The sequence below is a fragment of the Sorex fumeus genome, unplaced genomic scaffold (assembly GCF_029834395.1).
Source record: "Sorex fumeus unplaced genomic scaffold, SorFum_2.1 ptg000063l, whole genome shotgun sequence".
Classification (NCBI taxonomy): domain Eukaryota; kingdom Metazoa; phylum Chordata; class Mammalia; order Eulipotyphla; family Soricidae; genus Sorex; species Sorex fumeus.
The window spans coordinates 53,679,044-53,821,545 of NW_026606120.1; the positions used below are offsets into that span (position 1 = coordinate 53,679,044).

Sequence of the window (142,502 nt, forward strand, 5' to 3'; positions counted from 1 at the left end):
GCCAAGAGGTTGCGCGGGCTGATGTTTTGCAAACGGTTTGAGATGATCCGGCAAAATTCTCTCTATAAATACGATCCTCTAATGGAAGCCCAGCAGCGGGGGGCAGGTCGTTCCACTGCCATTTTAACAAAGCTGTTTAAAGAGGCAGACAGTGGGCATCATGTTTTATGTATCCACGGTGAAAATTTCTCTTGAAAATTCGTCTCCGTCATCTGAGTACCGGAGTCCCGATAAAGCACGGAGTTTGTGATGTATGTTTTACGAGCATGCCTACACATTCACCCGCATGCACAACCTCTTCTGCTTTATCCCACCCCCCACCTCCACCCCATTCCTGGTCAAATCCTTCAGAGATGTATTTAATCCTCCTGTCCCCAAAATGTTCCAAGGCAAATATGCAATATCGTTTTTCACGCCAGCGTTAATAATTCAAGCTTCACACCAAGTTTTCAAACTGGATTGGCTTCCCAGGCTGGCGTGGAAACGTCTGGGTCAAAAAAAAATACTTTAAAGAAAAATTCCTTTAATTAGTTTCTTTTGAGCGCTGCACAAAGGCCTGACTTGATAGCGAGGCAATTTATTGCCATCTTGACATTGCCTCCGTGTTTATCAGTTAAATGATTCTAGTGCGTTTTGGAAATAGGACATCTCAGCTGCAGGCTGGTGTGTTTGCTATTCCTCTCCTTGCCTACTTCCTAGGAGGCTCTGGGCATTGTTCTCTCTGGGTTTAAAGGCAGGGAGCCAACTGGCCTGGAGATCAAAGTAGTTTGGCCAAGGTCACAGAACAAAGAGAAGTCGGAGTCAGACTCCAGTCTCCTTGAATGATCAGGGCAAACGGCTGCCTGGCCCCAGTCTGCAGGTTCTCATCTCTTGAAACGGGAATCACAAGGACAGGTCCTGGGGGATCCAGGGGAGCTCAGGAACAGCAAGCGTCCAGCACGTAGTAAATGCCCAGTAAACTCACTAATGATCATGAGATGATCATTAATGAAGTTTACCGTTCACTTCCAAGATGCTTCCTCTGTCCATACCTCAAGTCCTCACACCCAAACCCTGTTCAATGCCAGAAGAGGGTAGAAAAGTGTCCATTCTCGGAAAGACATAGATGAGGTCCTCAGCCCTGTCCTTCAGCCCAGTTTTTCTCCTCCAGGGCACACACGGCCTCCCTGTGGGTCCTCAAGATACTCCAAGCGGATCACAAGTGAAAAGTCATGTAAATGGAGGAGCCATGGTAGGAGATGAGGGGGCCTAGGATGGTAGAGGAGAGAAACTGTCAGAAGGAGGCTGCAGTCAGGAAAAGTTTGAGAAATGCTGCTCTAACCCAACACTTCTCAGAGGTTCTTCTGAATGTCTTGCTCGATGCAAGTTCAGGCTGTGGGAGGTCTGGGTGGGCTGGGAGGCTCAGAGTGTTTACAGGCTCCCAGGTGATGCTACACTGCCACATTCAGTCAAAGTAGCCCCTGGGTGACCATTCATTCCATCATGTGAGCAGAGTAGAGAAGAGGCAGGGTATTCTTCCTTCTTCTGTCCCCTCTTTCTTCCTCCCTTCCTTACCTTTCTCTTCTCTTCCTCCCCCATCTATTGTTCCAAGTTTGAGCCTCCGCCTCTTTCCTTCCTTCCATCCCTTTCTCCATCCCTCCCTTCTCCTCCCTCTCCCTCTTTCCCTCCCTCCCCTCCCTCCCTCCTTCATCCCTCCTTCTTTTCCTTCCTTCCTTCCATCCTTCTCCTTCCTTCTTTTTCCTTCCTTCCCTCCATCTCTTTTATCATTCTCTGTCTCTGTCTCTGTCTCTGTCTCTCTGTCTCTGTCTCTCTCTGTCTCTCTGTCTCTCTGTCTCTCTCTCTCTCTCCACCCCCTTCCTCCCTGAGTGTTGCTTTGCCATCAAGCTTCATTGCCAAGCTTCACTATTCAAAACATGGAGAGCTGAGAACCACCAGAGCCAATACAATTCAGTCCCTCCACTTAGACATCCCTCCCTCCTTGCCACAAATAGAAATTGCAGCCAGGACTGTACATGGAGCAAAGGAGCCAGGGAATGACAATCTCATCCTACAGCACTAGCACTTTGCAGTGACAGATGTGGCTGACTGTTTCCCCATGGACCCAGCCTTCTGCTCCCCTCTTTCAGGAGTTTGGTACCCACAGGAGCTAAAAGCCACTCAGGGACCCCAGTGGGTGTTTCCATAGCTGTGATTTTCACCTGACCAAGAGGGCAGAAGTTGGGGGCTGCAACCTGCCCACAGAGAGGTGAACATGTGCCCAGTGTAGCCTGGGTCCCACCTTCACTCGTCCCCCAGGTCTCTGCTTCCCCTTTTGCATCCGTCCAGGGAGCTGGGATTCAGTCTGCCAATGACAGCTTGCACGGCATTGAATCATAGGGGGTTGTTTCTTTTGTTTATTCCTCAGCGCGCAATAATTCAACTCAACCAGCCCTGTTCGAGCCTTCACGTTTTCTCTGTGCTGGACTCAGCCCAGGAGGACCCCAAGAAACAAAGGAAAGTAAACTTGGGCCCTGCTCTCACGAGAAAGTTCCCAATCTAATCATGAGGGAACCAGATCCTCCTTTCTGTTGCCCGGAAGGGGTTCTTGCCATGCTGGGAATCAGGACGGGGACAGTGACCGATGGAGAGGAGGATGCCCAGCTGCTTTCTTGGGAAGGAAGCCAGCAGAGGGTCCTCATGTCTGCTCTCTGGCTCTGGGTGCAGGCTGGATGCCCCTGGAAAGCTGGGCATGGGACCTCACCTGCAGAGGCTCTGTACCCAGGGGTACTGTGACAGCTTTGAGATGGAGAATCAGGGCTGGGAGAGAGCTCAAAGAGCTGGAGCTTTTGTCTGTTGTAGGTCCCCGGGTTTGATCCTCAACACCACATAGATCCTCACTGGGAGTGACCCCTGAGCTAGTAGTAACCCCCAAGCACTGTTGAATATGCTTCTACTTCCCCCACTAAATATCTGAAGACCCCCTGCTACACAGGTTGGTGAAGGATCCAGCAAAGGGGGGTAGGGAAGAGACAGGCAGGGAAGGAGCAAGGGTCAGAAGAGAGCAGAAGAGGGACAGACCCTACACCCCAGAGAAGGAGCTCCCCTGAGGAGGTGGGAGTTGTGTCAGTTTATTGTGATGATAATAAAGCCTGACTTATTCTGGCAGGTTCCCAAACCTCTGCCTTTCTCCTCCGCCCCAGTGCCGCCCCCAGTTAATGATGAACACGCTCGTGATTATGAGAAGGATTTGTGGGAGCATAGGGCCATCGGCACTGCTGGGGAGGGGAAAAAACGCATTTAGGAACACTTGCAGGTTTCAAACCGCATGCAGTACCCACTGTACTGGGACAAAGGTCCAGCAGTCGCACCCACTGCCCCAGGTGCATCACTGCAGGGTGGGGAGCTGTGATGTCGCCGTCCCTCCCTCTCCCGGGCCTTAGTCATCCCACCTGTACAACGGGCCGTCAAGATGTGCTCGAGATGCGCTCGGTGGGCTGCAGAATCTGCTTCTCTCTGTGGTACAGGGGCTCCACGAAGGCAGCTGGGAAAAGGAGAGTTTGAGGCAGAGAGAGACCTCACCCTAGTCCTCGCCACAATCAGAACAGCTCGGCTTTTATCTATATATAGATTGGCCCCCGCATAAACTTTCCCTTTGAAGACAGGGTTCCGAGGTTAAAAATAAACTGAGAATTACTGGATTGGATGTGCTCTGAGGTTTTTCTCAGCTTTGACATTCTACTTCCCGTCCTTGAATCTATTTCTCGAGTGTCGACTGCAAAAGCCAGGCACAATGCTAGCCAGTCGGGCTGGACTAAGGGTAGTCCAGCCCCGACTCCCCACCTCACCCTTAGTTCTTTGGATCTCAGGCAAAAGTGGGAAAGCCAAAACCTTGCCTGGAACTCTGCACCCTCCCGAAAAGCAGAGACTGGTAAGTGTCACAGACAGGAGCCTGTTTCTGGGGGCCTGTACCCCATCCCCAGACATGTGGGGGTTAGAATATTTAAGAGCTGCTCTCCAGAAGGGCAGGAGAGGGGATGAGCAGAGACCAGTGTGGGAACACCAGGACTCCAGGCTCTCACCCCTCTGGGCCCAGTAGGCTTGAAAAATGTCACGTAGCCACAAGTGCCCAGGCCCTTGATCCAGGTGCTTCCTTCAGATGTAATTGGAACATTCTTCTCCTGCTTGCGTAGAAGAGGAGACTGAGGTCAAGAACAACAATGTGACTTTGCTCCAGTTCAACCTCCTTTTTGCTAAGAGGACAGTTGCGTCCCCAGAGACAGGGCCTCCTTCAGCCCCTGTCCCATAGCAGCTACTTCACACTGGTGTTCGGTGTGGAGCACACAGGCATGAATTTTGGTTCTGGGCCTCTCACTGACCAGGCTGACCCCTGAGGGAAATCCACCTCCCTCTCTGAATCTGGCATCTTCTTTGCTGAAACAGAAACTGCTATATGCTTCAGAGTCATTCCTACTATTAGACTCAGGGCATGACGGCTGAATTTAATCTGGGGGCTATTCCATTACACGGGTTCATCACCTAAGCCTCACATTATCATACTAAACTTTCATAAAAAAAATAGTGAGCTATATCCCACATCTGTCTCCCACTTCCCACCAACCCTGAGGAAGTACTTTAAATTCTTTAAAAACATTTTGTAAGGGGTTAGGAAAGTAGATAATCTGGGGGTCAGGTGATGCCTTGTATGCAGTTGACCCTGGCTTGATCCCCAGCACCACATGGCTCCATGAGCATCATGGTGTAAGCTCCTGAGCACCACCCTGTCCAGGATCATCTCCAGCAGCACAGGTCTACGTAGGAAGATTTCCTCAGGCCCTTGCATTGAACCACCTGCCTATGTGCAGAGAATTGTGGAGAGGGTCCCTAAGCCTCTTGAGTACCACTTGGGAGTCCACCCCCCAAAAAAACACCCCAAAGCTTTATTGATATGTAATTCACAGAGCCTACAATTCACTCATTTAATGAGCATAGTTCAATAGTTCTTAGTATATCCACCGAGTTCTGCATTCATTACCCATTCATCACATCATTAACTTCTGAACATTTTAATTACCCCTCAAGTCTCTAGCCCTCACCCAGCAACTCTGTTACCCCAACCCTTGTTCTAGGTAACCACAAATTTACTTTTTATTTATGTTAACTGTGCCTGTTTGGAACCCTTCCTAGGAATGGAGCCCTACAAGTCATGATTTTTGGGGGATTGGCTTCTTTCATTTCATTAAGTGTTTGCAGGATTCACCCCTCTTGCTGCAGGGACCAGCAGTGCATCCCTTCTATGATCCAGCAACACTCCAATGCCTGGATGCACCACCTCTGACTAGTCCTTTGTCTGTCAATGGACACGCGGCCACTCTCATCTTTAACTACTGTGAATAATGCTTTCTGTACACTTATATACAAGTCTTTGTGTGTGCATATGCTTTTGTTTCTCTTGGGTAGACAGACACGGAGGAGTAGAATTGCTGGGTCGTATCATATATAACTCTGTGTTTAACCAATTGAGAAGCCACCGGACCATTTTCCAAACTCGCTGCAATATTTCATTTTACACCCCCACCCACCGTGTCTGAGGCCTAGAGTTGTTTTCTGAAAAGTTTTCTGCCGTGAGGTTTATGCCAGGGTGGTATCTGACAGGTGGCAGGGGAAAGAATAACTCCCCTTTCCTTTTTCTTTATTACTATATCAGGATGCTGAATGCCTCTTGCTTTTCCTGCTGCAGAACCTAAATCCTCCTACTGATCTTGTTCTCAGTTCAAGGCAGAGTTCCAGTTCCCAATTTATGCAGCATTTGTGTAGTGACTGTTTCTCCACACAAGCTTACCCCATGCACAGAGAGTCTTTCTAGGTGCCTTCAGAATGACTCCTTCCCCTGGGATTACAGCACAGATCTTGTGTGTCCTACTCAGCATCCTGAATATGTAGATCAGACCCATTGCCCAGGCCCAGCTGGGTCTAAAATTCCAACCCTGATTTTTTTTTTTAGTTCATCTACTTTATTTATTTTATTAGTGAATCACCATGGGGTACAGTTACAAACTTACAAACTTTCGTGTTTGCATTACAGTCACATAATGATCATTTATGCATCCCTTCACCAGTGACCATTCTCCCCCATCAATGTTATCAATGTTCCCAGCATCCCTCCTACCACTCCCACCCCATCCCGCACCATTCCACCCTACCTCAGTGGCAGGGAATTGCCTTTTATTCTCTCTCTTTGTGGGTGTTATGATTTGCAATAGAGGCATTGAGTAGCCATTATGTTTGGTCTATAGTCCACTTTTGGCACTCATCTTTTAATCCGAAAGGGTTCTCCCAACATTCTCTACTTGGTGTTCCCTTCTCTATCTGAGCTGCCCTTTCCCCCACCATATGAGTCAGGTTTCCAAGCCATGGAGCAGACCTCCTAGTCCTTATCTCTACAACTTTTGGGAGTTAATCTCCCATTCTGTTACTTTATATTCCGCAGATGAGTACAATCTTTCTATGCCTGTCCTTCCCTTTCTGACTTATTTAGCTTAGCATGATACTCTCCATGTTGATCCACTTATATGCAAATTCCATGACTTCATCAATTCTGCTGGAGCGATAGCACAGCAGTAGGGCGTTTGCCTTACAAGCAGCCAACATGGCCACCCAAGTTCAATTCTTCCGCCCCTCTCGGGGAGCCCGGCAAGCTATCGAGAGTATTTCGCCCGCACGGCAGAGCCTGGCAAGCTACCCGTGATGTATTCGATGTGCCAAACACAGTAACAACAAGTCTCACGATGGAGACATTACTGGGCCCGCTCGAGCAAATCGATGAACAATGGGAGGACCGTGACTGTGACCGTGACATCAATTCTAACAGCTGCATAGTATTCCATTGTGTAGATGCACCAGAGTTTCTTTAACCTGTCATCTGTTCTTGGGCAATCACAACCCTGATTCTGAGATTTCCCTTTATATCAGAGATGGTGGCGGGATGTTCTACTCTGAAAGAAGGTACAAGATAATAGAAATACAAGCAGCAGAACACCGAGGTAGGAAATCCACTTCACACCAGTTGTTCCCAAATCTGGGCTTCTACACCTCTGCCTAGATGCCCATCACAGATCACCCCAAGTCTCAGCAGTGTTTGCACTGAGATAATAACCAGGTTACTTTTGGTTGAAAGTTGCAAAGACTCCACCCAAACAAGTTGTAGCTAAAAGAGGACTGGATTGGCTCATTCCGTGGTGAGGTGTGAGTATGGATGGGGCTTCTGGAAGGAGGTGACTGGACTAACATCCTCTCTGTCCTGTTAGGTGGGCCTCCAGCTGTGTCCTTTCCTCCTGGAGATGGGGTACTCTTGGAAGTTGTCTATGAGTCTCAGAGAAGTGAGGGTAGGTACCCAGTTTCAGCTGATTCTAGGCTTCGTTAAACCCAGTAATCTCAGAGGGCAGGGAAGTGTATCCTCACCCAACACCCCTCCCCACTCATTCCCATACACACAAACACACCCACCCACCCCCACACACTCACCCATACACACATGCACCCATGCACATACACACACACACACACACACACACACACACACACACACACTTCCATTACATTTTATGTAAAATCTTGGTGCAAACACTGCTTGACCCCGCTGGGCTGGGTTCCTGCCCACCTCCCAGCCACTCTTGGTAGCCAGGGATATATGCTATCTTAAGTCACAAGTCTTGGCCTAACCCTGAGACCGGCCATCTCACACTGCATGGCAGAAGAGGGGAGGTTCTGCAAAAGGAAGGTGGGGAGCAGCCTCCTCCTATAGGGGTCTTTGAACAGATGTCTACACCAGGGCCTCTTTGCAACTGTTCTACCTTCTCAATAAATACTACTTGTTTCCCAGTGCCGGTCTCACCATCTCCACCTTCACCCCCAGTCCTCTCTTATAATCACACCTTCCACAACCGACTGCTGAGGGCCTGCCAAGCTTGCCCTGCCGTGGCTTTTCTCCAGTATTCACAAAGCTGCACAAGTGACTGTTAGCAACGACCTGTTTTATACACAAAGAACTCAAGGCTCAGAGAGGTCAAGTCAGTTACCCAAAGTCACACAGCTAGAAAGAATCTCAGTGCACATGGGAATGGAGTGGTCCAAGCTCTAAATCAAAATCTGCTCTTTGCCTTACCCTCCCCGCCACGCCATACACACACACACACACACACACACACACACACACACACACACACACAACCACCACCACCACACACCACTGGCCTCCCCAGTGAAGCCTGCAGACAGCTGGCGCCGGCACTGTCTGCTGCACAGGTGTGTTCTCTCTGCCTTCTGACAATGACTGAAGGCTTCCAAAGGAGGCGCCTCCATCTCTCTTTGTTCCCCATCACCCTTGGGCAGGCTGGCTCCCACCAGAGGCGGCTGGGACATTCATTACCAAGCTAACAAGCCTGCGCATCTGTCATTCAGTCACAGCACCTGAGCAAGCTCTGAAGACAGACGCAGAGGGGCTGTCTCCTGCCAAATGGGGGAGGCGAGAGGCTCCCCAACAACGCGGCTGGAGGGGGGGCAGTCTGGGTGCAGCAGCCTCCCTCTGGCAGAGGGGCCTTTTCTCGGATGCCCCTGGCATCTTCTTGGACTGCAAACTGGCAAAATGAGGGCTAGACCTTCACAGGCTGTTTCCAAGTGTCAGCCAGCAAGAGAGCCTGTGGGATCTGGGGCCAGCTGGTCTGGGTTGGAATCCTGACTTGCCTGAACTGGGCTGTAGCTCAATAGTAGGGCACTTGCTTCGCATGTGTGAGGCCCTGGGTTCCATCCCCAGCAAAAGTCAAAACGAATTGAAAGCCAAATAAAAACAAAATAAACACCAACAAAATTCAAAACAAATTAAAAAACAAAATTCAAACAAAATAAAAACAAACGGCATTTAAAACAAAAATTAAAAACTTAAAACTATAAAAAATTAAAAACAAAATTTTAAAACAGAATAAAAATCCCAGCTTTTTTCATTTGCAAAGTCTATGACCTTAGGGAAATTACTCGGTGCCTTGGTTTCTTCATCTATAATATTCCCATCAAGGTCTTACCACGAGGGAATAGTAGAAAAAAAATATTGTGGAATTTTGGCAATGCTTCATAAATGCCAGCCAGTCCTATTCCTTGAGCTGGGGGGACAAGGATGTAAAAAGGGGATGGCAAGCTCAAGACTACAACTGGGATGGACTCCCTGCCTCCTGGAGGGGGAGGCAGTTGGAATATGGCTCTAACATGTCCCAGACCTTGCACAGTTCACCCCAAAGGATGCCACTTCACTTATTTCAGAGAGGGCCAGCTCCACTGGCCCTACTGTGTGGGTGACAATAGTTTGTGCCAGCTCCACACAGGGTGACCATTCACCAGGATAATCCCCTGGGATCCCAACAGTGTGGAAACCCGATAGAGGAATGCAGGACCTCTGGGGGAGTCCTAAGGCAAGGGACAGACAGACCAGTGGGTGCTGTCACCATTATCCCTTCATCTTATTCGCGTCAGTATTGTCATTGTGGGTCATTTGTCCTGAAAGAATTGCACATGGACATTGATAAATCCCCCACAACAACTGATGGGCCTCAGCAGATAACCGTGACTGCCCTGCTCTGACCAGTGATCAATGATTCTCTACAATAAGCCTTCTTGTCTAGGGGTGGGTCTGCACCCCAAAGAACATTTGGCAATGTCTAAGAGACACTTTTTGGCTGGGTGGCGGTGATGGGGAAAGGGTTGTCACAATTAATGAGAGAGGGCCAGAAATGCTATTTAACCTCCTACCACACACAGGAGAGCCCTATGACAAAGAGTTATCAGCACCAAATGCCAGCAGGGCCATGAGAGAGACTCCAATACTGAAAGCATAACTAAAATTCAGAATCATCTAGGGTGTGCTTCTCAGGAGTGCGGGATAAGAAACTGTCTACATGTTAAAATTTGAAAAATATGATTGAAAAACTAACCCAGATGTGCAGATAATATTTCGTCAGCAAACTGAACTGAGCAAGCTCTGGTTATACTAATGATCTGGCCCACACGTGGGCTTTTGGGGATGGGAGAAGAGAACATACTGGCAGGCGATAGTGGAAGGCAGAGGGATTTCTGGTATGAAGTTTTGCTCAACAGTCAACTTCCAGCAGGCACCAGGCCAGAAACTTTACAGTAGTTATCTTACTTACTTTTATCTCCAAAACCTAAGTGGAAGATAATATGGGGAAATCTAGAGAGACAGTGTCAAATCATGCCTCCCATACAAAGCTCTCCAGAATCTTCCTACGACTGAATTCAGTGGATCATTTTTAAAATGCAGTTCCTACGTCTGCTTGCTTGTAAAACCTTATTTACAGCTAACATCTGATCTTAACTTCCAGTTTCCCTTTCAATAAAGGCACACCATTTTTCTATGTGCAAAGAATGCAATTTCCCCTTTGTTTCTTCTAAAAAGATCAATAAACATCTTGTTTAGCCTTCAACAAAAGTTGCATGAATTCTCCGTAATCCACATTTATTTCCTTTTATTAAGAGGCCACAGCTAAGGTTAACGACAAAATTTAGTTACCTTGAGTCTTTATGGTCCAAAAACTAAATGGCCGTGGCACAGAGATAGAATAGCAATAATATTTACCATGTATTAAACTCCTGCTGTTTGCAATGTGCTTTATATCAGTACCACCCAAGTGTTCTTTTTCTCCTTATTTCTTTATTTCCAATAAAAAACTTAAGACATGGTTTTGGCTTTAGCCATCAGCAATGAGGTCAGGGTTGAATGTGAGATCCACCTGGCTTCACACCCAAGTTCTCTGCCTCTTCTACCCAGCTTCTTAGTCTGCAATCATCCTGGAATACCAGCTTGATCCATGGGCAATGCTAGAGGCTCTCATTGTGCCCTCTGGTTCTCATTCCCTCCCTGGGACCCATTTTTTTTTATTTAATTTTTCTTTTTTTATTAGTGAAACACCATGAGGTACAGTAGTAGATTTACAATTTTTTGTGCTTGGGTTTGATTATACAATGATCAGATACCCATCCCTCCACCAGTGCCCATTTTCCACCACCATGGATAATATCCCCCCCACCCCCATCCCCCCATCCCCCCTGCCTCTGTGGCAGGGCAATCCCCTGTGTTCTCTCTCTCCTTTTGGGTGTTGTGGTCTGCAAAAGAGGCATTGAGTGGCAAACATGTTCAGTCCATAGTCTACTTTCGACATGCATCTCCCCTCCTGGGAGGATCCTCCAAACACCCTTTATTTGGTGCTCCCTTCTCTATCTGAGCTGCCCTTTCCTCTAGAATGCCCGACTGGCCACTAAGCTATGGAGTAATCCTCCTGGTGCTGATCTCAGCTATTCTTGAGTATTAATCTCATATTTTGTTACTTTATATCCCCCAGATGAATGCAATCTTTCTATGTCTATCCCTCTCTTTCTGACTCATTTTGCTTAACATGATACTTTCCATGTTGTACCACTTGTATGTAAATTTCATGACTTCATCTTTTCTAACAGCTACATAGTACTCCATTGTGTAGATGTACCAAAGTTTCTTTAACCAGTCATCTGTTCTTGGGAATTCAGGTTTCTTCCAGTTTCTGGCTATTGTAAAGAGTGCTGCAATGAACAAACAAGTGTAGATGTCACTTCAACTATACATTTTTGCCTCTCTGGGATATATTCCCAGGAGTGGTATTGCTGGGTCAAATGGGAGCTCAATTTCTAATTTTTTGAGAATCGTCCATACTGTTTTCCAGAAGGGCTGAACCAGTGGACATTCCCACCAACAGTGAAGGAGTGTCCCTTTCTCGCCACATCCGCGCCAGCATCGGTTGCTTTTGTTCTTTTGAATGTGGGCCAGTCTCTGAGGTGTGAGATGGTATCTCATTGTGGTTTTGATCTGCATCTCCCTGATGATTAATGATGTAGAGCATTTTCTCATGTGCTTTTCTCCCATTCGGATTTCTTCTCTGAGAAAGTTTCTGTTCATTTCATTGCCCCATTTTTGGATGGGGTTGGATGTTTTCTTCTTGTGGAGTTTAACCAGTGTTTTGTATATCCTGGATATCAACCCCTTGTCAGATGTGTATTCGGCGAATATCCTTTCCCATTCTGTAGACTGTCTTTATATTTTGGTCACTGTTTCTTTGGGGGTGCAGAAGCTTCTTAGTTTAAGATAGTCCCATTTATCTATCTCTGTTTTCACTTGCTCGGCCAGCGGCGTGGCATCTTTGAAGATACCATTAGCTTCAATGTCATGCCTGGGACCCATTTCTGCCATCTCCTTTTTCTCTACATCAGGAGGATCCCCCACATATTCCTGGGTTTGGAGGATGTGCCACAGGAAGGTGGCCATTGACCTGAACCAGAGGTCTGCTAACTGCTGCCAAGGATGTGAGAGCAAATAGTTCAGGGTCCTGAGATAGCCCGTTTCCATCCCACTTCCTGGACTCTGATCTTTTCCCACTCCAGCAGCCCCGTGGGACATGAGTACAAATAAACATGCTAATAAAACTTTATTGACCAATATGGATGGCAAGCCTCTTAATAAAACTTTATGGGCCAAAATGGATGGCTGCTGTCAACCAAACCCTGATCTTGTGACCTTTAGGGTTTTCCACATCCTGCTGGCCTATGGCTTCTGAGTGGGACCAAGTTCCAGATGAGAAGTTGGAAAGTGGGGCATCTATGTCATATCCAGCCCACCAACAGATTTTGTTCAGACCAGACTATTCGTTTCTGGGAGATGTTTAATATTCCAAACGGCAGAAACCAGTACAGCGAGCATACAGAAACCCACTCCCGATCTCCAGCACTGACAGCTACTTTGCTAAGCCCATATCACCAATCGCCTCCACCTCTATTCCCCCACACACGTCTTTTCCTTCCTAGGGAATTTTAAAGGAAACCCAGACCTCACACTATCTCCCCAATAATCCTTCAGTGCATCTCTCTTACAGGTAAAGACTTTTCTGAAGCAGAACCACAAAACCATTATCATCCTTACAAAATGAAGAATAGCTCCTTATTAGCGCCTATTACTTCGTGAGTATTTAAATTTCCCTAATTGTCTCAAAAGTGTCTTTTCACAGGTGGTTTGTTTGAATTGGGATCCAAATAAGTTCTACGCACTGTATTCACAGAGCTTTTAAATTTTTGAGTTGGTTGTCAACATGTGAAAATCTGGATTTCACATCAACATCAGGTTTTCAACTTGCTTGGGGGGAAAAATCCTGAAAGATGTGTGACACAGCATTGGGGCCAATAGCAGCCCGTGCACCTCAGGAGAACACCTCAAGTCCCTGGCTGCACCCCCACCCAGCTCCCTCTGCAGTCAGAACCCCACAGGATTGCAATTTGGGATGCTGCCATTGGCAGTCTGGCTCTCAGATCAAGCAGAAGGCCCTGGGCCTTTCTCTGGCCCATATTCACCTCAAACCATCCCTCTCATTTCTTCAAGTAAACCTTCAGAGTCTACTCAATTCTATTTGGGTATGCACTTATGCAATGGCGGGTTTACTAAGAAGGATTTGGCCATGCTCTGGAGCCCTCTGTAAATTCATCTCTGAAAATTCATCTCCCTCTGTAAGGTGGCCCATTGGCTCGGAGTGTGGGCAATGGTCTGAGATCACAGCATTCCTCCTTAACCCCATAGAGAGAAGGAGGCTGCCTGGAAGTCATTGTGTGACTTTTGGAGACTCGGTAGCCCCTTTGATGCCATGAGGGGGATTCTAGGAGGCAAAGCTGGGAGAGAGAACAGTATGAGCTGAATCTTCTTGAGATAAGGACCTTGCATTTTGACTCTAGGGGTACCTTCCAGGGCTGCTCTGACTATCACCAGGATGGCCAAAGGAAGGAGTAGGGGGGAGAGTTTTCCCCACGGGCTGGGTAATGGAGGGTACCATTGGTATGCCTTATTTCCACCCCCCCTCCGTCTCCTCACTGCTTCTTTTTTTATTTTTAAATTTTTTATTATTTTTTATTTCAATTTTCATTAGTGAGACACCATGAGGTACAGTTGTAGACTTACAAATTTTTGTGCTTGGGTTTCAATTATACAATGATCGAGTACCCATCCCTCCACCAGTGCCCATTTTCCACCACCACTGATCCCAGTCTCCCTCCCACCTCCCCCCATTCTCCCCATCCCACCCTGCCTCTGTGGCAGGGCATTCCCTTTTGTTCTCTCTCTTCTTTTGGGTGCTCTCACTGCTTCTTGATACCCATAGCCCTTGCCTGTGCATTGTGGAGAGGCTCAGAGAACCTGAAAGATACTGGTCCTGAGTCCGTGCGTGTGTGGGAGGCAGAGGTCCACATAGGACAGAGGGTGAGAATGATTGTTGTAGCTTCGGGGTCTGAACAAGGAGATTCAGCCACAGTCCCTCCTGGACTCTTGGAGCAAGTGGAGGTCTCCGGCTAGAGGGAGAGGGGCTGGCGGCCTGAGCTTGGAACAGACAGAGCTCAAACATGTAACCAAATCATCATCATAAAACACAGCAAGGGGCCAGGGACATCACACCGGAGTTCAGTGGCGTGTGACCTGGATAACTCCAGGCACTGCAGGGCTCCAGCAGCACTACATCCTCAGACCCTTATATCCAACTGCCTAGGCCAGTTGACTAAGATAGAGAGAGTCCCTTGGGGCCCCCAGAGCACTGCTTGTAAGCACTGTAGCACTGTAGCACTGTCCTCCTGTTGTTCATCAATTTGCTCAAGTGGGCACCAGTAATGTCTCCATTGTGAGACTTGTTGTTACTGTTTTTGGTATATCAAACACTCCACAGGGAGCTTGCCAGGCTCTGCCGTGTGGGCGTGATACTCTCTGTAGCTTGCCCGGCTCTCTGAGAGGGACAGAGGAATCGAAGCCAGGTCAGCCATATGCAAGGCAAAAGCCCTACCTACTGTGCTATCACTCCAGTCCTCTCACTGCTTGTAAAGTATTTTAAAATAAACTAATTGGAAACTGGAGAGTTAATAGAGTGGGTAGGGCACTTGCCTTGTGCACAATCAATTCGAGTTCGATTCCCAGCATCCCATATGGTCCCCCGAAGTCACCAGGAGTGATTCCTGAGTGCAGAGCCAGCAGTAACTGGGTATGGACCCCAAACAAATGAACAAACAGAAAACCTAATTAATAAAATGTGATCAATGTTAAAATAGAAGCTTGCGTCAGGGGGCTTGGGACTAGCAAGGAAGTTGTTCTGCCGGTTAAATATTCCCCTTTCTTAATCCTCCACTCAAAAATAGGATTTGAAGAAGTCAGCAAGGCCCATCACCAAAAAGCAAAATAAAAATTAAGTAAACGAGAGCCTTAAACTCCTGTAGGAGAAAGCAGGTGAAAGCTAAACAGGTGGCTACTCCAGCTACCAGCTGAGAGTCCCCATGTTCCTGTTAGAGTGGAACCAAAGGCTTCCCTTGAATCTTCCCAGGCATCAGTGTGAGAGTACAGGTCCCGGAAGTCACACAATCCCCAATGTTACTGCAAATAAAACTGGGAAATAACTCAAGTGCATAGGCATCCTGGGAGAGAACTTCCTTCAGGGCAAGTTCTCAACAAGAACTTATCATTCCAGGTAAGGAGTAGAAATACCACTTGCTTGAGAGTATCTGCAAGTGTTCTGGGAACTTCAGGGTATCCTGCAATGAAAGGTTTACGGCACAATAGCCCAACACGCAGTGAGAGCTCAAACTTGCTGACAACTTGCTCTACCCTGCCTGCTGCTGGGCCATGAGCTGGTGCAATTCCTGCTTACCCCTCAGGACCACCACCCACAAGCGATGGACCACCTTATAGGATCTCTGTACACGGTGAAATCCCTCTTGAGGGGGTCCAGGACATTTGCAGAGCACCTAGATATGATTGTCTCTAATATATAAAGGCTATGAACCCTGAAATGAAGGAGGACCCAACAAATAATCTTAGGTGTTTGGGGGAATTGAAGCTCTGCCTGTAAGCATCAATCATTTGACTTTTTTGTCTATGTTTATTGGTTTTCATCAATGTCGCGTCCCTGGACATGACAAAGTCACGGAGTCGAATTGAGAGTAGGATTTTCAGGCTATGACAAGATTTGAAAGAGTCACCATTTTTGTATAAGCAAGTGGATTTGAGCTAGCTCTTACTGTTTTATTTTCTTTCTTTAAAACTATTAACTTTCAAATGACATGATAATTTTTTTTCAGTAAGAATATAGCTGCTCGTGGTTGAAACATTATCCAAGACATCTGACCTTAAGGCTACAAGAAAAACAAGACAATGGAAAGGAGATTGTGGGAGGCATAGGAAAAACCTGATGCTGAGCTCTGAATTTTTTAAATTCTGACTGCCTTATTTCAGTGACGTTCAAAATCTCTAGTTGATCTCTAGCTCAATTTAACAAGCCAAAGCCTAAATCTGAGACTGTGTCTCACAATAAATGATGACATTTTTAATCAGAACATGATTCTTAGCACAGAACTGCAATCATTTTATAAAAGTGCTGTGGCATCCTATGTAGACGTATCTTTATGATAGGAATAAATTTGATGTTAATATGCCCTTCCCCTTAGAAGGACCCCAAGTAATGGGATGAATGAGCAAAGATCTCCATCACAAATGCACAGCTGATCCAAAAGTAAGTTTCCCAGAGCAATCAGGGAAGCTCCCCAGAGGAGGTAACTTTGGACTAAGTCCTTAAAGATCAATAGTAGGTTGCCCACACTAGGCAGAGGAAGTTCTGGAACCAAGGAAAAGTCTGGAGGCTGATAACTTTGCACCTGATAACTTTCCAATTGCCTTTTCTTTTATTTATTTATTTTTTATTTTTTATTTTTTAATCATGTTTTTATTAGTGAAACACCATGAGTTACAGTTATAGACTTATAAATTTTTGTGCTTGGGTTTCAGTTATACAATGGTCAAGTACCCATCCCTCCACCAGTGCCCATCCTCCCCCACCATGGGTCCTAGCATCCCTCCCACCCCCCATCCCCCCCCACCCCAATTGCCTTTTCAATGCTGGCTCTCAACCTGCATTGGGCTCTACTGCATTTGGCCCAGGTGATGCTCAGATCAAGGCATCCTCTCCCCTGGCCAGTTGAAATTTCCTAAAGGTCCCACATGCTGGCAAAAGGTGGTAGGGAAAGAAATCTATCTTTCTCTCTGTCTGTCTGTTTCTCTCTCTCTCTCTCTCTCTCTCTCTCTCTCTCTCTGGCCTCTACTTTTTACTGGGCGGATTACCTCCCCAGCAGTGCTGGGGGACCAGGAGACACCCCCCAATACTCAGTGTCCCAATACTCAATAGTCCTGCTGTGAATCTGCTGGTATTCAGTCGTGGTAAGAGTGAGGCCTCTTAGCACTGCTCAGGGGACCCTATGTGGTTCCAGACATTGAACATGGGTTGGCTGCATGAACAGCAAGTGCCTTACTCCCTGGAGTAGCTCTCTGCCCCACACCTGATGGTGCTCAGGGCTTACTCCTGGCTCTGTGCTCAGGGATCATTCCTGGTGATGTTTAAGGGACTATATGGGGTGCCAGGACCAAAGTGTGTGAAAAGTAAGTGCCTTACCCCCTGTACTATCTCTCAGACACCCCATTTTAAAGGGCACCATCCTTAGGGGCCCACACCTTCATGATATAACCATCTCACCTAGAACCCACCTCCTAATTGGATCACAATGGGGGAAAAGCATTACCGTGAATCTTAGGAGGATACAAAATCTTGGACCATAAATCCCCATGCAACTGCTGAACAAAGCTCTTAATCAGGCCACCCTCCAACCCAGACGCACAGGCTGACTGGCCAGCACAGCAGGTCCAGGGGCTGCAGCTGTCAGCTGAGCGGCCTCGCTGTGCAGGTAGGTCATCATTCATGCCAGTTGCTCCCCAGGCAGGGCTGCACGGCTTGTTCGACACGCAGAGCCAGCCTGGGGTCAGTGGTAGAGTCAGAGCTCGTGGCTTCCAAGAAGCTGCTCAGAAACCCAGAGCTTCTCGGACCTTGGTCTTGCAGCATCTTTCCAGACAGTGCCCTGGACAGCGAGTGAGGAGACCCCCAAAGACCAGGCTATGAGTGCTCCCACTTCCATGCAATTGACCTCCAAGAGCCTGAGGCCAGCACTGCAGGGATGGCCCAAGCTCTCTTGGTGGCTAGAGGCACTCCAGAGCCAGAGCTCAAGGAGACTAGGCCATCATGAAACAAAAGGAAGCTTCTTAAAGTGATAGAAACTGATTGTCATGTCTAGTGTTTCCTAAAATGGGTGACACCACACCTGGGGAGGGATACTGCATGATGGAGGCAGTGGTCATCTTCAAGGAAATTGGGGGCACTCTCTGTTTGCTCATTTAAAGATGGAAGATTTCCAGAGGAGTACTGAATAATATATATTTATTTTTTACCCCCTAAAATGAGGGTGCTAGGCTAAATAAGTTTGGGAACTTTTGATGATGAGATTATTAATATTGAAGAATTGAATCTTGTGGAAAAGTCGAGAAAGTGATAAAAGTTGAGAAATTGAATAAGTACCAACAAGAGTAAACCACGGGACTCATACTTTCTTATACCTACCAAGTTCCTTATAAGCATTAACGCATATGCCGGAGACAGAGTACAGAGGTAAGGCTTGCATGCCTTGCATGCAGCCAACCCTGGTGCAATCCCAGACACCACATATGGCTTTCTGAACCTGCCACAAGTGATTCCTGAACAAACAGAGACAGGAGTAAACCCTGAGCACTGCTGGGTGTGGCCCTGACTCCAGCAGTCCCCCTCCCAAAGCTCCCTACGTCCTTAGATAAACACAGTGTGACCTCTCCATCCAGACTGCAGCCTTAAGGGGGAAGGAAGTTCCCACATGTGCTACCACCTAAAGGAATAACAAAGCCTTTTTGCTAAGTGAAATACACTGCCAGCCACAGACAGACCAAATCCGCCAGCTCCCTGAGTCCACTTCCGGGTGGAGCCTAGAGTAGGCAGGGTCCTGGGGAAGACGATGGCGTGGTGGTTTTCAGGGGCTGGGTGGAGGAGAGAATGGGGGGTGGATAGGGCGTGTTTAATGAGAATGGTAGTAAGATGACGATGGTCAACATGTGGAGAATGGGCACATTTTTTCCACATGCAACTGTGCTTAATGCCACCACAACCTTCGCTTAAAATCATTGGAATGGTTTGTTTTATGTGATACGTGTTTTTTTACACAGTACGGAAAAGGGATATTGAACTGAAAGCACAAGCTAAACTTCAGGGGGCTCAGATGGGTGTGGGTGGGAATCCCCGTGATGTGACAATCTCTGCAATCTCTGACAGAATGAGTTGGCCTCTCTGGGCTCCTGCCATCTGCTCAGTGACACAGGGATGGGCAAGAACCAACGTTCTTGGGTGAACGTGTTTTTCACACGCTAATAGCCATTTCTCAGACTCATCTGTCCCCCATCTCACTGTCTGTTGTCAGGAGTGGAGGTTGGGGGAGAACATTATTATCTCTCTCATTTAAATATTTGAATATTTATTTAAATATTTAAATATTTAACTATTAGATATTTAAATATTTATGGGTTTGGGGTCACACCTGGAGGTGCTCAGGGTTTACTTCTGGCTCTACACTTCAGGGATCACTTCTGGTGAGGCCCAGGGGACCATATGGGGTGTTGGAGATTGAAACTGGGTCAGCTGTAAGTAAGGCAAGTGCCCTACCTGCTCTACTATCACTCTGGCCCGTATAAGTCTTATTTTTGCTGGAAAGGGAGTGAGACCCAGAGACAAGTGTGATGTCGGGATCACACAGATGGAGTGGAAAAAGGACAGTGTTCCCAATATAAATCTCAAGCAAGCATAAAGGGGGTCTCTGTGTTCCATACCCTGGGGTCCCCCAGCTGCTCCTTGAAGTACATCAGAGTCAGAACCTTAAGCTGGAAGACAGGAAGGTGCAAGCCCAGATGCCCTGTTTAGGGTCCACGCGTTAGGTTCTGATGCAAAATATATTGGATTTTTGTTGTTGTTCGTTTGTTTGTTTCTGTTTGGAGGTCATAGCTAGCAGTGCTCGGGGCTTACTCCTGGTTCTGTGCTCAGGGGTCACTCCTGATGATGCTCAGGGACATCAGCAGGGTCAGGGATAGAACCAGGGTTGGCCGTGTGCAGAGCAATGCCTTAATCCCTGGACTATCTCCACAGTCCCGCCCCCCCACCCCACCCCGCCAATGCTTTGTTTTTTGAGGTCATTACTCAGCATCTCTCCATTTATAGGCCTCTGAATGTGCAATTGAAATAGACCAAAAAAAAAAAAGTGTCTCTAGAATCTTACGTGCTCAGAAATCCAAACAAGGCACATTGGCGGAGGGAAAAGTGGTTCCACACACAGGCGTCTAAATGATGGGAATCAAGTTGAAATCTCAGTTCTCAGAGTCAAGTTCAAATGCAGAGAGAAGCAGATCAGGTAACAGGCCAAGCTTCCAGCAGGAGGGAGCTCAGCGGGAAAAAAAATCAACCACACGACATTCTCTGTCTGAGAACCAGAGGGTTCCGGGGCGCCATGCACGCCTCCCTGTCAAGGGTCCCAGGTGGGGCCCAAAAGATGGTATGTGACCGTGAAGGATCCACTTTGCAGGGACAATCATGCAAATGGTAGCCTTGAAGCTGCGCGGTATGGCACCTCTCTGTGTCTCCAAGTGAGAAGGACTCAGAAGAGAGATCAGGTGGGCTTCAAGGAGGAGGGTGAAAAAGACCATAGGAAGGGGGAAGCTCTCTGCCCACACAGAGGCCAGATTTCAGGCAGGTGTTTCACTAGTTGCAAAGGATCCCACAATGAGTGCTTCTACCACACGAGGCCTCCCCTTGTTTTGACTCACTGAACCCTCAGCATCGCCCATTTTTGTCAGGAGATGGCTCAAAGAGGTTTAGCACTCTGCCCACAGTCACACAGCAAGGGACTAGCAGGCTCTGAATTGGAACCCAGCTCACCCCTCTCAATCCAACTGCAATCTGATTAAATGATGCATCTGGTAAAACTGCATCTGGACAATGATGTCTCCAGGTAGAAAAGACACTGGCGTTGCCACCACCACTGCAGTCACCTCCAATTCCTGTCCTTCCTCCCCACACTGTCCTCAGCTTAGAGGAACCAGGGTCTCTCTTCTTGCTGTTGATTCCCAAGGCCCCAGGGTGGAGCTTCTCCTCATTTTGGCTCACTGAACCCTTAGCATCATCTGCTTTTGCAAGAAGGCTCAGAGAGGTTTAGTTAGCATCCTGCCCACTCTCTGTCCTAGCAGCCTCGCAGGGTGGGGGACCCTCTGTCCTGCGCATCCCAGAGATTGCTGCTACTGGGGGTCCGGGCAGGGGAGGCTGAACTCAAAGCCCCAAGCTAGGGCACAGGAGGGTGTGGTGGGCCCAGAGGGAGCCCCTGAGCCTCACAGCGTGCGTGGGGGGTTTGGTGTCTCTGGCCAACTCCCCGGAGTCAGCTTGGTTTTCTTACCTCCACGCAATAAGAAGATGTTCCAGGCTTTTTCTTTCTTCTCTGGCCGCCTTAGAGTCTCCAAGTTGCCTGTGTTTTCCTGAGAAAGGGGGACTCTAGCCCTCTGGGGCAGGGGGACCGGCTTTGTTTTGCAGGCCTTCGGTCTGGGTGGGTGGGGGTGGGGGGATGCGCCCTGGGTTCTTCTGAGCCCCCCAGTCCTGGTCCACACTGAGGAATGGTACACCATGGGGAGCAGGCGAGGTGGGGGAGCAGAGCCTTCTCCCCACATCCTCCCTTTCTGAATTTTTAAAGGTGCCTCTACTTGGAATTCATGAAAGATTCATCAACCTTGGGATTGGCTCAAGCGTTGGCCTGAAAATCCACAGGGGTACAGTGCGGGAAAGAGCCAGGGGGCGCTGGTGGATACTGGGAGCTTGGGAGAGGCTAGGCCCCCTGTCCTCCTCTGCCCTCCTCAATGGAGCGTGAAACCGACAAGTTCCCCCACCCCTGACCCTACCCCCTCCCTGCCCCCTGCAAGCACACACCTCAGGAAGTTTGAATTTACCAGAGGGAGCAATGCAGGAAGGCTGGCTGAGGGTGGGGGACTGGCCTACTGCTCTCCTCTCTCAGGTCTGAAGGGCCAGTGGGGCACATAGGGGACCCCCCTCTCTCTGGGAAGGGGCCGTGGGGAGATGAATAGAGCCCAGCAGCAGGCCCAGAGCAGTGTTTGAGAGTGTCTGGGCTGTCCAGGGATGCAGGTGGACAGATCCAGGGTCAAGGGGGCACCACTGGCCAAGTCTTCTCCTCCTAGCAGCTCCCGCCCATACCACCTTGCATCTTTGTCTTCTGGGCAATTTTCTGTCCAGCTCTGTATGGTCAGCCACTGTCCCCCTCAATCTGATGCCAGAGGAAGCTGGGGTTGGCCCTGACAGCTGGACCTCAAGTGGGAATGCAGGTCTAAGACAGGACTAGGAGGAGGCTTCTGGGCCAGGAGTCCCCCCTCTTCACTGCTTTCGACGGGGAGGCTAACCATGCTCTCTGCCCAGGGGGACTCGCAGTGAATGGCCACCCCCTAAAGCATGTAGGTCTGGCCTGGCTGAGTCTCCCACAGTGGAGGCTCTTCATGGGAGGTCCAGGATAAGGGAACATTCTGGCTTGACTGTGCCTTTAGGTCCCCTGGCTGGAATCTTTCTACAGAACAACAGGAAGTCTGTCCGGCCCCAGGGGGTCCTTGGCTTCATCTGGTCCCACTGTCCTGTGGGCAGAAGAGAGAACTGAAGTCGGGAGAGGCTCAGAGTCCCAGGGGTCCGGGCCTCACGCATACTCAGTCTGTGCTCTGGGCACAGTCCTGCGCCTGCTGTGGTCTCTGTCAGATGGATCCCCGTCACCACAGCCACCGACTCCATTTGGATTTGTGACAAGAACAGAAATGGGGAGGGACCCCTTTTCACAACCCCTCACTGGATCGGAGAGGCTTGGCCGGTTCTCGGCACCAGAACCCCCCACTGAGGACCTAGCGAGACAATAAACTGTGATAATCATGTTTTTAATAATCGCCTGGAGTTTGTTTAACATACAATCACGGCCGGCAATAAATCCAAATTAAAAGCCCAACCGGGAGGCCTAAGTTAAGCTGCCTGGTTGGGAAGGGACTGGCTGAGGGAGAGGAGTGGGAGGAAGAGCGTGGGTGGGCCTCGGAAGGCACTGTGTCCCTTGCAGGCTGAGACACCCTCAGAGTGTGAGCTGGGGAGTTGAACCCAAGGCTCCAGAGGGCCCTGGCTGGCCCCAGCTCCAACCCCAGCCCTGAATGTCTGCTTTACTTTCTTAACCCCAAAGCATTTTCCCCTTGCTCCAGGCACAGAAAATGCCTAAGGTCCCAAACCTCAGCTATGGTAAAAGGACAGCTTCCAGCATGGCTCCCAGGGCAGGGCTGAGCAGGCTGAGTTCCGTGTGCCCAGCCCCTGGCTTCTAGGGGCAGTCAGCAAGGATTTGTCAAATAAACAAATCAATGCATGGGCAGGAATGAATGCTTTCCACATCCGTTTATTTATTCATTCATTGGATTCTTTTCCGCCCTCAAACATCTACTGAGCCCCTGCAGGCAGTGGGGTGACCTAGATGAACATGACCTGCTACCTAGAGAAGAGGAGAGAGAAAAAAGACTGCGGGCGGCAAGATTCCTGGCCAGAGAGAGCCCCAAAGGCCACGGCTGGGTCAGGCAGGATTGACAAAGACTTCCGGGAAGAAGTTTCAGAACGCTGAGTCATGAAGAGCAACGGGGGTGGTATGGGGGTTATTAAAGGAGTGATGAGGCCTGAGAATATGGCTTGAGCAAAGGAGCAATGTGTGCCAAGTCGGAGAGGCCTCCAGCCTGTGGCAGGCAGAGAGACTGGGGACTGGCGGAGGGAGGCTGCTGGAAGGTGGGCAGGGAGGGAGGCGTCTGGGTGGGCCTGAAGCACTCAGTGAGCATGCTAAAGAGCCTGGTCTCATCCTGAGGGCAAAGGGAAGCTATGCACGGATTTTAAGCCGGACAACATGACCGGAATTGCACTTTAGAGAGATCACTCTGGCTGCGGTGTGGAGAATGGATTAGAGGTAGGAGCCTGGGGCCAAGCATGCAGAGAGGAGGAAGTGATCCCAGCCTGGGAAGACAAGGGCCTGGACCAGGCGGGCCAGGGTGATGGAGATAGATGTCTTGAGGGGGCCGGGGGAGGGGGGATTCTTGGAGCCTTGGCAACAGGTGGGGGCCAGGTGCACTGGAGACTTCCAGAATGGTGGGCAGACGCCAGCACCACTTACCTGCTTTCTCCCAGAGCTTAGAGGAGTTACCCCCCAGACCCATCTGCCCTGTAAACCGAACTGTGAATTCTCTGGGGTCCAAGCTGGAGCCGGCCTGCCAGAAGCACCTCCATTAGGTCCCTCATTCGACCATCCTGGGCATGCGGGTGGGTGGCTTGTCGAAGAGAGGGCGGGGGTCGTGGTGACCATGCTGGGAACAGAACACAGCAGTTCCTGACTCAGAGCAGTTGTTTTAGAGAGACCCCAGGTTTCCTGGGAGACCTGAGTGCTCATGGCTCAGTGAGACCCATGCCCCGAAGGGGGGTTGGAAAATGCTGGTGCTATTGCAGCCTTGGCATGCAATGCCCAGGCCTCTCTAAGCCCCTGCCTCCTCATCAGTTAGAAGTGAACCAAAGTGGGTGCAGGACTGGATGAGAGAAGGACAGAGCTGAAAGGCCCTTGGAGCTGGGAGCGCTGCAGAGCCAGCGAGCTCTGTGTCTCTTTGGGACTTGTGTCAACTTTGGCCTGCAGTATTTGGGCTCCATTCCAAATTTGCCCACCCCCAAACTCCACCAAGAATTCAGAGTCAACCCAGATGGGATTCTCCATGGGGATCCAACTCTTCTCCATCTGCTCTGGGCACCAGGAGCTATGACACTTTGGCAGGTGGGATCTTCCTGCTGGGGCAGGGGACTCACTCCCTCCAGTACCCTGAGATCCCACTAGTGCTGTCTTTGCTGTTCATGTCTACCCAACCATCATTCACTGTGCTCCAGGCACCATGCTACAGGCCAGGGGTGTGTAACTTCCTACAAGTCAGAGAAGCAAGGGCCTCATCTGCAAACAGACGGTGCTGTCCATCACATATGGTCCTACCACATCCTGGGGCACTATCCACCACCCCGACTCCTACCACTGCAGCCCCACACACTCCCGCGTTTGTTCCACAAGCTCCCAGAGGGCCCCAGACAAAACCTTCACACCCTCTGTCCCCACTACCCAAAACAGTCCTTGCAGATACCCATGGGGTCCCCTGTTCCCGAAAGGGGTTTCCAGGACTCTGAGCCCACTCCATCTGATGCCTTCCAGAGCTATTTTCTGTACATTTTGCCTGGTGAGGATTTCACTTTTATTTATTTACTCACTATCTGCTCCTCCCACAGGCCTATAAGCTGCTCTTCCCACAGGCCTATAAGCTGGATGAGGTTACAGTAGACTTGGTTTCACTCAGTGCCTTGAACAGTGCTCAGCAACATATTGACCCATCGCCCACTTGAGTGAAATCACCCTTGACGGCCATGAGAGAAGAAGCTGGTTCATTCCCCTGACTCTGAGGTGCTCATCCCAAACTGCTCACCCCGTTCTGAACTGTAGATGCACACACTGAAGGTAGGTTCCCCCACCCCCGTTATTAAAGCGATGGTGCCTCACCATGGAGGACTTACACTCCTCAGGATGCTTGCTGGAGACTTTCCCAGAAGAGTCCATTCAGCACAGCTAAGGGAAAGAGAAGCGTTTTCTCCCAAGGTGGGACAGAAAGGGCCCAGACAGGGAACAGAACCTGTCCCAAAACTCCCACAGGATCCCTTCACCTGCACCCCAGATCCCACCCTGAGGAACAGCACCCTCACTCTTACAGTGTTGTGGATGTTCTCAACCCCCAGCATCCCCAAGATGTGCCTCTCATCTTGCCTCAAGTATCTGGGCCTTGCTCCAGGCAGCAAAGGAGCATGGCCCAGGACAGGAGGAGGCATAAAATCCTATTGTTGGGGCTCCCCTCACCCTACCTTAGCCTCCTGCCTCCCACAGATGGTGCCCTGCTCTGGGAAAGCAGGACTCACTTGTCCCAGAGGGAGCCAAGAATGGCTGATGACTTCCTAATAGTGCCACGTCTGGGCTTGTGCCAGCACTGTGCACCCCTCCCCTTCCCTGGTGAGACCATGTTGATGATCCCATTTCACAGATGAGGAAGCCTACGTGCCTTCTCTCCTGATCCTGCTGATGATGCCCATGATATGTCACAGACATGTCATAACTGCACTCACCCAGAGGCGTTTATTGAGCAGCTACCTTGTGCAAGGTCATCTGCCAGGTGCCAGTCTCCCTAAGAACTCTGTCCAAGTGCTATTCCTGCTGCTCCCTCCTCCTGGAGCCCTCTCCAGCCCTGCATGGCCCAGGGTCAAGCCCCATGGATGCATCAAGACACCCCATCTTCTGTGAGCATCTGGGGTAAGAGTCTACTTCTCTGCTCTCTCCAGCTCCACAGGGCCCTCTGTGTGGAGAGGGCGGGAAAGGACCCTCTAAGCTTCCCCTTCTGCTGGGGCAGAGGCTGGGCCTAGCACATGGCCACTCTCACACTGTCTGTCAGTCTTCAAAGCACATCAGTTCAGCGTGCCAATGATGGGGTGAAGGACCCAGTGCTCAGCAAGAAAGTGCTGCCCTTCCAGAAGACAGCAGAATCCAAGTGGGGGTGGGGGTGCAAGGGACAGACAGAGGCATCATACATGTTAGGGAAGGCCAACCTAGTCCCACGTCTCTCCTAGGGAAGCCAGCAAGAAGATTAGGGTTCTCGGCTACTGGGCTTCCAATTTCTTCCCATGCTCCCACCACCACCACTTCCTGGGAAGAAGGAAAGACAGAGTGGAGGCTTCCACTGAGGAGTGCTGTGCTAGGACAGGCCGCTGAACAGGGCACAGAGGACTTTCATAAAAGGAAGTGGGTGGGATAGTAGGCAGCCTAGTATGAGGATGCACGGGGCAGGGTTTCTCACTTAACAAATGGAGGCAACATTCCACAGCCCTTCAGTAGCAGAACGGAAGTAATCTCTGGGCCTGCAGTTAATTTGTTCTTTTAATGGGCCCATCTTGTTATCAGCTATTAAAGCGGGCTCTCCCTATTAGCTGCTGGAGACCAGGGAGGCAGCTGGTCTTCCAGTCCCACTGCCAGCCTGGGGAGTCGAGTGGGCGGGCCTGTATGCTCGGACGCTGGGGCAGAGGGAGGCTTGCCAACACAGCTCAGGGGCACTTGGACCCTGTGGACACACACAGGAACGCTTGCACAGGATATTTTGAAGAGAATCTCAAGCTCCAGACATTCAAATGTCAGGCAGTGTCAAGACAGCCAGAGGCCTACCGTGTCCCACTAAGGTCCACTCACGTGGATGGACACAGCTGGATGGACACAGCTCAACAACATCTAGATGCACGAAAAGTGAAGGTGGGAAGGATCTGGGAGAACAGTGAGCTTAGAGTCATTCCAGATACATCAACGAGAAAGCTCTGAGACAAAAGCACCTTTCCTGAGGCTACACAGCACTGTGGTGCTAGAGCCAGTATGGGAATCTAGGCCTCCCCATGCCCAGTTTTTTTAAATTTTTATTTTTTAATGAATCACCATGAGTTGCAGTTACAGACTTACAAACTTCTGTGCTTATGCTTCAGTCATACAACAATCGAGTATCCATCCCTCCACCAGTGCCCATTCTCCACCACCAATGTTCCCAGTATTCCTCCCAAGTTCCCCCCTTATTCCCCCCAACCCCTACCCCTGCTTCTGTGACAGGTGCATTCCCTTTACCTCTCTCTCTCTCCTTTAGGGTGTTGTGGTCTGCAGTGCAAGTAATTGAACGGCCATCATGTTCGGTGTATAGTCTACTTTCGGCATGCATCTCCCATCCCAAGCAGGCCCTTCAAACACCCTTTACCTGGTATTCCCTCCTCTATTTGAGCTGTATTTTCCCCCAATATGTGAGGCTGGTTTCCAAGCCATGGAGCAAACCTCCTGGCCCTTATATCTACTATTCTTGGGTGTTAGTCTCCCATTCTGCTACTTTATATTCCACAGATGAGTCCCCACGCCCAGTTTCTGTCATTGGGAGCTGCACAGGCTGGTCCCACAGAGCTGGGATTTCCAACAGGTCCCGAGGATCCTCCAGCTTGTTCGTTTTCCACTCCACCCATCTGTCTCCTGAACAGAAACCTAATTATGCCATTCCCAGCTCAGCCCACGCTAGTGATGAGCTGCGCTCCTCGACGCGGGCATAGCCCTCTACCGTCTACTGAGCTTCTTTCTTTCTCTGTCTCACAGGGAGGCAGAGCAAGTGATGTTTCAATCCCCATTTTCCGGCAAAGGAAACCGAGGCTTAGAAATGGTGAGAGATTTGCCCAGTCACACAGCTCAGAAAGGGAAAGCCAAGATTCAATGTCCAGACTCCCAAATCCTGACTCCAGTCCGCCCCTGGGCAGCTGAGTGACTGCCGACTGTGAATTACCCGGGTTCCTTATCTGGAGAGTGTGTTCAGAAACCCCAGCGAGCCAGCACACAGGCGCCGGGCACCCCAACACATGTGCCTGCACAAATGAACAAGGCTGGATCGTGTCCACAGCCAGACGACTGCCCCCCAACTCATGCATGCCTCCCCCAGCCATGGCTGGCCCAAATCTGCAGGCATTCCAGCCACTTAATAAGCAAAAACATCAAGTCACTCAATCAATAAGCTCAGCTGCTGACAACAAGTGAGGGCTGAGCACTCCTAAGAGCTAATAATGCTTTGAGCTATAAACATGGCCATTAGCTGGGCTCCCACCCTGCCAGGCGGGCTCGGTCGCTGTGGGCAGGGGCACCGTGCCTGCAGCCTGAGGCCATGACATTTCTCGGTTGGCTGAACACAGTCTGCCTTCTCCGGACCTGGTTGCTACTAGCCCCTCCCTCTCATTGCTTCCCCAGATCCCCCTACTCGGGACATGAGGAGGGCCTTCCAGGCTGAAGTGCAGTTCCAGAGCCTTTGCAAATATGAGATCCCTGCCCAGTCTGCCTCATGCGGCTTCACCATCACTCAGAGATGCTCTGGAGCTGTATCAGGGGATAGTGGGGCACACCCAACTCTCCTGCAAGAGATGCGGGCTTGCCTCCCACCCTGCCCAGCTGTGGGACCTCACACCAGTCAGTTACCTGCTGGGTCTCCCTGACTGGCTGTCCCAGGGGAATGGCCATCCCTCCCAAGGTGATTGTGAGCAGAAGGGCCCAGAATCTGAAAAGTGTCTGAAAATCCAGCAGGTGGAAGCTGCCTGGGTAGATGGGAGGAGCCAGCTGGGGAAAGGATGGATAGGCTGTGACATACCTGAAGGTCCTACAGCTCTGACAGAAAGCAGAGAGTCTGCCCATTCCCAGCTGCGCCCTGCAGATGAGCTCTGGCATTATAGATACGGCTCAGCAGGGGCAAGTAGGGAAAGCTAGTCTGGATGGCAGCCCTGGATTAAGGGGGACTGTGGGGGATTCACCACGGATCCCAAATCTTGGCCCCAGATTACTCCAGCTTCCCTTTTTTAAATGAATCTCAGTCCCAGCGGGGAGCCACAACATCTGAGGGTTGCCCTTAATTAGTTGTTCCAGCACAGAGAATCAAGGGGCATGTACTCCCCCAACCTCCCAGAGGAAAATAATATGCCTTCTTTCGAAGCAGGGTTATTTGAAAGTGGTGTCAAAACAAAAGCCCTCCCCACCCCAGCCCGTAAATTTCTCAGCATTTCTGATTTCCCAGTGGCTTCTCCTATCTGTCTGCCTCTCTGTCTTTGTCTCTCTTATCTCTCGACGAGATTTACCCTGTTCATGTGCACACATATGCATTGAAAATCTTCCTGCATGGTACTGGATCCTTTCACCCAGTTCAGAATTCCTGATATTTCTGGATAAGAATTTCCACCAGGGTCTCGAGATAGTCAGGTGTGGTGGCCAGGAAGGCTGGGGGTTCAGGACCATGGACAGAGCTCCACCCCGGCTCTGTAGAAGGGAGATGGCCTACAATCTGGGCCCTGGATTCTGCTGAGGGGTGTGGGCGGAGGCTGGACAGCATGGGAAGAAGTTTCTAGAACTGACAAGAGGTTAAAAGAGGAGCCTAAATATGCATAAATGCAGGCAGGATTAGGACAGAGAAAGGCTAAAGGGTAGATAGGATTGGAAGCAGAGGGAGAGCATGTAAAGAGCATGTTCAGAATGGAACAGGGATACTCAGGAGACTGGGTATGAAGGCAGGGGGAGGGGTGTGCATGCCCAATAGGAGAGTGGGGTGCTTTTAGCCTTCCATGCTCCCTTATCCCCTCTCCTGGGAGGCAGTACTGGTCCCGGACTGAGTTCCAGGGAAGGGTAGAGCACAGGGGCTAGGAGCACTCCGGGGAAGGCAAGGAAAGGAATCAGGCCACTCCACCAGGCTGGCGGGTAAATATTTAGAGGGCTGTTTCCACATGTCTCAAAACTCAGCCCGTCTGCTAGGCAGTGTTTGCAGAGGCTGGGCGGGGAGCGCTGGACCGAGGCCAACCAGGAAGCCTGTTTAAACCTCTAACTCACAGTTCCCCCAGCCCACACGACACACGCCTTCTGCCTCTCAGAGGCACGCACGGGGCCTTCAGCCCACGGGCACACAGACGCACACGCTCCAGCCTCCAGCATATGGAGATCTGGTCTCACACGCACATATGTGCACATGCATATGGGCTCCCACAGAGACATAAACATGCTCATACGCACCAACCCCTGCTGGAGAGGTCTAAGCATACAGGCACACACATACCAGCCACTTGTACTTGGAGATATGATCCCACACATGCACACATGCCCTCACACACAGACCTGATTCTGCAAATGCACACCAGTATCCTGTATATAGAGGTGTAATGACACACACATAAACATACACTCACACATGTCAGTCTCCAGAGCAAGGATATGTATTCTCTCTCTCTCTTTCTCTCTCTCAGACACACAGTATCACATAGGTAACCAGACACAGATCACCTATTATTACTAAGAAAGCAACAGTGCCCAGACAACTCACGGCACAGAGAGACATACACTTACACATGAAGACCTAATCTCTCTATCTCCCTCTCACACACACAAAATGTATCGCATATATAAGCAGACCACATAGTTCATATATCATTGCAAAGAAAGTGATAGTGGCCAGATAGCTTAACCAATAACAGACACACACTCACATACACACACAGGTGCATGCACTCAGTTCACACATGTGCAGGTGACATAATTAAGCAGCAAAGGTTAATCATTACAGATGTCACAGGGGAACCAACACATAGCAAATATGTGTTATATCTCACAGGGACCAAAATAGATTTTGTTTTTGTGGCAGGGAGGTGGTATGTGGCTCCTAGTCAATGCTCAAGGGACCCAGGGGTAATGCCCAGCAATAATCAGCCAACCAGGCTACGCAGCCCAGTTCCCAGATCAGGCAATGTGAGGGGCCAACTAGCAGTGCACACACGGGAAGGGAGGTCATGAGTTGTTGAGGAGAACTGAAATGCATCAGGACCTCATGCAAGCCAGGCATGAGCCTCTGGCCCCTGAGCTCCCTCTCCAGCCCCCAATGATACTTTATTTTTATTTATTTTATTTTTTATGAATCACAGTGAGGTACAGTTACAGACTTAGGAACTTTCGTGCTTACATTTCAGTCATACAATGATCAAGTACCCATCCCTCCATCAGTGCCATTCTCCACCACCAATGTTCCTAGTATCCCTCCTGCCACCCCCACCCCAAGTGATACTTTGAAATAGCATGTCACTCACATTTGCATGGACACAAAGAGCTGGGCTTGCTCGCAAAGATCAGAGGTCACTGCCCTCAGAATGTCACAGGCTGTCCTGCACATGCCCCACCCCCCACCCCCCACCCCCCCAGCAGCATCTGGGAGAATAACCCCATGAGCAAAGCAATTCTAGGGCAGGGCCTGAGGACATTTCTCAGTCCAATAGACAGAGTTAGAACCCATAACTTCTGATCCTGGGCCGGGGGCATGTGATAGGTTAAATGAGACCATGAACTTAGCATATGGTAGTAATCAGTACCTGCCATCATCAGAAGATACCTTTACTGACTGTCCCCATCTCTTAACTCAGGAAGTTGAGGTCCATATAGTGGGAGTGACTCATGCAAAGCCACAAGATCATGGTGACAATGATGCTAATGATGAAGTCATAGCAGATACTCACTTTGTACTTACGAGAACCATTCTGAGTCTTGACCTTGTGTGTGATCTCATTTGGTCCTCACACTACCATAGGAGAGAGGCCCAATTAGCTCTTGGCAGTGGAGGAAACTGAGGCACAAAATTGTTGAGTCACTTGTCCTGAGTCACCTAATAAGGAGGAAAGCAGACTCCAGAGTTGGCCCCAAAGCCAACAGCTACATAGATGCAAACTCCTGCTTTGAGCCCTTGAGTGATATCAGGGCTCTCTCTGTGAATCCAGCTCTCCCCATTAGCAGGGGTCTTTCTCACTGGTCAGTGAGACACATTCCCTGGGTTCTATTCCTTCCCTGGAATCTTGGTTTCACCCTTATCCCAATGAATAGGCCACATAATACCCCATCTGGTCCCCTAAGCACAGCCAGGAGTGATTCCTGGGTGCGAAGCCAGGAGTAACCCCTAAGTATCACTGGGTGTGGTCCCAAAACAAAAACAAACAAACAAAAAACAATGAGTGGGAGAGTCAAGACTGAAGCCAAGAGGCTTGGTCCCATTCCCAGGCCTGTGACTCAGAAACAGCATCATTCAAGTGCCTCCACCTCCCACCTGTCTCCCGACCATGTTGTGGGGGTATTCGATTCCCTTAGAGAGATGTTACTGAGCATGCACGATCTTTGCAAATGATGAATCAACCACAAACATGGATGACTATGCTAGGAACCTGGGGAGTAGCACCGTCCCTTTGGATCTCAGAGGTTGCATTCAAAGCAGAAGCAGGATCCTAGTTTAGCTATGGTGGAACTCCGCCTTCTCCAGGGTCTTCGGAGGAAATTCTCAGGGCACCAGTAGGGTATGGAAGCAGGCAGACCTGCTGCCTTGATCCAGCAATGAGGGACAAGTTGGTCTCAGCCAGGAGGGGCTTCCTAAAACTGCAGTAACAAAGAGCCTCCATCTCAGAGGCTGGAATCCATACTCTTCCCTCACTCACACTGAATCTGTCTGTTGGGGGGCTCTTCTCTAGGGGCAGTTGTGCAGAGATGCTAATAGTTCACCTGTGGCCAATCACTTAGCCTGAAGGACAAGAGGCTGAGAGATGCTTCATTTGGGCAAGAAATGGCTTGTCCTGGAATTGACAGGTGTCACTTTTGCATACAAGTTGGAGTCAGAATTATCACAAAGCACTACCCAAGGGACTCAGCAGTGCCATTGTAACACGCAGGAAAGGACCAGTGGGGTGTAGATAGACATTACTCAGGGGGCCATGCTGGTGGGGACCCCTGGAGAAACGCAGCAGTCACCCATCTGACAAGACCCGGTGCACAGCCCACAGCTACCCCTTCTGAGTGCAAACACCCCCAGACCTGGAAACCTTCCTCTCCTGTCAAGTCTTCAGCCAGCACAGACCATGGAGCCTCGGAGGTCACCCCTGCTCCTTGCTCTACCCCTCATCACAGTCCAATCCCATACCTCTAGTGGCCTCCTTATCTATCACACGTAGTGAACTACCAAGGGGACGGGGTGTCAAGAAGATGGTACCTCTGTGGTGCCTGCCATCTCGCCTGGCTCAGAGAACACCCCCACAATGGTGGCACTATTCCTATGAGCTTAGGACTGAAGCTGCTCCCCCTTCGCCCCAGCCTCTGCAGCTGGTCCAACCTTCCTCAGTTGGTCCTCATTCACCCACTCCCCTTCTGCCTCTTGTGGACAGTCGGTTTCTACAGACCCAATCTATCCCAGCTGGCCTCATGATGGGGCTAGTACCTGCCTTGCTGGTGGTGTATGCAGTGGTGGGGAGGTGGAAAGGGAAGACCCCAGGGGAACCTGTGCAGCTCATCTGTCTGCTCGTTAAGGAAGTACACAGTCACCTCCCAAACCTAAAGATGCAAGAGAGGAGGAGCAGGTGTGGGGAAAATTGTGTTTCTGCGATTCCCTCCCCACAAAAGCTGGAGGCTGTGGGTCCCCGGGTAGCCCCAGATCAGGAAGATGGAGGACAATTCCTGTCCTTGCTGGCTTCCTCATCTTTCTCTGTTCTTCCTCCCCAAGCAGGCACCTGTGCCGACTCCAGCCACACCCTGTAAGAGAGACTCCCAGAACCTTCACTGGTCCAGAATTGCCCCAACCCTACAGGTATCTCAGTCCCCTCAACATCTGGTCACAGATTATCGGCAGTCAGCCTGCCTAGCCTCTGGGTGGGTGTCTAGCCCACTCCAGCCAGGTCTTGCGCCATGTGCTTGATGCCGACGCGGGGACTATTGAAGCTGTTCATTAGTTCAACACATGAGGGCTGCCTGCAGGTCAGGCTGGGTGCCAGGAGCGGGGATCTGGGATGAAAGACACTGGCTCAAGCCTAGCAGATTTCAGTCTACAAGGGAAGGCAGGGAGCAGGCAGCATGGGGCAATTGGCAGCAAGGCAGGAAGGAGGGGTGTGGTCAGAATATGGGAGGGGTCTCCAGGCCAGGGGAAGCACAGGGCAGTCACACAGCCGGCTGGGACCTTCAGACAACAGCTCTCTGTGGTTGACCAAAAGCTATTCCAAGGGCAAAGTGAGGCACAGAGATGGGGTGAGGTCCCTCCCTCCCTCCCTCCCTTCCTTCCTCCCTCTGTGGGATGTTACAGGTGACACAGGTCACCTCATCTGGGGGTTAGAAATCCCCCCAGCAGCAAAGCCCAGGTGCAGCCAAGCCCCCACTTTCTTTGTAGCTTCCACCCCCTCCCTGCTCTGACCTCCTCTTACCTCTGTTCCCCAGGACCCCCAAGGCTCCAGCTCTGTGTTGTCTCCTGGACTCTTCCTTCTTTTCAGTTTTGTGGGTGTCTCAGGACTGGGAGTCAAAACCAGAGCCTTCCCTGCAGGGGGTAAGTGTCCTCCTGTTTGGCCACCTCCTGGCTCTGGACTTGTTCTGGACTCCTACAGCCTGGGTTGCCTGCCCAGCTCTAGCTGGCTGAATCCTGTGGGAATGCAGGACTTGTGGCTGCCCCTTGGGTGGGTTTTTGCTGAGACTAGACGGAGACAGGCAGGGCAGGTAAAGCAACCAGTGCAGGTCTAGGGCTATGGATGTTCCTCGGGTCCTTAGTGTGGAGCTGGACCATGTTCTGAGGACAACGGGAAGTCATAGATGGTTTTATAGAGTGACATGATAATACTGAAGGTCTGGCTAAAATAGATGATGGAAGATGCAAGGGATGGCTCCACTCCACGCTCAGAGCCCTCAAAGGGCAGGCAGCCCTGGGCCAGCTGCCCATAAAGCAAGGCCTGAGGGCAACCAGGGGAGCCATCCCCAAAGACCATCATGCCCCAACTCAGATGAGCACAGCCCACTATCACCCACTCTCAGCTGAGGGGACAGCGTCTTGCTCAAGGTCACAGGGTTTCTGTGTGCCAGGGCCCACACTGAGCGGGTCTAACCTCCATGCGGTTGTGTAGGGAACTAGCAAAGGAGAAAGGGGAAAACTACCTCACTTTCTGCAAGGGAGTGGCATCCCCCCTCTATCCTACTTCCATCACCTTCAATGAACCTCGTTGCCAACACTGGTCATTATTCCGCCCTTTCTGTGCCAAGGCTGGAAGCAGTGGCCTCAGCACCCTCGCTTGTAGTGTCCACTAGCAGGACAGAGAGGGAGCCTGATGGCTTCCCCGAGGTCCCAGCAGTAGCCGCTGGAACCTGCTATTCATGAAGATATGGAGACCAGGCACAATCTGCACAGCCTGGGCCCTTCTCCACCCCCACTCCCCTGCTCTGCACCAGGCCCTCTGCAGACAGGTCTCATGCCTGCACTGAGCAGAGACCTGTACCCTGAGCGCAGCACCTTCCTCCTGCCCTTTTCTCCAGGGCTCTGGCCTCTTACATCATCTGGCCAGTTCTCGGCTCTGTTCCTGCTTCTCTCTGGGTCTGTTTCTCTTTATAGCTCCCCAGATCTTAATGAGTTCTAGAGAGGTCTCCCCAGGCCTCCCTGAGTGTCTGTGTTGGTCTCTGTGTGTCTCTGTTTATGCCTTGCTGTCTTTTACTCTGTGATCTTTTTTTGTGGCACTATCACAGTCTGGCTAGATAGAAGAGCCTTTACACTTCCTCTGGCTCAAACCTGTACTTGTGCAAATGAGGAAATGAGGCTCAACAAAGGAGAGGGAGGTGCCCCTTAGCAGATACATGGGCTTGAACTAAAGCCTCACTGCTTTAATCAAAGCTGGAATCTTCCTTTCGCCTTCATGCTAATGACAAGGAGAAGGGGCCGTGGCAGGAAGGAAGGGGTGATAGGGCCCCTCCTCCCTGCCAGCCCGGAGATTAGATGGGGTAGGAAGCGCTTTGGCTAGTGAACAAAAACTTGGTTCTGGTAGTAGCTTGTCCACAAGAGTGCTATTTGACCCTGGGCTTGCCACTTACCATCTATAAATGTCAGTTTGGAGCAGTGGAGGTCATCATAGCCACCCTTTCTGCTTTACAAGACTCGGGTTCATTTGTTGGTAGAGGAAGGGCATGAAAGGGTGTTGGAGTCAATGGTAAAGCATCAGGCAGGACAAGGACTAGGACAAGGAATGATGATTAGTGATAATGAGGACTCTGGAGGTGAGTGTGAGGTGGAAATATTGGTCATGGTGTCAGGAGTGATAGTAGTGAGAGAAATAGCAGTGGTGGTGATGGGGATCATGGTGGTGTTGGTAGTGAAAGTCATGAGAACAATGACAATAGGGAAGAGGATAATGGACGTAGCTGTGATGCTTGGATGATGATGGTGACAACAGTGATGGTAGAGATAAGATGTGATGGTGGGGATGATGGTGATTGATGTTGTAATGGTAATGATGAGATCTGTGATCGTGATGATATGATGGTGGTATGATGGTGATGGGATGATAGTCAGATTACGGTGATGGTGTGAGTAATGGTGAAGTGATGGGTGATGGTGATGGTGTGATGGTGGGGGTGATGATGGTATGATGGTATTATGATGTGAGTGATGGTGAAATGGTGAGTGATGGTAATGGTGTGATGGTGGGGTGATAATGTGGTTGTGGAGTGATAGTGATGGTGTGATGATTGGGTGAAGGTGTGATGGTGTAATGGTGGGGTGGAGGTGTGATGGTGTGGGTTATGATGTGGTGGTTGGGTAATGGTATAATGGTGTGAATGATGGTGATGGTGTGATGGTGGGGGTGATAGTGTGACGGTGGTATGCTGCTGTGATGGTGTGATGGTGGAGGTAATGATGTGATGGTGGGGGTGTTGGTGTGATGGTGGTGTGACTGTGTGACGGTGTCATGGTAAAGTGACAGTGTGATGGTATGATGGTTGTAAGAGCTTTGATACTGATGGTGAGGATGCTCCAATGATAATGGTGGTCATAGGGGGCTGATGATGGTAGTGTTGGTGGTAATGAGTGATGATGGTGGTAATGATGAGGTGACAGTGCTGACACTGGTGATGAAGGCTGTGGTGAGGTGGGGGTAGTAATGGTGAAAATCAGGGGGATTGTGTTTACAGTTACACTGCGTAGAGCTCTGGGAGAGCCTGCAGAGGCTGAGTATAAAATATGGAGTGTGAACTACAACACCCAAAAGGAGAGAGAGAACAAAAGGGAATGCCCTGCCACAGAGGCAGGGTGGGATGGGGGGTCTGGGGGCTGGGAGGGATACTGGAATCCGTCGTGGTGGGAAATGGGCACTGGTGGAGGGATGGGTATTTGATCATTGTATAAATTGAAACCCAAGCACAAAAATGTGTAAGTCTACAACTGTACCTCATGGTATTTCACTAATAAAAATTAAAAATTAAAAAATAAAACAAAAAAAAATATGGAGTGTGCATTGGAGATGGCTCCCCTCCACACCATACCCAAGAGTTCCTCTCTGCCCCTTGCCAGCTCAGACCTCCAGTGCCGCCTTCCCCTTCCAACATCCCAAGCACAGATCAGGGCCTGGGTCACCTGTCCCCTTGGTTCCTCCCCTATGCCACCACATTCTTCCAAGCTCTCTCGCAACCTCAGCTCCCCGTTACAGTTACCCCCCAGCCTATATGTCCCCTCACTCCCTCTTACACCCAGGCACAGAGAATGAGCACATTCCCCGGAGCTGTTCATATGCAAGAGCACCTCATGGATCCTTCGCCTTAACCTCCTTCTACCTGGCACTGCCCACAGCAGGCTTTCTAAGACTGTGGCAGTGCCGTGTCTGCAGCCCACCCACAGCTCTTCCTCCAGGCCAGGACCACCGTGGGATTCCATAGGCCTGCTGACGGTGGAACCAAGCCCTGTTCCCTAACTCAGTTCTCCCCCGCTGAGTTTGACCTCTGGGTCTTTAAATCTTACAGGCAGTTTCCTGCCTGGTATAGACAGGGCCAGTCACCTTACACCTCCGCTGCCACATTGCCAGTCACCAGAAGGCTCAGATGAGGAGTGAAGGGGGGGGGGGGGGGGACTGACAGATGGGTCAGGTCCCATTGTACCCAGGTACCCTGCCCCCTTGCACTGCCCTCCTCTGCTCAACACAGCCAGGAACTGGAATGATGCAGTGGCCAGGAGGGAGGGCCAACGGCCACAGAGTTGTAGGCTAGAACTGAAAACTGAGGTTTGAGGCTCTTCTGTCCTGAGCCAAAAGATGCCTGCCACCAAGTGACCCTCTCCCTGGGTGCCTTAGTCTCCCCTTGTCGACACAGCAGGCCCTTGGGAGTCCTCCCTGCAGAAGAGGACATGTCGGCAGCCTCCCACCATCCTGAGCTCCCCACGATCACTCCCAGGCCCTACAGCTTCCTCAACTTCTGCTGCAGCTTTGACAAGCAGGACTCGGGAATCAATCACTCCCGCCAGAGCCGGCCAGGCCCCTGACATTCCAATCAAACACTCCACTCTGACCTTGGTTGCATCATCCTGGTTTGCAATAACATCCTCTATCTTCCCCAGCTAGAGAGAGCCTCCTGGCTGGGCAGAGGGGACCACAGACCCCCTTCCCTGGATCTGGCCACATCACTGCAGGAACACACTTCAATCACGAGAAAGGCATGGTACTCAGAAAAGAGCACCATCAGCATTCCCAGACGAACAGCCATCTCTGCGGGAGAGAAATGAGCATTGGTCCCACCAACGGGAACCCCTGGGTGCCTGGCCGCAGCTCTCCTCATTAGTTGGTGCCGGTGGTCAGTTGGGAACCTGGAACCCCAGGGAAGTAGCTGAGGGAAGAAAAGGGAAAAGCCTCATAGAGGGAGCTCATTGGTGGGAGCAGAATGAGAGTTCCTGCATGGGGGACCAGTTCCTGAGGCAGCCCCCAATCTAAAAGAGAAAGAGAGAGACCCCACTCCTGACCCCACATCTTGACTGGACCCAAGGCTTTGCAGATAGTGTGGACCTTTTTCTTTCTTTTGTTTTTTGAATCACCATGAGATACACAGTTACAAAGCTTTCATGATCCAGTTTTATTCATACAGTGTTCCAACACCCATCCCTCCTCCAGTGTACATTTCCCACCACCAATTCCCCAGTATCTCCTGCCAGCCTGTCTCTGTGATAGGCACTTTTCTTCTTCTCTGTCTCCACTTTTGGCCATTATGGTTTGCAATGCAGATACTGAGAGGTCATTGTGTTTGGGGATCCCTTTCTGATGGAAGAGTTTATTTCTTGTGGAAATTCTTATCTGGGAGACACTTTTCTTGCCTAGAAAACCCCTTCCCCAATATATGGACTGGGGGGAGGGCATATTTTCCATGGTGCTGGGGATCGTGCAATGCTAAGGATCAAACTTGGGGACCCACACGTGCAAGGCCGGTGCTCCTGCCCGCCAGGCTATCTTCCCACCTCCCACCTCCATTGAGTTGGAGTGAGGACCCTTCCCTGATGACAGAGACAAAGTCTTCACCTTGAAAAATGCCCTCAAGCAGAAACCTGATTTTGGCCGGGTATTGCGTCTCTTCCCTACACCCCAGTCCATGAACCCCGGGTAGGTGAACCCCCTCCATCCAGGGCTCCCAAAAGGCTCATTGATGACTCTGAGCATTAGGCAGGCCTGACTGCTTTTCAGCCCCACTCCACGCTCTCCTTCCTGTGTGTCCTGGAACCAGCCCTTCGAGCAGCCTTTCCTGCCCACATGACAGGACAGTCAGAGGAGACAGACAGGCTGGTGCCAGGTGTATAGCAGAGCGTCCAGCACACAGGGTCCCTCTTAGTGGGGTGGGGGCAGTTGTCTCTGGGTCCAGAACACTCAGGGAGAAGGCGAGGGTGGTCCAGGCACCACAGGGTAATGACCAAGTGAACAGGTACCTAGGGGTCTGGTGTCCACCTGCTAACCCCCTCCTCGGGCCACTGAAGCTGGCACACCAAAACTGCCCAGGGAATAGAGTGACCAGGGCCTGCTGGGGAAAGGCAGGGACAGGGCCCTCCCACCCCAGGCTACTGAAGATTGAAAAATTAGAATCTATTACCCCACCCTCAGCGACGGCGGCTCGTGGCCGCCCCCACCGCCACAGAGCTGCTTCTGAGCTGGCACTGCTTCCTTTGGGGTTATTTTTAGCTTGTTTTCCCAGTAATGATTCTTTTGGGTGGATTTCAGGGTTGTAGCTGTGCACTCTCTGGGAGACAGGCACGGTATCCATAAAAAAAAAAGAGGGTTGTTATTCATAGTAATTCAACTGGATTTGTAAAGTTATTATTAAGCATCTGTCACCACAAAAGTCACTTTGATTCGGCTTTCCTTGGAGCTCTTCTCCTGCCTGAGCTGGCTTCCTCGTCTTCCCTGGGAGACCCGAAAGTGTAGTGGGGTGGGGGTCCAGCATAGACAGAAAGGGCCAGAGACAGCTCTGTTGAGAAAAGAGAAGGATGGGAACAGCACCTTGCAGCTCACACCCCAGAGGGAGAACAGGGATAGCCATCACACAGGACGTTCACCCAGAGCCAGTCCAGGCTCCAAAGGGCTTCGCAGCCGTGCCAAGCGATCATAGCACCTGTTTCTCCCAGAACTTGGCACAGAGACATTAAGGAAGTTGCCCAGGGTCACACAGTTGGAGGATCACAGAGCCGGAATGCATCAGGCAGTCTAGCTCCAGGCTGAAGCTCTGCAACAGGTTCTAGATCAGGGGTGTACAACCTGGGGTGTCTGTGTCTGTAGGCCAACACCGGTGCCAGGACAGCAGGTGGAAAGACACCAGTAGAAGGTGAGTGGAGAAGGGGGGACACAAAGGCCCTTACCGAGACTGAGCTCAGGAGAGGGAGCACTGCAGGAGAAGCTCCCCAAGGTCCCCACAGACCCTCCTGATGGCTTCTGAACCGGCTTGGGAGATCTAGGGAGAATCAGAGTCAGTCATGCACTGAGCAGGCGAAAGATCACAGGTCTGAGGGACGGACAGGCACAGATTGGATGGGGCCCCAATCCTTGCAGCTTTTTCCAGACCTCCTCTTCTTCATCCCCCAGGTGCAGAGAACATTGCTACGCCACTCAGGAGCACTGGAGGGCACAGGTAGTGTCTGCGACATGGCAGGACTCTGCCATCCAAGCACCAGCCTCTCCCGCCAAGTGCTCACTCATTCATTCACTCACCCAGCAAACATTTATTGAATACTCACTGTGTGCGTGGAACCATGTTTGACCTTGTGGAAGATTGAAGGAGTACGATATGATCTTTGTCCTTAAGGATTCCATAAATGATTAGGGGAAACTAGGAGAGGTGATGAATTCTAACTTCGGGGCGGACAGTGATTGATTCCGTGGAGAGTGATGAATAAGGCTCCACCAGAAGTGGGGAAAGAGGAGCAAGAGCTCCAAGCTGGGAGAAGAGAGTGGCAAGGCACCAGGCTGAGAAGGATGCAGCTTGTGAAAGACCGTGGCTAAGTGGGGCAGAATCCAGGTATCCAGTACAAAGCTGGGGAGCTGGGATTAGTTCCAGAGGCAGTGGGGAACCACAGTTGGTTTTACAGCAAGAGTGACACATAAGGAAGCTGAGAATGAGTTTGGGAGGAGAGATGAGAGATTGAACCGAAGATTCCCATCTGGAAGAAGTAGAGTTTGGATCCCAGCACTGGAATGCGCTCCCTGCGTGAAATTGGGCAAATGTCTCACTTCCCCAGGTTCCCAGACCCACCAACCAACCTCTAATTCCCAGACTTCCCCTCTACCCCACATCGGCTTCCTCCCCAACTCTGCCGAAGCCCGGGTCCCATCTCTCGGGCACTGCCAACCCTCAGTTCCAGGAAGAGCCACCACACAGCCCTATGAGGTCACAGTCCATGGTTCTGGGAAGAAGTGGGGCCCTTGGCTCTTTCTCTGTCTCATGCACCCACCTTGGCAGAGAAAGGAAGGTAGGAATCTGGAGAGTTTACCGCCACTTAGCTTCTGGGCTGAGGCTAAGAAGAAGCTCGCTCACTTCCACTTCTCGGGCTCTGTGTTTCTTTGCTTCGCATTGACCAGAGCTTTGTCCTGGAATGAAGCAGAACTGTGGGGGTGGGGAGGGAAGCACGAGAGAGCAGACCCAGCCTGCATGGCCTGAGTCCAAATCAGCTCTTGGCTGAGTGCCCAGGGGGGTCCTGGCTGGCCAGCCTTGCACGGCAGAGGGAGAAAGGGAAAAGAGTCAGGGAGTCAGGGTTCAGTCCAGGGTGGGGCTGGAGGCAGGGTGGTGTCTGGGGAGGAATTAGAAGTGAAATGCTCTAGGGAAACCAGGATAGAAATACTCTGTAATCAGATAATGCAGCGAGTGATACATTCTGTAGAGTCAGTGTGTGTGTGTGTGTGTTGTGTGTGTGTGTGTGTGCGCGCGCGCACGCGCCCCACATGCACAGATAAGATGCTTTAGAAGCTTCTCAGCATCTTTGCCATGAAGGTGTGAAATTGTGTGTAACTGACTGTAAGAGCCTTGGGAGTGCATGTTTTCACAGACAGACACCTTGTGTGTAGAAGTTGGGTGGGGGGATGCTTGCCCCCCACCCTCCCAGCCCCACCCAAGTTCTCAGAGGTGGTCCAAATACTGGAGGTATGGATCACATGGGATGCTCCCTGGAACCTTATAGAATCTTCTTATTTTCCTGCAACCGCCTGCTTCCCTTTCTTTGCCCTACTTTCATGGTCCACACCAACCTGTCTTTCCTTTGGTATGGCTGAGAACTCACCTCCTCTTCCTTTTCTTGCTGCACTTCTGACCAAACTTGAGCTAGCTGCCCCCATTCCAGTCCCCAAAACCCCTGCACTTCCCTTTCAGCAGTATGCACAACCACCCTGCATGGTACTGCTATGTTTCTGTCCACTCATGTTTAGCGGGGGAATCTCTGACAGTGTTCAGGAGATATTCCCAGCACAGGGCTCTTGGGTTACTCATAGCAGTGCTCCTGGCACCATGCAGTGCCCATGATGGAACTCAGGCTTCCTGAGTGCAACGTGTGTGCCCATTAAGTTCTCTCACTGGCTCTCACCCACTCTGTGAACATGAACTTCTAGAGGGCAAGAATCATATTACTCAGCTAGCAGAGCTCCAGACACATGGGAGGTGAATAACATTCGCTTATCAATAACCTCACTCACCACATATCAGGGTACAATCCAGACCCTGAGCTCGACTTCCTGGGTGCTCCCTCTGCAGGAGGAGACAGATGAAATCAAACTGCCCTGTCTATACTTTACAGGCAGGAAGCAGCACAGAAATCGTATGTGGTATGGACAGTGCACAGGAAGGCTCCAGATAGGAAGAAATGAGAAGAATTCGTGAATGAAGATTTCAATGCACTTATAAGAACTCGAATCCCAGAGCCAAACTGAACCAGCAGCCACATGGAATGAATGCTGAGTCCCCAAAACCATCCCTGGAGGAATGTTAAAGCATCTATAACAGAGAATGGTTCCCAAATCCACAAAGCAGCGGAGTCTGCCGTCGGGCTATTGGCATATATCAAATGGTTATTCTTTAAGTTACAAAATACTTTTAAAACTGCTGGTGGTGTGATCTCTATGTTTAATAGACAAAGAAACCAAAGAAAGCTAGATGATTTAAAACAAAGTTTTTGAATGAGTGATGGGAGGCTGGAGAGCTAGTGCAGTGAGTAGTTTTTTTTCTCTACTCACAACGACCCTGGTTCCATCCTGGCATCATAGATAGTTCCTGAGCACCACCAGTAGTGATTGATCCCTGAGCACAGAGCCAGAAGTAAGTCCTGAGCATCATTGGGTGTGGTCCCAAAAGTTCTGGTTTGCCCAGAATGATTAGCTGAAGGCTAAACCTTAATATGATCATCTATAGTAGTCCCTTTTCACTCTAAAACAAAATTTTCACGATCACAGTCATGGTCACAGTCCTCCCATTGTTCATCGATTTGCTCGGGCGGGCCCAGTAACGTCTCCATCATGAGACTTGTTGTTACTGTGTTTGGCATATTGAATATGTCATGGGTAGCTTGCCAGGCTTTGCCGTGCGGGCGAGATACTCTCCGTAGCTTGCTGGGCTCTCTGAGAGGGGCGGAGGAATCGAACTCGGGTCAGTCATGTTGGCCGCTTGTAAGGCAAACGCCCTACTGCTGTGCTATCACTCCAGCCCAACAAAATTTTAGATAACATATTATATGGTTGCCATTAAAAGCTACATAAATTGGTCCCCGATCCATAAGTTGAAACTTTAACCCCAGATAATTCAGAAAGCAACTGGATTTGGAACTAAGGTCTTCATAGGCATGATTCCATTAAAATGATGCCAGTAAGGTGGGCCCTCAAAGATAAGCCTCAGAGGAGGCCAACTCTGCTGGCTCCAGGCACTTTCTGCCTCCCCAACTGAGAGAAAATACATGTCTGATGGTTAAGCTGCACAGGTGATGGAAGTTTGTTAAGGTCATTCTAGAAAATTGAGACAGCTACATTATGGAACAGGCACCCATGTCTCTGCCCAGCAAACCCTGCTGCCAGAGAGCAGGGCTGGGTCCCTGCAGGCTGGTGGAGGTGGAGACTGAGATCTTACCTGTGACGAGCTTTGGCTGATGGATGAGCAATGGCCAGGGAACGGGGGTGCAGGGTTGAGAAGGGGAGCTGTTGGAGCTCCAAGGAGAGACAAGGTGGTCAAGGCTGGGGGTCTCAACAGTCAAGTGTGTGCAGGAGGGCGTGTTCAACAGCGGCTATTGGGGAAGTGCTCCCCTACGATAAGGTGCTTCTCTGCTCTCGGGCCCACCTATTCCATCATTGTCCTTCCTGCTTGAGTGACTAGTGCCCCCTCATCCTCCAAACCTGGGCAAGAGTCACTCCAGCCACAGATAATGATGATGACGTCCTTCTTCCTCTTCCTCTTCTTAGTTTTCTTCCTCCTCCTCCTTCCTCCTCCTCTTTCCTCAACCTCCTCCTTATTTTGCTTTTGGGTTATACTCAAAACTCACTGCTGACTCTGCTCAGGGATCATTCCTGGTGGCACTCAGAACCATACGCCAGGCTGGTGACTGAAACTGGGTCAGCCTCATGCAAGGCTGGCACCTTACCTGCTGTACGATCTCTCTTCAGCAATCTTATTTTAATTGTATTTATTTTGCAGTGGAGGAACAGAACCCAGGGCCTCACACAGCAATCACAGATTTATGGTTCTACTACTTTATAGCTATGTGACCCTAGACAGAAGTTTAACTTCTCTGAGCATCAGTTTTCTCATCTGGAAAATGGCACTGATACTAGCCACTTAATAGGATGGTAGAGAGTGCCCAGGTCATGTGAGGAAAATGCCCAGCACAGCACCTGGTACCTCAAAACCTATTAATCCTAACAGGCACTCCATAACGTGGGTGGAATAAAGCGCGGCAATTTTCCACTGAGGCCCTGTCTGTCTTAGTCACCCTATACGTTCTAAGTACCTAGCACGATGCTTCCTACATAATTGGAGCTCAATAAAAAAAAAGTCAAAGTATTTAATAAAATGACACAATTAAGACAGGCTCCGTTGTTGCCACTAGGAAAGGAGAGAGCTAGCTTAGGAAATATCTGAGGCCTTCCCAAGCAGGGCCAGATGAAGAATCCAGGCTGGTCCCAGAGTCCCTAAAATGCCAGGCTCCCCTCAGTGGCTCTGGCCTGACTTGGTCTCTATTGATGAGCATCCAAAACACAGCAACAGAACAGATGCCAACCTGCCCCATTGTGTGGTGCAGGTATTGGAGAAAGCAGGAGAAAAGGGGACTTCTCTGGGCGGGTCCCGGATGGGCCTGTTTCAGGGGGACCTGTAACTGGAGGAGGTGCCATATCCTCATTCTTAGGCAGCCTAGTAGACTGGAGAGGATCCAGGTGCCACCTACTCTCCCCGGCCTGGGCTCCCCTGAGCTGCCTCCTCTGAGTCCCTAACTCAGTTGGTATGGTCTGTAGGGAACTGTTAAACAGGCCTGAAGGCTGAGGTATGGGAAAGACCAGTCAGGAGAGAGGGGTACTGATCCCCTTTCCAGATAATGGGCATTGGACCAGCAGCTCTCTCCTGAGCCCCAGAACTGGCACTGTCAAGCATAACGGGCTCAAGGGGTGCAAGGGGCACCCTTGGCACTTGTTCCCTAGTGGGCTGTCCACAGTTCTGGGTTTCTCTGAGACAGGGAGAAACAGACCATTCGGAGGCCCTGAGGATAATCAGGCATGCTGACCTGGTAGCAGGCACCTGGATTCCCAGTAGAAAGTTTCAGGAACTGTGGAGCTGATACTGTGCACTAGAAAGAGCATGGGTGGCCCCCACTGTACCTTCCTCCCCTGGGCTTGGGTCTTCTCGCTCAGCTGAGCAACATGTGTGATGCCACATGACATATCACAGCTGTGATGAACCTACCCTTAGGGTCTGTCTTTCCTGCTGGAATGGAAGCTCTAGAGGACAAGCCAGCACCCCCATAGGCATCCTTGGTAGTGGTGTCTGTGGAGTTCACCTACTGGAGGGAAGGATGCAGGAGGGGAAACTGAGGAAGCCAAGGAAGGTTCATTTTCTACCCCCTCGGTGCTGGTGATATGAAAGAACACAGGGAGACCCTAACTCTGGCTCAGTCTCCCCAAACCAGGACAGTGGGCTGTGGCTGACCGGTAGATTCCACACCCACTCTACACAGTCCAGAGCACTGGGCAGTAGGTGGAACTGCCCTCTCTGTGTAGCCAGGGGTGGCTAAGTGGGTTAGTTTTCCACCTCCTGCTTCCTTCCTCTTCTTCCTATCTCAGGAGGGGGCTTCTTTCCCCCACTCCCCACATACAACGCCTGATTGGCTGGCTGGCCTCTCAGTAGGATGGTTAATAAGCCCTTGGGTGACATTAATTGCCATCAGGCATTAGGGGCCTAATTAGAATCATCTTTCTTAAAGACTCTAGCACCTTCCATCCCCAGGGTTCTGAGGAGCCAGGCTAGCCAGTCCTCTGCTAGCAGGTCCCTCAGTTTCACACAGATGGGGGGGGGGGGGCCGCGGGAAGGGGAAGAGTCCTTCTTCTCCTTCACAGGCCCCAGGAAAGCTGAGCTAGCCACAGCCTGCAGCCAGGGAGGAAGGCATCCAGGAACTGTTCAAACCCACTTTCCAAAAAGAAAATGTCACTTCCCTGCGCGAAAAGGAAATTCACACAGTCTAGAGGTCTCGATGGAGTCAGGCAGAAGGGGAACTGAGGCGGAGTCCCCAACTGGCCTTGCTCTGACCTACCTCTGGGTTTCTGGTGACCCTTAAGATCCAGGTTGATTCCTCCTCCACCCATAAGAACTGTCTGTGGATTGGGGAGCTTGCCCTCTAGAATGGAGGAACATTTCCAGACCTGGCCCGCCGGCCGTGATACCCCTCAGTTCTATAAAATAACTGTCATTGATCCCGTGATTGATGGGGCTGACAGTTGACTTGTCAGGTTTGATCTGGGTTGTGCTCTAAAGGGACAGGCAGGGTCGGAAAAGCTCTTCTGTCACTTTTCAGGGGCCTAGGTGATTGCCCAGAGGGACAGTTCCCACCTTTCCATCTAATGTAAAGGCTTGCAAAACAACCTGTGGGAAGTACCCCCACCCCCACCCAACTCGCTGCCTCATCTTCCCCCTCACCAGGTTTTTACACACACACACACACACACACACACACGCACACACACACACACACACACACACGCAAAACACTTCCCCAGCTGTGCCCCTGACCCAGACCCAAATAGAGCAGAGGGGCTGGACGCACAAGCTCCGTGGCTTCTCAGCCCGTCCCCAAGAGCCCCGGGCAGGCTCGGTGGGTAGAGGTAGGGTGCCCCCTACCCGCGCCTCTGACGAGCGGCTGTAAAACAGCTCTGGCCCCCCGGCAGGGAGCGTGCATCCTTTGAGAAGGAACCTCGGTGGCTGCGGTGGCGTCTAGCTGGGAAGAAACGCCGCCGCCGCATTCGCCGGCCCCCACTCCCCCCTCAACCCCCAGTTGTGCCCCAGCGCTGGCCTGCACCGAGCAGGGAGCAGCAAGCCCGAGCCAGGGCCGAGCGAGCGGACTGGCGAGGTCGGCCCTTGCCCGAGTCTCATTAAGCAGCGGCGCGCGCCCCCAGGCTGGAAATGCGGAATGGACACGTGGACAGGCGAGGAGGAGCGGGAAGGGGTGCGGGGGGTGGGGTGGGGGGGGTTGTTCTCCGTGGCGCGCGAGTCGTGGGCTGCGCGCTCCGGGCCACGTGACCACAGGGACTCGGGGAGGGAGGGGACCGGAGCGAGTGCGCCAGGCTCGGCGCCCGCTACTGCCGGGGTGGGCGCTGCATCCCGGACGGGGGAGGAGGGCGGGCGAGCGTTAGTGTGTGTGTGCGTGTGTGTGTGCGTGTGCGTGTGCGTGTGTGTGTGTGTGTCTCTCTCTCGAGTCATTTACGGCGGAGCAGCCGGCGAGAGCGCCGAGGAGGCGGTGGCGGCGGCGGCGGCGGCGGCGGCTGCTTCGTGCAACTGTGCGCCCCCCCTACCCAACCTCCTCTTCCTTTTCTGCTCCTTAATTCCTCGTTCCCCCACCCCCATCACCACCCCGCAACGTCCATGGAGAGCCGGCCCCTCAGCCGGCATCTCCTCTCCGCTCGGATCCGTGGACACCAGCTGCCTCCTCGCTGGCCGTGGGCTGCGCGGGCGCCGGGTGCTCCGGCCCCTGGCGTGGCGCCCGGGTCTCGCCGCCCGCAACCCTCGCTGCCGCGGCGCTCCGCTCGCCCCAACTGACTCCGGGGTGGGGTGGGGGGGAGCAAAGCGCCAATGCCCGGCTGCACGGAGACCGCGGGCCAGCGGGCGTCCAGGGGCAGGGCTGGGGCGGCGGGGAGCAGGGGACGTCGGAGACTCTGAATCCCGGGAAAAGTTCAAGGTTTGTACAGATCCATCGTCCCGGGGGGAAGAAAGCGAAGAGCGAGGCGGAGCTGCGCGCCCCTCTCTGCCCAGACCGCGAGACCGGGGAGAAGACGCGGGTGGCCCGGAGCTGCCTGGGGCCGGCCGAATCCCTTTGCATCCTGCTACGTTATGGCCCGGAGGCCGGAGCCGCCGACCGAGGCCAAGGAAGGCTCGGGTCCGGCGCGTTAGCCGGCTTTGCGCACGCCGTTTGGACCCATCGCTCCTCCGAGCCCCGTCCGCGTGGGTCAGCCCACCCGGTCCCTCGCCGCGGACCCGCCGCCCAGGCGGGCGGTGCGGAGCCGGCCTGGGAGAAGCCGACCCTGGTCTAGACTGGGGCGTGCGCGCTGGAGCCGGAGAGGGAGCTGTCCGAGGGCACTAGCCGCTGGCCGCCCTCCTCGGGCTTTGCGTCCCGGCGTCGCCCCGGGTGGCGGCGGCCCGCGACGCCGGGTTCCGCACCGCACGGAAACTTTTCCTTCTCCAGATGGATTAAAGTTGCCCGGATCTGCTGCTCTTTCTTTGCCGACGTTCACTGGCACCTAATCTGGGGTTCTGATGCTGGAAGTGCTGCAGGGCGCTCGCGAGAAGCAAGCCGCGCGCTGCGTGCGCGGTCCCCGGCCAAAGCGAAGGGATCGGAACCGGCCGTGGACACCCGAACGCTTCGGGCGAGTTCGGATTCGGGCTGCGCCGAGCAGATCCCGCATTTGCTGTCCAGGCAGCCTCCGAGAGAGCCCGCTGGCCCCCCGGGCCTGGGACCCCGCACGTGCGGCTCCCCCCTCGCCACGCAGATCCTGCAGGGGGCACCAGCCCAGGGAGGTGGAAGCTCCTCCCGCCCGCAGCTGCGCCCCCAGCCGCTTGGAGGGTGTAGCCGGAGGCGCCCGGGACGCCCCCACCCCTCAAAGTGTCCCCGAATTGCACTCCTGGCCCCCCGCCCCCCGAGAGCATCCACAGAGACCGCCGGGCGCCAGGACCACCTGGAGTTGGATGTGACCCAGCCCGGCCGGGGCCAAGTCGTCGGCGACTAGTTGCCCCTCCCGGGAGCTCGCGCCTCGGCCATGGCCCCGGGGATGCCGGGCCGCGGCGGCGCCGCCCTGCTCTGCCTCTCGGCGCTGCTCGCCCACGGTAAGTGTCGCGGCGCGGACCCCGGAGCGAAGCTTGCGGCGGGCGCGGCTGGAGGGGGCGCGGAGGAGCCGAAGAAAGGCGCCCCCCACCCCACCCCGGACACCCACCCCCGCCCGGCTGGCCGCCGCCTCCGTTCGCAGCTGGGCATTCCGGGCTGCGGCTCCAGTCCCCTCCAGTCTCCACGCCCTTCCACGGGAGCCGGAGCTGCGAGCCGCGCCCGGGGGAAAGGGCGTGGGGTGGGCGGGTGGGGTCCCTCCAGGTCTCTCGCCGCCGAGGCTCCAAACCCGAGACTCCGGGGGCGTGTCCGCCCACGGAAATCTAGGGAGATCGGCGGGATCCGCTCCATCGGTCGGGTTTGGGGGGCACGGGGGTTTCTGTGGGGCTCCTCGGGGATCGCAGGGTCCCCCCCCCCCCAATCCCCGGCCCCGGAGCGCAGGCCGGTGCGCGGCCGCGCCGCTGCCCGCCGCTCCGCTTCCTGCGGCGGTCCAGGGGAAGGGAAGTGGAGTGGCGGGGGCGAGGGGGGCGGCGGCGGCTCGCCGGCCGCTGTCCTGTGAGCTGCATCTAAATGGCCGGCTTAGCCGCGCAGGGAGGGAGGGCGGGGGTCCGTCCGGGCCTGGAGCTGGCCGGGGCGGCGGGCGGCGCGCGGAGGGAGCGGGCTGGGCGCTCTCTCGCTTGCTTTCTGCAATCTGTTGCGTCTGCTCCCCAGGCTCGCCCGGGGCTCCGCGGTAAGGGGGGTGGGGGTGGGAGAGGGTGGGGCCGGCGTCAGCGCGCTCCGACAGTGGGACAGCAGCGGGGACATGGGTGGGGACACGGGGGGGGGGGGGAAATCTCGGAACGGTCCTCCCCACCACCACCACCCGGAGTGGGAACTCGGAACCGACGACGGGAGGAGGCTGCGGAGGGCCTTTTGCAAGCTGGAGGCGCTCCAGGAGGCCAGAGGGGCGCTGACCGACCGCGGGGGTGCAGAGAGGATGAGGGAACCTGGAGAAGCCAGCAGAGCTGGGACACAATTCCCCTAGTGCGCCTTTGTGGGGAGAGAGGGGAGGTGGCGGGAGCATTCATTACCCTCCCGGGAGAGTGAGTCTTAGACTACCAGGAGGGAGCCGTGTGCTGCCCACGTTGACCAGAACCTTCTGTGTGTCCAAGATGTGTCGTGCTCAGCTTTTGCCCACGTTTGCCCAGTCCCTAGGAACATACCCAAGCCCGCCTGTAGCCCACCCCGGGTCTCTTAGCCAGCGACCTTTCTGCAACTGGGGAAGGCAGCTGTGGAGGTGGAGTGCAGGGGTGACATGGGCCCTTCTGGGGAGTCTGTTCCTGAGCCCAGGGCTGGGACTGCTGTGGGTTCCTCTGGCCCTGGAGACTAGGGTGTGCTCAGTTCTGCATTCTGTTCATCCAGCCGCCACCCTCAGTTCTTTATCGGAAGAATGGGCAGGGCATGGGGGAGGGCACCACATGTGCAGCTGGGACCTGGATATGCAAGAAGGGACATGGGCAGGTGTTGGGGAGCCCCAGGACTGCCCTGGGGTTGGCTCTGGAGAGCAGGGGTTTGGGCCAGGAGCTGGAGGGAGAAGCAGGCATGGTCTTCCTCTGTGTGGTCCCTTCCCAAGCCCACAACTCACCTCTGGACAGCACAGGCCTTGCTGCCAGGTCCCATGGCCCCTCCCTGCCCCCCCCCCCCCGTGCCAGCCCAATGCCAGAACCCTGTCTGCCTCTTAAGGCTCTGCCTGGGGGGGTGGAGGGGTGGATTGAGGGCTTTGACTTGCCCCTGCCCTGGGCAGAGAGGGGTCGTGGCAGAGCTGGGCATATCTTCTTTACCCATGATCCACAAGCACCTAGCACAGTGCTCACTCGCCCTGTTGGCAGAGCACAGAGCAGGTGGAGTGGGGGTCTAAGCTGGAAGCTTCCCCTCCAGATAAACTTTTGGGTTCTCTTTGAGTCTGAAGCCACTTCACCATCCCATGCCATGCCTCAGTCTGTCCTTCCTCAGATGCTCTGAGCTGGTGGGGAAGGGGGCGATGGGTAAGGCCAGAGTCAGAGGAAGATGTCCACCAAAACCCCCATCTCCCCCGGGGCCTTCCCACACACCCATCCCTCCCTCTAGCAGGATGGGTCACATGGAGTGAGTGTCCCTTCAAGCCAACTCTTGGTTGGTGATTTGTGGGCTCTTTAAAGGTGCTTGGGGCGGGGGTGGGGCGCTGCAGGTTTGTGCCTGGCAGGTGCCTACCTCGCTCTGCCCACACAGCCAGTCTGAGAGCCAAGGAGCCTGGGCTTCTCTCCGACTGGCGCTGGGCAGGATGACCTTGGACGGGCTCCCTCGGGTTCCCCATCTTCGACAAGCCCCGTGACCTCTGGCGCATCCCTCCCCATCTCCATGCCTGCCAGGACTCTGGGGCAGAGCCAGGGGTGAGCAGTGCCCAGACACCGCTCAGGGCCCAACGTGGCTGCGGTCAGTCTCCACCCTTCTCCTGCAAGGCCTCTTCCCCCACCTCCTCCCCTTGACCAGCCTCCAAGGCCCTTCTCTTGCTGCTGATCTTCGGGGAGCCTTCCTGCTCCCCTGGGTTTCAGAAGGCAGGGGGGGCAGTTAAATCTTCTGGGGGAGCTGTTTTCATCTCCCCGCAGCTCGGAAACCTTCGCCGACACACTGCATTTCAGATGCATGCGTCTGTTGCTGCCTAGCCCATGGCTCCGGCCGTCCTTTCTCCTCTCTCAGTCCAGATCTCCATTCACATCCCTGGATCTGCCTACCCTCCATCCTCCGAGAGCTAGGGGAGGTGTTGCTCTTCTCACCTCCGCTGTTCTGCTTTGGCAGCTCCTCCATCTGGAGTACCTTGGCTCGAGATATCCTTCCCTAGCCTTTCAAGCCTGGCACCAACACCCCCCACCTCCAGGGAGTTTACCTAGATTACACCCTGGCTTCTCACCAGCCACCCCCACACCCTAGCACTAGTCACTGATCTTTTTTTTTTTCCCCAGTGCGACCATGACCTTTCATGCTGCCTTGCCAGCACTCCTCACAGGCCACGGAGTAGGTGGGTGGGTGGGGGGGGGTTATGTGAAGGATGGAAGTTCTGTTGACACGTGGGGCCTTCCTGCTGCTCTCCTGCATATTTTTGTTTAGGGGAGGGCTCATGATTTGGTGACTTTTCCTCTCCCCCTTTCCGCTTTGGCCCCAAGTAGGTATACTCAGAAGACATGAATGGAGTAGGAAGACTCTGTGGGGCTAAGAGGAATGCCCGCGTGTATTATAACGGAGCTTTGGGTGTTGGGGTAAAAAAGCAGAGGCGGAGGAAAGAAGAGGGTGCAGGGGGAAGAGGGCCAGGGCAGGGCCGTGCTCACCCTCTGGGTGGCGCCTCTGGGGTACGTGCCCCTGGGGGAGCATGTTTGACAGGAGATGAGCAGGTCGGAGGCCTGATCTCAGAGGCAAGAACCTCCCCCCCACCCCACCCCCAACACCACCATGGCCCCAGCTTCCAGTTTCTCCTGCAGGTCGTGTCCACGTGCCCTCCACCACCCATCCCACCCCTCGCCAACCCAACCCCAGTCCACTTGCATTCTTGCATTTGCAAGCTCCCCTTCACTCACCCATCTTCCTCCTGGCCGCAGGGAGGCCTGCATCACAGTGCAACCTTGTTAATGTTTAAGACCAGTAGGTGGGGATGTGTTATAAACTTAGTGGTAGAGAAGGGGTTTCGCTGGAATCCATTCCGTGGATGGTGCGAACTCGGCAGCAGACTTAAGGCCACTATGGAATATCTGGGCAAGAACTGGTGGTATCTGCTAAGCTTTTGCTGGTGGAGTGGGCGGGGATGGGAGGGGTGGGGGGAGAGGTGCTGTCTGGGACAGATGAACCCTTCAAACCTGACCCAAAGGGAGGGCTCATGATGCCATGAGCATCAAGACCCCAAGAAAGCCAGGAATAACAACCCTAGAGTTGGTGCCTCCCTGCAGGGGCCAGGGACAGGCTTTTGCCGCCTGTGTGAAATGATCCCTATCTGCAGTGCACGAAAGGGGAGGGTCCCAGGGGCCTGGTGCTGGCCCCAGATGTGGATGAGGATGTGGGACTCCTACAGAGAACGGCACTGTCCACTGGCTTCCTTCCGTGTGTTCTGGAATCAGCCCAGGCAACAGTATTCTGGAGAAATGGTCTTCTCTCAGCCCCTGGGTAGAAATCATACTCCCTCCCCCTCCCCCCCTCACCACACACACACACACACACATACACATCCCCTGGTGGTGCTCTTCCCTCTCTGGCTTCTTTGAGAGACAGATTCTGGCCTGCAGCTAGCCTCTGGCCCAGGTCGTGAAGATAAACAATCACCAGGCCTGTCAATAACCCCCTCCGAGCACTACGAAGGAGAGCCTGGCCCTCAGCTGCTTGCCCTGCGCTGAGCATGCAGTGCAGTTAGAGAGATGGGAAAGGACTGAGATTCTGACACTCACCAAGGATGGAAACTGCAGTGCCCATGAGACAGGGGTTTAGACCCTGACTTGGCCACCCGCTTGCTGGCAAAGCCAGCTCTGGTCCTACTACAGCCCTGGTACCACCTCTGCTAAAGGAGCATGGAGAGTGCCCAGAGAGTCCCCTGCACCCTTCTTCTCCTCCTCATCCTCTCATCTCCTGCCTGGCCCCTACCCCATCCCTCCATGCTCAGACACCCCCAGCAGTTGCCCACACGCGGGCACCCTCCCTCCTCCCCATTCTCTCCTGGACTCTTCCTGACTTTTTTTCTTGCCAGCGCTTGGCACGGAATTTTAATAAGGTTTTCACAAACCACTGGTAGGGAGGTTGTTAGTGTTTTTTGTTTGTTTGTTTGTTTGTTTGTTTTGAGGGGAAATAATTCCTATTTTCCTGCTGCCTTTCAATGCCAAGTGGGGCGGGGGCTCCTTACCATCCGCAGTTCAGCCATCTGTGCCCAACTCCTGCAGTCCCCCAGGATGGGGCACTGTAGCGAGCACCAACCTTCTGCACCGTCTCCAGGGGACAAAAGGACTGCGGGCTGGGGTGGGCACGAGAAGGCCCCGGGACAGGTGAGGTCAGAGCAGTGACAGAGGGAATAAGCCCATTTCGGGGGGCCGCAGGCTGCGAATCCAAGGAGTCACGGTTTCCTTCTTTCTTGTTTGCCCCTTTCAGCCTCGCCTTCCCCCCAACCTCCTTCTGCCACCCCAAGCCCTGCTGTCTGGCAGACAACCCAGCAGGATGAAGTGGAAAATGGAAGCAATTACCTGGATTATTCAGTGCTTGTTGCATGAACGAATGAATGCAAGAGTGAATAATTCTGCGAAGAAAAAAAAAAGTGGTGGTGGGGGGGGGTAGCTGAAAAAAAATCTCTTGCTTGCCTAAATTATCCTCTGTAATGAGCTGCCTTTGGAAAGTTCTGCTTTTTTATCAAATTGGACTCCCTCCAGCTGCATTCTGGCCCCCACCGTCTTTTGGCCTGGGGGCTCGAGTTACTGGTTTGCTTGATGGGCCTTTCTTGTCCAGGAGGCGGGGTGTGGACTGGCTGGTGGAGGGTCCCTGCTTGTGTTCCTTTCCTGGGCTTCTGTCTCAGGAACCCCTGCAGCGGGAAGTGATGTGTCTGGGTCCCACCTGGAAAAGTGACAGACTCCTCCAAAGAGTCTCAGTGCTCACAGATGTTTCTGTCCCAGAAGGCGGGTCTAAACATCAGACTGCAAGGCCAACAGGGAGGCCAGGACGGAGAGTTTCTCACAGGACCAATATGAAAGGAACCCCAGCAGGAGCAGTTCTTTTGATTCAGCCTGGAATTAGGGTGGGCTTCTAGCAGGAGGTGTGCCAACACTCTTCCAGGCCTGAGAGAGAATAGGCAGCCAGAATATCCTTAGCCCAAAACACTCCCCAGAACCTACTGCAGCCCTTCATCAGAATCAACCACGGTCACCAGTGTGGCAAGGAGCACTGTCTTTGGAGAGGCCCTAGTCTGATGGAGGAGGGTCAGCCCCAGCTCTCACATGTGGCCTTTGTACCTTCCCTGAGGACAGGAGGGAGAGGCAAGGGGACCACCTGTGCCCGGAGGCTGTAGGCCCCCACCCTGTGGGCCAGCTCCCCCACCCCCAGAGCCTGACTCCGGGCCAGCAGTGAGTGTATTTTTGGCAGCTCCGTGCAGATGCTGCCGCAGACTTGCTGGTGAGAGAGGCCGGCGTTCGGGCGCCTGCGGCCCAGGTGCTCACGCACAGCCACACAGTCGTGACACACCTTCCAGCCTTTCTTCAGGGCTCAGAGCGTGAAGTCGGTTGACGCACACCATGGCTTTCGGGCAGAAGTGGCCGTTGCCAGGGTGGTCAGTCAGCTCTTACAGGATCATCAGTGTTTCCCTAGGGCCATCCTCTCGGTGCTGGAGGTGAGCCCGGGTCCACTTGCAGGCAGTGCTCAAGGCCAGCAGAACACAGGTCTGAGCAGTCAGTACTTGACCTGGCCCTGCCTGACCTTGCCAGGATCATGCTGTGCTGGGAATCAAACTCGGGCCTGCAGGACCTCACGCATGGTGGGCACGTACCCCACTACTCGAGGGTCCTTCCCAGACGCCACCATGTTTCTGACCGGAGAGCTCTGTCTCGGTCATGTGAGGAATGAACACAGACACAGACAAACACAGGGACCCAAATAGGAGCCAGCACAGACAGACAGACACAGACAGATACACGGATCCAAACAGGAGTCAGACACAGACAGACAGAGACAGACAGACAGACAGACACAGGGAAACATACGGGAGCCAACAGAGATACAGATTTAGGGATCCAGATACCAGAGCCAGAGCAGAGACAGACAGACAGACAGCCACATGGACCCCTACAGGAGCCAGTGCAGACACAGACAGGCAGTGAGGCCAGGTCACCATCTGCTCACACTGGTCTCTTTGGTCTCCTCATGAGCCCTTCTGCTCCTGCTGTCAGGGCTTCTTCTGGTCCCTTGAGCAAACAGTGCACCACTCACTCTCTGTCGATGCAGTTCCCTCTGTCCAGAACACTCTTCCACCCCAAAGTCTACCTACTAGGCCAGAATGTATCCACACTTCCTCCTGGAAACCTGCCTTGATTCTCCCATGAACCAAGGCCCAGTACCCGCAAGCAGCAGATTTTTGGCTGTGCGTTGTTGGTATCTGTCCTGCCTGGCCTCCTGCTGGGCATAAGTTGCAGTGGACCTGATAGGGTGTGACCTCTCTCTCTCCAGATCTGCAATCCAGGGGGTACTTATTTGTCAACTGAGGCCACTGAGTCCACTTGTGTGCATGGACATGGATGCATGGACCCTTCCCTGATGACACTCAATGCATTTCTTTAGTTCTGGCGAATGCCCACTAGGCGTCCACCCAGGGGACCAGACACTGTGCTGGGCGCTTGGTCTTTGTCTGTGAAAACACCAAAACACCAAAAAACCCTGCACATCTGGAACCTATATTCAAGCAGGGGCGTGGGGCGAGGGAGAGGTCAGATCGTGAACCATACATATGAGGAACATGTGGGCTCCATAAGAAGGCAACAGGAGCTAAGGAAAAGAGCAGAAGAGGTACGGGAGAGGGAATTAGGAAGTCTGAAGTATGTGTTGGAAGAATGTAAATGAACTATCATTTCCTAAGGGAAGGGCAGAAGAGCCTCCAGCTCTAGGGCAGGCATGAACTTGACCCTTCAAAGTACTGAGGCCAGCAGTGGGTGGGAAGGGGGCATGTAGAGGTGGGGAGGGAGGCCCTTGTTAGCATAGAGCAGCGAAGCAGAGTGACCCGAGCAGAGGTGCAGCTACAGGCCGGCAGAGACCCACACGGAGGCTGGTCTCCAGGCCCCCAGCAGAGCCCTCTGGCCGCTCTCTCAGGCCCACATCCTCACAGTTCTGGCTGTGGCTGCCTCTCCGGGACCTGCAGCCACTCTGCTGGGGAGAGGGTGCATGTGCCCGGATAGAGGCCACCCAGTTTGGGCAGAGCTGCTTTCCAGAGCTGCCCGGCGAAGGGCCTTCGTGCCTGTCTCCAGGGTAGGGCTCAGCACCAGGGTGTCAACCCCTCATGGTCACCTCCCTGAGGGAAATCAGATGCCAGGGCCTGTCTCCTCCAGGGGCATTTGGGATGCTCCGCCCTCTTCCATTTCTCAGCTTCTATTATGGGGTTTGTTTCTTGTTTTATTTGATTTGGATATCACTCCCGGACGTGCTCAGAGGATCCTCCTGGCTGTATTCAGGGGGTCACTCCTGGCAGACTCGGAAAATCCGAGATGGGGGTTGAATCCACCCTATCTATGATTGCTCCAGACCTGGATTTTGTTGTTCTTGTTGCTGCTGCTGCTGTTGTTGTTGTTGTTGTTGTTGTTATTGTTTTTAAACCAGTCATCCATCTGCATTCTCAGTTTCTTTGTTTTATTTTGGGGCCATACCCAGTGCTTCTGATAACTCCTAGCTCTGCCCTCAGGGATCACTGCTGGCTGGCTTGAGGGACCATATAGGCTACCAGGGATCTAACCTGGGTCGGCTGAGTGCGAGGCAAGCAGTCTACCCACTATGCTCTCTCTTGGGCCCCCTGGCGCCCTCAGTCTTGGGGCTGAGAAGCATCACACCCTCATTCTGACGGTCCTGGGAGTATGACTCTCCTGGGGCAGCTGCAGGCTCTCACGTTTAGGCATTACAGAGCCCATATCCCTGATCATTCACCCTGTGGAGGGTCTCGCAGGGTTTTCACCTCTCTGCCCTCCTGTTTGAGACCTGTGAGGGCTGGGACGGAGACCCTCTTTCCTTACCAGCTGCCCCTGCTCCCCCCAGAGCCACAGAAGCAGCCCCCAATGTGACCTGGCCCAGGGCTACCCACACTTGCCCCTGCCCCACCCATCCTGGGGAGAAACAGGCTGTGGCACCTCTGTCCTATCAGAAGGATCTCTCAGATGGAAATAGGAAAAATTGCCATTTTCTCAGCTGCCAACACAGCAGAGAAATGATCTCAATTTTCTGGGGCTGTTCTCCGCTGGAGAAAAAACTGCCGGTCGACAGCCCAGCACAAGAAAAGTCTGAAATGCGGGCGAATGGGAGGCAGCTGCTGGGGGAGACAGTGGGGATGAGAAGCAAGGGGGATGGGCGGAGAGTGGACACCTGGGCTCCCCATTTGGTCCCTGCGGTCCTCTGGCATGAGAATCTCTCCCCATCCAGCCCTGACTGATCCAGACCAGCCTAAGCAGCAGTGAAACTATCTGGTCAGCTTAACAGACACTTCCATTAGCTGAGCACGTAGTACATGCTGTGTCCTGGGGACTCGAGCCTTGGTGCCAGCCCAGCGGGGTGCATTCTGTTCTCTCTTGGCACCGTCCTGAGGTGCTTCCTCTGCCACCCTCAACTTGTCCCTCCAGACTCAGACCAAACCACCTGGTCCATCCACTCCTGTGTGGTTTGGGGCAAAGACTCAGCCAGTCTGTGTCTCTCCACCCTCGTCTGTAAAGGATTTGAAAGTGCCCAATGCACGGGGCGGCGGTGCTGGTTATGTGAGTCATTTCTTCCATGGAAAGAAAATATCGAGACGACTAGCTTCTGGCACACAGCAACTTTGCAAAACTGATAGTCGTCAGTATTACCACAGTGACAGATATATCGGAGGGATACCACCGAGCATTGAGTGGGAGCCATTGCCTAACCACTCCTGGGCAGGGAAGGCTTCGTGGAGGAGATGCCACTTAGACTTCTGCCTCAGTCAGTCAGCATCTTCCTGTGCCCACTACTGCTGCAGAGGATGGAGATGAAGAGCAGAGATGGTCGCTGGCTCTGACGCTCCTTGTGCAGCAGGGCAGCAGGGAGGAGAGCCAGGGCATCCTTTCTGAGCTAAATATGGGGTACTTGGGCAAAATGCAGGGTGCCTGGTAGTTTCATACCAGGATGATCTCCCAACTCCTCTCAAGACTGTGTTCCTCTGCTCTGCAGAGCACTGCAGAGCTCTGGAGAGTCATAGAGTGAGGCAGGGGCCTCAGGGAAGCAGGGTATCAGCAGAGCCAGTGTGGGGGCAGTTTGTGGCCGGGGTGTCAGGCTGGGAAATGACCCCCTGGAAGTCCTCAGACATGGCCCAATGTGGCGAGGAGCCCATCCGGAGGAGGGAGGATCATGTGAGTGTGGGCGCTGGCCATGCCACTTACCGGCCACTGGCTTTGCTTCTTGCTGCTTGATTTCCTCCTCTGAGACTGGGTGGCACCTGGGAGCCCCAGCACCTGTAGCGTCAGGAGGGACCAGAAGCATCTCTGTGAGCAGCTTGGGCGCAAAGAGAGCATGGGCCAGTGGCCCCCAGACTCTGGATAGCAAGGTCCTGCCGAGCCCATCTGTCCCTCTTTATTTCCCCTGAAACCCAGACTCCCATCCCATCCCTCAGCCCCCTGGCAGCCAGAGGCTCAGGGCTTTCTCTGCCCAGGCATCCCCCTCAACCTCTGGGCTCCAGGGAAGCCCCCAAAGAAGACAGCTGGGTGAGAGAAAACAGTGGTGAGTATTCACATGTGCACATGTAGGTTCGAATCTCTGCCCTGATGCAGAGCGACAAACACACACACATCACACACATACACACACGCCACAGACACATGCACACATATAGACACATACACGTACCACACACACAGACACACACATACACCACCCACACATACATACATATACACATATACACACCATATACATGCACATATATACACATGCCACATACAGACATACACACACCACACACATACACACCACATACACCACATATACACACACCACACACACAAAAACACATATACCACACACATACTCAAAGACACCACACATACACACATACATATATACATACACATACACACATACACCACACACATACACACACATACACACATACACCACACACATACACATACACACATACACCACACACACACATACACACACACACACTTGCCTGTCTTGCCTGTCTATCTTTTCCAGTCTCAGCATCTGCACCTGCAGAACTGGGTCCTCCTTACACCATCTCTCTCCTCTCCCCCCATGGGACCTCTGAGGATGGACGAGGTCCCCCATGTGGACAGGCCTGCTCCAGGACATGGTAAACCTTGTCAGTCGATTTGTTTCCTTTCCCGATCTCTGCCAGGAAGCCCTGCGAAGACAGTGCCAAAGGCTTCCCGGAGAGCTGTTTTCTGGTAGTTGGATTTTTCTGTTTTGTTATGTTTGGGGCCTTATTTATTTATTTCTGACCCTCTGTGCCTCCTAGCAACATGCTGCTTGTTTTCAAAAACTGCAGTGACCAGCCTCTCTCCTTCCCGGGAAAGCAGCCACAAGCCTGTCTCACACACACACACACACACACACACACACACACACACACACACACTGCACACCCCGTGCCCGCCCACCCACTATCATCAAAGAGGTGTTTCTGGGTCGTCGGGACAGCTGACCGCCACCATCGTGCCTGGGCCATCTTCACTAGTTGATCTTCTTCACTGCAGCCCCCAAAGGCTGTCAGGACACCCGCAAGCCATTAGGTCTGGGGACAAGGGTCTCTGAAAGCCAGCTGGAAGCAGCCAAAAGAGGGGAGCAGGGAACTGGTCCCACAGCTGCCCCCCACCCCATATCTGCTGGCTCCTCTTCTTATTCCGCATCTGCAGACGATGGGAAGCCAAGCTAAGCCTTCGAGCAGGGAAGCTGGGCTGGGCTACTGCAAGTGCATGCGGCCAGCACAGTCAGAACTTAGCATGGAACCCTGAGACCACTGAGAATCCATTAGAGCCGTTCCAAGTCCCCTCCAACAGCCCCGGCCATCCGAGGGTCCCTCACTTGCCTGGAACCACCACTATCTCTCTGTCCATCTTCTCTGCCCACCCTCCACTTCTGATGACCCTTTCCTCTCCTGAAACCCCCTCTCTGCCTCTGACTCCGGGGGTCTGGGCTGCACCGGCAACAGGAAACAGCATGCGAGGCTCTGATGTTGGGGAAATGTTTCCCGCTGCCGCTGAGAAAACATTTAAAAAAAAATAAGGTGAAATGAACTTGAATAGTGTATGTTTAGCCAATAGTCAGCAAAGAGTTTCATTTCAACATGTAATCAGTATAAGAATGACTAATGAGATCCTGTCTCCTTTTGGGCTGAACCCCAGCGGCTCCCAGGCAGCCTCTCATAGAACGGCGCTGCTGCCCCGCGCCGCCTCCCTCCTGCAGTGGCCGCTGGCCACTGCTGTGAGTGGCCAAAGGGCCGTGGTCCTGGAGGCTACAGCCTTGAGTTGCTCCCACTCTGAATCCTTCCCCTGAGACGTTTCTGACCCCGGAGCACTTTTCTGGGGGCTCGTAAATGGGGCAACTCCCATGACTGTGGGCCTGTGTGGGGTGTCCCCCGACCCAGTTCCCTCCTTGCTCAGCTCCCCAAAGTCCTCTTGTGGACAGTGCTGGCCAGCAGCTGCCCTTCCTGGGGTGCCGCAGATCTGCCTGTCTCCTGGCCCTGCCTCCCTGTCCACTCAGTCACGTATTATCTGGCCTTGGAGCATCAGCCTTGCTGGCCTCGGCCTGGCCTTGCCCCCAGATAAATCTGACTCATCCACTAGTCCCCAGGTCTCCGCTCACATGCATCTTCCTAGAGTGCTCTTGCCTGCCCATCCCCATCCCAAATGGCCCTCTCCCCTCATACCCTGCTTCTCCCCCCCCCCCCTGCACCTCTGGTACATTGTATCCTAGGGCATCTGCATGTTCAGAGATGGACGCCCCACTTTGCACCTCACTTTCCTTCATGGCTGTGCTCCCGACCTCCGGTGTCTGATGCAGAGATGCTCAGTACGGATGTGGCGGGAGGGGTCAATTAACAAGTGAATGAATGAATGAATGAATGAATGAAAAGGTCGCTCCTCTCCTCCTTTCGCACACCAAGGAGCACTGGGGTCAGAGCTCTGGAGCAGAAGACTGGTTCCTTCACATGCTCAAGCATGCTAACCGGCATCCATCTACCCTCTCCCAGCTTGACAGTCTGGGAAAATGGCTACACTGTTCCAAGGCTCAGTTTGCACACCTGTAAAATGGGCCAGGGAGGTTATTGTGCCCTTACAGTTATTCTTTGGTTGTGGTCATTGGAAAGCAAGTTTCTCTCCATAGAGTGTGCTGGGAACAGTACCTGGTGCCCTTGAGGGCTCCACAGAAGGCAGTTCAGGCTTCAGGAAGTGTGTGTGTGTTTAAATGTCCATTCCACACAGACAAGGGGCATGCAGCAATGAAGGCAGTTACCTACTAGCTGTGGTGGAATCGGTACCAAGGGGCAGAGGTGCCTGGCCTGGGCTTTGGAGAGGGATGGGTGAGGCTTGCTGGCCTTTCACAGCAAATGACACTCAAGTGCATGTGAACTGGGCAGTCCAAGGGAGGAGTACGCCATGGAGGACCATTCTTGGGGCCTTGCCCCGGCTGGCTGCTGCAGTGTCCTGGGAGGTCCTGTCCTTAGGGAACATTGGCTCTGCCACGAACTTGGGCAGCGATTGCTGCTCCCTGGGCCTCGGTCTTCTCATCCGTGGAGTGGGCTAATAGTGAGCAGCACCACCTCTGAGGTCCAGGGGACTCAGTGAGTAGGTGCGTGTGAGGCTGTAGCACCATCGACAGAAGGGAGGGACCCACCACTTGGTCCAGAGTGAGAGCAGGGAGACACCGGGCTTTGCCTCTGAGGGCTGGCGCCACACCAGGGCTGTGGAATGCACATGTGGGAACTCTCCCCAGAGCCCGAGAGAGAGTTGGTGTCAAAGAAACCTGGGTCAGAAGCACGGCAGCGTGCGGCCCTACAGGTTCCTGCTGCACTGCCAGACCTGAGCAGCACCTCAGCTTCCCGAACTCTCTGGTCTGGTTGGCCAAAATTCACTGTGAGTGGGTCCCACACACCCTGAATACAGGAGGGAGGGCAGGAGGAGGGACAGAAGAGGGAAGGAAGGAAGGAAGGAAGGAAGGAAGGAAGGAAGGAAGGAAGGAAGGAAAAAGGGAAGGAAGGAAGGAAGGAAGGAAGGAAGGAAGGAAGGAAGGAAGGAAGATGGAAGGGAGGGAGGAAGATGGAAGGGAGGGAGGGAGGGAGAGAAAGAGAAGAGAGGGAGGGAGAAGGAAGATGGAAGGAATGAAGAAAGAAGGGAAGGCAGAAGGGAGGCATGAGTGAAGGAAGATGGAAGGAGGGAAGGAAGGAAGGAAAATGGAAGGGAGGGAAGGAAGAAGGGAGGGAAGGAAGGAGGGAGGGAGGGAGGGAGGGGAGGAGAGGGAAGAGGTGGGAGGCACAGTGGTAGGCTCCACCTATCTCGGTCACAGCTTCCCTGCTCCTTGTATCCCAGCCCCTGCCCAGCGCGGACTCCCCACAGGCCACCTCCTCAGTTCCGGGCTGATGCCTCCCCTGTCTGCCCACAGCCCCTCTCCCCGTCAGGGACCCCTGGAACCCAGTCTCCCTCTCCACAACTCTGCAAAGCTGATCTGCATAAACCCATCCCCAGGCCCTGCCTGGAAAAGTCTCCATCTTTCCTCTTCTCCCTAAACGGCCCCTAAATGATTTCTGTAAATTGCTCTAAGTAGCTCACAAGGAAAAAAAAAAGGGAAAGAAAAAGAAATAATAATAATAATTCAGCGACAGGCTGCCTGACCGGAATGCCGATGACTCTGCCCGGCCGGGCGCAGCTCTCAGCTCCCAGCTCCTTCCGCTGGGCACTCAGAGGGATGGCCTCCCGCTCCAGCCAGGCAGGCAGAGCGGCAGCCCTGAGAGCCAATCTGGTCTCCTCCTGCAGGAAGGGGGCGGCCCACTGGGCAGGCCTGCCCCCTCCGACAGAGAGTTCTTCTCTCCAACCCCGCCAGGCCAGACCCGGGCCCCTCCCAGGGGATGTGGTGTCTCCCCCATCAGTCTGAGGTTCCTGCAGGGGACGTTGTGCACCCCTTATCAGACTGGGCTTCTCCACACAGATGGGGTCCTCTGTAGGCAGAGCTGTGGGGCCCCTTGAAGCCCCCCTGGTTCTAAGGTTCCTTGTCCTGCAGCTCATTCCCCCTGGGGCCCCACCCACTTCCCTCCAGATGAGAGACCTGGGTCCTCCACTGGGGCACTTTCATCTGTCAGCCCAGAACTCACCCACCCATTCATTCATTCACTCACACCCCTGCATTCATTCACACGCAACCCCAGTGCATTCATTCATACGCACCCCCTCATTCATATGCAACCACGCATGCATCCATGACACCTATTCACTCACGCTAGCCCACTCATGAATTCATTCACACTCACCCACTCCTTCATTCATTCACACCCACCCACTTGTGCATTCATTCGCTCACCCTCTCATTCATTTGTAACCACTCAGGCATTCATTGACACCGCCCCCCCCACTCATCCATTCACAACTCACCCACTTGTGCATTCATTCACATGCATGGTCTCATGCATTCACGTGCACTCCCCCACTCATGCATTCATTCACACTCACTCATTTGTGCATTCGTTCACGTTCACCCGCTCATGCATTCATTCACACGCACTGCTTCATTTACTGTATGTGGCTTTCCCGAGGGTCCTCTTTATGGCTCACACAGTCTGAGGGGAAATGTGTCCCTCACACTAGCTCCCATGGAGTCCCTGTGGTCAGAGGCCCTGGACAGGAACTTGGTTCTCACTGGGCTGGGCATTTGGCGAGGCTGCCGCTGGCACCCCCGAGCGCAGGGTCTGGCCGCTGTTCTGAACATCTCTATCAGCGTGAGCCTGAGAGGGCCTCCCCGGGCCAGTGGAGCAGAGAGCGGAGTGGGGATGCCCCCAGCTCTCGGAGATTCCTTCCTATCACTCTGGCCTGACGCCCTTCTCCATCTGTGATCTCTACCCAACCTCTCTCCTGCCCTGGGGAACCCCACCTGCCCTCTGAGGACCAAAGTCAGGCCCAATCCTTGAAATGCATGGGTTACCCCTAAAATGATGGCCAGTCCCTCCCCCTCTGCCTCTGAGGTGTGCTTTGATGCAAAGCAACAATTTCTTTTTTGCTGAGGGAAATTCATGCTGTCTATGGCGGGGGGGGGGGGGTGTCTATCTCTGAGCTCCTATCTGCCCCATTTTGGAGTATGTCACCCCTGGACAGCCCTGGAGACCCCCACCCCACCCCCGGGAGTCCAGCTAGCACATGCACTGTCCAGTTAGTGTGCCTGAGGTCTGGGGTCTGGGTACAGCTGTGTCACTCCTTTCCCTCTCTGCCCCCCCCCATTTCCTGGGACTCCCATCCAGCTTTCCAGTGCAGAAGAAACCCATGAGAAGCCTTGACTCTGCCTGGGTCCCCAGCACCCATTTTGGATGAGCAGAGCCTCCCAATAGAAAGACAGGCCCGAAGAAGCCTAGAAGGAGGGCACAGGTGAGGGCAACCTTGGCCAGCGCTGCCCGCTCCCCCCAGAAGAAGGGACTGTTCCAGGCGACATGGAGCCCATGTGTCACCCCCTGCCTGCACCTTCCCGTGCAGGGAGGAAGGAAGACAAGCACACACAACACCCTTGCGTCCTCTCCCATGTAAGTGAGGAACTATCACAAATGAAGAATCCCGTCAAGGGTGGGAGCCTACGGGACGGACCCGGATCCGAGCTGGGCATGTGGGGACCCCGGATCTGACAGAGGTGCAGAAGACCCTTACAAATCCTGTTTCCAGCTTCAGGTGTCCCATCAGCCAGCCATGAGCCTATCACTTACATTGCAGTCCAGGCAATTGGACATCGGGCTCACAGGCATGTCCCAGAGAAAGATGAGGCTTGGGGAGGTCAGGCACAGCTCCCATGCTGGACAGCGGTCAGCTTCTGGGGCTGGTCCACAGTGGGGCTCTTCAGAAGCCTACGGAGATGCAGGTTCTCCCCCCTGAAAGAGGGCGCACGGAGAATCAGAGCGGGGATGATGAATTATGCACATTAAAGAGCGTTCTAGAAACCCGCATATCACACACCCGCCATGGGGCGTCCCTCACCCTCCCACACCCGCTGCCTTAGCCCGTGCAGGGGTCCTCAGCTCTGGGTGTATTTGTGGGGTGGGGGACCCTGCTTCAGGGCTTTGGGGTCCTGGGGGCCCATCAGGTGGGTGCCTGGAGCAGCTGTTTCATCAGCAGTGCGGGAAGAGGGGAGGCGGGCAGGTGATAGGGAGCCTGCGTGAGAAATGCAGCCTGTCAGGCAGGGCCCCTCTCTGCCCCTCTTTTCTTTGAAAGTGCTGCTGCCTTGGGTGCTTGGGAATCATGAATGCATAAGTGTGGGGTGCAACCGGGCCTCCCTGCAGTTCTAACGGGAATCCCTGGTGGGCCCGTGATCACAGCGGGATTTCAGAAGCATCAGGGGGTGTTGGGGCCTATGAATCACATCAGGCACTGCCAGACCTTCTGAATCAGGAGCTCTGTGTGTCTGCTGGTTGGCCGGGCTTCCCAGCAGAGAGGCCTTGAGGGGAGCCCCTGGGCCCAGGGTCAGGGTCCTCTGAAGAAGGAAGAGGGCGGGAAAGGTGTAGCACTGTCTTCTCTTTAAACATGAGGGCCAGAGAGATAGTACAGCGGGTAAGGTTCTTGCCTTGCAGGCACCCAACCCAGATTCAATCCGTGGCATTCCGCATGGCCCCCTGAGCCCTCCAGGAGTGGTTGCTGAGCACAGAGCCAGGAGTAACCCCTGAGCACAGCCATGTGAGGCCTCTAAGACAAAATTAAATGACCAGATGGTATAGCAGGTAGGACATTTGCGCTACTGTATGCAGCCAACCCCATTCGAATCCCCAGCACCTTGTAAGGCCCTTCCAGCAAAGCCAAGTGTGATCCCTGGAAGCAAAGCCGGCAATAGCTCCTGAGCATGGCTGGGTATGGTCCCATTTCCCCACCACCACCAAAAAGAAAATCATAAAAAAAATAATTGACTGGAAGAAACTTCTCTTTTCATTTTCCATCTCCTTTCTCACTGCATCCTCTATTCTGGACCCAGAACCCCAAGCAACTCTCTGAGAACCAGTGTTTAGTGTCGTTATCCACAAAGCAGGTGCCCATCCGCTCCTCACCAAGGAAGACATGGGGGCGTTTGTGTGCAGCTCTGTCCCTCTGCACGGCCGGCAAGTGTTTGTTTCCATGGCCTCCAGCCAGCTCCAAGGGTCTCCAGGTGTGTGTGCGGGCGAGAGAGTGGGGAGACACCTGCACTCCCTGAGCCTTGCGCGCAACCCTTGGGAGCTGGCACTGAGGGTCCCTGTCATCATCCAGGTGGGCCCAGTGCCCAGCAGTGTTGGTGGGCATGGCAGGGACTGGGCAGAGGAAGGAGGGCCTGCGTGGCAGTGAAGTGAGCTAGAAAGGTGAGGTGCCCATGTGTTGTGTGGCTCTGTGTGGCTCTGTGCCCGTGTGGCCCAGGTATCCCCATGTGTCCATGTGTCCCTGTCCCCATGTCCCCTTGAGCTGTGCATCCCTGTGCCCATGTATCCCTGTGTGTCCCTGTGCCTGTGTGTGTCCATGTGTCTCTGTGTATGTCTATGTGATCCTATCTCCTTGTGCCCGTGTGTCCCACCATCTGTGTGCCCCTGTGCCCCTGTGTCTGTGTTGAGGGCAGACAGGCAGAACAGGATGGGCTGGACCTGCCATGTAGCACTGGGGTCCAGGAGGGGGCAGGTCCCTTCTGGAGACCCCAGATGCCCGGCAGGGAAGTCAGAGCATCTGGAGTGGGGGTGTGAGAGGAGGACCCAAGGCCCAGTCCACAGTGGACACCCTCAGAGCTTTCCGGGAGGGAGGAGACCTGGTTCCCAGCAACCCAGCAGGAAGTCATTCTGAGTCCAGTTTCAGCAGGGACAGCCGACAAGAATCCCAGGACGTGCCCACATATCAAGGCGGGCACCAGTTCACTTCCTCATCCTGAAAGTTTTCCAGGAGACCCAGGTTTGAGGATCACCAATAAGGAATGTGTGGAAAAGTGGAAAGATGCAAAGGGAGGCCTTGGCCAGGGTCTGGGCAAGGCAAGAGGGTGGACGGGCTGTGCACTTGGCCCTGGGAACCCCACCCTCTCCATTATAGCCTTTGACCTCAGCATGACGGACCTGGAGGAGACACAGCTTCCGGGACTGCACCTCCCAACCAGGAACAGGCCCACCAAGCTCCATTCTGCAGGCACCTCTGACGTCCACCATTCATGGGAGGGGGGACCCTGATGGCCTGGCCGGGGTCTGTCCTGCCCACACAGGGCGACAGTGATCAAAGATGCCAGCAGCTTGCCTCCACCTCCTCCCTGCTGCTAATTTGGGTCAATTAAGCCCATTTGTCTCTGTCAAGTTGCACGTGCTTCTCTGAAATGGTCCCCCTGCCCTGGGGAGCCTCGGAGGAAGGAGGGAGGGAGAGGGCAGGACCCTGACTTCCAAATTACCTTACTTTCACCCCCATCCCATGCCCCCCCAGCTCAGGAGCATTCCAGAGCCCTGTGTCCAGGCTGTGGAACTGCCCAAGGTCCAACCAAGCTTCCAGGCCTACAGCTGCCCTGAAGGTAGGTAGGACAGGGTGAACCCCAACACCAGAAGCAGAGGTCCTGCAAGGAGGGGTCAGCTCCGGGTTAATGGAGAGAAAGAGGATGTGTCACTGCCCTCAAGATCAGACCTAACCAGGACCCAAGCTGGGTTCCATGGAACATAGTTTGAAGACCCACCCCAACCCCTGCAGAGGAGCCAGGTCCAGCCAATGCTGTCCACTAGAACAGAGGGGCTACCTTGAAGCTGTGCCTGGTCTAGAGCAGAGCTGCTGAAACTCTCACCCCCACCAGTGACCCCCTTTTGCACCTCATAAAGGGCTGCGAGGAGCACCTCGGTTTCCTCTGAATTCATTTTGGGCTTTTGTTTAGTACATTGTAATTTAAGTACCAGGTATTAAGAGTTAGTGTTTTCAAAAAAATTTTTAGTGTTTTATCAAAAACTCATAAAGACTAATTTTTTTTTTTTTACAATCTAATTCCTCCATCCCTCTCGGAGAGCCCGGCAAGCTACCGAGAGTATCCCGCCTGCACGGCAGAGCCTGGCAAGCTCCCCATGGCGTATTCGATATGCCAAAAACAGTAACAAGTCTCACAGTGGAGACGTTACTGGTGCCCGCTCAAGCAAATCGATGAACAATGGGAGGACCGTGCTACATTGCTTTCAGAAACCTTGTGCTATTGTCCAACTCTTCCTGACCTCCCTGCCCTCACTCAGCTATGCAGCCCCCACACCGCACCCCAGTTTAAAAAGCAAGGATCTAGAGCGGGCCCCATGGGGCATGCCTGGGACTGGGTCCAATGGCCCAGACAGATAGGATTCACAGCATTTTTGGGGACCAGAGAACCTGAGCCCAGTCCCCTGTCACTCAGTTCATCCACCCCGGGTTGTGTGGAGGTGCCTCACTCAGGGCCTCCAGCCTGCCTTAACTTTCAGTCCAGCTCTCCTGTTCTATTTGTTTGCTTGTTTGGGTCCAGCCGGACTCAGAGGCATGCAAGGCAAATATACCTTAACCCCTGTCCTCTCTTGCCAGTCTTTTAAACCAGTGTGCCATATGGGGCTGGAGCAATAGCACAGCGGGAAGGGCGTTTGCCTTGCACGCGGCCGACCTGGGTTCAATTCCCAGTATCCTATATGGTTCCCCGAGCACTGCCAGGAGTAATTCCTGAGCGTGGAGGCAGGAGCAACCCCTGAGCACTGTCGGGTGTAACCCAAAAAGCGAAAAAAAAAAAAAAAAAAAAAAAAACCAACAGTGTGCCATACTCTGCCAGGTACTAAAAAGTGGATATCCAGTGCCCCCTTCATGCAGGCAGCCAGTAGTCAGATGCAGTGATGGTGGAGAGTAATAACTGGAGTAATAGTTGGGAATCAGTGGCAGGGAGTAATGGTAGGCAGTAATGGTAGTGAGTAATGGTAGTGAGTAAGGGCAGAGAGTAATAATAGTAGATAGCAATGATTGGGAGTAATGGTGGGGAGTATCGACGGGGAGTAACAGTGGGGAGCAATGGTGGGAAGTTATGGCGATAAGTGATGGTGGGGAATAGTGTTGGGGAGTATTAGTGGTAGAACTGGCCCTGGGCCCTAGCCCCCTGGGTCTGGTCTGTGGGAGGGATTCACTGGCGAGCACTTCCCTTGAATTTCCAGGCCTCCTGACCCTCCTCCTCAGCCTCTTTGCAAGTCTTGAATGTCTACCACCACCAGCCATCACCCCAGTGCCCCCTTTGGGGTCACCCCATCCAACTCAGCATCTGGGCCAGCTCTCGCCTCTCCTTTTAGGACCCACAGCTTCCTCACCGCGGTCTCCAGCCCTCTGCTCAGCGGAGCGGGTCTGCCCTCCTTCCCTCCTGAGCTGGATGCTGCAATCCTTGTGTCTCCCACACCTGCCCCAGCACCTGCTCCAGAGTGCCCTTCCTGGGCTCACCCCCTCGCGGGCATGGCCTGTGGCCTACACACACTCGCATAACCTCTCAGCCACCCAAGGTGGGGGTGTGGCTATCTCTGCTCTGCAGATCGGGAGGAGGCCCCAAGAGGCCCCACAGCAAGAGGCATGAGCCCACACACCTGCTCTTGACCTCTGCTTCGTCACGGTGCCCTAGGACCCCACCCTGTGTCCTGCGGGCTCTGCCTCCCACCCCCAGGCTCTCCCCTGCAGGCCACTTCCAGCATGCTCTTCCTAAAGTGAGAAGCAGGTCTCACTCCACCCCTCACCTTCCATAGCTCCCTGCACACCCCCCCTCCCCCACACTGCCAGGTGAGGATGGAGCCCCAGCTCCTCATCAGGCACCCAAGACTCTGGCGGACTGGTCTACCCTGGCCATTCTCCCTGCAATCCCCTACTTCCCTGCCCTCTCCTCTCACTCATCACCGTGACTCCCCTTCTTCCCCCCTGGCAAACGCCCCCTGACTCTCCAGTTGGGGGTCTGCAGAGCATCCTAGGGGTCTGGGAGAGAGGGGAGGTGTAGTGGTCAGCGTCTCTGCTCTGGAAGGTCTCAGCATCCCAGTCACCTACCTGGAAGACCAATTGTGACCTCTCACAGAAGGCTCTGGAAAGACTGAGTGCCTTCCGAGAAAGATAAAGCGCTCAGCCTAATGAGAATGCTTTATTATTAATAGCGTTTGCCCATGGTTATTGCTAAGCACTTCTGCGCCCGTCCGTGGGAAGCGCCTCGCCTGCCGTCCCTCCCGCCACCCCGTGAACTTGCTGTGTCAGCTCCTTTCCGGGAGCCCTGGCAGAGGCCCAGCGAGGTTATGTGGCCGACACTCAGTCACACAGCTAGCAAGGAGGAGCCAGGCCTGCATGTGCGGAGCTTGAGCTGCAGGGCGCGGGGGTGAGCCGGGGTTGGGGGCCAGCAGGTACACGGGCAGCGCGGAGAGGACCAGGTCTGTCCTCCCTGCCCGGATTCCCATCAGTGGTCAACTGTGAAATCCCAAGTGCGCAGACTCGGGCCCCTTGTAGTGCAGGGGCCACAAGGATCCTCCAGGCATCAGGCATGAGATGAGTGAGCCTCAGCCTCACTCCACGGTCACGGAAAAATCCCCGCCATGGTGTCTCCTTCAGCAGTGGGAGGCCTGGTGCGCTCAGCATTCTCACCTCCTGAGTGGGGGTGGGCAGCAGGAGAAACCTCGTCTAGGCTGGCTCCTGTGTGGGTGTGGGGTCCAGGTGGGCACCCGCTGAAGCAGCCTCTCCTGAAACACACCTAATGTCGAGCCACCTGGCCCTAGCCTGCTGGCCCTTTGGAATGGATCAGCTGTGGCCTTGCCCACAGGCCCAAGGAGAGTGGAACTGGCCTTCCCAGGCCCCCTGGCCAGCCCACTCCTACCCCAGGCTGGTACGCATCTGGGAGAGACAACGTCTTGGTCCACCACTGTCACAGCCATGCCACAGAGTGTCCAGCCAGGTCCCGGGACAGAGAGGGAAGTTGGTCTCTGCAGGGGCGGCAGCTCTGGTGCGGTGTGGCAGGCTGGACTCTGGGCTTCTCCAATTCTTTTTGCTGTTGTTCGTTTGTTCGGGTTGGTGGGGGAGGGGCTGGCCCACAGCAAGAGGACAGGCACTCCTGGGTTCCGTTTGTCCTGCCCCACAGTCCTTGGAACTCTGGAGATGTGACCCAGCACTCAGCCTCATACCTAGACCTTCATTTTTTTGTTTGTTTGTTTGTTTGGTTTTGTTTGGGGGGGCCACACCCAGCAGTGTTCAGGGCTTACTCTTGGCTCTGCACTCAGGAATCACTTCTGTTGGGCTCAGTGGATCATATGGGGTGCTAGGGGATGGAACCCAGGTCAGCCATGTGCAAGGCAAATGCCCTACCCGTTGTTTTATTGCTCCTGCTCCTGCATATCCAGGACTTCATTTATTCTTGGGTCACCTGAGAAAGGAAGGGACGGCTGCCAGGGCGGTGGACAGCCTGCCATGCTGACCCCGTGGCCTCCCTGAGAAGCAGGGAACTTCCTCAGCTGCTTCCCTCTCGGCCCTTTGGGGCCGACAACTCCTTACCCAAAGGCCAGCACAGGGGTTCTGCTCCCCACACCCGGCACCCCTCTCTCACCCCACCCCACCCTTCCCTCCTTTCCTTTTCTCCTTTTCCGACCGGCCTTCAGCAGGCAGCACTTTCTCAGAAGGGCAACCCCACGGCATCTCACGCTCGGGGGATCACCCAGGCCAGCCCCTGGCTGAGCAGCAGCCCCTGAGAGGCATCCGCTGTGAACATAGCTTGGTCTCCAGTGGGTAGGATCCTTCCAGAGACAACGGGGAGCTCACTACCCCCACAAGGAAGCCTGCTGGGGCAGACCCCTACTAACCACACAACTTGGTTTTGTTTCCAAGTTGGTTTCGCTGCAGCCGACCTCAGGTTCAGCAGTATGCAGGGGGGACCGCTTACTCTGGTTTGGCCAGGGGCCAGACTCCCTGTCCACATCTCGGAGGGACCCGCAAAGGAGGAGGTGTGAGGTGAGGTGACGCATTCTTGCACAGGGAGCGCTGGCGCTTCTGGGCTGGCTCCTGGCCATCTTGAGGCGACAGACATCTTCCCAGGGTGCCTTGCAGAGGCTGTGATGCGGGGAAAGCACCTTTAAGGGTGGAGTTGGAGGTTGTTTGGGAGGACTAGCAGGAGGGGTCACCCCTGCCCCCCAGCTCTGCAATCCCCCAGCAGTTGCCTGGGGAAGGGAGGAAGGAGAGAAAGAGAAGGAAGAGCTGTGTGGCAGGGAACTGGGCATGGGGCAAAGAGGAATGCAGTGGGGAGCAGACAGAGGCACCCCTTTAGGTGGGGTGAGATTGGGGGAGCGGGGAGACATCTGCCAGGGATCTCAGCCCCTTCAGCTCTGGATGCAGGAACTTGAGCCTGGAGCAGGGAAGCCCCTCCCCCACCCCAGCTGGGAGGGGGGGACACCCCAACAGGTTGTGGAGACACTATCAGCCCAGGTTACTGATTCCCATACTAGACCCCCATGCCATGCCAGCCCCTGGAGGCAGAGCTCCCTGCCCACCCCCCAACTCTGCTACATAGTTGGGGGAGGTAGACAAGACCACCTCGTGCTTGGCTGCCCTGCCCAGGGGGCCCTTGGGAGAGAACCAGGGAGGGAGCTCCCGGGGCTGGGACACAGGCTCCCATGCTAGGCCCCGAGTTCAGTCCCCAGCCTCGCGTGGCCCTGCCGCTGGGTGGGGGCAGCTCTGCTTGACCAGGCCAGAGGGTTGAGGCATCTGGCCTCTACCTGACTGGCTGGGCCAAGTATCTCCAGGAGTGGCCCCGAGGGTTTCCGGGCTCTATTTGTCTGCTTGGGAGACCTACCAAAGACCCCCAGAGCTCCCCGTTCCCCCCACTGGGGGGCTGGTGGACTAGCTTCGAAGGGCACACTGTCACTGTCACTGTCCTTCCATTGTTCATCGATTTGCTCGAGTGGGCCCAGTAACATCTCCATCGTGAGACTTGTTGTTACTGTGTTTGGCATATCGAGTACATCAAGGGTAGCTTGCCAGCCTTTGCCATGCGGGCGAGATACTCTCAGTAGCTTCCCAGGCTCTCTGAGAGGGGCGGAGGAATCGAACTCAGGTCGGCCATGTTGGCTGCATGCAAGGCAAATGCCCTACCGCTGTGCTATTGCTCCAGCCCTCGAAGCGCACAGGAGTTCTCATTCATTCATGTAAAAGCTCAGGCACACCATGCGTGCATGGATGGGGCCAGGTGGACAGGCCCTGCAGCCACACCCCAAGCACATGTCCCCTGCTCAGGAAGACAGATGCATACAGCAGCCCCCAGGATGTCACCCACACTCACCTGGAGGCCTCTGGAGCCTCTGCCGGTGCCAGCCCTCACCCTCCTGTCTCGTCTCTCAGCCTGATGCCGCATCATGGGCAGCCCCTGTGCCACTCTCTCCTCCTGCAACCTCCTGGCACCCCCCTCCCCGCACACACACACCAAATCCCCCCATTCCTGCTGGGCGGTAGATTTTCCATCCTGTGTCTAGACCGCCTCCCCTCCGTCCTCTGCGGGGCGTTTCCTATGCCAGCATCTGGCTCTCAGAACACCCAGGGAGCCCCGAGCGAGTGAGCGCCGCCCCAGCCTCCCGCACTCCTACCTTTTAGCGGGTTATTTATGGACTTGTCTGGTCTCCCTGTTAGCCGGCAAATTCCTTAAGGGCAGAAGCTGTCTGCTTTATCTTTGTCTCCCTGGAAGCTCCCAGCAGGGGCTGGGGCAGAGAAGGGCCTGGATAAATATTTATTTGAGGATTTTTATTGACTGTTGCTTACAAATCCTGGGATTGTGCTGGGCAGCGGAGGAAAGGCCCAGCTCCTGCCCTCAGCAGGGTCCCCATCGAAGAGAAAAGACCAGCCGGATGCTCAGTGTCACGGCTCACCCAGCTTGGCAGGTGACGGGGAGGGCTTCATAGGGGAGGTGAGGCAAGGAGAAGCCAAGGCCGAGGACTCCTGCCAAGCAGAAGTGTAGGGTGGCAGAGGGAGGGCTCAGCTGGAGGGTAGGGGCGTGGGAGTGGGGGAGCAGGTGTGCTGGGGAGTGCAGAGCATTGTGGGAAGAGACACTTAGAGGAGGTGCTCCCAAGCAGTGCTCAGGAGGGGCCCCAGAGGAGCACTCCGGGAGTGCTTCAGCCAGTTGGGACAGTGGTGTAAGGCGGGGGTCCACGGTACTTGGAAGGCCACGGGGTGCTAATGGCGGGAGGATGCCTTGCAGTACTGGGGGATCAAACTCAGGGCCTGGCACATGAGAAGTTCAACTCCAGTCCTTCAAGGCCTCTCCTGGCCCCGAATCAGAGTCTTGATGGCCTCCTCCTGGGCCGAGCTGGAAAAGGCCAGCATCTCCATCTGCCAATCAGTCCCTCCGAGTGTCTGTCAGTCCAGGGTGCGGTTGGGGCACGGGGCTGAGTGGATGCTCATCAGGCAGGGCGGGAGGAAGAGAGGACTCCTTCATGACGTTCCAGGAGGCTGGGCCAGGGCGGGATCTGCACCCCACCTCTGGTAGAGGAGGAATCAGGTGAGGACCCCAGGGCCATGAGTCTGGCCTCTTGTCTCTCTCCCATAACTGCTGGTCTCCGGCCCTGGGACCCCCCTGACCCCATCCTGATGCTGGGAGACTGGTCCAGCTCCCAGTGCCCCCCTGTTTTGCAGACTGCGTGTTCAGACCCCGGGCCACCCTCTGCCATGAGGGACAGAGTTGGGAGAGTTGGGAGCCTCCTTGGGGTGCCAGGTCTGAGGAACTTTCAGTATGAAACCTGTGAACACCCCAAGCTGACCGTGAGGAGTTGGGGCTCAGTCTGCTTCAGTCACTGAAACCCAAGTCACTCTGACAGGGGTGGTGGCCCCATCCCCCATTGACCCCCCCCCCCCATTCCAGCTCTCCAGACTCCTTTGGCCTGGCCCCGCAGTGGACACTGGGGAGTAATCCCAGAGTCAGGGAGATGCAGGGAAACTCAGAGCTGGACACAGCAAGGACCCCTGGGACCCCACGGTGGCTCGGCTGCTCCTTAGAGGGATGTCGTGCTTTTCTCCCAGAAGACCTCTTCCCCATGATGGGGGCCACATGGCTCACGGGACCCACAAGAAGACTCTAGCAGAGTAACCCCACCCCCAAGTCAGACCCCAAAGCACCACAGCAGCTCCAGGACCTGGGACCAAGCTTACCCTGGGTGCATCTCGACCTTTGGGGACCAGAAGCGGGTCCCCTCCCTCGGTGTTGTGGAAACAGGGGTAGGTGCCATCAAGGTGCTCGTGGACCCACAAGAACTCTGCCTTCACAACTACGCCCGCACACGTCTGGGGATGGGCGGGGCTCAGCCCGCCACACCTCTGCTCCCTCACTTCCCGTCTCCCAGGAATGAACCCAGGGCTCAGGACCTCAGAAGGCTTGATGGCACCTGACCTGGGCTGTGCGTCCTGGACCGAGCCTCTCAGCCTCTCTGGGTCTTCATTGGCCCACACAGGTGTGCTTTTGCCAGGGGGTGAGGGAGGGGGTCGTGATGAGGAGAGGCAGGACTCAGCAGTGTCCTGTGCTCGGCCAGCCAGCAAGCCTGGGGATAGGCTTCAAATCAGCCTCCATGCACAGCCCTCAGCATGTGTGTGCTCTTCCTCCCCCACCTTCCGCCTCCCCTCCCCTCCCCCCTTTCTCTCTCTCTCTCTCTCTCTCTCTCTCTCTCTCTCTCTCTCTCTCTCTGTTGTTTGTGCTAATTGTTTATTAGGAGATGCAGGCGGCTGTGCCGATGGGAAGCTCAGCGTGCTCAGCTATAATTAGGATAATGCACATTAGTCATTTAGTGTAACTCTGAGCATGCCCCTCCTGCTCTGCTCCCCGCCCCCAGAGCCCCGGCGGAGCCCAGGCCAGGGGTCTGCGGGGCTTGCCCCATCTGCCCTGGACACCCCCCCCCACCACCACCAGCTGCCCTCTCTCCTATCCCTACCCTCCCCCTGGCCCATTCCTCCTCACCCTCCCCTCCCACCCCCAAGATGTAGCCGCCAACCTCTCCTCTCTCCACTCCACCCCTCAATCCTTTCATGCTTTTCAGGAAATCTGAGACGCCCCCACTCCCCACTCAGGGCCCCAGAGAGGCTGGTGCTGGTGCGGTGGGGTGAAAATGGGGTATCCACAGGGCTGGGGGACTGGTTGGAGCCAGAGCCAGCAGCATGGGGTAGTGGGGGGCGGGGTACCTTGCATCCCAGAAGCTTCCCTTGGAGCCACTCAGAGCATCTCTCCCCAGCACCCCTCCTGCCCTCCTGCCCCCATCAGGCGGTCACTCCTAGAGACAGAGTCTGGGACCAAGGGCTGGCCCTTGCTGCCCACAGAGGGGCCTGGGGCAGGGCTGAGGAAGATCCCTTGCAGGTTTCCAGAAAATGATGAGCCATTCTTGGGGTGTGGGTGGGCATGCCTGGAAATTGAAGGCCTTCGACCTCACGCCTGTCAGAGCCTTCGGACAGACAGACAGTAGCTCCAACTCACCAGGCAGACTTACAGAGCAGGTCCTGAGGTACTGGGGCAACATTCAGGGCTCACTGTATGCAGGGAAGGGGCTCCCAGGACTGTCCCCTGGACCCTCTTCTCTGCCCTCTCCCACGCTAGCCCTCTCACCCTCCCTCTGTGGCCAGGCCAAGTGTGACTCCCACAGAAGCAAGGGTTGCAGGAGGAGAGGTGCCGCTGGCCTGGCCAGCTCTCAGGGATGGGCAGTATGTGCTCTGCGCCCCCAGATCTGCAGTGGGCAGTGTCTCCTGAAGCCCCAGGATTGCTTCTTCTGGCAGTGACGCCCCAGGGTTAGCAAGGAGATGCTTCCAATGCCAGCAGGAGCTGGGACCTGAGCTGCCAGGCTGTGTGCAGGGCACAGCCACCCCCAGGGCCCCCAGGTACCCAGAGCAGGTGTGGCAGCTGTGCCAGCAGACAGGTATAAGCAACCGCTCCTGGGGTTCTGTGGGCTCCCATCTTTCTGGGGCCTCTGCCCCCCCTGGGCTCTCCCCAGGTCCCCAGCCCCCCAGCTGAGCGCAGCATGGTTCATTCTTCCCTTCTCTGATATTTATTTACTCCTCCCCCTCCTCTGTCCGTGCGCCTGCGGCTCTCTGATTTGCTGCCTTATTCTCCGTGTGGAGGTCACAGCTGACGAGAGGGCTTAGCAGAACCGCAGCATCTGGCCCAGTGGCAGGAAGGATTTTCAGACGAGGGAGCGAAATGAGAGGGGGGTTGGTTAGGAGAGCTGCGTGCAGGACCCGGGGAGGCAGGGGGTGTGCACGTGTGTGTGCGGTGTGTGCGTACGTGGGAGGGTGTGCCTGTGCTTGTATGTGTGTGCAGGCGTTTGTGCACACGTGCCGGGGAGTGTGTCTGTGTACACGTGTGAGTGTGTATGTGGAGTGTGTATGCATACGTGCGAGTGTGGGAGTCTGCATGTGGGAGGGAGGGGTGTTTGTGTACATGTGTGTGCATGAGTGAGCATGGGTGTGTGCGTGTCAGTGTGCTTGTGTATCAGCAGACACTTGACCTCCCAGGGCCACCCAATCATCCTTTCATTCATCCATGGCTCTGTGCTGGGAGAAAGAAAGCAACAGATTTCAAGGAACGGCTCGGTCGGTCCCGAGATTAGGGTTGAGTTTGTGCTTTTCAGCCTGGGGAGCCAGTCACAAGACTCAGGAGGCTGCCTGGGGACCCACTGTTGATGATAATGGCACCCAAACAATCACTGAGCGTTTAAGGAGGGCTGTGTAGGGGCTTGGTTGACGGACCCCGCAGGCAAGCTTGCGACGTGCACACTTCATTCTCAAAGAGGCCCCGTGCAAGTTTAGCCGCCGCTTTGCCTCAATTTGCGTTTTAGGAGATGAAGGTGGAAAGGTACTAAAGTCTCTTGCTCAAGCTCACCCGGCTCATAAATGCAGAACCAGTCTGATAGGGGGACCTATATTTTCCTCATCTGTATGGTGTGGGGAAAAGAGCCTGACACCCCATTATGGAGGAGACAGGCAGACCCTAAGCAGATGGCAAGAAACTACCTCACGGACCACTCACCACTGGAACTACTGGGAGTAAGCAGCTGGGGGTCTCCCATAGGAGACTATGGGATGAGTGTGGGAGGGGTAAGTGTGGGAGGGGTGCCCTTCTGCTGCCCACACCCTGCTTCCAGCACATGCTCCAGCCAGGGGTTGGGTTGAGGATGGATGCCACCTGTCTGGGATTTGTAGCTTCCAAGGAGTCCAGCAAGAGGCATCTGAGGGCCAGAGAGATGGTACAGGGGGCTGGGCACTGGCCTTGCATGCAGTTAACCCAGGTTCAATACCCGGCATTCCATATGGTTTCCCCGAGCCTTGTAGGAGTGATCCCTGAGCACTGCTGTTTGAGGCACCTGGTGGCTATGGGCTGCTGGAGGCTGTGGTGGTTTCTCCCAGCCCTGACATGTTTCAGTTCTCCGCCTTTGCAACTCTTGTTGGTCCCCACACAACCAGCCAAGCTGCAGGCACACGGGCTCCTTTGGCGCCAGAGGGAAGAAGGTGACGGGGGGGGGGGGGGGGAGGGGGGAGGGGGGCCTGTCACACACAGCCCTGTCCCGAGGAACTTGCTTTGGTGGGACGGGAGCACAGACAGTTGGTGGGGGGAGGGGGGAGGGAGGTGTGTAGGGCTCAGGTTTGAGGGTCCAGTCCTCAAACACCCCATTCCTCTGTTGGGCTCCTGCAAAGGCTGAGCTTCCTGGCTCCAGTCATGAGCCATGCCTGCAAGGGACCAGCCTGCCTGGCACCTTTGTCAACCTGAAGAAAGATGGATTCAGCTCTGTGCTAGGTGCCCAGACGAGTGAAGCATCCCCGACTGGTGTCTAGTCCCTGCTGTCTGTGCATGGCTTCGGGGCTCAGCATCTATCTGTGTGCAAGACGCAGAGGATGGGTCGGTCTTTACAGGTCGGGATGGGCAGTCTACGGGAACCCTGCACCCAGCCTTTACCTCCGCTCGATGCTCCCGGCCCAGGATCCAGTGCCCTTCCTGCACACAGGGTTGCTATCCATCGCCAGGTCACCTGTGCAGCTGGGCAGGGCAGAAACTAGCCTCTTCTCCCAGGTCCAGAGAGGGCAGGGAAGTCACACAGCAGGATGGTGACAGAGTTTTCCAGACTGGATTCTGGGACCACAGCAACCAGCGTTCCTTCCAGCTTCAGTGAGGTTCGGGAGGCGACTGGACTCACTGCTTCAAGAGCCTGTCATGTCTGTACTTGTCCTAGTTAACTTCCCAGACAGATGCAGTGCCCTGAGCTCATCATGCACCGTGTGCTGGAGAAAAGAGGCCTGTGCTTCCCTCCTTTTAGAACTAAGTAACCAGTGACGCTTGGCTGGGCAAATCAATGAATCGATCAGCACCATCACGCACTCTGCAACAGCAGCCACACCAAGCAATTTGCTTTCTCGGGACGGATCCGTGAAGCCCTACTTCTTATCCTCATCTCATGGCTGTGGAGATCTGAGGCTCAGAGAGGGAAAAATCACCGGCCCACAGCCACACAGCTAAGAGGTGGCTGAAAAGAGGATTTGGGAATGAGTTTTTGCCACTCTGAAAAACACACACAGAAAAGGTTCTCCCATTTTTAAATATTTCTCCCCGTTTTTTCTTTAATTCTTGGAGCAGCTTCAAATGTGCATCTTCATTTGTAAGGACATTTATTGTTCTCTTTCTAATTTTACAAGCCGTACCTGTTCCTTACAGACAACCGGGAAATACATAAAAGCACGAAGTAAAATATAGCAATCACCCAGCGATCTCCGCCCCCTAGAGATAGCCCCCATTAGCAATTGGAAGCATTTCCACCCGAGGACTCACAAATTTTTATATGAAATTGGTACCCTGCCATAGAGCCAGTTTTTCACTCGGCTTTGTTTTCTGCAAACTCTTTTGTGAGCATTTTCCCACCCAAGTAAATATTTTTTTTTTGAAAACTTGATCTATAATGTCTTCTTATATCCATTCAGAGGCATTTGCTTCTGTCGAACTCTTCCCAGTTTTTGGACTTGGGCCTGTGTCAAATGACTGATAAGCATAACACTGGGGTGCACAGCTTTCTAGAAAAATCTCTGAGCAGCCCACTGCTTGTAGGATTCCCGAGGGGTGGGGGGCTGAGGAGTCATGGGGCTGAGGAGTACTGGTGGTTGGAAACACGAACAGATTCAAGGCCTTTCAGTCCAATTTTGCAATTGCTTTCTAGAAAACTTGCCAGTTTCCCCTCTGACTGGTGGGCAGGAGAAGGTCCTGGGTCTTAAAATCCTTGCTAACACTGGGGATCAACAGGGACAAAACAAAAGCAAGAAACAAAACCTTCTTCTAGACTGGCTTTCCCACTTCGGCTCCAGCTCCATGGGGGCTGCGCTCTGAGCTGGTAATTCTATTTGGTCGAGGGTGAAATGGGGCTCTAGAGAGCAGCGGCGGCCGTGTGCTGGCCCGAGGTCAGGTGGGCATATCAGCAGAGAGACAGGATTGGAACCAGGCATCCCTGCCACCCCGCCCTCCCCACTCCCCAGCTGGGCCTGTTTCTGATCCTCAGGCTATGCCGCTTCCTCTTCTGCAGCTGTCAGGGCCAGGTCTCTCAGCCCAGAAAGCCTGGGGGACCGGGTTCGAGATGCCATCACTGGCTTCAGTCTGTCCCTGGTCTCTGGCTCATGGGCCACGTGACTCCAGGGAACCTCATCTCCATGGCTCCTGCTCGACTCACAGGGTCATTCATTCCTTACACACACACACACACACACACACACACACACATACACACACACACTCACACACACTCACACTGGCACACACGCACACTCACACTAGCACACAATACTTACACACACTCATAAACACTCATGCACACACACTGGCACACACGTATGCACACGCACACCGGCACACTCATACTTATCAATCACGCACTCATGTACACACTGGCACTGGTGCACACATACAAGCACACACAACCACACACACATGCACACTGGCACACACACACTTGCACATGCATGTACCCTCACACGCACGCACACTCACAGACACACACTCACAGGTGAACCCCCGGGCTCTCCCAGCACAGCACAGCACCCCCAACCCCCTGGACTTGCCCTGCTGTGCCTCAAACTCACCCAAGCTAATAGCAATCTTTTCCCCCCTTTTTCTGATTTGCAAGCGATTAGTTTTAATTTGGGGACAATTAGAGGTAGAAGCAGGAGGCATCTGATCTTGATTAGAATCAGGGAGATGGCCCCCAGGCTGCCCAGCCCTTGCCTCCACACAGATTCATTTGTATATGCAGTAAGCTCCCTCGTTCTAGCCAGAAGGAAAGGTGCAAAGGGTATCTGAGGGTGACCGCCCCCCCAACACGTTCTGTCCAGCAACTGGCCCTGAACTGGTTCCCAGCCTCATAAGAGGGTTGAAGTGACTTTTGCTAAGCACCTCCCACGTACTTTGCCTTGCTCTGGGCAAAGCTGACACAGCCCCTGTTGTTAGCCTGTGCCCGGGTCGGGGAAAGGCAGACTCATAAACAAGCACATGCTTCTGGAGGAGGGGGCCTCACCCTGTCATCTGGGGAGAGTTCCCAAGGGACTCCAGACACAGCTCTCTGGCTGTTTGCATCTCACACAACAGCTCTGACCAGTGACAGCGCCGGTCACTGGACGGCAGCTTCCAAGTACTCTCTTGGGAGGTGATGGAGGGGATTGGGAGGTGCTGGGGAGAGTGGCAGGGAGGGGGGGCACAGCCTGGGCTTTGGCTGGAAGCAAGAGTCCCCCTACCTATGCTTGTGCAAGTCTTCTCTCAGACCCCTGCTGCCCCTCTCCAGGCCTTGGGCAAACAACTCCTTCCTCAGTGCTCCTAGAGCTAGATGGGAGGCTGCAGGCTGCTGATGAGCAGAGCCATTGTGGCCCCACGTGATGCTCCTGGTTGGGGGTTGGGGCCGGCTGAGTCAGAGGGGTGGGAGGTTGTAGGAGTGGGAGGGACAGCCTGTACTTAGTTCCTGAACCCCAGAGTGCTGGGCATGCCCTCCCGGGGCTGGGGTGGAAGGAGACTTCGTGCATACATCTCTTCCCCCATGCCCGTCCCGTCCCCCATGCCCCACTGCATCCACCGTCCACTGTCTAGCTGCTGGCCCTGCCCCCACACCACATCCATGAGGTCCAGATGGCAGGCCCGGAGGTGGGAACAATGGAGGGTCAAAGGGGACTAAGTGCACTTAAGAAGCCTCTGGGGCTCCTGGGACTAGTAAACAGGGAAGCCGCCCGCCCCCCACCTGTCCACCTCCTGGACGTCCAGCCCCCTGCTCACAGGGGCCCACCCACAGCAGGGCGCGCTGGTGGTTGCTGCCATCCTCAGCCAAGCATGGCCCACTAAAGGCCCCAGGACCCCCCAAGTCCCAAGACATTCCCCCTTCCCCCAGTCCTTTGGTCTCAGCTCTTCTCTATGGCCCTGTGGGGGCCCTGTGAGGCCACAGTCTGAATTTTAGAGGGAGAAATCGAGGCTCAAAATGGGAAGAACCAACTTGGCCTGTTGAGTCCTTGGCAGCCAGGAATGGGAGTGCCTGTCTTGGTTGGCCTGTTTCCTGCAGCTTCCAAAGGAGGTAGCTGTCTGCTGGGCCCCGGCTCCAGCTGTGTGTCTGGATGCCACAGCCAGCCTCAGGCCAGCCTCCCACGTCTCTGAGTCTAGCTGCCTGGGCAGGGCTTGCAGCTGGCTAGGAAGACTCTCCCGGTCATGCCTGACATCTCCCTGAGCTCACCATGGACTCTGCCGTCCTCTCCTCCTGTCCCCACCTCCATCAGCCCTCACGCCTCACACCCTGTAGTGCTTAGAGTGGGAAGCAAGACCTGGGAGCAGAGTCCAGAGTCCAGGGGATAGAGCTGTTCAGACTCTGGTGCAAAAAGTGTGAGTGCCCAGGGGGCCAGGGGCATCTTCTGAATTTTGGGGGTCACTCAGCAGGTTCTGTGAGATCATCCGAGCCCAAGGGCCTTTGCCCTCCAAGACAATCTCCTCATTTCAAAAATAATCTTCCCTGAAGCTGAGGAAATGGCTGAAAAGCCTGAGCACATGGTCTTCATGCACCCATGTGGGTGCCACCCCAAAACCACTCAGAGTGACCACCCCACCCCCACCCAATGCTATGCATGTAACAAATAATGGAGTTTCCCCTTCCCCTGCCCATCCCTTTTTATTGCTGTTACTGCAGTGACCAGAGATCACACACACTGGATTGTGGCCTCTCAAAGATTTCCCACTTCATGTGTAGTGAGGCCTGAGATCCCCAAAGACAAAGTCTCGGGGATGGCTTTCAGCATATGGGGTGGCACCAGGGATCAAACCCCCAGTCCCATTTCCAAGGCAGGCACTACTGCTAACCGATCCCCAGGTTTGGGAGATGGTACTTGAGCCCTGGATTACAGAATGTGTCTTTGACCCCAGGCCCTCAAAAGAAGAGAGTTCTGAAGTCCTTGCATCCATGTGGGATTGACTGTGGGTGATTGTGTAACTGTCCAGAGTTCACCAATCAGGGGGAGAGTGAGGAAAGCCACTGACTGCAGGCCAGCCCCCGGGACCTGCTGAGCGTCTCTGACTCACTCTTGCTACATCCGCCATGATCTGTTGTAGGCTGGCTCAGGGCAAGACCTCCGAGGCAGCAAGGCAGGACAAGAGGGACCCTCAGGGAAGGGAAGGGTGTTCTGAAGAAGACCTCGGAGTCAAGGGCGTATCTTGGAGGTGGCAGCCTTGGAGCAGGACCATGGTGGAAGGTCCTAGGGGAGGATGCGAGCTGTCAGGTACACGCAGAGCAACAAGAGCAGAGGAGGGGGGAGGGCATCTGCCAGCACAAGGGCCCAAGGCTGTCCAGTTATGCTGCCCTGCCCATGCAGCTGGGGAGAGCAGGGCTGGGCAGGGCAGTCTGTAGGTCAGACTCAGTGCCAGGTGGCTGGAGGCTGCATTTTGTAAGCAGAAGTAGATCTTGAATAACACGCATTTGCAGTGGGTTGCAGATTATCAAGTGCTTCCTGACTCCCCCAGGCAAGGCAAATGGTGCCCTTGCACCTTGCAGGCTCCCGGGGGTGAGAGGCTGGTTTTCTAGGCAAGGCCCATCCATGCTTGATCTGGGGCAGGATGCTGAGCTGCCTCTCAGGCCCCCAGCTCAGCAGCTCAGCCCTTCCTATTCCCTCACTGTGCCCAGACAGGCCCTGTGCTGGGGGACAGGGGCCGCCCAGGTCATATATGTGTGCGGAAGAAACAAAAGGTGCTGGGGGAGAGGACTCTGGAAGGGGGACTGGAGTGGGGAGACCCTGTGAGCCCAGGTCATGCTGTCCAAACAGCAAGAGACAGGGCTGGGGGCTGGGAACATGGGCCTGGGACCTCACTGCAAAGCAGGAGTGGGATGGGGGGGGAATGAAGATGCCAGAGCCGAGGACCACCTTCAGCTTTGGGGGACCAATCACCCGCTTCTCCTTGTATCTATTATGGCGCAAGAGGGACTGGGGAGACACAGGCCCCATGGGACTCATGTGCCACGTGAGGCAGCTGGAGCTTGGGAAGCACTTGGGACTAACAGACAGGAGGGATTGAGTTCAAATCCTGCTGCCGGACCCTTTTGCTCTTGGCAGCTGTACACCCCGTAAGCAGGCTGCACTTGCATACAACTCAGGTAAGAGGCGTCACTGCTGCCAGCTAGCTGGCATGACGGAGATGGTAATGACGGTGTCCTCCCAAGGTGGGATCTGAGGACAGTGTTGGGCACTGAGCACAGGGGGTGGGGAGAGCCCTCAGCGAGGGGCGCTGCCCTCTGCTCTGCCTGCACAGCCCTCCCGCACCAGACTGAGCTGAGTCCTCACGCTTGTCCTTGGAAACCAACGCCACTTCTATATGAGTCTTACAAATAGGACACCCAGGGGGTGAAACCGTCTTTAATTTTCTTTTTTTCCAGTTGCTTTACAATGGTGGGGATTAGATCTAGGACCTCCCACGTGGGTGGCCTGAGCTCTGCCACTGCGCCACACACATTCCTGCCCGACTCTGAAACCTTCTTAGAGCTTCACGGTGCTTTGTGTAGGCATTAGCCTTAGAGGCTGTAGCGGCGAGGGGGATTAACACACCAGCAATGGTGTGTATGTGTGTGTGTGTGTGTGTGTGTGTGTGTGTGTGTGTGTGTGTGTGTGCGCACGCGCAGGCGCACAGGTGGGGACAAGCTGGCGGTCTGACCCCAGATCTGCCCTCCTCTGGACTGGGTGGGCAGCAGGGGTTCCGCCAAGCAGATTCACCGACCACCCCGGTATCTCTCTTCTGTCTGTGTCTGTCCCCAGCCTCAGGCCGCTCCCACCCAGCCAGCCCCAGCCCACCGGGGCCGCAGGCCAGCCGGGTGCTGCCCATCAGCTACCGCCTGTCCCACACGCGGCTGGCCTTCTTCCTGCGGGAGGCCCGTCCTCCGCCGCCCACACTGGCCAACGGCTCCCTGCAGCGCTCCGAGCCCTTCGTGGTGTTCCAGACCAAGGAGCTGCCCGTCCTCAACGTCTCGCTGGGGCCCTTCAGCACCAGTCAGGTGGTGGCCCGAGAGCTCCTGCAGCCGTCCAGCACCCTGGACATCCCCGAGCGCCTGACGGTCAACTGGAAGGTGCGGGCCTTCATCGTCCAGGCCCGCGTGCCCGCCTCGCAGCCCGTGGCCCAGGTGCTGTTCTACGTGGCGGGCCGGGACTGGGACGACTTCGGGGTGGCCGAGCGGCTGCCCTGCGTCCGCCTGCACGCCTTCCGGGACGCCCGTGAGGTCAAGAGCTCCTGCCGCCTCGGCGGGGGCCTGGCCACGTGCCTGGTGCGGGCCGAGCTGCCCCTGGCCTGGTTTGGACCCCCAGCGCCGGCCTCGCCGCCCACGGCCCGCCGAAAGGCCCCCGATGGGCTGGAGCCCGAGGCCGCGGGGGAGAGCCAGCAGGCCGAGCTCTACTACACGCTGCACGCCCCCGACGCGGCTGGGGGCTGCGGGGGCAGCCGCCGGGGCCCAGGGGCTGGGCTGGGGGCGCGCGCCGAGAGCCCCACGCAGCACCCGCTGCTGCGCATTGGCAGTATCAGCCTGTTCCGGCCGCCCCCGCGGAGGACACTGCAGGAGCACCGGCTGGACGGCAACCTGATGATCCGCCTGCCCGACCGGCCCCTCAAGCCCGGGGAGGTGCTCAGCATCCTCCTCTACCTGGCCCCCAACAGCTCCTCGCCCGCTGGCCCCAGTGTGGAGCACTTCACGCTCAGGTAGGCGGCCGCTGCCCAGGGGCCTCTCTGGCCCTGCTGCCAGACCCCCGACACCTGCCTGGGCCCCTATCCTAGCCCGGGCTCTGCTGGCCGTCACAAAGATGCGATGTTCACCTGTGCCCCAGAACACTCACCCTTGCCCCATCAGCATAGGGGCAACAGGAGCTTTCGGCCCCAACCCGCCCAGGATCACCAGAAGTGATGTCATTGGAAAGGGCGGTGTCAGGGAGCACATTCAGTTCAACCAACCTGCCTAGCTCCCAGGAAGTGGTGTCACTGGAAGGGGCGGGATCAGACCTCACCTGCGTGGATGTACCAAATGCTACAATTGGAGCTGCCGACCCACCCACAGAAGTAGAGGTCAAGGTCAAAGTGGAGTTGTGGAGGTCAGAGCAGGATGAGGGCTGGGTGCTGGAGCCGGGGAAGTGATTCTATCTCTGTACGTCCAATACCCCTAGACAGACACAGCTTGCAAATCTATAAAGGCCTTAACTCAGGTCCTGTGCACCCAAAAGATAATCATGTCTCAGAGTAGGAATTCATGGTTTGAGCTATAATGGGTGAGATGATAGGAAATGATCCGACAAAAATCTCCCCCCGCCCCCCCCAACCCAAGCACTGGGCATTAGACCTGAAATACCATCCTTTTAGCCTCCAAGTTACATGAGTTAATCTTGTCCTTCCCTGTGTGCAGATGACCTTAAAAAGCAACTGCTCTTGGAAAGGGGTCAGAGGCTGTTTCAGGCACTGATACATGAGGGTGAACTTGAGTTCAGTCATCATAAACCTTAGGCTGCATAAATGGGAGTAGAACATGCAGAATGATGGAGATGACAACCATCCTGCTTCAGTCCATGTTACTCTGAGCACAGCTGAAACGTTGCATTGAGACTAGGCCACTTACGCTATCTGAGTCCAGAAGAGCATGGCTAGGACATGAGTGGCCTCAGACTATGGTAAAATCAGTGACTGGAGGAGAGTGGAGGCCTAAAGGGAGGAGGACTCCGGAGGCCCCTCCAACCCTGCACACCACAGCTGCTGTCCTGGAGGAGAGTCACTCTCCCCTGCCCCAGCAGATCCCCGAGCTGCTGTGTTTCAGCCGACTGCAGGGAAGAGGTTTCTAGTCCAGGGGGACTGTGTGCGGGAGTCAGCCCCCTGTCACTGAGGTGTGGAAGGAGAAGCTCAATGGGGTCTTAGAGCTGCAGGTGAAGTGATGCAGCTACCCCTCAGGGTCAGCTCCATGATGTGAGGTTTCCCCGCTAGTCTTGAGTCTAGGACTCTGAGTGACAGGTCACCTGCTCCCTCCTCTCGTCCTAGCCCCAACCTAGGGTCACTAGGCTGACACTCTCCCTCCTCTTCCCCCACCCCTTTGTCCCAGGGTGAAGGCCAAGAAGGGAGTGACCCTTCTGGGCACCAAGTCACGGAGTGGCCAGTGGCATGTGACCTCAGAGCTGCTGACTGGCGCCAAGCACTCAACAGCCACCGTGGACGTGTCCTGGGCCCAGGGCACGCCCCTACCCCCATGGTGAGTGGAGTAGCCTCCCGGCCACCTTGCTGAAGGACCCGGATGGGCAACGCCAGTCCTTTGGGCTTAGTTTATGGGTATGTTGGGGCACAGAGCGGGGCACTGGGGTGTCTGGGAGAGGCTCAGAAGGCCCTCCCTGCAGAAAGGGCTGGAGACCTCCTGCTCCTGAGGCTCCCGAACTGTGCCCAGCCCCTCCTCCTCTCTCACTGTGCAGGGAGGGCCAGGGGCCCCTAGAGATACTGCAGCTGGACTTTGAGATGGAGAATTTCACCAGCCAGTCGGTCAAGCGAAGGATCATGTGGCACATCGACTACCGCGGACATGGCGCCCTGCCTGACCTGGAGCGGGCGGTCACTGAGCTGACGGTCATCCAGCGGGATGTGCAGGCCATCTTGCCCCTTGCCATGGTGAGCAGAGGCCGGGCAGCCTGGGTGTGGGTGCAGGTGTCTGTCACTGGGTGTGAGGGTGTGAGTGAGGCTGTGAGGTAGGTGCCCATGAGGGTGTTAAGATATATTATGTGTGCGTGTGTATCTGTGTGGGTGTGGGTGTATGTATATGGTTGTTTGGGTGTCTAGGTATTGGTGTGTGTGCGAGTGGGTGTGGCTGTGTCTGAGTACAGCTGTCTGGGTGTATATGTGTGGGTGTTTGGGTATGTGTGGGCGTAGATATGTGGGTGTGTAGTGTCTGGGTGTGAGAGTGTGTGAGAGTGTATATGTATGTGTGTCTGGGTGTAGGTGTGTGGGTGTGTGGGTATGTGTGGGTGTAGGTATGTGGATGTGTAGTGTCAGTGTGTGAGTTGAGGGTGTGTGGAAGTGTATATGTATGGATGTCTGGGTGTAGGTGTGTGGGTCTATGTGGGTGTAGATATGTGGGTGTGTAGTGTCAGTGTGTGGGCGTGAGGGTGTGTGTCAGGTAAATGTATGGGTATGTGGGTGTAGGTGAGTGGTTATGAGTGTGTGGTGTAGGTGGGCATGAGGGTGTGTGTGTGTGTGCACGCGCATGTGTGAACTCTCCCACCACACACCCCTGTCGCACACACCCTAACAAACAGATGGGCTGAGTGGGACAGGGAAGGAGAAGGAACAGGAGGCAGCTCGAAGACCAGGCACAGGTGTTCAGCATGCCCAGGAGTGGTCCCACACAGTCTTCCTGGCCCATCATGCTCTTCCCAGACCTTGAGCACATGACTCTCACTCCCCCTTAGCCCCCTTACCCAAGCCCCCTTGCGAGTTCAAACCCTGTCACCACGTGCTGCCCAGCACCGCCAGTTGTGACTCTGGTGGCCCCCAGCAACATCAGGCCTGAGTCCAGCCCCAAGTATGTGGGCCGGGTTTGCCAGGAGTGGACCCCAGGCCCCCGAGTACCTCTGCAAAGAAAGTGAAGTGGAGGAGCAGCCCAGGGGAGGGGACCTTGGTGGGCATGAGGGCTGGAGGACTCATACAGCCAGGGACTCGTGGGGCCACCTGGACAAGGGTGCCAGTGGGAAGTGAGAATCGTGGGCTCAGAGGACATGTTTGGGAAGAGCAGGATGGGCCAGGAAGACTGTTGGGGGCCACCCACAGAGTGTGAACCCCAGGGAGTGGGAGGAGGTTAAGTGAAGACGGCTGGGGACTGGGGCAGGGCTGAGACTGCAGAGCAAGAAGGTCAACGCACAGGTCTAGGTGACGGGATCAGGTGACCCCTCTACGGCATGGGGACAGCCAGGGTCCAGGGTGTCCTGGGAGGACAGAATACCACAGCACCCCAATAGGCAACTTCTCTTTCCCCCAGGACACTGAGATCATCAACACAGCCATCCTGACCGGCCGGACAGTGGCCATCCCTGTCAAAGTGATCGCCATCGAGGTGACTGGCCTTGTCCTGGATGTCTCTGCCTTTGTAGAGTGCGAGTCTGACAATGAGGACATCATCAAGGTGGGCTTCCTGGAGCTGGGGGCCCCGGGGGAAAGGGCTCAGATCCTCACAGGGAGCAGAGCCCCAAACTAGAAGAGAGTTTGCTTCCAGGACAGCCCCTCCCCCGGGTAGTAAAATGGGGAGGGAAAAGGCTGTGTGTGTGGGAGAGCTACAGATATCTCAAGAAGCCCTGTTCATGCCTGGCCATCCTAGAAGTCTTCCTGTAAGAATGTGGAAGAAGCCATGGCAGGCTGAGGTGAGACGCTGTCTGGGTGTGAGGGTGTGTGAGAGGGTGTATGTCACTGTTGATTCCCACTGTCCCCTGCAGGCCAGGCATGGGATGGGGTGAGAAAAGGACCACCCCTCAGTGCCGATGGAGATTAGCTCCAGGAGGAAGCTTCTGGAAGCATGTAAGTTAGGCCAGGAGCAAAGGTTGTATGAGGAAGGAGCCACTTGGGCACAGCCCCTGCCAACTCCTCCCCAAAGTCTCTCCCACGCCCCCTCCCCCGCACACCCCTATCTGGGCTCCGCATTCCCCGAGGCTGCACCGAAGGACAGTCACTGGATGGTCCAGGTCTCCCTCTCCTTTGGGGAGCACGTGTAGATCCACCTTCCTCTCCCACCCGGCCTGAGACACTCGGTTGGGGAGTGGGCAGTGACACGGGCAGGGGGCAGTCAGTGCTGAAGCCTGTTGGGCATACCAGCCTCCACTGTCATCCCGTCAAATGAGTGGACAAGGGGCAGGGTCCCTCTGAGTCCCTCAGCATCAGGGATTAGGAAGAGAGGGCGCATGGACCCCCTTCCCACACACCACAGCGACTCTCTCTCTCTCTGTCTCTCTCTCCACCCCACCCCGGATCTCTGAGAGCCCGAGGCTCACTCCACCCATCCCCAACACCCCGGAAAGACCAGCACCCCAGAGAGCAGAGCTCATGGAGGGTCCCACCCCGCATCCCTGCTGTGGGCACATGGAAAGGTGCTTGCTCCCAAGCCCTCACCCCCCTTCACCTCCTCCCCCATCAACACACACACACACACACACACACACGCATGCACGCACGCGCACACACACACACACACACACACACACACACACACACACACACACACAGCCCACCCAGCAGAGCCGTGCTGGCGTCCGTACCAAGGGGAATAAGCAGAGATCTGAAACGGAATTAGTTTCCGTCCTCGATGAGATCGCTCCAGTTCTTTATAGCAGTCGCCAGCACTCTCCGTGGAATTTGCCAGCCCTCAGCTGGAATTCTCTGCCTTCTCGAGAGGGAAGTGAGCATTTCTGGCAGGGCCACCCTCACCTCCCTCTGCCCACCCCAGGCATCCACGGGGATGGTTGCCAAGGTCTAGGGGACCCCTCCACCGTACACAGATGACTCCAGAGCTCCCCACCAGAACGTCTTGGGTGTCCCCTGCCGAGGGCAGAGCGGTGGACACCGTGGGTCCTTGGTGCTGGGCTCCCCGGAGCGCCAGGTGTGTGCGTGGGCCCAGGGTGCATCACCCGCCACGCGACTGCCCACAGCGCTGCCGGGGACACCTGTGTGAGTGGGCGCAGTAGCCAGCAGGCTGCATTCAGTGAACCCAGGCCCCCTGGGAACCTGGGGGAAGGCACGTTACCATGGAGATGGGCGTGGACATGGGCAGGCAACACCCCAGCGGTGGCACCTTCTACCTGCCAGTGCCCGCAGGTCCCGTTTCCTGTTTCCTCTCTCCTCCTCCTCAGCCCCTCCTGGGAGCAGCCCCCTCACCCGGAATGAATCCGCTGCCCCTTTTCTTGCTGCCCTTTGGCCAGCCCTGCCCCTGCCCTTCTGCTCGGACTCCATGGGCTGGGCAGCCGTGTCCTGCTGGGTTGGGCAGTGTCTGCCTGCTGCCCATCACTCTGTGGCTCTAGAGCCTGCTTAGTCATGTGGGGGAGGGGTCAGCAGGTCAGAAGCGGCTCCCAGCAAGAGAGTAAAGCCTCTCCCACCCCCATGCCCAAGAAGAAACCCCTGCAGGGTGGAGCAGCCATAGGGACAGATGGGAGTGACACATCGAAGGAGAATTCTGTTCTGTGCCCCCCACCCGTGCATCCTTCCCCTCCAGCCCCGGGGAGTGTCCCCTCTCACCCTCCAGTGGTCAGTCGTCCTGGTCCTGTGTGTGGGACTGGAGCCCCCTGCAGGGTCGCCTGGGTTGATGTGCCCCCCTCACCACACACACAATGCCCCCCGCTTCTCCTCCCCAGGTCTCCAGCAGCTGCGACTACGTGTTCGTGAGCGGGAAGGAGACGCGGGGGTCCATGAACGCCAGGGTCACCTTCCGCTACGACGTGCTTCAAGCCCCCCTCGAGATGACGGTCTGGGTGCCCAAGCTGCCCCTACACATCGAGCTCTCGGACGCCCGCCTCAGCCAAGTGAAGGGCTGGAGGGTGCCCATCCTCCCTGACCGGAGGTACAATCCCTCCCCACCCCCAGCACACACACCCACACGGGAGCTGGGCCAGAGTGATACCTGCAGACCTGCAGATCTGCACCATCTGTGCCATGGGATCTAAGGCCCCAGGTGGACCCCAGGCCCTTGACGGAGGTTGTCTCAGGGGAGATTGTTTCAGGGTCCCTATCAGTTTGGGAACTGCTGTCTGTGTGGGGTGTGCATGGCCTTCCCATGTCTGCAAAGATCTCCCCCTGAAAGGTGCCTCCGTGGCGTCCCCTCAGTCCCACTTGGCGTTCAGGTGTGTGTGCGGCACCTCGGGTCCCCTTGTCCAGAGCTCAGCCCTGCCTAATCCCTGAGCTTCGGGGCCCGGCTGCGTGAGGCCAGCGGGCAGGCTTGCACTGGAATGTGTGGGTTAGAGAATGAATTCAGTATTATTTAGTCCTGGAAGCGTTGGGGGTTCTTTATTTAGAAGTTCAGGGATATTTTTACGACCAGAAATAGGTTGTAGGAACTTCATTGGTTTCAGATCGGCTCAGGGGGAGATGGGTCGCCTTAGGCATTGTTTGTCTTCACTTAGCAATTTCTGAGACGCTGCCAACAAGGTTAAGTGAGGACTTCCACAGTCTGCGGGTCACTTATGCAATCAACACACCTTTCTTGCATAGTTACTGTGTTTCACGAGCTGACAGAGTAGCAGGGTGAGTGGGACTGGTGTCTGACCTGGCCAAGCCCTGGGTCTGGCAGCATGGCCATTGTGAGGGAACCGGGAAGCCCCATGTGCAGCGAATCAAGTGGCACCAAGGAGAGAACTCAGAAAAGTCAAGGCAGCCTTCTAGGAAGAGGTGACTCCTGAGTGATGCCGTAAAGAACAGATTAGAGGGAATGGGACAGAGCAATAGTACAGTGGGGAGGGCATTTGCCTTGCACATGGCCGACCCAGGTTCTATCCCTGGCATCTGTGTGGTCCCCCAAGCATTGCCAGGAATAATTGCGGAGTGCTGAGCCAGGAGTAACCCCAGAGCATTGCCAGGTGTGACCCAGAAAACCCAAAATAAATAAATGAATTAAAAGTTTAAAAAAAGATAGAGGACAGATGGAAAGGAGCCGGGCAGGGGATGGGGTGAGTGACTCTCACACCTGCACTTGTCCATCTGCAGGCATGTCTGGGTGCTCACACCCTCCTCTCACCCACTCATTGCCTCCGGGGAGAAAATCCAGCAGGGAAGAGCAGAGGTGGAGAATGGCGGGTGTTGGGGAGTGGGCTGGGTAGGGCTGGAGCCAGCGGCTGGCAGCCACGTGGGGATGGGGGTCTGGGAGAGCCTGTGCCGCCCCTGCCAGGCCCATGTGAATTCCCCAGGGATCGTGCTCAGATCCCGACCCACCGGCCCCTCAGTTCTGCACCTCGCCAGCTCCGAGGTGAGGCTAGAGTGCCCGTGCATGTCGGGTAGCCTGGGTTTGGGCTCCGAATCTGCCCTTGGGAGACTGGCATGCCCACTCCGTGCCTCGGTTTCCTCGTCTGTGAAGTGGCCGCACTCACGCCTGATGGCACTGCGCAAGACTGCTGTTAGGGAGCGTGGGTGAGCATCCCTGCAGGGATGAATGTTCCGGTCTTTGGACCCATGGAATGTACTCACCAGAACCCCTTCCTGCGGAGTTCAGGCTGGTGGTCAGGGTCACTCACAAGCCTAGAGTCCTGTTTCAGTTCCTCTCACCCACTTTCCCCGCAGAATCTCTCCTCTCAGTTTCTCTCCGAGCAGCAGTAGGAGCCCAGCCTGCACTTGCTGTGTGTGTGTGTGTGTGTGTGTGTGTGTGTTTAGGGCATTAAACCTCCAAGTTCACCGTATTAGTTTGCTCGATGCCTTGGCATGGTGCACCACCATTAGGCCAAGCTCCGCAGTGCCCTGTGAGCAGGGGCGCCTTTGCTCAGGGAGGGTTGGGGAGGAGGAGCAAGTTGATGCCATGCATTCGGGGGCATGGGTTGAGCCCAGCAGAGGCAGCAGGGGACCCAACACGACCAAGAAAGTCCTTTTGGGGGGAACGAACCGTCTGGAAGCCCTGGCTGCCAGGAGGAAGGCAACCCGGCAGCTCGCTGGGGGGACCTGCAGGGCACAGGCGAGGACCGAATCTGAAGCACGTGTCACCTCTGCAGGTCAGCTCGGGAGAGTGAGGATGAGGACGAGGACGAGGAGGAACGGCGACAGAGCGCCAGCCGCGGCTGTACCCTGCAGTACCAGCACGCCACCCTGCAGGTCTTCACCCAGTTCCACACCACATCGTCCGAGGGCACCGGCCAGGTGGTCCCCATGCTAGGCCCAGACTGGCTGGTGGAGGTCACCGACCTGGTCAGTGACTTCCTGCGAGTGGGTGACCCCCGGGTGGCACGCCTGGTGGACAGCAGCACCCTGGCAGGCCTGGAACCGGGTACCACCCCCTTCAAGGTAGGTACCTGGCACCTTGTTGACCTGGGAGGGGAGGGCCCTGGTGCTGTAGGGTCTGGATTCGTGTGTCTCAGCCTCCAGAGGCATCCCTGACACCCCAGGAACATACTTTCTGGAGATGGGAAGATGGTCCAGGGGTTAAGGCACATTCCTTGCCCACACCCAACCCTTGGCACCATGTGAACCCCGAGTACCACCAGGCATGGCCCTGGTGACCCCCAGCAGTGCATGGCCTGAGTAGTGCCACATCCCACAGCCGACTCAACCATCAGCTCAGCAGGCGAAGAGCTGCCAGGGGTGCCCTGGCCTCCAGAGCATACTTGCGAGCCCTGTTCCCACACTCCCCTGCTCCCCAAGGAAAACCCCCCAAGAAGAAAGGCTTTTCCACCTGCCATCAAAGATCAGACGCCTCTGTTTCACCTTAGTGAGGCTCCTGCCCAGCCTGACCCACACCCCCAGCCCTGCGAGGCTCAGGGTGAGAGCGGGTGCACGCAGGAAGAGGGCAAGTCAGCCTTGTGGCCAGGAAGGGTCCTACCCAGGGACTCAGCTCGGACCTTCCTCCGTGTCAAAACACAAAACAAACACTGTCCTCCCATTGTTCATCGATTCGCTTGAGTGGGCCCAGTAACATCTCCATTTTTTGAGACTTGTTGTTACTGTGTTTGGCATATTGAATATGTCACGGGTAGCTTGCCAGGCTTTGCCGTGCATGTGAGATACTCTCGGTAGCTTGCCAGGCTCTCCAAGAGGGGCAGAGGAATCGAACTCGGGCTAGAACCATAGCACAGCGGTAGGGCATTTACAGTGTGCACAGCCAGCCTGACCGAGCTGGGTTTGATTCCTCCACGCCTCTCGGAGAGCCCTGCAAGCTACCGAGAGTATCTTGTCCGCGCAGCAAAGCCTGGCAAGCTCCCCGTGACATATTTGAAATGCCAGACACAGTAACAACAAGTCTCAAAATGAAGACGTTACTGGGCCCACTCGAGCAAATTGATGAATGATGGGAGGACAATGTTTGTTGTTGGGCTGGAGGGATAGCACAGCGGTAGGGCATTTGTCTTGCATGCACCGATCCGACCTCCCGCATCATCAGATGAAAATCCCTCCCCTGAAGACAATGTTCCCTGTGCCCAAGAGCTGGGCTCAGCTTGCAGGCATTTTGGGAGGCAAAGGATCTGACTTAAGGATTGGGAGGTTTCTCAGGTATTCATGTATTCATTCCCTGGGTTTGGGGGCCACCCACATTGGTATGAGAGGGCTCTTCTTGCTCAGCTCAGGAGTGACCCCTGGCCACACTCAGGAGGTCGTATGTGGTGCCGTGGATGGAACTTGGGCCAGCCACATGCAAGGCCAAGTCCCTACTCCCTGTGCTATCTTTCCCAACCCTCTCTTTAAAAAATTATATCTATATCTATACCTATATCTATGTTCATTCCCAGGGCCTGGAGCTCTAGTACAGGGATGGGGAGGGTAAGGAGCTTGCCTCACATAGGATCTCCGAAATGGCATACGGTCCCGGAGCACTGCCAGGATTTCGGGTTTTTTTTTTTTTTGGCTTTTCAGGTCACACATCCAGAAATGCTCAGAGGTTATTCCTGGCTCTGCACTCAGGAATTACTCCTAATGGTGCTCAGGGGAACATATGGGATGCTGGGGATTGAACCCGGATTGGCCATGTGCAAAGCAAACACCCTACCCGCTGTACTATTGCTCCGGCCCTGCACTGCCAGGATTGATCCTGGAGCACAGAGCCAGGAGTAAGTCCTGAGCACAGCAGGGTGTGGCCCCAAACAGACTTAGATTTTTTAAAATAAACAACATGGTTTGTGCCCCCTGGTCCCCCACCAGGAATCAGCAGGAGTAGCCCTGGAGCGACTGCCACAGCCCTGGTCACTGCACCCCCCCCCCTGCCCCCTCACCCCCTCACCAAGGTCTCCTGACTCAGGGACTGAGCAGCCATTGCTGGTTCTCACTCTGGGGGGGAGGGGGGTGCTGTGTCTCACCCCTTCCCAACTCTCTCTCTCCCACTCCTGCCTGATTCCCAGAGCCACGACCCACACCAGGAACCTGGCTCCAGCCTCCAGCCCCTTCCCCTCCAGCAAAGCCCCAAGGGGACTCCTCTCAGGTGGGCCGAGGGCCCAGGAGGGCACGGTCTGACCCCACCCCTGTTCTGGCCCAGGTGGTGTCCCCGCTGACCGAGTCCGTGCTCGGGGAGACGCTGCTCACGGTGACGGAGGAGAAGGTCAGCATCACGCAGCTGCAGGCACAGGTGGTAGCCAGCCTGGCACTATCCCTGAGGCCCAGCCCAGGCAGCAGCCACACCATCCTGGCCACCACGGCCGCCCAGCAGACCCTCAGTTTCCTCAAGCAGGTAACTGTATGGCCACGGCCTCTCCTGGGGAGTGAGGGGGATTCCCGGGACCCCATGAGTGCCCCCAAGTGCCCTTTGGCAAATGTCAGGGCTGTTCCCCCCCCCCCCCCGTCACGCCCCGCACCTGCTGCTGTCTACACCAGGGGTCCGACTGAGTCTCCATTCCTGCACCCCTCCCACCCCACTGTGTTCCTCCTGCTCCCACATTCTCAGCGGGCCCACGCCTCTGCTCCCCCCGGGACCCCCACTGCACTCCCCTACAGGTATGCCTACTTACATGGGCAGAGTGGGAATGGGGGTGGAGCCACAGAGAGGGGGCCCCTGAGCTGGACACGGTAGCCCCAGGCCAGATCCTCCTCCCTAGGGCTCAAGCCTTCCCCTGCAGCCAGGTGGGCTCTCAGGAGGGCAGTGTAGACCGAGATAGAGCTGGGGTCCGAGTGTCAGGAGCAGGCCTGGGGGTGGGGGGCTTGACACCCAGGGCAGAGATGACCTCCAACTCATGGAGGAGAAGGGGGGAAGGCAGGAAGCAGACTGGGATGTTGCAGAATGGGTCACCTCCCAGCTCAGTCCTTCCTGAGCCCCCCACTGGCACTGTTCCCGGGATCCCCACTGAGAGCCAGTGCCTGGGCCCGCCCTCAACCCCGGGGCTCAGGATCCCACCTGGAAGTGGCCAGCTCCCATGTTCTCATCCTTGCTTCCTCCTCCAGGAAGGCCTCCTGAGCATCTGGCTCTCCTACAGCGACGGCACCACGGCCCCCCTCTCCCTCTACAGCCCTCGGGACTATGGGCTGCTGGTGAGCAGCCTGGACGAGCGGGTGGCCAAGGTGACCCAGGACCGGGCCTTCCCGCTGGTGGTGGCCCAGGCCGAGGGGGCCGGGGAACTGCTCCGGGCCGAGCTCAGCATCGCCGAGAGCTGCCAGAAGACCAAGCGCAAGAGTGTGCTGGCCACCACCCCTGTGGGCCTGCGCGTGCACTTTGGGCGGGACGAGGAAGACCCCACCTACGACTACCCGGGACCCAGCCAGCCAGGGCCCGGCGGGGGCGAGGACGAGGCGCGGGGAGCTGGGCCCCCCGGTACGGCGTTCCCTCCGCCTGGGGCACCCGGCCAGGGCACCGGCAGCCCTGCCGTGCTGCCCACGGAGGACATCCTGCCGCTGCCCACTGGCTTCCTGCAGATGCCGCGGGGCCTGACAGACCTGGAGATCGGCATGTACGCGCTGCTGGGCGTCTTCTGCCTGGCCATCCTCGTCTTTCTCATCAACTGCATCGTCTTCGTGCTGCGCTACCGCCACAAGCGCATCCCGCCCGAGGGCCAGACCAGCATGGACCATTCCCACCACTGGGTGTTTCTGGGCAACGGGCAGCCGCTGCGGGTGCAGGGCGAGCTGTCGCCGCCCGTGGGCAACCCGTTGGAGACGGTGCCCGCCTGCTGCCATGGCGACCACCACAGCAGCGGCAGCTCGCAGACCAGCGTCCAGAGCCAGGTGCATGGGCGGGGGGACGGCTCGTCGGGGGGCTCGGCCCGGGACCAGGCCGAGGACCCCGCCAGCTCGCCCACCTCCAAGCGCAAGCGGGTCAAGTTTTCCACCTTCACCACGCTGCCCTCGGAGGAGCTGGCCTATGACTCGGTGCCCGCCGGCGAGGAGGACGAGGAGGATGAGGAGGGCCTGGGCTGGGGCTGCCCCGACGTGGCGGGCAGCGGGCGCCCCATGCCCCCGCCAGACCTGCACAACTACATGCGCAGAATCAAAGAGATGGCCTAGAGGCGAGATGGTGATGGGCCGGTCGCTGGCAGGCTGGGCTCCCCAAGGGGGGTTCCCCAGACCCCTGGCCGAAGGCTGCGAGTGGATTTGAACATCCGGCCTGCGGCTCTGTTCTCTGTGGCTCCGCCCTCCTGCCAGACGGACCCTTTGCGCCCTGCTGGAGGAGAGCTCGGAGTCTGCTAGCAGCGGAGTGATGCCAGACCCTGTCGCCCTTTTCAAACCGCAGCCCTCTGCCCTGGGGGAGGACGAGAAGGAGGCAGAACTTGGGGGCGGGGAACCCACACTGTGCCCCACCCTTGCCGCCCATAGGCGCCCCCCTTCCCTCTTGGGGGGGAGGCTGGGGGAGACATGGGGGAGGGTCTTGTGTCTCAAGCTGCACAGAGACTTTTCTCAAACCACTATTCAGGGATTTCTGTCCTGCGGGGTGGGGACAGGGCGGCGGCCTGCGCTGCCAAGGATCTTGCTGTGGAGGGGACATTGTGGGCTGGGGGGACCCTCTAGTAGCAGCGTCTATGACTCCCCAGGCTCGGGGACCGTCGGTGGGGGGCTCGAGAGAGACCCAGGGATCTCCGAGGGCCGTGGGCAGGGGCCCGGGCAGAAGAGGTCCCCGGTCAGCACCATGCCTTAGCCGCTCCTCCCACCCCACTGAGCACTGGGACCCTGTCCCCCGCGGTGGGAGCGGGAGAGGCACCAGGAACGCTGTGAAGGACCTCGGGGTGGGCAGAGAGAAAGGGAGAGCTGGCACCGCCCGCCCGCCCCATGGCCACTCTTCTCTCGGGCTCTACCCTCCACTGTGTTTGATTTTTAATGAAATAAAATGCAGGCGACGGAAAGGGGTGGGAGCAGCCGCTCCTCGAGAACCGAAAGGACCCGGCAGCCGCCTCCGTGTCTTCCTTCTGCGCGCGCGCGCACGCAGCAGGCGCACAGGCTGGGTGCACATGTGCGTCTGTTTGCTGCAGGCACGCTGGCGACGTGACACAGGAGGGGAAGGCGGCCGAACCGGACCTGGTCCTTGGAGGGGTCACGCCTTGTGAGACCCTCCTGCAGAGGTGGGGCCTTAGGGAGGGGGCTACCTCCAGGAGGCTGCCGTGATGGCTCAGGGCTAGTGGGAAGAAAAGCACAGAAAAATGGGGAGCACACCTAGGTCCGGTCCTTCCCTCCTTCCTTCCTCACTCCCTCCCTCCCTCCCTTCCTTCCTCCCTTCTTTCCTTCCTTCCTCACGCCCTCTCTCCCTTCCTTCCTTCCTTCCTTCCTTCCTTCCTTCCTTCCCTCCCTCCTTCCTTCCATCCTCCCTTCCTTCTTTCCTTCCTCTCTTCCCTTTTTTATATTTATTTATTTTTATTTATTTATTTATTGAATCACCGTGAGAACAGTCACAAAGCCTTTCAGTTCAAGTCTCAGTTGGTCATACAATGATCAAACACCCGTCCCTTCACCAGTGCACATTTTCCACCACCAAGAACCCCAGTATACCCCCCTCCCAACCTCCCCCTGCCTGTGTGGCAGATTTCCACTTTACTCTCTCTCTCTCTCTCTCTCTCTCTCTCTCTCTCTCTCTTTCTCTCTGTTGCTCTGTTGATCACATTCAATATTACAACAAAAGACCCGACATTATTATTTGGAATTTTCCCCAACATTCAGACCTGCCACAAAGACATCATTAGAAAATTTGTTTTCTGTTGCTGATTATGAAGAGCATATGATGTCGTGTGGCCACAATAGCTGCCACGCGAATTTGGATTTCTGATATTTTAGTAATAAACGTAGAGGGATTACTGCCAGAAGCCCCTGGGTTCCGAGATTGGTATGTGTGCCTTTAGGATCATGGTCGGTCAGAAGCCAGAGGAGGCATTTGGAGGGTGGTAGCCCGGAGCATTGTCATGGTGGGGAGCAGGGCCAATTCCACCCCTATCCCATGAAGCCCCACATGCCTCATCAATGCAGTCTCACACCTGGCTGTTAATTAGGATCTAAAAGATGCAGGCCACCATGCCGCCACCACAGAGGGGGACAGGCAGACACCCTTCCCCTCCCAGGGCAGCATAGCACCATAGTTAAATACACAGTCCAGTCGTTATTTTTTGCTCAGATTTTCCCACCACCACTCAAGTCTGATTTTCAGGGACAAATGCTAGATCATTTACTTTCCACTGATCACTTTGCATATCAGGAAATATTGTGCAGCTGCTTATGTGGCCGTGTGGTTCGGAAAATAGTCCTGGTACCGCCATGCCAGAGCCATGCTTGTAGAAGCTCATGGTCACCGAGATTCCATCTGGAGAAGGCAGGGAAACGGCTCCTACCCCATCTGGGACCTCCCAGTGATATCGGCTCTGGATGGGGCCCAGAGAATTCTCCGGGAGCAATGGGGCCCTCCAGCTGGTTTTTTTCTTCACTGCTGTATGCTGTAAGATGGCACTGGGGGTGGGTTGTGGGCATGACTTCCGGAATCAGAGGTTGCCTGGGAGCCAGGGCAGCCCCATTGCAGTTCGGAAAATAGTCCTGGTACTCGCATGCCAGAGCCATGCTTGTAGAAGCTCATGGTCACCGGGATTCCATCTGGAGAAGGCGCCTCCCTTCCTTCCTTGCCTTTTCTCTCCCTCCCTACCTCCCTCCCTCCCTCCCTCCCTCCCTCCCTTCCTTCCTTCCTTCCTTCCTTCCTCCCTTCCTTCCTTCCTCCCTCCCTTCCTTCCTTCCTCTCTTCCTTCCTCCCTCCCTCTCTCTCTTCCTCCCTTCCTCCCGTCCTCCCTCCCTCCCTCCCTCCCTTCCTTCCTTCCTTCATTCCTTCCTTCCATCTTTTAGTGGGATTCCCCTCACTGACCCCCTCTCAGGAAAGTGTCTCTTCTCTGTACATCGAGGGGAAAGACAGGGGCAGGGGACACCCACTGGTAAATCAGACGGGAGAGAGCCAAGGTGCTCCGCTGGTCTCTCTGTTTGCGACCTCCCTGGACCCAGTACAGGCCACAGCCCAGAAAAGACCCCTGCTAAGGCAGTCTGGCCTCACCAGCCCCCAACCCAAACTCCTGTGACACACACACACACACACACACACACACACACACACACAGAGCAGTTTCTGGGCAAGGCCAGGCCTGGGCTGTGTTGACTGGAGCCTGCCCTCCACACCCCTCTGCCCCATGAGGGAGTGTGCTGGGAAGGTATGAGGGTGGCGTGGGCACCACAGCAACTGATGCTCCTGGCACCTAGAAGGTCTCTGGGAATGGAGTCTGCTGCGATCCAGTCTGTTATTTCAGATAAGATGTGAGGCTGGAAGGACCTACTGACTCAGCTGACCCTGTCCATGATATACTTGGGAATGAGGCTACTTAGGGCTAGAACAATAATAGTACAGCAGGTAAGGTGTTTGCTTTCCATGCATGGGTTTGATCCCTGGCATCCCATATAGCCCCCTGAGTCCTGCTAGGAGTGATCCTTGAGCACAGAGCCAGGAATAAGCGCTGAGTAACACTGGGTGTGGCCTCCAAATACATGAGAAAAAAAAAAACAATGGAAACCAGAGTAGGTAGCGTGGCAACGTTGGGGAGATGCTGTGTCCAGGGTAGAATCCTAAGCTGGGCATGAGGACTGAATACCCAGCCCTCCACAGACCTGTCATTCAAATATCAAATCGCTTGGACTTGGCGTCTGGAGAGAGGTGGGCCAAGGTTGCTGTCACTTTTAAGGACTGGTTCTCAGGGTCAGGTAGTGCTGGGGACCCAACTCAGAACCTTGCACATGCCAGGCAGGACCCCTTGAGCCATCTCCCCGGCCCCAGCTCAGTGATTTCACTGAGTCCTGGTGCCTGGAATTGACGAGAGCTCAACAAATGTTTGCTGACCAAAATCCAAATGCAAACTAGCAAGGCTTTTGCCTGATCCCACCTTTGGGAGTTTCCTATAAGCTTCCTTACTGCCTTTTCCGTGCCTACAACCACCGCTTATGGGGAGAGAGAGAGGCACCAGCATGGGCCCAGCAGGCCGACTGGCGGCCAGGAGGGGTGCTGGCTTGTGAGCACTGGATTGTGGGAGCCCTCATTTCTCTGACATGTGAAGCCACCGCTGCTTGCTGGACCCTGCGGGAACTGGAGGCCAGGAAGAGGCACACGAGTGCTGACCAGTATCACTGCGCTGACCAGGATCACCTTATGGCTGTGCGCTTGCACGTGCTTAGCCAAGGAGGAAGGGCAGACACGGACAAACAGCCAAGACTTTGCTGAGGCCAGGGCCTAGGGAAGTCCAGGAAGCATGGGGAGAGGCGAGCAGGGGAACTGGAGGTCCGAGGCAGCTCTCCACTCCTGTGTGTTCCTCAGCTGTCCATCTGTGCACAGGCTTTCCTGATAGAAAACACAAAGAGCATGAATGAGAAGAGGGGTCATGCGGGGAGTGGGGCGGAGAGGTCAATGTCAGCCTCAGATCACGCCCTCTCCATGAGAGAAGGAAGAAGAAAGTTGTGTAGGGGTGGGGAGACTGGGACGCTGCCACGGTGGAAAGGACAGACCAGGAAAGATAGAAGCTGGTGCAAACAGTGGTGCTCAGCTACAGGAGAAGCTACTGCATACAGTGGCGCTCAGCTACAGAAGAAGCTGCCGCATATGGTGGTGTTCAGTTACAGGAGAAGCTGGTGCATACAGTGGTGCTCAGCAGAAAAAAATGGTGTATGCAGTAGTAATTAGTTACAGAAGAAACTGGTGTATACAATGGTATTAAGCCACAGACTTTTCCGCTTGGAGATGAGGGAAGGACAGATGAGCTGCTCCTTCAGACCCCTTTCCCAAATGCCTCTGGGAACCGGGCACCCCAGGGAGAAAGCAGGTGCTGTCATGAAGAGTTTGCCTGCATCCATAACTTCACATAAGGGTGAGTCAAGGCACCGGGGGTCAGCGGGGAGGTGTCAGGTCTAGCAAATGACCGAATGTCACATAGCAAGCCCAGTGACAGCGGCAATGCCCTGCCTGCCATTCTCCCCTATAATTTGTGTCCCTTTCCCTTCCATTCCCCTCCTTTCAGACACGGGAAGCCAGACGCAATTGCCATAAGCAGCAAGTCACGACCTTCTCTCGGGTCAAGAGGGAGCCAGCTTGGAGGGAACAGGGAGGGGTGGGGGAGGGGACGTTAAGCTAACAGCCCCTCTGGAATGGTTCTGGCACCAAAACTCCTCTTTAAAAATTTGTCTTCAACCCTCGAAACCAATCGAGGAGCCTTGTAAAGCATAGTTATTGACAGAGCGCTGCTTGGGGAGCAAGCACGAGGAAAGCAGGTCCATGAATCAGCTTGCTCGCAAAACGAGATTTCACAGCCAGGGTGGCCACAGCAAGAAGACTTGCAGAGCCTGTGCCAGCCACAGGACTCAGTGCTCAGCCCCCTGCTACCACCCCTCACCATCTGCTCCCCTCTGGACGCGCCTTCAGACCCTGCTGCAATATTGGTCAGTGCAGCTCACGGCCACCTTCCCAGAAGGTCTTAGGGTGACCGGGAGAAGTCTTGGAGCCGAGTTGGGAGAGCTGAACATAGCCTTATGATCTGGAGAGCCAGGGAAACTCTCACTGGATGCCCTGATATCGGCATGTACCACCTGTGGCTCACACTTGGATATGGCTTTATAATGAACACGAATTGCAGTACCAGCATCAATGTGTTAAAAGGACAAGACTTATTTGCCTTGTTCTCTCTTTGTTTCTTTATTTTTAATTTTATTTCAGTTTGGGGGCTTTAACTGGTGTTGCTCAGGGCTTACTCCAGGCTCTCTGCTTAGGGATCACCCCTGGAGGTGCTCAGGGAACTGTATGGGGTGCTGGGGATCAAGTCTGGGCCAACTGCATGCAAGACAAGCTCCTTGCCCTCAGTATGATTGACGATGGGTCACAGGGATGTCAGGGACATGGGAAGATGCCTTGTGACCTTCAGTAAACTCTGTGCTGCTCTGCGCTCTCCTAGCCCTAGTTCTTCAAACAGGGCAATCACCACTTCTGGGTGGCAGGTCCCTGAGCACCCTCACGGCTAACCAGAGTGGTGGGAGTAGAAGTCACTGCTGCTCAGAATTTAGGGCTACAGGGACCGGAACACAGAGCACGGACAAGAGCCGCTCACAGTGCTGGCTTAGAAGCAGTCTGAGTGACGGGCAGCTCCCACTCTCCTGGCTCCATTCTGAAGCCACTGGTGATGGTGGTGAGTCAAGGGTTAAGAGGTGGAAGATTTTTTTATTTTTCATATTTTTTATTTTTTTTTTATTGAATCATTGTGAGATAGAGCATGACAAAGCTGTTCATGATTGGGTTTCAGTCATACAATGTTCCAACACCCATCCCTCCACCAGTGTAATTTCCCAGCACCAGAGTCCCCAGTTTCCCTCCCACCCCTCCAAGCCACCCCTACCCCAGCCAGCCTCTATGGCAGGCACCTCTCTTCTCTCTCTCTTTTTCTTTTTCTCTCTCATTTTCGGCATTATGGTTTGTAATATAGATACTGAAAGGTTACCATGTATATCCCGTTACCTACTTTCAATGCTCAGAAGTGGAAGAGGACTCAGGACGGGACTCTGAGAATTTGCTGTGCTCATTGACGGTGCCATGGCTAGGGCACTGTATTGAAGGAAGAGATCAGGGGTGTTGCTGGGGGCCAAGAGAGGCTAGGACTATTCTAGGCATGTATGACCTCTTCACCATTGCCAGAGGAACCACATGCCCAAAACCCCTTTTCAGGGAAGCCCAGGTCTCACTGACTGTCACACACAGACACCCACCTGGCCCTCCCTTCTCCCTCCTGGGGCATATTCCTCCAGCCCAGCAGAGCTGTGAGAGAGGCCAGGACCCAGGGGAGTGGCTGGGAACCACAGGCATCTCTCCAGCTCCAGAGTGGGGCTTTTAAAACATTTTTCACTCACTCTCCTTTTTGTCCAAGAAAAGCAACATAGCTGAGAACTGCTGGAAACACCTCAGATTCATGACGCGGTTGCTCTTTGAATTAACTTTTGATTGCTGAGTGCCCAGAAACCTTTCCTCATTGTGTGAGAGTGCTCTGACATCCTCATAAACTTTGGGTTTTGCCTGGGGATGCTTTTGAGCTGTGTGAGCAGAGCAGTAGGAAGAGAGACGAGGACCACACTGCCTACAAGCCTGAAACCATTGCCACCAGCACTTGAATGGAGCTTCCTGAGATCAGGGCAACCTGTGCCCAGGCCTGAGTCATTCTCTTCTTGGGACCCATGGAGCTGTGATCTCAGTGAAATGAAGGGGGCGGGTGCTAGCGAGAACCCCAAAAGTGGTTTTCATGGCTTTCTGCAGTGAGCCAACTTGCCATGCTGGCATCTGGGATCATATGCTCTTACCAGGAAGGCCACAGAAAGTCAATGGTTAAGGCCAACAAAAGCCTCACCCTCATCCCTACCTCCATCTGCCAGGATCTTTCCATCCTTTGTAAGACTGGCCATGAGGGAATTTCCCACAAGCCCCTGCTCTCCTTTCTGATTCACTGCTCTACAGCTCTTTATTCTGGCCCCAGCAGCCTGGAGAGTGGTGGAAATGGTCATAGAATCTTGGGAAGCTTGGTACTTGTCTGCCTGGGGTGGGGTGGGACTGAGTCAGCTTTGGGACCACGGACCTTACAAGCTTGGGACCTTACAAAAGGGATGACGCCCTTTCAGTGGAATCCATTTGAGATACTGGAGGCTGGGGGGCTGAGGGAGGTATAGGCATAGGGGAGAAGAATGCAAGGTGGGAGCTGGTGCCATGGCTTTCCTTTGCTTATCCAACTGCAGCCCCGCTGCTGACCTGGGAATATCTCTACAGCTCGGGACAAGTGACCTGCCGCTGCTGGGGGGCAAGGCTCTTTTTATTTGCTCTTTTAAGGAGAGAGTGCAGGGAAGTCAATGTGGGAGCATCCTAAGGGATGAGGGAGAACCTCCCCCGCCCCTCCTTAGTCTTGCAGGGAGCTGCAGGCACCTGGGGACCCCGCTATCACTCAGGGAGCCCGTGCTGCAGCCATTCTTAGGGGAGCTCTCGCCAAGTCTTCAGGATTGGCCTCCATGGGACCTTGAGGTAGGATCTCTGAGAAGGGCCCTCAGGGTCAGACTTCACTACTGAGGCTCTTGTGGACTTTGGTATGAGCAGGATCTCCTCCTCCTCCTCCTCCTCCTTCTTCTTCATTTCCTCCTCCTTTCTTCTCCCTCCTCCTCCTCCTTCTTCTTCTACTTCTTCATCTTCTCCTCCTCCTCCTTCTTCTCCTTTATTTCCTCCTTCTCCTCTTTCTCCACCTCATCCACCTCTTCCTCCTCCTCCTCCTACTCCTTCATCATCATCATCATCATCATCATCATCATCATCTTCTCCTCCTCCTTCATTTCCTCCTTCTCCTCTTCCACCTCCTCCTCCTCCTCCTCCTCCTTCTTCTTTTGTTTTTGGACCATACCTTGTGGTGCTCAGAAGTTACTCGTGGCTTTGCACTCAGGGATGACTCTTGGCAGTGCCCTGGGGATCATATGGATGTCAGGGATTAACCCCAGGTGAGCCTTGTGCAAGCCAAGAGCCCTAGCCGCTGTACTATCGCTCCAGCCCTAAACAGGATTTGTTTAGAAGCTTGATGGGGACAGGGGCCTCCAGGGATACACTCAGCAGGGATAGGAGAGGGGGCATAGAATGTTGGGCTTCAAATCCAGGCCAGGTCCCAACTCCTGCAATGCATGTGCCCCTCACCACCTGCTCACTCTCCTTCGTATATACAACCCCCTACCAGCACCACTGAGAGACTTAGGGTCTTATAGTTAGAGTGCCAGGATTCGAATCCTGGACTGTTCAGCCCCATTCAGGTACCACACCCCCCCGATTCCCTCTTCCATCTTAGCCACCCCATCTCCATCACTAGTTGGGGCCATGTCAGTACCCCTCCTCCTGCTTTAAGCTCACTGGGTCTGCAGCTGGTGCCTTCTCCTCGCCTTCTTTGACCACAGCCCCCTCTCCCCCATCTTGGAGCATGTGCCAGGCAGGGGCAGACCACAGGCCAGCACTGTGCCCTGGGGGACGTCTGGAGGGAGAGGAGCCCCTGCTGGTGCAGCAGCCCGAGTTTCCATGGGGGACTGTTCTCTCCCCCTCTCTCCCCGAGGCCCGCTGCAGGGCTGAAGGATGGGCCCTGGCTGTGTCAGCGGCCGGGGCGATGGATGGCGAACCTGGTAGGAGGGTGTCGGCAGCACTTGGTGAGATTCATTTTCCCGCTGCTCGGGGAGACGGATGTGGCCTCGGCGCCATCCATCTGCTCCGCAGCCAAGTGGGAAACGGGGTGAGGCCTGCGGAGAGCGGCCTGGAGCGGAGCCCGGCCTGGCAGGCTGCCCGCAAGCAGCAAGGGAGCAAGCAAGCACTGGGCTGGTGCTGTCAGGTGCCTCCAGCCTGGACAGGAGGTGCAGGGACTCCTGGGGGTGGCCCTGTGACGGAGGACCCCCTGGAGTGGCCAGCTCTTTGTGAAGCAGAATTAGGGAGTTAGACCCACCCTACTTTTTAGATTCCCAGCTCCTTGTTGGAAGGAATCCTGGAGTTCTTTTGGAAGAAAATAACACCCAGAGCCATGGGGTGGTGGGAAGCGCCACTGAACAAGTTCAGGGTTTCGTTGGCTTCTCTATGGGGGCCACACCCACACCCCCAAGTGAAGACCTTCCTGCATTCTGCCTTCTGACTTCATAGAAGGAGAAAGGAGCTCAGCAAGCTCCCCATGGCGTGCACTGAGTGGGAGAGTGTTTTTTCTTCTTGGTCTCTGCAGTGGCGAGTCTGGTTATGGAGGACCCTGGGGCCCCATCTTCCAGTCCTGCAGTGCCCACAGAGAGGCCTGTGCCACAGGTAGAGGGGCTGGGAGGTCAGAGGTGGATTCAGGCAAGTCTGGGTGTGATCTGGATGAGGGGGAATTCCTTCCTCAGAGGGGCCTGAAGGGGAAGGGGCTCTTGTGCTCCAGGAGGACCATTGAAAACAAGCCAATCTCTGCATGCCCCCAAAAGACATGTGCGGGGGCATGCCAGGATGCATACCAGGTAAGTTTGCAAGGTGGGGCTGAAGGCTTCCAAGAGCCCCAAGTTAACAAAACATCAACACATTTCTTTTGGAGGTTGCTAACTTCTGCAAATCATTGCAATAGAAAGACATGACATGGGCCAAGAGGAAGGTCCCACCCCTAATCACTATGTTAGAGAAAAGTTGACACCTCAGCTGGAGAATCACCTCCCCGGCTCATCACTTGAGAAAGTTCATCTTGAAAGATCTCAGTGGTTCTCATCTACTTGAAGCACTGTGGGCCAGACACTTCTGCTGTCCACATGCAAAAACTTGTTTCCTCCTCACCAGAGCCAGAGGAAGCAGGGGCTCTCTCCCCACACCCCCAATTGCCTGGACAGGTTTGCTGAGCTGGGAGAGAAAACAAGAGGGTTCAGTTGATCCTGATCATGGATCACCCATCACTTGTCACCAGAGACCTTTCCTTCCTGAAGACTGGGGTGGGGAACAGGGAATGATATTTGTTTTCCCAAAATTCTCTTCTTGACATCCAAGCAAAGAATGTCAATCCAGACTTCCGGGGCACGCCCTGCAAATGAGGGCTCTGGCCCCAGGTTCTCTCTCACTGGGCACAGGCCCAAAATAAGTCATTTCATTAGAGTTAATAATATGGTCCCTTCAACTGTGAAGTGTTTCCAAATAAGGGCCCTCCAGTCTGCTTTCATGGACAGATACGAATCTTTGTAATTAACTCGGTGAAGGCTTGTATGCAGATAGGCATTATTCTGATCCCATGAGCCTATTTATTTATCATTTGAAGGATGGGATAAAGATGCTCCCAACCACCATTCCCTCTGACAAGCTCCTATGCAATCAACCTGCCCCAAAGATTCTTTGGGCAGACAGGCCCCTCTGCAGAGACCCAAGGGTACTCGATGAGGCTAGTTTCTTAAACTGTGAGTGGTGACTCGATAGGAGGCAGGAGGGGGGGTTGGTACACAAAAATCTCACCAAAATCCTTTGACCAATCTTATTGCTGTTCAGGCCACTGAGGTCCTAAGAGAGAGCTGGAGAGCTGTGAGCCAGTTCTCCGGCTGAAGAGGAGAGCAGGGGATTATGGGAAATTTCTTCATGCCCCCTTTTACAAAGGATGGAGAGGGCCTGGCAGAAAGGGTTAGGGACAAGAACCAGGCTCTTGGTCAGCCTTAATCTGACTTATTGTGGACTCCCTGATAAAAGAATATTATCTCAGATGCCATAGTGAAAGTGGCTCACTGAAGAAAGTCATGGAAGCCCTAGAATTACACTTTGGGGACTCTTTTAGCTCCTCCCTCTTCCCTCTCTGCACATGTGGTCTTGCCTCCAAGGGTTCCAAGAGGAGAATGATTCTGGCCTGGGCATGGGAGTGCCCTGTCTTCAGGAAACTCAGTTCAAGTACCATCTAGCAATGGTCTCAGACTTGTAGGCTCTTTGGTCTGGTCTCTGTTTCAACAGTTCTGTTTGTGTAGCTCAAAAGCATCCCTAGGCAAAACCTATGCCAGTGAGGATGTCTAAGCATCCTCATCAAATACAATTTTGTACATGAGCCTGCAGTATCTGCAGGAACTCAGATACCAGACGTGCATGCCAGATAATACACACCTTAAGTACCCAGAGGTCTTTACGCCATCAGGCCCCTGGGGAGTATCTGCTCATCACTGGCCTGGTAGAATCCATAATCCTAAACATCTCCTCTTGTGGTACATGCTGTTCCGGCCCTGGGGAAATGTGTCTCTGCATCTTGAGCTCTGGGTTTGTAAAAGAAAAGCCTGCGGAGTGAGAATGTCAAGGTTTCTGGAGTCCGCTGCGGTGACTTCAGGTTCCACTTGATGGAGTGGAGACCATGGAGAGCCTGGAGCAGGGCAGGCCCCAGGTAAAAAAGAAGATGAATTAATTAGCTGCTCAAATCCTTGCTCTCAGATAGCATGACGGCAATAGATTCTTGAAAAATAAAATATCATTTCCAAGTAATAGCAAGTGTCTTTTTCTAGCCGTCTTCCTGTTCCAATGAATGATTCAGGAAACACTCAGTTACCAAGTTATTCTTTGCAACATTTGCTACGGTTGAGAGGCCGCTAAGGAACACTTTGCCACATCAATTGTACAACATGTAAAAAGCGTCCTGATTCATTACTTCACATTGGACATTTAATGCTAGTCATAAGGTTTTATACTTCTAAAAATAGATTTAATAATATAAATATTATATTTTATATTTATATTTTATATTATTATATCACTGTCACTGTCCTCCCACTGTTCATCGATTTGCTCGAACGGGCCCAGTAACGTCTCCATTGTGAGACTTGTTGTTACTGTGTTTGGCATATCGAATACGTCACGGGGAGCTTGCCAGGCTCTGCCATGCGGGCGAGATACTCTCAGTAGCTTGCTGGGCTCTCCGAGAGGGGCAGAGGAATCAAACTTGGGTCAGCCTTATTGGCTGCATGCAAAACAAATGCCCTACCGCTGTGCTATCCCTCCAGCCCATATTATTATAATATATAAGTATATATTATATCACGGTCATGGTCCTCCCGTTGTTCATCGATTTGCTCGAGCGGGTCCAGTAACGTCTCCATTGTGACACTTGTTACTGTGTTTTGGCATATTGAATACCTCACGGGGAGCTTGCCAGGCTTTGCCGTGCGGGCGAGATACTCTCAGTAGCTTGCAGGGCTCTCTGAGAGGGGCGGAGGAATCGAACCCGGGTCGGCCATATTGGCTGCGTGCAAGGCAAATGCTCTACCGCTGTGCTATCGCTCCAGCCCCATATATATAATATAATATAATATATTATATTATACCAAGAGTATCCTGCCCAGATATATGCCTGACTGGGAACACCTGTAAGGGTGATTAGAGGCTGCCCCAAAAGCTTCCATCCCTCTCGGAGAGCCCAGCAAGCTACCGAGAGTATGCCGCCCACACAGCAGAGCCTGGCAAGCTACCTGTGCATTGGGCTACACTAGCACATGACAGAGATGAATGGAGACTTTACTGGCACCCACTCAAGCAAATCGATGAACAACGGGATGATAGTGATAGTGATATTTATACTTACGTGTAAACACATAGTTATATTTAAAGTAATCAATCTTTGCCAAAATAAATAAAATTTCAGTTTTTTAATAAATCTGATTATATTTCTTTCATTATAATGAAATGTGAATCACATTTTAATCTTAATAGATCACTTTGGATACTTTTTAGAAACATGAAAAGATTAATATAAAAATCTTTAAATGCTTCTTGAATTTGCATATTTGATGAAAGAATTGATTTAAATGTTGTGTCACTGTCACTGTCACTGTTCTCCCGTTGTTCATCGATTTGCTCGGCGGGCCCAGTAACGTCTCCATTGGAGACTTTGTTGTTACTGTGTTTGGCATATCGAATACGTCACGGGGAGCTTGCCAGGCTCTGCCGTGCGGGCGAGATTCTCTCGGTAGCTTTTCGGGCTCTCCGAGAGGGGCGGAGGAATCAAACTTGGGTCAGCCATGTTGACTGCGTGCAAGGCAAATGCCCTACCACTGTGCTATCACTCCAGCCCAAATGTTGTGCACTTTAAATAAAACTATACATTGCCCCTTACCCACTGTACTATCTCTCTGGCCCCTAAACATGCATTTTAATTATTTTTTGGCAGGAGTCTCTCCAATAGTGCTTGAGACATCGGGCTACTGCAGATAATCTTCAGTCTGTCATGCAGACCTGAAGGAGAGTACTGGGGGCCACATATGGTATTGTTCTGGGACCACCAGAGCTGCATCTCGCTGTGCTCAGGTGACTGGGCATCCAACTCAAAGCTCTGTGCATGGAAAGGAGGAGCTCTCCAGCTCTTTCTGCTATCCCCCAGGGCTTGCATTTAAAAAAATTTTTTATAACTGTGAGATATGGTTACAAAGCTTTCCTGATTTTCAGTCATACAATGATCGAACACCCGTCCCTCCACCAGTGTGCATTTCTCACCACCAATGTTCCCAGTATCCCTCCTGCCACCGCTACCCAATCCCAACCCCTGTCTCAGTGGCAGGTACCTTTCTTCTTACTCTCTCTCTGCTTTGGGGCATTAAGTTTTGCAATACAGGTACCGAGAGGCCATCATGTTTGCTCCTTAGTCTACTTTCAGCACACATCTCCCATCCTGAGCGATCTCTCCAACCATCATTGACTTAATGGTCCCTTCTCCATCGAACTGCCTTTTCCCTCAGCATATGAGGCAGGCTTCCAAGCCGCGGAGCCATCCTCCTGGCTATGCCTTGCATTTTATTTTTTAATCCTTTGGCTTATGTATTCAATAAGTAGCCACTCTGTACATATAGTAGGTGAGTATTTGAAATGTGCCATTGAGACACATTCAGTGTTTAAAAAAAAGACTTCTTAAGATTTAGTTTAAAACAGAAACAGAAAAGGGGTTATTAATAACTTTTAAAATTGATTTTATATTGAAAGAATTTGGGGACATCATAGATGAAATAAAATAGATGATTAAAATTAGAACCAAAATGATAGTATAGCGTAGAGGGTGTTAGCCTTGCAACACCCTAGTACCACATAAAGTCCCCAGAGTCCTGTCAGGAATGATTACAGAGTCAGGAATAAGCCCTGAACTCCACCAGGAGTTGCTCAAATATATAAGAAGAAAGTTAATTATGCTTATTGATTGTTGATTTTTGCTTTTTAAAAATGTGGCTACTAGGAAGTTCTCCATGTGATTCACATTGGTAAGTTCATTTATTTCTATTAAACAGAATGCTCTAAATTATTGCTGTCAACAGAACACCCATTATATAAAAACCCTGGTTATAAGAACAAGATGGTGCTTTCGCTGACATAATGGCAAGAAAAATTAATTTTGTAGAATAAATAGATGATCATTTAAGTATTATGCACATCTGTTTTTATCTGATTTTAACAGATTTGTTCTCAATTGCCCATGATTCCGATGTTATATTTTTTGGTAAGTATAATTTGCATACCTACCAAATGTTCTCATTTTAAGTGCAAAGTTGAATGAATTTGGATCCAAATAAATACCCAATCTTACCAACACCCTAATTCTGAGAAAAGACACTTTCTCCCCCAGAAAAGAACAATGTACTTCCTATTCGTTAAACCACCTCCAAGAAGAAACTGATACTCTGGTTCCCATTATCATAGATTCATTTTGCCTATTCTTGAACTTCATATAAACAGAACCATGAATCAACTTCTCTCTGCCTCTGGTGTCTTTTGCATGTCTTTATTACATCCCCCGTCTTCTTAAATTTTTTACACTTGTGACCCTTTTTTGGACCAAAAAAATGTAACATAGCCTAACACTGCAAAAAGCATCTCCAACATTATTTATTTGAATTTTAATTAATTTTTGGTCATTCAGAAACACTTTCCTGTTCCTTTTTTGTGTGTGTGCGATCCTCACATATGCGGTTTTGACCCACAGGGTAAGGAGCTGAGTTCTAGACATAACCACCTACCAATAGCAACCCAGGACTTACACAGCAATAATTAAATTCTTTGCTAGTTACCACCATGGATTTATCTATTCGTTTCAATTTTGCCACCACAAAGACATATGTTCCAGGAAGGGGATAAAGCATTTTGTCTGTTTTAATTAATGACTCTTAGGTATTTAGACATGCCACATGTCAGGCTGCCTCTTCATATTTGTTCCAGACCCACACATGGTATCATGGGATGATCAAAGAGAAAAAAATTAATGCCTGGGTTGCCAGGAGCCTTCCCCTTCCACCTCTGGAGCCTGACCTGGTCGGGATACTGCTTCACATGTCTGATAGAAAGAGGAGGAATTCTTGTATCTCTACAGGTGAGCCACATCCCTGGACCCAGTCTACATTCCCTAAGCCTGTTTCTGCCACACCTCTTGCAGAAGTTCATCTTCTTCGCTCTTCTACCTACAGAAGACCCAACTCATTCACCTAGGTCAGGTTCCAAATGTCCCTCTTGTGAGAAATTCCCTGGGGTTCTTCCGTCCAGAATTCCACAGCTTCCTTCCTTTCCTTTCTGGGATGATGTGCATTCTATTCATGAGGCTCGCTCCCTGCTCTCTGCCTATCCCTTCTAGGTGAGATTTCCCTGGTGTGTGTGTGTGTGTGTGTGTGTGTGTGTGTGTGTGTGTGTGTGTAGGCAAGAGAGGGTTGGTGAGAAGGCTTAAAAATGAGGGGCTGAGTGGCTCATCAGAGTCCAGGTTCACTACCTAGAAGCTCCCATGACTCTGCTGGGTAGAATATTTATCTCCGAGTCTCAATTTCCTGGTCTGGAAAATGAGACCCATGATGGTCACTTTCAGAGTTTTTATGAGGACTCTGTCATCGTGCACTTACAGACATTGAGTAAGTGTTATCTTTACACCTTCTCATCCCCTCCCCCTGTTCCTTGGGAATCCCAGCACTCCCTTGAAGAAGGAATGGGCTGCTGCCCCCTGGCCTCGATGCCTCTGCCTCCAGGAGAGGATGGTCAGCTAGGAGGGGCAGCAGCAGACGGTCGGATCAGGAGTTCAGAGCTCTTGGCCCAACAGCACTTGGGTGGGGGTTTGGTTCCTGTTTGCAAGACGGCTCGGGGCAGAGAGGTGGTGCCTGCCTAGGCAGCATCCAGACTGCACCTGTGAAGCAACAGGAGGATGCAGAGCAGTCAGGGGGTCCTGCCCAGAGCAGGCAGAGGGGCAGGAGCACTGCCCAGGGATGCTCCCCCAATCCCATCATCTCCCTTTCCTCAAAAGGTCTCTGCCACACTGCCCACAGGCCTGGCAGCCTGAGATCCTGGGACTGGACCAAGCTAGCCACACTCAGCCTTGGATATTCCTGCCTTATCCAATGACACCCTGAGTCCACTCTCCCTCGACCTCTGGACTTGCCAACTTAGTTCTGGGCTGTCCTGTAGCGTAGCCCCAGCCCCGACCCTGGGGCCTTTCTTGCACACAGACCTGGGGGGCAAGCTGATGAGTCTGGTTCTTCACCTCACTGCTCCCTCACTAACTCTTTCACTGGCACTGAGCATCGTTCTCCGAAGTCTACATGGGCTGTGTGCAAGTTTTCACCTATGAGGTAGAAAAAATAAGTTCTGCACTGCTGCTCCAGGCCTTTGGAGTGGGTCAGCTGTGTGACGACACCAGGCCTTTCTCTTTGCCTCAACTGATGTGTTGGAGTTCTGGTGGGAGGCTCACTTAGTGTACCCATCCATACCCAGACCCTCATCTCAAAGAGAGGAGAGAGCGAGAGAGACTCCTGACTGAAGCTCTGTGTGTGTGTGTGTGTGTGTGTGTGTGTGTGTGTGTGTGTGTGTAGGGGTGGGGGAAGGAGGTACATCCAGTTTTCTTTTTTCCCCTTAGAGAAAGCCAAGATCTGATTCTCATCCAATTTCCTCCCCACCCGCTCTGAGGTGCTGCTGGGCGGAGTGTTCTTGTGTCCTGGAAGAGGTCCAGGGGGCTCCTTTCCTGAATTCAGTCCCCGGTCCCCTGTCAGCACCCACTGCCCATTAGCCGGGCATCAATGTGCACTGCCTAATGCCCCTGGCAGCCGCTCTTGGCAGCTCACACCCCACACCTTGCCCAGTTGTGTTTCTCCTTCCCTATGAGTCCTCATTGTCCCTCCACTTCTGTCATCTGTTTTCGCTAATCTTTGTAGCCAGTGTGGATTCACAGAGAGTCTGGCAGAGGGTCCAGGCCCAGGACCTGGCAATTGAACAATTGAGTAATTGAGACACAGTGATCCGGGATAACAGGCTACATCACAGGCGTGTGAATATGACCAATACTCAGTGGATGTGTCAGGGTACCCTTAGGAGGAGGGATGGACAAGTTCTGTCCCCTAGAAGAATCATGGTTCCCTGAGACTCCTCTGCAGTGAAAATACAGAGTCAGTGTGTAGCCCCAGAGAGCTGACTTAAGTCCTGGGCTCACTACCACACAGCCTATTGCAGAGGCTGACATGGAGGCCCATGACGCTTGGGAGACTGGGGCATGCTAAGGGGAGGTGGCTGTCCCATCCTGATGAGTCTCAGTGGGTGACTAGGACTCTGCCACACACAGAAGACAGGACAGGGATGCCAAGGAAGGGTTAGGACCACCAAGGACTCTGAGGAAGGGTTAGGACCACCAAGGACTCTGAGGCTCCCTCCTAACCAACAAGAGGCGGCTTCCCAGAAGGTCCCACCCACCAAGGCCAGCAAAGCCAGGTCTCCAGGCCAGGCCTTTGCCTCCTCTGTCCAACTTCCTCTCTGTTTCTCTCCTCTGCCCTTCCTTCCTCTCTGTCACCCTGAAAGCCTTTGCTACCACCCACGCCACCTCTGCGAAATTTGGCAACCCCAGAGCTCCTCCTCTTTCTCTCTCCACCCTCCATTTGGAACACCCCCCTCTTCCTATCGCGTCCTGTGCACCCCGACCCCCCGTCCACAGAACCTTCTGCACTGAGGTGAGGCCATGGGGATCATTTCTCTCAGCCTGGTGGACTGCTCAGGCCGTGCTGCTCAGCAGCAGGTAAAATGCAGACCTGGGACAGCCCTGCCTCCAGGTGGAGCCCAGGTGCACGGGGCAGGGCGCACACCTGCAGGCCTGGCTCAGCCCTGGGAGCGCGCCAGCCAGGGGCAGACAGGCTGCCCAGCACAAACCAGAAAATGGGTGCCTTCCTGATCTCCCTCTTCGCACCCCACTCCTGCTGCGAGTCACATCCCAGATGATAATGCAAATAATTTTCGCCCATAGAAATGCAAATGGTTTGCAGCAGAATGCCAGAGATTGTTGTTCTGTGGATACTGACTAGATTTGCCAGGTTTTGCATCTATTTGTAAACTGCATCTCGGCGTTCCTGATTTGACGGTATATGAGGCACTTTGAATTCTCCTTTGAACAGGCTGTAAGATCTCCTGGGCTTCCTCACTAATTAATGAGTTAAATACCGTCTTTGACACATGTTCACTTTATTTCTGTATGAGAGTCATGATGGTTCTTTTTCAAAATAAATTATCCTTTAATACTCCCGAGATGGAGCTAGCTTCTCATCTGGAAACTAGGACGGTAAAGAGCTGAGGGTATGGTGGGGGGGGGGGGGGTCAGGGTGGGAGACGAACACATGCCCAGGTGCTGATGCAGCCGGTGCAGGCCCTTGTGGTTAGTCCATCGGCATCAGTCACCATCAGGCATGGGCAAGGGGGTTGGGAGGCCTGTGGATCCCTCTCATAAATAGCTGTGGCAACATGGAGTATTGCCTGAGGTTTCTGCACTCCCTCTTGAAGTGGGGCTGGGTTCTGAGCAGAATGGGGCTTCTTGTAGTAACACCTCTCACCAGCTCAGGGAGGAGGACCTACTACGTGCTGGAACCCCGGCCCCCCACCACATAGACACACACATACATACACACAGAGAAGAGCGGCCCCTTCTCTCACTTCCTCTGCATCTTAACCCTGCTGTCGCTCAATTTCCCACATGCCCACCAGCTTCAGGGGTCAGGGGGCTGGGGAAGGAGGGTGGGGTGTGCATTGTAGGAACCAGAGACCCCTATTTCCACCCAACCTCCCTCCCGGGAAGTAGGGCTCCCTAGATCCAGGCAGCAAGCCTGCACCAGGGACGTCCCTCCTCCACAAATCTTTCTCTCCAGGGAACCCATTTCCTGCAGCAAAGCTCCTGGGCTTTATACCCCAAGTGGTAGAAAGGAAGATGCAAAGTGCCTTCACACAGACCACTCCCTGGTGACCCCGCCAGGGCTCCACCTGACTGTTGCCCAGGCCAGGATGAGACCCCTCCACCCACTGCCCGAGACTGTGGGCGGGGAGCAGGACCAGTCTCTTGTCTGTGTGGCATCCGGCAGGGCTGGCACTATTCATTAGGGACACCCCCATAAAGGCTAAGTGGGGTCAGGGATGTCAATTCCATCCAATAAACTGGCAAATTGAGGCCCAGATGAGGACAGTCAAAACGTTCTTCAAATGAAAGTTTCACGTCAGGAAATTAAAACCAGTGCCATCCTCGCACCAGGCCATTTGAATTCCACTCAGCTGCTTCCCCAGAAGGAAAAAGCCGTGTCCCCAGGAAAGAAGCATTGAACGAGCAGATGGGCCACAAGGATAGGGCCCTCCAAATCTCAGGAAGCGGTGCCCAGTTTGCTCTGTCCTATGGGATGTAGTTAGGGGACACAGAAACAGCTCTCTCTTCCTGCCACAGTGACTTGGAGTTCAGGTATTCCCCCTGGGGACCATGGGAAACTCCCCCTCACCTGGGTTCCCACTCAGAATGCCCCATCTCAGCCCCACTCGCATGTCCCCCTGGGCCACACCAGCCCTCAGGGAGCACCAAGTGGGGCCCAGGGAAATAGCTTATCTGAGAGTTTTTAGAGGCTCCAGCTGTGACCTTGCAAATGTTTTTTGGCAGGAACAGGGGGTAGAGAAAGGTCGCGACCCTGAGACCCTCCACCCCTACCTCCACAGGGCAGCTCCGGAAGGCAGGAGAGGGGGCAACATCTCTGACTATAAGGGAGACTCCTGTGTGTGGTGGACACAAAGGTCCTGGTGAAGGACTCTGAGGGTGTGTGCATCCGTGGCACGTGGGTTTCAGACCTATCTGCTACATCCTGTCGGGATAGGGTTGGTACTTTTATAGGCCACTGTCTATCCCAGACAGGGCAACAAAGGCTTTATGAGAACTCTTCCACCTGGTCCTTGCAACCTGCATTTTTATCCAGGAGCAGGGACAGCAGTACTAGAGCTTCCTTCCCCCATCTGAGTACTCCAGGGTCACTCCTAGCGGGGGATCAACTCTAGGTTTCCAGCATGCAAAGCATGAGATCCAGTCCTTGGAGCCATCTCCCTGGACTTTTGTCACCTTTCAATTTTATTTTTACGGTGGTGGAGTGGCATTTGGGGTCACACCCCGTGGTGCTCAGGACTGACTCCTGGCTCTGTGCTCAGGGATCCCTCCTGGCCATATGTGGTACCTGTGATTGAAGAGGGGTTAGTCACATGCCAGGCAAGTGGAATGACCCCTGTGCTAGCCCCACAACCAGTTATCATGAGACAGTTATCATCAGTTATCATGAGAGAATTATGACTGCTGGACGTTGAGTAACTTGCACCCATCTGCACAGCTAAGAGGTGGGAGAGCGAACTAGGATAGAGTGTTATCCATCCCAGTGAATGGAGGATTTTAATCACACCTACTCTTGATCATCATCTCGCATTGCCTTTCATCCCAACGAGGGGCCTGATCGCCAACACTGTTTTCCAGGGAGCTTTGGGGATGAGGTGACCAACTCAGGCTGCTGGCCAATAGAGTGCTGAAGGGGGCAGAGCCCTGCTGGGATACAGGGAGTGGGGAGGGGTAGGGGCAGGTGCTCCTGCTCCCCTGAGACCAGCACTCCCCAACCTTCACTCTGGGGGGGAGGGCAGCTGGGAGATGGCTGGGGTACAGATGGTGTAAGAGTAGCCTGGAGCTGCACCCGAGCAGGGGGTTTTCATCAGAGACAAAAGGAGGGGGCCTGCTGGGGCAGACGTGGGGGTCTGATGCTCTTGGTCTCAGAGAAGCTCAGAGTTTCATCCAGTTTTCAGGACTGGTCCTGGAGCTCTTGGTTCCTAGAATCCTCCACTCCAGGGCCCTGAGTACCCCCATCACTTTGCATGAGGAGTAACTAGGCTGGGAGGGGCTGTGGGCTTTGCTTCTGCAGGAAAGGGAAAATAGGGGAGAGTCCAGAGAGTACAGGGTCCCGCTCTTCAAAGCGTGAGGAGAATGTTCGCCACCCCATGAAAGCAGCCCAGGACTGCAGGGAACTCAGCACGTCGGGCCTATTGGCCAGGACCTGGAATTAGGTGGGGAAATTCCTGGGCTCAGGCCGAGGGGTGCCTGCTGCTGCTTGAAGCCCATGGTGGCCGCCTGAACAAAGTCAGGGGATACAGGGGGCGAGAGGCGCAAGGACAGGAAGGTGGAGAGGAGAAAGGCAAAGAGTGGTGGACGGCAGAGATGAAGAGACCCAGACAGTAGTTGGGGAGATAGGAAACTCCTGGGGACCAAAGCAGAGCCCGGAGGAGCCCCAGTGATTCCTCCAGATGGAGAACAAAGTCGAGAGAAGCAGACTCACCTGCAAGACCAAGTACAGACTGGCCAGGTCAGGCAGTGACCGCGGGAGGGGGGAAGCAGAGGAGGGGAGGAAGAGCAGATACAGAAAGAAAAGAGAAGAGAGGGAGAAGAGGAGAGACGCTGCTCTGCATTTCCAGAAACAAAGCACAGACCAGAGGCAGAAGAGAGGGCCAAGAGCAGAGCCCAGGAAGAGTCTAAGAGAAAGGAGGGGGACCCAGGAGAGAGGGGGAGGCTCTGCCCTGGCTCCTCCGGGGCTCTGCACACACACCCCACCCCCACCCCACCCCACCAGGCTTGGGCAGACAGCAACTGATTTCCTAAAGGCACAAAGACGATCGCCATTAATCTCTATAATTTTATCTGCCTCGCCTCCTAAATGGGCTCTCTGTGTCTGTGCAAGCTTTTTAGAACCATTTGCTGGGTAAACAGGCAGGCGTTAGACAAAGGCCTTCCCAAGCGGGGAAAAGAGGCTGAAGCCCAATTAGGCAGGGCGGTAATTAAAAGGGAGTGTGGCCTCACGGGGACCTGCCCAGCCCCTGCTCTCCAGGGCCCAGTGCAGCCAACTGAGACTGCCCAACTAACTCCACAAGACAAGAGGCTCCCTAGCTCTTCACCCCGGCCTCCTCCACCGTCCTCCCCTTTCCTGGGGCTGAAGGGGCCTGTGCCCTGACTCAGCCACCCTGAGCTGGACGGCACCTCATCCTGGACAGAATCCAGGGCGGGGATGAGGACCAGCTTTGGGGCTGGGGTGTCTGAGAGTCTGGTCCAGCCTGCACCCCCATACTTTCCAGGCCCACCTGCCTATAACCCTGAGGTCCCCGGGCATGGCTCTCCCCAAGCAGACAGGTGGCTTCTCAGAGGGACTGTTCCTAGCCCTGGGTAGAGCCCCCTCGTGTCTTCTGTGCCCCCTGCCAACTCACTTTTAAGGCCCCTCTTGACCCACCCAAAAGACGGCCACCCCACTGCATCAGTGTCCATCATAGGCCTCGCACCCGGCCTGACCCTGGAGTGACCCTCTCTCCCTTGGTGTCGGCAGCTGCTCTTGGCCTAACAGGCAGAGCCCAGGAGAATGTTCTTTGCGCATCACCAACTCCATCCCCAAGAATCTTTGCTGCCTGGTGCCAGCTCCCTGATGGTTGCCTAGAGCCCCCAACTGACCCAGCCTGGGCTTTGGGCCCCCCAAAGGGGAGGAGTTCCTCCTGGTGGCTGTTAAACTTCCTTGTGTCAGATTCCCATTTTGGGATTAACCGAGGATGCTCCGACCCACCAGCATTTGTTCTCACACCCCTGGTCCCTGCTCATCCATGGCTGCTGAGCTCAGAGCATGATCAGGAACATGATGGGGGTGGTGGAGGTCGGGCTCCTGGGTTCTGCTGAGTTATCAGGTTGATCCCTGTGTGGGCTCCTGGGGCATCCCACTGCCCCCGAGTTCCCTGCTAATGTTCCAACATCCCTATTCATGTTGCCAAGTTGTGCTGGAGAGCACCTGTGACCCCTGAAAGCTCAGGACACCCTCTACTTGACCCCAAAGCAGCCCTGCACGACCCTTCTCACACCCCAACACCCCACAGCTCCCATAGTAGGGAGCTGAGACCGTGTGAAGACACCCCCACTATGCCACCAGCTTTGCTCTGGAACCGTGTCTGGTTATTCTAGCAGGTTCTGGAGCCGGAGGGTTGGGGCTGGCTCTTTCTGGATCCTCTGGGAGAAATCCCTAGGTCTCTCCCAGCTTCAGGAGGCTGCCTGCACTCTTGGGTTCAGACACCACACGCACACACACACACACACACACACACGCACGCACGCACACGCGCACACACACACACACATACACACACACATCTTCAAAGGCAGCCCAAGGGGGCTGAACCCTCGGTCTCACCTCCCACCTCCCACTTTGCTCTTGCCACACCATCCTCTCTGCCCCCTGCCTTCCTGTCCACCCTGCCACATCCTGGGGCCACTTGGTGCTCCCCATCCTCTGATCGCGTGAGAACAGCTAGCCTGGGTCCTTCTGTTCTCACCTCAATTCCCCTTTGTGGTGCCAACAAACAAATTTTCAGGTCCCGGGGATTCTCACAGGGGCATCTTTGGAAGGTCACTATCTGCTTCCCAGGAGCCAGAGCAGTGAGGCAAGCAGCTGAATGAGAGTGAAAAGACCAGGGCTCTGGGGTCGGGACCTCTGAGCACCCTTTGTTCTGACACGAAGGCTAGGTCACTGGAGACTGCCTGCCCTCTGTGCTTTCTCGACCTCATACACTTAACTTAGAGACACACGGCAGGTTCAATGCTGTGTCTCTACCCAGCCATCCACTTTGCCCCTGAGTACAATGTCACACAGGCTTGTCAGGTTAGGGGAGGGACCACTGTTTGGGAGGTAAATCAGTAAGTGGGGGAGGGGGTTGGTGACGACCCAGGGACAGTTTTCTTGTGTGAGAACAAAAAGCCTTTTTTTTGGAGATGACTGAGACTGAGTGGCTGATGGGGGGGGGGGGGCGGTCTAGGAAAAACTGTGTGTGGTGGGGGAGTTCAGCAGGTGCAAAGGCCCTGGGGCAAGGAGATCAGCTGATGGGGGGAAGCAGATAGCAGGAGAGGATTTTGGAGCAGCCAGGAGGGACTATAGGTTGAATTGAAAGAAACAGGGGTTGGGGCCATATTCATAGAGTACTTGCTGATTCCCCTGAAACCCCAGCCTGCAAGCCACAGACCAGGATTCTTCCGCACCTCTGGGAGCTCCCCTGGCGGGGTCCCCAGGAGCCTCCTCAGAGCTGTCTCAGAGCCTCGGGTGTCCTCTTCCCTCAGAAGTCCCACGTTCTGTGCATCTGCGTGGCTCCTTTATTTAGTTGTCTTCCCCCGCCGTGGGATTATTTGCTTTCCATCTCGTTGCTCCATAACAGTGAGCTTTATTTTTGTTCTTTTCTCTCCCAGGAGAGGAGAAGGTGCTGGGGCGTGGGCTGGGCTGGAAGCTCGAGGGCTGTGATGTTCTGGGGCTGCCCTTCTGCTCTGTCCTGGGCCCTCAGGTCTCCTTCCCACCTGTTATCTGACAGAGGACAGAGACTTCCACGACGCCCACCAATGCACAGGCCAGCAGTGTGAGGCTGGGCTGAGGGAGCAGGGTCACCCCGTGCTTCCTGCAAGACCTGGTATTGTGGATGGTCAGCCCCTGTGTGCCGGGGGGAGAAGGCAGATCATGAACAGCTTCATAAAGGTGTAACTCATGGTGACTCAGAAAGAAAGAAAGAAAGAAAGAAAGAAAGAAAGAAAGAAAGAAAGAAAGAAAGAAAGAAAGAGAGAGAAAGAAAGAAAGAAGGAAAGAAAGATTAGAAATAAAAAAAAAAGGAAATTAATTCTCTGACTCCATCCAATGCAGCTGGTGTGTGCTAAACCTCTTCCAATCTTCCCATCACTTAATCCTCCCAACCACACTAGCAGGAAGGGTTTTGTAACAAGACTTATGGATAAGAAGCCAGGACTGCAGCCGGTGGAGGAGGGGGGAGATGGCGGGAGCTTGCGGGGGAGGCTCACGGGTCACACAGCTGCAAGCAGGAGCCAGTATGTGAAAGCAGATGGGCCAGAATCTCCATCCTGGGTGTTGGGCACTGGCAAGGGTGGTTTTCATGGGCCCTGCCTCTGGCAGGGATGACCCATAAATAGAGATGGACCCTGGGTCATGAATGGCTCCTAGGTAGAGATGGACCCCACACAGAAACGGATCCCAGGTAGGGATGGATCCCAGGTTGGGATGGATCTCAGGTAGGGATGGATCCCAGATAGGGATGGACCCGGGGCAGGGATAGACTCCAGGTAGGGATGGACCCCAGGCAGGGATGGATCTCAGGTAGGGATGGACCCTACACAGGGATAGACTCCAGGTAGGAATGAATCTGAGGTTGGGATGGACCCCAGGTAGGGATGGACCACACACAGGGATAGACTCTAGGTAGAGATGGATCCCAAGGGATCAGTCAGGCAGGGATCGACCCTGTGTAGGGTTAGACTGAGGTGTGGATGGATTTCAGGTAGGAATAAACCCCATGAAGGGAAGAACCCTAGGTAGGGATGGACCCTGGGTAGGGATGGACCCTGGGTAGGTACGAACCCTGGGCAGGAATGGACCCCAGATAAGGATGAACCCCAGGTAGAAATGGACTCCTAGTAGGGATGGACTTGAACAGGGTGGACCCAGGGTAAGAATGGACTCCAGGCAGAGATGGTCCCTGAATTTTACCTGCTGCCACCATTTTCCTGTTTCCTCGACTCTGCCCATCTTCCCCCGCCTCACCCCATGCGTGCATACACACACACACACACACACACACACACACACACACACACACACACTTCCAGACACCTAATCTAAAACTTTCAGCATGGGGCATAGGGGAGGAGTTCACAATCATCCACCTCCCCATGCCTGTAAAACTTTAAAACCAGAGATCACCCAGTCAGGAGGCCAGATGCTGGAGACAGTCGTCAACCATCCCTCTCGCCCTCTCGCTCCTCCAAAGCAGGGTCTCACTGGCACATCCCATGCTAAGCCCGGTTAATTTTTTCCCTCGCTCTTTTTTAAACATACAGTAATTTAAATCCTCTTTTGACAGATGAGAGGCTTTCAACTTTGGCACAAGAGCTTGGTTTGATTTTTTTGGGGGGTGGAATCCTCAGAATAAAAAATTTTCCCCAGTTATAGGGAACCCCTGATTCTCTGGACCACACATGAGCTATTCCAGAAATGAGCATTCAGAACCCAGGAGAAGTGACACAGGGCACAGGTGATGGGGGACCTCAGGCCTCTCCCTGCCCCATGCCACTATAGGAACCCACTTGCACAGAGAAGCTGGATGCCAATTGAAGCAATGAAGCCCCCCAACAGACCCACTGCAATGGAGAGGGTCCCTCTGTGACTCACAGAGCTGAGAGTTGGTCTAGGGGCACAATGCTGGAATCCCCTGTCACCTCCATAGCTTCATGCCACCACCATGTAGGTGAAAGTGACTCTGGGGTCTCCCTGTTGACCTTGCTCCTACCTGACTAGAAGCCAAAGTTTACCCAGGACTTCCTGGGTGCCAGGCCAAGTCACGCGTGGCAAACCCAGCCATCCCAGCACCCCCAAAGGCTCCACTCTGCCCACTTGACAGATGCAGAAACTGACACTAGGATTCAGTCATGCCACAGGAAGCTCTCAGATGGGGCCCCTGTAGGGCTGAGGGCTTGTCCCTCATCCACATGTGTGCCCAGTAGCAGATATCTGGGCCCTTACTGCCAGGGCTGGCCCCACACAGCCCCCAGGAGCTTAGGCACTGGGATCAAACACCCAATTTCCCTCCCACCCCCAAGCCAACATCCCCCAGGTCATGCTCAGGGACCCAGCACAGTGATGTGGCCTGACCCCTGCCAGCAGTGCCATCCAAGGGGAAGAACAGGGGTGAGAATGGCACCTGTTTCCCATGGCCATGGACAATCCTGCCTCTATTCCACAAAATTCTGAGCTGGAGGTGCAGCAGAAAGTGGGCGGTGGAGCTGCTCTGACCTTGGAGCCTGGGCCATTGGAGGATACACCTGCGACAGGGGCACGCCAAGGCACCCAGAAGAAACACCCACCCGCATCCGAATGGGAGAGGTCTATGGCCCTGCATCAGTCTGGTGAGGACAGGTTTGTCCTCACTGTCCTTGCTGGCTTCCCAACAGAGCTCCTGGGCTCAGGACGGAAGGTGGGAGGTGGGAGGTGGGAGGTGGGAGGTGGGAGGTGGGAGGTGGGAGGTTGGAGGTGGGAGGTGGGAGGTGGGAGGTGGGAGGTGGGGGTAGGGGTGGGGGTTGGGGTCAGGGGTTGGGGTGGGGGTGGGGGCTGGAGGTGACATCCCACCTGGGCAGAGTTCTACCCACCTCCCACACCCATGGAAACACTGGATACCTGAGAGCAGTCCTGGGGCAGAGGGAGCAGAGGGGGGCCAGGAGGAAAAATCCCCAGGGTGGTCCCAAATTATCATGGTAATTACGGTCATGGTTCTCTCCTGAAGTAAGTGCTTCTCTGCAGTCAGAGGGTCTAGACTAACACTGAGAGTGTGTGTAAGTGTGTGAATCTTCTCTGTGAGTGACCCTTCTGCATGTGTTGAACCTTCTGTGTGTGAACCTTCTATTGTGAGTGTACATGTGGGTGTATGTGAACATTTGGGGTCTGTGTGAACCTTCTATGTATGAGTGTGTGAGAGCATTTTATGTGTCTCTGTGAACCTTCTGTGTGTGTGTGGACATTTTGTGCCTGTGTGAATTTTCTATGTATGAGTGCATGTGTGTGAGCCTTTGTATATCTATGTGAGCCTTCTCTGTGTGAATGTGTGAATCTTTTGTATATCTGTGTGACCTGTGTGTGAGCATTTTGTGTGTCTCTGTGAACCTTCTGTGTGTATAAACCTTCTGTGTATCTGTGTGACCTGTGTGTGTGAGCATTTTTGTGTTTCTGTGTGACCCGTGTGTAAGCGTTTTGTGTGTCTGTGTGAGTTGTCTATGTATGTGAACCTTTTCTATGTCTGTGTGACCTTCTGTGTGTGAACATTTTGTGTGAGAGAGCCTTCTGTGTGTGAACCTTTTGTTTGTCTGCGTGACCTGTGTGTGTGAGAGTTTTGTGTGTCTGTGTGAGTCGTCTATGTATGTGAACCTTTTATATGTGTGTGACCTTCTGTGTGTGAACATTTTGTGTGTGAGAGCCTTCTGTGTGAACTTTTTGTGTGTCTGTGTGACCTGTGTGTGAACATTTTGTGTGTCTGTGTGAGGTTTCTGTGTGTGTATGAACCTTTTGTATATCTGTGTGACCTGTGTGTGTGAGCGTTTTGTGTGTCTGTGTGAGACTTCTGTGTGTGTGAACCTTTTGTGTGTCTGTGTGGCCTGTGTATGAAAACATTTTCTGTGTCTGTGTAAACCTTCTGTGTATGAGTGTGTGTGTGAGTGTGTGGGTTACGGGAGTGGGGAATTTAGAAAAGACACTCAGAGTCATCAGGCAGCCCCAGCAGAGAGAAATGGCCGGGGTGAGAGGCAGAGCTCTCCAGCGCCCATGTCAGGGAGATCTCGTTAAGTACATCCCAGTGGGAGGCTGAAGTGTGTTTGTCTCCCTCCTGCTGTGCTGTCAGCTCTGTGGGTGGTGGAGGATGGACACTATGGCACCTCCCTTCATGTCTAGCTGGTGTGTGGCACTCAGCGGGCGCTCGGTACATGTCTGGGACAGTGACCATTTGAGCTGAGCCCACTGGCTGGGGAGGGAGGCCTGTGTCTGGGGGCCAGGAGCAACAGGGGCTCCCCAGGTGCCCACAGCAGAGCCCCTCACCTCGCCCGCATCCAGCCTGCCTCCAGCTCTGATGCTGAGGATTTGGGAGGGACTGTCTCAGAGTCCAGGCCCAGGATGCAGCTCAGTGGTATGGGACACGCCTTGCAGGCACGAGGCCTGGCTTCCATCCCAGCCCCAGGAAAACACCCCACAGGGGTCTGTGATTCCAAATCCCACCTTCGACTTCAGAGAAGCTCTCCCTGCCCAAACCCTGAGAAGAGACCCAGTGTGTGTGACCTCATTGCCTAGACTCAGGGGTCAGCCCTTCCTTTCCCTAGATGATTAGACTAATTTTCTGGGACTCTTGAAAGATTCCCTTGAAAGAATCTCTGGAGTTCTTGTGCTCCCAGGGGTGCCCCCTGTCTACACCCTCTAGCCTAGATTCCATCAATGCCACTGCCCAAGAGCCTCATTAAAGCTCAGCTCTGATAACCTTGCACCCACTTTTCCTGCAGACACCCCCCCACACACACACACACACACACACTTGCCACATACACAAACACACCCAGGTGCTCCCATGCCCCCAGGATGCCACAGTCTCTCAACAAACCCTCCTAGGTGCCTCTTCCGGCTCTTCTACCTTCAGTTTCCTTTGTTATCTCTGTGCAGTCACACCCATACTTGCCTCTCTCGGCAGCTCCCTGCCCTCTAAGATCCAGCAATGACTCGCCCTCTGGGGACCAGGCAAAGGTCAAGCCTCTGTCTCTCCCTCACACCATCTCTGGGCTTTCTGTCCCTCCAGGCAGTGGGCACCTTGGACCCAACCCACTCACTGCCCTTTGTTTGTTATGGATGTTAAGGGCATGTCAGGAACTTATCTGACTGTCTTTGCCCTCACACACTGACCAGCAACCCGTACCCACCAGATACTTCCCATTCTTGGTCAAGCAGAACATCAGGGACCAGCTCCGGAGAGAAATTCCCAGCAGCCTCAGACTGAATGATCTGTTCCAGAGCACGTTATGGTCCTTGGGACGTCCATTGACTGATGTCATCCCATGGACCCCATCCTATGAGGTGGGAACTATGACCAGCCCTTTACTAACAGATGAGGATACTGAGCTCTGGGCCCTGCATCAGGCCACACTGCTGGTAGCAGAGCTGGGACATAAACCCAAGTGGCCCAGCTGCCTTGTCCAGTGACCTTCAACAGCCAGTCCTCAGACTAGTGCCAGTCTCAGGTATAGGAAGGTTGAAACCCACTTACTGGACACCTTGGTTATAACTTCTGGTCTATGGATCCATGTGCAAGACAAGTGCCCATCACAGGCGCGGAAGCTTGAAAAAGACTGATTAAGACCCCCTTCTTAGCTGCTGCATCTACCGCAGGCCCTCATCAAGCCCTGGCCTGACCCAACTCAACTACTGTGGCCTCCCAGCCCTGCCTCTCCTTTGCCCAGAGGCACAAGGAAGGGCCAGACAAGGATGGTTTCTTGGAGTCATTCTTGCAGAAGAGAGAGGGCAGTTTGGCCTGTCATTCCTCTCTCCTGGAAGAGAACCAGAGCAGAAGGCTTGCACAAGGCTGATGCTAGTCAGAGTTTGTTAGGAAAATGAGAGGATGACTGAGAGAGAGAAAGCGAAAGTGAAGAGGGGATGAGTACAAGTGGTGGAGGAATGAAGTAGGGGGCATGGTGCGGAGGGACAGGTCAGTTGGCTTTTGCTTTCCCTAGACTGGTCAGGGGATAAACCCCCCACATTCCCACCCAAGTGCCCAAGGAAACTGTGCCGACATGAACAACCACCTTCTCCCTTCTATTAATTCTTTCAAAAAATGGTGTGACCTCACATCTTTAAGAGAGAGGGCTACAAAAGAACAATTTAAGTCCCCCCACCACTAGGGGATGGGAATGTAGCTCAATGGTAGGCACTTGCCTTGCATGTGTGAGATCCTGGGTACCATCCCCAGCACCACAAAAATAAAACGCTCTCCCCAAGACTATATTTATCTGATATATAACATCTGGATGAAAAATTACCATTGTTGGGTTTTTGTTTTTTTTTTTTTTTTAATTTTCACAGCTCAAAACTCTAGGTATGAAGAAATAGCTTAGTGACAAGCTGGCAGCTTCTGCTTCTCTTCCAGATGTTCAGCATTACCTTGTTCCAACCCGACTCTGGTTGCTGTAGAGACGGGTTCAAGCTGAGGCACCCAGGGGGAAGAATCTGGGGGAGAAGGAGCGGCAGTCCCCGCTTCATGGAACCTTCTGTCCCTTTGCTCACGAGGGACCTGCCCCCAGGGCTGGGAAGATTTGTTCTCGCCCGGCCTCTTGTAGCTAAGAAACATCGACGTTTAGACAACATCTTCCTCTGGGAATCAGCTGGCCCTGAACAGAATTAGCTGGCGTCTTCCTGCTCCTGGATTATGCAGGCAGCGACTTTGATCGAATCTGGCAACCAGATTTATGAATCAGTCGATATTTATTGCAGGGAACAATCCATCTTCATGTCTGGTCTGTGCACACACAACGCTGCTCCGGGCACACCCAGAGGCCTTGGTGCTAAACGTTGGCCAGGTCCCGGGGAGCGCATTTGTGGGAGGGCTTGGCTGGGGAGAGAGCTGGGGATCTGATACCCATCAAAAATATATCATGTGCCTTGGGGAGGTGTGTAGCTCCAATATCCATTTCGTATTTGCTCTGCTATGCCCTTCTCACCTTTCCCCATCCTTCATGCACCTGACTAGCAAAGTCAGCCTGTTATTATATTATTAAATGTCAAATTGTTTTATATGAAGCATTCTCAAGCGAGCTGGGAAAGAATGTTCTTCCAATGATCTATTTTTCTGTTCCCTTCTGTGCCCACTGACTCATTAAACAGGCTAATTGGGCCTGAAGAGCCCACGTTAGTCTTGTTGGACCAATCAGAGAGCTGAGGTTACAGGTTGAGACTCTCCCATTGGCATGTCTGCACAGATTGGCTAGACCACTGCCCCAGAGGTGGAAAGTAAACTCCTAGTTAATGCAAAGGGAATTTCTTTGGTGGTGTTTATCTGCCCAATCCCATTCAGCTCATTTTGAGGGTTAGGAAGAGTAGCCAGAGTTCCTCTGCCTAATTGAAGCAATAGAGGTAAGGAGCAGCGTTTAGATGGATAGAAGGAAGAAACATATCTAGGTCTGCCTCCTGCTCCAACCACCCCTTATTCCTCAGGTCTTGTTGCCCCAGGGACCTCCACCCGTTGGACACTGTGTCTACCACCTACCCCACCCTGGAGAATCTCCCGTATTTGGAGCTTCTCCCAGGAAATACAAGAATGAAGAGAAATGTGTAGCACTCCAAATTATAGAAGAATCACTACCTGCAGGAAGATGAGAGCCTTAATGATGGTTAGAACCCCTCAGCAGTTACTGGAGTGGGGATGGAAAGGCAGGACCTGGCACCAGCCGGAAGTTGGGGTGGGAAACAGCTTTCCTGTCCTTGGCAGTCAGTGGGTCCCTGGGTGAAGAGATGTAGAGACAGCTTTGGAATTGACTGGACAGATGGTACAGCAAGAAGCAGGTGAGGGCAGCCCCTCAGATGGGAGGAAGTAGGAAGCACTCAGAGGGGTAAACTACAAAGGCTCCCCTTAAATATACCTCATTAGGGGGCAGGACTCTTCCCCCAACTCTGGGCCTCTGGCCAATTATTTTGTTTCTACAGACCCCTATCAGAAAGACAATCATCACTTCCTAGACCTCCCCATAGCTGACCAAACAAACAACAGGAGAAAAGCTGAAGTCACTGTAACTCCCCAGGCTAGAATGGAGACTCATGAGTACATGCGCCATCAGTCAGGTTAATGCTGAGGATGTAAAGGAAGACGGTTCTGGATTCAAAAGTCTAGCCATGGAAGCAGGAAGAGTAGGGATGCCCTGTCCCTGGCTGGATCCAAGCATAATGCGGACGTCCATCTGTTGAAGAGTATAATTGATGAAGACTTCCATCAGGGCATGGGATTGAGGCAGCATCAGCTTGGATATCTCTACCTTTTTATAATTGTGTGACTCACTCATTTAGCAAATGGCTGTCTAGCAAGTGGCCCGCTAGCCCCAGCTGTGTGGCTCATGCACCAGTAACAACCATCTCTCAGAACTCCCTTTCCTACCCAGAGGATAAGGCTGTTGGGTCAGCAGAGCTCTGTGGACACCCCCCACAGCCTCTCCTCTTGCTCCTTCCTGCACTGCCCATAACTTCCTGGTCTGGGATGCCTTGTGAAGCAGATGGCCCCGTTGTCATGGAGACCAGGGAGCTACTTGTCTTGGGGGTCTGGGGATTAGGTGGGGGGCTCAGGCAGGCAGGTGATTTACTCCTGCAATAGCCCAGCCTGAATCCACATGAATGTTAAACAGGGGCGGCTCCAGGAAATCACTCAGAGGGACAGATCAGAAACCACTTAAGATGAAAGGCCAGATATTCCTACTGCTCTTGCCAAGGGGGGCTGTGGCTTCCCTGTAGCCTTGCCTCCCACCCCCTTAGTTTGTCAGCCCTCACCGGGCTCAAGAGATTGGATTCAGTCCTTCTATAGGCAGAGTTGAAGAGCCCAGACAGCACCCTAAACGAGGAGGGACTAGGGTGTCCTGACTTTCTGGCACTCTCGGGGACTGAGGCAGCTGACTTTGCTCACTGATCAAAAATCCCAAGGGATCAGCAGTGTGAAACCACAGATGGGCTGGCGGGGAGCCCTTCACCCCAGAAACACTGAAGCAGAGTGGGGCAGCAACTCACGGGAGAATTTCCCTGCCCAGTGCAAGACAGAGATGGAGCCTGGTCCCCTGCAAAGACTACTTCCTGGCCCTTCTTGCCAGCTCCTGAGGGCAGAGGTGGCAGAATGTGGTGTGATCGCCAGCCAGTGCTCTGGCCTCAGGCAGACTTGGGTTCAGGTCCCAGCTCTGCATCTGACTTGCTGTGAGACCTTGTGCAGCTTAACTTTCTCTGGACCTCCATTTTCTCATCATACTGCTGCCTGGAAAAATGGAAGGGAAAGGATTTAAATAAAATGATGCCTTGAAAGTGCTTAGTACATCACTACCTGTGTGAAATAATTAGTAATAGCAGCACTTCTTATCAGTGGTCTGCAATTCATTAACCTACACAGGAACCAAAACCCTGCCACTATGTGAATGGGACTCAACCATGCTGCCTAACTCAGATCTTCAAATGACTGTGTGATCATTGGCATATTTCTCTGTTTCTCAGCTCCTCTTTCCTCATCTGTAAGATGAGGCTATTAATAGAGCTTACTTCATTACCGTGAAGAGTGAATTTGATGCAAAGCATCTAGAGCAGAGACTTTGGCCTTTTGTACACCTGAAGACCAGCATCCATCTTGCATATCAGTCCAAGACAGTGGACCAGTGGTTTCCAGCTTTTTTTAAAACTTGTGCTGGTCTGTGAACCATTGGTTGAAGACCACTGATGTAGAGTGTTTATAACATCACCTAACCCAGAGCTAGTACTGAGTCACTGGGCTTTCACATGAGCCCCTCTGTCCCAGACATGCCTTTTCTCATCCCTGCACCTAGGCTTTATCTTCAGCACAAGTTTGGGAGGGCTGTGGTTGTTTTTGTTTCATTGTGTGTATGAGAAAGAGAGGGAGAGAGTGGAGAGAAAGAGAGAGAGAGGAGAGAGGAAGAGGGAGAGAGAACATTTGAATTCTAATCTCATGGCAAGTTTCAATATACAACTACCATTGCTATTCAGTGCCTTTGACTCAGCCCTTTTTCATCTTATAGCCACAGTTGGTGCCCTTTAATCAGTGTCTCCCCACCTCCCCACCCCTTATTCCCTGGGAACAACCACTTTTTTTAAGTCTACATTTATATGAGTTTGGCTTTTGTTTTTTTGGATTCCATCCACGTATGAATGATAATATGTATTTTTGTCTTAATATAATGGCCTGTGGAGGGCAGAATGATAGCACAGCAGGTAAAATGCTTGCCTTGCATGCAGACTATCCAGGTTCCATCTCCAGCACTCCATCTGGCCTCCTGAGCACCTTCAGGACTGACCCCTGGTCACAGGGCTGGGAGTAAGCCCTGAGCACTGCCACATGTGGCCCCCAAACAAATAAATAAACAAAAATATCCCCCCAGGATAATGCATTATTCACAAAACTTTGCACACAGCCAACCCCAATTCTATCCCTGGCACCACATAATCCCCCAAGCACTGCTTGGGTGGCCCAGAAATCCCCAATCCTGCAGGGCTAGAGCAGCGAAACATCCTCAGATGCTTGCAATGAACCACTAGTCCCATTGGCCAAGAATTTTCAGGATGGACTCCCGGCCTTCTGACCACCACTTGGGAATCTCCTAGCCCTCCAGAAGTAAAAGAGTATGGTTTATCTGCAGAGAAAATGGAATCGGGATCTTGGGAAGGTACCTGCACTACCCTGATCAGGGAGGCATTCTTCACAACAGCTAGAAGGTGGAAGCACCTTTGGTTGACTGAGGGAGGAAGGGGAGCTGCTATTTATACCTACACTGGAATGTTATCCAGCCACTAGAGGAAGAGAACCCCTGCCATTTGTTAATGGAAATTGAGAACATTACACTAAGTGAATAAATCAGAGAATGATACACGTATGATAAATGTATGATACCACTTATGTCCGAATCTGAAAAGAATAGATTCATAGAAGCAAAATGGAATGACAGTTGCCAGGGCCTGGGGGTGAGGGAAATAGGAAGAGACTGGTCCTAAGGTAAGAACTTCTCCTTGTGAGATAAGTAAGTTCTGTGAATCTAATGAGCAGTGTGGTGATTACAGCTAACAATGCTGTATTATACACTTGAAAGCTGCAAAGAGAGTAGATCTTTAATGGTCTCATTACAAAAATAAATAGTAATTATGTGAGGTGGTAGGTGTTTACTCATGCTACTATCGAACTCATTTCACACTAGGTAAGTGTATCACCTCATCACCTGGTACAACTTGCACTTACATGATGTGGTATCAATTACATAGTGAGCGACATCAATTATGTCTCAATAAGGCTAGAAAGAAAAAAAGATCAAGGGGGTGAGTGCAAACCCCTCATGCAGGCCCTTTGTGGGTGCTGCCAGGGCTGGCTAAGTGCAGACAGAGGGGCCGTCTTCCCCAGAATTTCCAGGAGAGCAATCCCCAGCCCCTGTAGGGAGAAAAATGCCCAGTGACTTTCTTCAGAGTGGAACTGAGAACCATAAGATCACTGCTTGGGCATCCAGACAGGCTTCTCTGAAGAGATGAAGGTAGGAAGAGGCTTGAGGAAGGGTAGAAATTTGACATGTATCTAGACATAGGGAGGAGATCACGAAGAGAGACCTGTGAGGGTTAAGGTCGCAGATATTCGTGCACATGACCTTTATGGAAAACAGTCGTGGACACACAGTGATGGGTGCCAGTATTTATCCACAGGGATCTCCCTGCAGGGAGGAGAGGAAAGAGGCGGGAAACTATGGGCAGAGCTTCGCCTGGAGCAGAGACTCCAATTCCATGTCCATCTGGTTGTGTGATGGCCCTGAGCAATTGTATGTCTGTCTCTTTGAGGCAAATGGGTTTTTTTTTAAATTTATTTATTGAATCACCGTGAGAACAGTTACAAAGCTTTCATGTTTGAGTTTCAGTCATACAATGATCAAACACCCATCCCTTCACCAGCGCACATTTTCCACCACCAAAAACCTCAGTATACCCCCCCCCCATCCTACCCATACCCCTGCCTGTGTGGCAGATAATTTCCACATTACTCTCTATTTTGATTACATTCAATATTTTGACACCAGTCCCACCATTATTATTTGAAATTTTCACCCAACACTCAGACCTGTCATAAAGGCAATGTTAGACAATTTGTCTTGTATGGCTGGAGCGATAGCACAGAGGTAGGGTGTTTGCCTTGCATGCAGCCAACATGGCCAACCCTAGTTCTATTCCTCTGCCCCTCTCAGAGAGCCCAGCAAGCTACCGAGAGTATCTCGCCCGCATGGAGACGTTACTGGGCCCGCTCGAGCAAATCGATGAACAACGGGAGGACAGTGACAGTGACAGTGCTGGTTATGAGTAGCATATAAAATCTTGGAATTCTAAAATGTTAATAATTAGAGTCTGGAGAGATTTCTACCAAGAGCAGCTTGGTCCTGAGATTTGTGTGTGTCTCTGGGATCATAGCCATTAAGGACCTTAGTAAGTAGCCCGGGCTGTTCATGGGCTTTATCTCAGGGTCCTGTTAGGGTGGGAAAGGTGAAGGACTGACCCCTCCTCTATCCCATGAGGCCTGGTGTATCATCACTGCTAGTCCTTACCTGAGTTTTCCAATGAGGTCTGGAAGATGGTGGTCACCAGGACTCCCAGGGAACAGGTAGAGGGATGGTACCTGCTCCCGTCCGTTGTGGCCCAAAGAAGGTGGCCTAATGCAAAGTCCAGAGGCATTTCTGCCAAGAGCTGCTCGGTTCTGAGATTTGTTTGTGTGTCTCTCGAGGAAAATGGTTTTATTTAGCAAATATGACCAAGGAGAGAGAAAGAAAGAGAGAGAGAGAGGGAGAGAGGAGGGAGAAGGAAAGGGGGATAAAGAGAGAGAGAGTTTCATGAGACAAAGAAGAAAAATTGCAAACCTCAGACTGGGATGCAAGTAACTCAAGAGTGGAGAGCCCAGTGACTTATATCCCTGAGACTCAGTTTCCCTTACAGAGACAGGAAACTTTACAGAGAATATTAGTATTACAGAGAATATTCTTACTAACATGGGACTCTTTAAGTGAGAGTCCACTCAGGTTTCACTTAACACACCATTTGGTGATCTTGTCACTGTGCAAATGTTACAGAATGTAAATGTAATTACACCAAGCCAGGTAGGACAGCCATCATGCATGACAGAGGCCTCACGAAGCCCCACAGGTGTGGGCGTGAGCTAAGATGTATGCTGGGCTGGGACTGTAGTAACTGCTCAATAAATAGAAACTATTGCCTGTCCTAGGAGCGAAGCGTGGGGGAAGCTTTGTCTTGACACGCTGTAGGAGCATTACCCATTCCATGGCAGGGACAATAGATAGAGTGGGACAAAAATAATGGCCAAGAGGTCCGCTTAGGGATTGTGGTTTGTGAGGTAATGCCGCTTCAGAATTTCATGGGAACAATCAAGAATGAAAGGAAGCAAAAGGAAAGAGGGAGCCAGAAAGAAGAACTCACAGTGCCTGCTGGGAACTAGCAGAGAAGAGAAGGAGACAGAGGTCACAAATTTGGAGGGACCAGAGAACTGAGAGGACGTGAGGGACTGGAAAGAGAGAAGGTACAAGGGTCTACACAGAAACCCTGATCCTCGCACCACACAAATATTGAGTATTCAGGCAGCAAATGTATCTTGAGCTCCTACAGCGCCTTGGGCCTAAACATGTAAATATGAACATAGTCTGTGCCCCCAGGGACTTTGTTACATCAGAGGGAAGCAAAAACATCAACAAACATAAGCACAGTAGAATAACAGCAGCTTTATCCACAGCATCTGTCTGAGAAGACACAGAACAAGAAAGTGGGGGTTTTCACCAGGCGTCAAGGAGGAAGTTAATGACTCCAGAGTAGATATGCTCTCCAGGGAGATATGATTCCCGTGGAGGGGAACATGGTTCACATGGAGCGAAAACCTGGGAAAAGTGCCTGCGTGAGGAGCCTGTGCACTGTCTAGATGTGGCTTCATTCCGACATGCAGGACCAGTGCTAAGGCTGGAGATGCCCACAGGCCATGAACTAGGGAGGGCATAGGGAGGGCAGAGGATGGAGAGCCTTCTGGGGAGGCCTTGGAACCCTAAAAGGGAAGGAGATGGAAGTTGGGAACATGGATTTGGAAGAAAGGCACCAGTGAGGAGAGTTAGGCTTGGAAGGATCAAGAACCATTCCTTCTTTGAGTGAAGAGGAAAACCATAATACAGAGATACATAAAAGACATGATACAGGAGAAAGTTGAGAACTAACAGACTTAGGTGGTCCATACTTGACCTTTCAAAAAGAAACTACAGGATAGGCATGAGTTTCAACAGCAGTGGGGAAGGAGTCAGCTGTACTAAACTAATGAGGGGGAAAGCAACACAATTGGCAATATCAGCATATACAAAGAATTACAACAACAATAAAAACAGACAACTCAACAGACTGGAGAAGCTGAGTCTTCTTTTGCATGCATATGTGGTGTGGTCCCAAAAGCAAAATAATAATAATTACAAAATAATGTTCACTTCTTTACCAAGAAAGAAGAGAACAGCACCTGGCCCAGATAAGGTCAGACTCGAATACCTGAAGAACCTGCCATCAGTATTCATCAATACACTGGCTCGGTTCTTCACACGCTACCTGTCTGAATGCAAGGTTCCATCCCAATGGAAAACCAGCAGGACTGTACTACTGTACAAGAAGGGAGATATCCACGACATTAACAACTATCACCTGATCTGCCTGTTGTCTGGCGTCTACAAGATGTTTGCTCGAGTCATCCTGAATAGGATTAGCAGAACACTAGATGAAGGACAACCATGTGAGCTAGCTGGTTTCCGAAAAGGATTTAGCACAATTGACCATATCCACATGATAACCAAGCTTATTGAGGTTTCTCGGGAGTTCAAGATGCCGCTCTGTCTAACATTCATTGATTTAAAGAAGGCCTTTGATTCTGTTGAGACTGAAGCGATCATCATGGCCCTAGCCAAACAGGGCGTTCAAACTCAATACATCAGGATCCTCCATGAGCTGTTTTGCGGATTCACTACCAGGATCTCACCATTCTACAGGGAGGTGAGATCAAGAGAGGGGTTCGGCAGGGTGATACCATTTTACTGAAACTCTTCAGTGCCACCCTCAAGAACATCATGTGATGACTGGAATGGGAAGGAATGGGAGTGAAGATAGACAGTCAGCAACTACACCACCTCTGCTTTACTGATGACATTGTTCTTATAACACCAAACATCATCCAAGCGGCACAAATGTTGGCCGACTTCAACCACGAGTGTGGAAATGTCGGACTACAGCTGAATCTCACCAAGACAATGTTTATGAGAAATGGTCTTGTTCCTGACGTTCCATTCACTCTCAACAGAATGAACATCTCCGAATGCAACAGTTATGTGTACCTAGAAGTCAACATGATAAATGACCTGGCACCTGAGTTGCGCAGAAGGAAGAGAGTGGCTTGGAATGCCTTCAAGAGCGTCGAAGAAATAGCTAAGAGGACGAAGAACCTCTGGCTCCGGGCACATCTCTTTGATTCCACTGTTCTTCCTGCATTAACATATGCCTCAGAGACCTGGGCCTGACGAAAACAGGATGAGAACACTATTTGGCTTGAGCGGGTCGATGAGTAACAGAATATCAAGTCAAGTGATCAAGAGAGAAAATAATGGTGATAATAATAAAACAATTAATTAGGAATGTTAAGATGTAGTGCCCTGGGGTCTGAAAGATAGTACAGTGGGTAAACCACTCATCTTACACACAGCTGACCCAAGTTCAATTCCTGGCACCCCCATATGGTACCCCAAGTCTATCAGGATGATCCCTGAGCACAGATCCAGGAAGAAGCACTACCAGATGTGCCCACCCCCAAAATAAACAATAAAAAGATGCAAAGCTCTGCTTCTAGTTGTCTACCCAAAAGAAATTAAAGCATAGGTCCACAAAAAGCCTTGCACAAAATATTCATGTAGCTTTATTCACAGTAACTCCTATCTAGGAACCAGCCCAAGTGAACTCTGCATGAACAAAGGAATAGATAAACAAATTGTAACCACTACTTGAAGATGGTGTAAAAAAAAATACTGAGAAACTGACAAATGCAATAAAATGAATGAATCTCAAACGCATGGTAAGTGCCTACTACTTGATTCCATTTGTGTAAAATTCTACCAAAGTTTTTGTTTTAAATGAAAACTGATTGCTTCTGCAAGAAGAGAGCTGTGATTGTATGGAAGGGCCCTGGAAGCCTCCCTGGTGAGAGAAATGTTCCGTATCTTTATAGAGATTTGTGTTACATGTGTGTAAGCATTTGTCAAATCTCTCCAAGAAGACACTTGTAATTTGTGCATTTTGCTGATAGGCAATTAGCAGGCCTACACACATACACATACACACACATACAAAGAGTCCCATG

The 142,502-nt window shown here is 53.8% G+C and overlaps 1 protein-coding gene across 2 annotated transcripts; it reads left to right on the plus strand.

Moving 5' to 3' along the window:
• The first annotated feature begins 49,297 nt into the window (after positions 1 to 49,297).
• Positions 49,298 to 101,053, plus strand: TMEM132E (transmembrane protein 132E). Of its 2 annotated transcripts, none has more exons than XM_056126677.1 (9): positions 49,298 to 50,511; positions 87,667 to 88,597; positions 89,976 to 90,122; positions 90,337 to 90,529; positions 91,893 to 92,036; positions 94,249 to 94,454; positions 96,586 to 96,874; positions 99,054 to 99,245; positions 100,018 to 101,009. In XM_056126677.1, the coding sequence occupies exons 1-9, from the start codon at positions 50,445 to 50,447 to the stop codon at positions 100,867 to 100,869; spliced, it is 3,021 nt and encodes a 1,006-aa protein (XP_055982652.1). In that variant the 5' UTR covers positions 49,298 to 50,444; the 3' UTR covers positions 100,870 to 101,009. The 2 variants fall into 2 exon arrangements, with proteins under 2 accessions (XP_055982652.1, XP_055982651.1); XM_056126676.1 differs by having other exon boundaries at positions 49,299 to 50,511; positions 99,953 to 101,053.
• The last annotated feature ends 41,449 nt before the right edge of the window (positions 101,054 to 142,502 follow it).

Bases quoted from the DNA above. Each gene is read 5' to 3' on its own strand.
- TMEM132E (XM_056126676.1), top strand. From the start codon at position 50,445: ATGGCCCCGGGGATGCCGGGCCGCGGCGGCGCCGCCCTGCTCTGCCTC. The intron at 92,037-94,248 runs GTGGGCTTCCTG...TCTCCTCCCCAG, and splicing joins ACAATGAGGACATCATCAAG to GTCTCCAGCAGCTGCGACTA. The intron at 94,455-96,585 runs GTACAATCCCTC...TCACCTCTGCAG, and splicing joins CCCATCCTCCCTGACCGGAG to GTCAGCTCGGGAGAGTGAGG.